The sequence below is a fragment of the Crassostrea angulata genome, chromosome 7, assembly GCF_025612915.1.
Source record: "Crassostrea angulata isolate pt1a10 chromosome 7, ASM2561291v2, whole genome shotgun sequence".
Classification (NCBI taxonomy): domain Eukaryota; kingdom Metazoa; phylum Mollusca; class Bivalvia; order Ostreida; family Ostreidae; genus Magallana; species Magallana angulata.
Genome location: NC_069117.1, coordinates 47,991,412 through 48,135,590, shown reverse-complemented (window position 1 = coordinate 48,135,590; position 144,179 = coordinate 47,991,412). Strand labels below are relative to the sequence as shown.

Here is a 144,179-nt window from a genome sequence, read left to right as displayed (position 1 = left end):
ACTGGCCTCTTAACTATAAATCTGGTTCAAGGTCACTTCAAACCTACTACCATTGATCACTCTATGAGTGATTTTTGAACACAAATGACAAAAGAGAGAGAAAATATACTTTTAAATTGAGAATAGGACAAACAGACGGATGGATGAAAAAAGAATAAGTCATAATCGGGCGGCCATTAAACGGAATCTTAATAAGATATTCTGGATCTTTAATATTAAAGAAATCTAGCCTATCCATTATTCAGCGACAAATTAATAACTATATTGATTATATAAGTAAAAGGGCATAAGACAAAGCTTAGATATACTAGTATCTGGTGTTATAGTAATACAGCAGATACATGTTAAAAGAAAAATATGTATACTATGGGTTAAGTTGAAATTTTTCTAGAATTATCTGAAATTTATAGTTCATAGTTGAAAAGCGACATCCTCACATCTTTTTCACCCCTCCAAATTTCAATCGCAACTTCTCGGGCCTTTCCGGCAAGCTCGGAATAACACCTTGAATGTATTAACATCACCGGATGTTAGAATTTTATACAAAATGGAGTCGCTTCCCATTAAAATAAGTATCGGCTAGACAGTCCTGTAAGTCGCTTCTGTGTTATATATTACACCCCTGCGAATGTTATTGTCATTTAAATTTTAGACCACGTGGTTTTATTTGACCCTTTTAGTTTCGCAGTAAAAATCGTGCCTCGTGTTTATAGTTCAGTTCATAGAATTTAGGTACTATAGTAGTCAATTATTAAATCTAGAGGTTTATTGATTTTAAACTTTATCTTCATTAATTGGTGGATAAAATGTGTTCTAGAAATAAATGTAAAAATACAAAAATAGCTTTTGTCTGCTGTTGCAACAATTAACATGCTAAGTAAAGATCCCCCCTGAGGATTAGTTTTCGATCCGCGCCTGACCTAGTAATAGCATCAATAGTGAAAAAGACTATACTATTTTCTGCAGAATGTTCCTTGAAAATGACTCGATATACTAAGTTTTTATGCAAAACAGACATCCATTATTTTTTTTTAAACATGGTATTGCACACCACAAGCATCAAACATGGATATCATTTTATTAAGCCACGCAATGTTTATATTTCCAACCACTCAACACGTGGTTGAACACGAACGATAACTCTGTTCTGAATATTATCGTTTAATATAAAAACCGCTAAATGGTGAAATAAGACAAACATATTAAAAGAGTTTCATGTTTTAACAAAACCCAAAGTAGGATACGATATGAAAAACGACCAGTACTTACGTATTTTGAGAATATTATCCGAACACTTATACTTCCGCTCGAAATTCCACAGGAACTGAACAAATTTCGGTGAAGTCTCGTGAACTTTCATTCGAGCACCTCTGGATTTATTACAAACCTAGCAACGATAAAGAAAACATTCCGAACACATTCGCAGGGGTGTATTAGTGTATACTGTTTACTTTATTTATTGCTCACATCTCAACAGATCATGAAATGTGTTGTATTTATATCAAGTTCCATAAAAAGGGGGGTTGTCATGGACGCCTAGGTAATACATTCAAGGTGTTTTTCCGAGCCTGCCGGAAAGGCCCGAGAAGTTGTGATTGCTCCAAATTTAAAACTTGCAATGCGTCAAAAAGGTATTTAAAAGCGTCAGCCAAAATGTCATCATCAATAAAAAAAATTTTTAGCAAAATGCAGTGCCCACAATTCCTTGATTTGTAAACAAGGCTGGTGCCATGTTTTCCTAACATCCTAGTTGCTGAAATGAAAATCCATAATTAATAACCAAATCAAAAGTAGGTGATAAAACTAGAAAATGTAACAATATGGTCATATAAAACATTTAGATAGGAAAATTCAAAGAAATGATTTAGCTTTCACATGTGTTAAAAGAAGGCACAAGCTTTTATTTGTTAACAAAGAAATGTGGGGTCCCTGTCTCTGTACTGACTATTAAAGATTTCTTTTGTGAGCTCCACAAACATTATTTATTGAAAAGTAAAATTTTGACCACATTCTTTTACTTACAAATTGACAGTTTTGCCAATGAACAAAAATTGTTTATTGAATTTTTAGCAGTAAATAAAAAACGTTATCCCGATTCAAATAATGTCAGTTTAAGCCCACCTTCATAGAATCTCCACGAACTTGTTTCATGTGTCATTATTGCAAAATAATTGACACTGTAAGGAACTGTCTGAATATGATTGACAACAACTACGTTGTCGGCTCTTGGTCCTTTTCCAAGTTGAATATTATCATTATCCCAGCTGATCCACAGTTGGGCATAGTCATTCCTATTTAATATTCCTGAAGAATCAGTCTGGCTGCAATTCGCCATTAAGGCACGAATACAAGACCCCTGATTGGACCATCCACCGATGACGATTTCATAAAACTGGCTGTAATCGTCACGTGGTGTGGAAAGGTCATCGGTCATTAATGCAACGTGAACATCAGTCGAAGCTTTGACCCAAAACTCGAAATAACTTTTTCCGATCGCGTGTATACAGTAGGTACTGAGCCGACTGTAGCTGCTGCCTGAAGTAACTTGAATGTATCCTAAAATAGATTAATAGATAAACAAATATATAAAACATGAAATAGTATGCCAATGAATACTTAAAATTCGACACTGTACGTTTCTCTCTGAAATTCCCTATAAAATTATCCTGCATATTGACAAATTATAAGTACATGGTCCATACACTATATGCATGCCTTTTCTGAAATATAAGCTACATGTACAGGAGATTATCCATCTTCTATTTCAATTTAAAGTCCACGGGTTTTTATCCCCTCGTGCAACTTGCTGCGAGGCGGATATAGCATCGCTGTCGTATGCGCGCGCGCGTGTGAGTGTGTATCAGGCTTGGGGTAATGCTAAATGTAATGGTAATGCATTGCAATGCTTTACATGTTTTCAAAGTAATGCTAGTAATGTGTAATGCCACAAATTTAGCATTACAAGTAATGGTAATGTAATGCATTACTTTCCAAAATCTAGTGTAATGCTGGCATTACATGGCATTACTTTGCATTACTATGCTTATTTATGCATGTTCACTTTAAAAATAAAAATGTGATGAATAACTGAAATGTACATGTATTTGATAAAAATTATTTTAAAGAAGAGAAAAAAAATTCTTGAGAAAAAAAATGTTTTAGTTGTACATGTTATAAAAATATTTATGAGTTAGAAACCATTTTAAAATTTACTTCCAATTAGTTTGCACTTCAATAAAGAATGTGTCGACAACACACTATGCCCCAAGGATAATCTTAGAAACAATCTATTGTTTTAAGAAGTGCTAAACACCCCAATCCCCTTCCCTTGGCTATGTTCCAATAGAATAGTGGAAAGAGATGCACCTTTAAAAACAACATGAATGCACTTTCCATCCATAATGAAATCAAAAGCACTTCCAAATTATAACCCATTTGTAAATTTTTAATTTCTCTTTTGGGGAAAAAAATGTGCGGAAAAAAAATTGGAAAAAATCGGGCTCAGTATACCAATAATTCAAAATGTTTAAATATTAAAAAGCTGCTTGACATGTGGATTTCGTTTGATTCGAGTCATGGTTGTTAACGGAAGGATGCAAATGTCCTCATGCATTAACAGTTAACTTAAAATAAAATGGAATTAAAGGATGGAAATTGGTTTGTTTACGCCTATAAGCATTAACAGTTTTAAACAAGTACTCCTTTTAAAGGAATGATCGGCAATAATGATATATTGATAGCAAGAAGCAATCATCATGCTCAGTTTGATGTAAAATAATTTAAAAAGTATTTTATTTAAAAAAAAATATAGAATATTTTGAAATAAATTTTGGGAAAGCCGTTCGTAAACTCGTCTAGTTTAATATCTTTAACGTAATTATTAAATGTTAACGTATCTTCTTTTTCAGAATACTGAGAAGGGCATTAACACGTATACAAAGAAAGAGTTGTATTAAAATAATTTAATGCGACTGAAAAACATTGAATGCCATCAAAACGTGCTATTGAGGTCGCATTATAACGTAACCTTGTTTATAAATCAAGCCGTCTTCCAGATCGAGGTCAGTTCTTGGAGCATCTTCTTATGATTGAGGTCAGTTCATCGAGGTTAACTGCAATACTGAATGAACCTTTCGATCGAAATTCTTACGCGTGAGACAAAATGTGCATTCTTGAATTAACAGGTCGAACTGTATTTTATGTATGTTTGCATCTCTTAAGGTAAATGAATTGAAATAAAACTGAGTAAAATGTTATATAAATACTAAACCAAACTTCAAGTTTTTATAGGAACTACTTATGCAAGCGGAATGTGTGCGCACGTGGAAGCATTTGCCGGATGCCTCATATGGACACAATAGTGATCGGCCGAAGCCGATCACAATCAAAGTACTGAAAGTACTGTTAGACGGTGGCGCCGTTTGAAAGTGGCATATTACATGTATGTAAATTATTGTTGTCGAAAATCCACAGCCAGCGTCTCATACATGTACTAGCACAACTGGTCGTGAGTTACTTACATGGATAATTCTGTGGAAATCGTAGTTGTGTTCACAATCCACACTTTACAAATGTTGTGTCTCTTTATCGTCATCTTTTGGAGAAAATCCATAGATTTATCACAGTAGCCTTTGTAGTATAGAAGTTTGTATCTATATGTTTGTATCTATATCAGTTGATATTAAAACTCCGTTTCCGGTAATACATGTACTACACAAATGTATTTATATTGTCCCAGAATGGCTCATTAAATATGTGGGTTGCCACCACATATTGAATGAATAAATCAAATCTAAAGCGATTTCATCACAGTACGCCAAACTATTTGATTGTATAAAGAAGGGGAATTTTGGTTTTTTCCATTTTGACCTTTGGGTTGACCCTGCAAAGGGGAACAACTTTTGAAAAAGTGTGGATTGGACTTTTGTGCTTTGGAGATATTGTAGATTTCTCAAAGTAACGAGAACAAATAAAGCTTTAGTATGATAAAATACTTATCAGGTTTTTACTAACTATTTGGGCATACATGTAGTATGTTTATTGTCCCTCTCGACAGCATTTTCCCTCAATTTCTTCACGGGGAAAAAGTTGCATCATCACACTTGCTTGTGAACCATCACACTTGCTTTTGTCCTCATAGTCAGTTATACATTTAGGTGTACAGAAAACGGAATGGTTTGCAAAAACCTGTTTGATAAAAGTGGTATTGCTTTTTGAACGCACGTCATCATGAAACAGAAGAGTCAATCAATATTTTATCTTCGACTATAGTGGATTATTTCCATTTGCTCACAACGAAAGTGAATAAAGAATTGAGAAAAAAAATATCACACAATATTCTGTCGCGGCAGTTTCATTAATCAACGTTTAAAGTACATTTGTCTAATTTTATTTAGCTATAGATTTATTCAAATCATTTGAATGAATTTGGGAAAGTCACATGTATATTTTATCGCTTCTCAGTACACTTTAACACGCATAATTTACTTGCAACATTAAACGTTTCTAGTAAACTTACAAGAAATATAGATTAATTTTTCAAAATTAGTTTTTAAAAACACCAAACAAACAAATACCAAGTTAAACGCATGTTTTTCTGACCGTACAGCTGTGTATATAAATATAATTTTATTCTTTGCATGTACTAGTCTATACAATAGATATACGGTCCGCAAATCCCGGCAATATTTCCGGAAAGCTATAGTTCTGTAGCTCAGCTGAATACTACAGTCATCCATGAAGAACATTTTTACCTTCATGTTTCACTACTTATCGCAAATATAGCATGGATGTATACGCTACGGCCGATGTAGCATTTCTTTGGGTGATGGCACTTATTTCGATTGCGAGTCGCAACAAACTGGCGCATTTATATAGGCCCGCCTATTTGTTAATAGAAACAAATGTCGAAGAAAGCTCATATATAATAGAGTTGTACTCGCCAGTTAAAAATTATTTGAGAACAAAAGGGGTGATATTTAGGTACATGTGTAAATAATGTAATTTGTTTGCGAAAAAATCCCCCAAAACCAAAGAAAGGGTTCTCTAGTAGCAGAGACGGGTGCATACGGATTAAAGTCACAGATACTACTTCGCTCATCAAATTGCGTTATTTCAGTTAAGTGTGAAAAATTCGTCAGAAACTGTTAAGTGAACAAAATTATTATATCTTACATTACCGTTCGCACTGTACCATAAATATATATGGACAATTGCATGAGTTGAACCGATTGTTTTTTCTCATAAAAAAAAGCTAGCGTTTCCTGCAAATTAGAGATACACGAGCTGATACGCCGTGAAATCCATAAGACGTTTTACAGCATGTCTTTAATCCCTTATTTGCTTACAAAAAATCTGAATTGAAAATCTTTGAAACATCGTAAAATGTTGTTTGTTTATACACGTACATGTAAAACGGCGACTTGATTTGCACGTGAATTTTACAAACCGAGGTCGATCGATTAGCGTGTTTGAGAGAAAGTCAGCAGGAAGTAAAGCGTCAACATGAGTAGTAAATATTGTCTGATGAATTTAGAGGTGCCTGTAATAATATTTATGCTCCTACAGACTGAGTGGGTTACAAAATTCGGTAAATCACAGGATAGTCCAAAATTAAAACACATTTGTATCGTAAATTTCCAGTTTTTTGTTTGTTAAAAGAACACATGAACACTTGTAGAAGAAAGTGTGCCATTGATCAGTTGAAGTTTAATACAATGTAATTGATCTAATATTTATTATCAGCATCTGTTGTGAATTCTTTAGAAATTAGCTACAAAAAAATAAATATTCTTCCTTAACTAAATTTAATGCGTTGAAAATGAATGGATTTATCGATGAAGCATACTTGCTGAAATATGAAATGGCAAACCTTTTTAAATTGTGTGTGTTTCTGACAATTGTTTACATCATAAAAAAAGCAAGAAGCGATTATTGTGAGATCACTTAGCCAATTATCGCAGTGATATAGTTTATGCAGTCCTGATACAGAGTTTAACGTCACAACTGGCAGTTGGTGCATAAATTATCGATACCGCGTAAGCAGACAGGGTAACGGCTCATTTAAAATAAAACACGATTTCATAAATAATTAAATATATGTACAAAATGATTAGCAGCTATAATGCTTAAAATATCTGATAAGATTAAAATTAGTTATCATACTGAAATCGACACATAGATAAACATTGCGTGTAACACTGCATACATAAGAGAGTTATCGTTCGTTATCCGCTAGGGTCCCTGTGAGAAATACTCTTCCGGTCAGGACCGTAGCAATAGACCGTGGCTATTTATAGCCACCGTCTAAAAATAGAGAAGTTCTTATTTATAGAAAATGGACAGTGAAATAGATTCATCCAATATTTTCTATAATAGCAAAAATACACGCGTTATGATTTTTTTCTTAGTGGGGTATCAATTGTGAGCTTGATCACAGTACCTCTAGTTTTAAAAAGAATATCACTTAATGAATCTGAATTATTTAACTTATGTGTACACGTGTTGAGTAGGAATGAGGTAGGAATAGGAAAACTGTACAACAACGTACATGACACCCCCCCCCCCCCTTTCCCCCCAATCTATACACCACAAAGCTTTGGGATTAGGATAAAATTTATAAATTCAAAGTTGTTTTTAGAAATACTTGTGTCATATTTATTTTGATCTGATAAACTTTGATCTGAAAATTTACATGAATTTTCCTAAATGATGCATTTCCCCCTACAACAAGTCATGTCGCGAGGGGATGCTCCGCTTCGCGGTGCCCTTGTTTTAATTTGATATTGGCATCAAAATTCTTCATTGATAATTCTCAAATTATAGTAGGGTTCCGAAAAGTTGTGAGTTATGGCATTCTCAGATTTATATTTTTTTTAAAAAATGAATCCGTTGACGATAGGTGATTTGTATGTCCATTTTATCCACAAAACATAGTCAAAATATACAAAGATTGGACGTCGAGAACACCAATGCAAACAAGAGAAATTGAACAGTGATTTTGTTATTATACAAGTTCGTGTTAAATGATATCAGATTCATGATTTTGAATTATATATGTTATAAAATCGTTTTCAGCCATTGCAATTGTTTGTTAGTATTCAGATTCGTTTAGCGAAAACTTTTCACAATTAATTCAAAACAAAGAGAAGTTTATTTTTTTTTTAAATTTGTTTAATTCATTTATGATTAAGAACAACAATTGACGTTAACTGGTTTGAACTAGAGTAATCGGTAGCAATCAATAACCTGTTAGTCGTATAAAGTTCAGAAATCTTTTTTATTATAAGATTTTCCTTCACCATTTTGATTTTGTAATTCTTGAGCATTGATATCTGGCGACAGAAAAAAAAACCCGCAGAATTGAGATTAGGGAGATTTTATCACAACGATTTTGATATTTATCGCTGTCAAAACAAGATATTGCACAGTCCGTTCGGTTTTATTTTAATACTTAATAATTATAGCACCGCTGAGTACCGTTATAATTTCAATTTGCAATGAAATTGACTTGGACGTTAACGAAGTCTTCCTAGAAGCAATATAAATGACAATTGGGATAAATTTATTTGATCAAGAACGCGAACAACCAAATTTATGTACCATTGATTTTATTTACGCTGCTGTTCATTTTATAATTAAATTAGCTTGGTAATCTAAATAAAGCAAAAATTGCACTACGTACTTACCATCTGTAATTTCAAAACCAATTAAGATAATGATACAGACAGAGAAGATCATGTATATCCGTACCATTTTCTATTTTAAAAATATCAGAATTTTAACTCCTCGCTAAAGGTAAAAGATACCCGAGTGTTTCGGACGATCATCAGTGGATCATCCTTTTAAATCTTCAACATGATTTTGTAGAAAAGTATCGATCAAGACTGTTTTTTAAATATTTACTCATGACGTTTATAGTTCAGATTTCTTATCATAAAAGTAATAGAATAAGAATACAAAACAGAAAGAATCAAATATCGACTAAAATTTCCATTATCATTGCAGTATTTAAAACTAGTAAACATCAGGTTTTATTTTTGATTGTTATGATAAGCTGAGGATGTATATGAGTCAATATTTCCCGAATTTTATTTAATTGTTGCACTGCGGCCTAATTCAAATTGAACCTATTGCAAAAGTCAAGAAAATTTTTTTAAAGACCAGTGCACCCTCTAAAAATTCCACTTCATTGCAAACCATTCCGTAATTAGAAACAATTTTAACATTTCAATCAATGAGGCAATTGATCTTTTAAGGTTTATATCCTCTGAAACACGATTTCTCAATAATGGTAGAACAAAATGTAGACGATTAAAACGAGGTTACTTGCACTATAAATACATCAATACGGATACAATGTAGAAAGCTTTCGATAAACAAACTATACCTGAGTATACGTAGTAGTAACAGTTCGTTGATCATGTTCTCAGAACATGTAAGGTTTGCATTCCTGGAAGTTTTTTTTTATTTATTTCCAATATCGTACGTACATGTAATTAACATATTTACATATCATACAACATTAAGATACGTATATCTTACAACAACCTTAAACAAATTTTGTTACATTTTATAAAATGTCTATTTTATAAAATATTAATTTGGTTCTTAAAAAATATAGTTTTTGGGAGTTGATTTTAATCAACACTCCTATGCAGTTACTCTGGCAAACCGAAAGTGAAACAGTGTTTGAACCTTAGTACAAATCATCACCCCTGACAAGACTTAGTTCTCGGAAATAATCGACAAAATCGTTGTAATGAATTCTGAAGCATTGTTTTTCAAGGAAACTTATTTATTGATACCTTGAAAATAGTCAGATTTTAAATGGTAGAAAACAATTTAGACATTTTTTGTAGTGGTATGTATTCCTACGCTAGAATTTACTATAGTATCGTACAACCAGACGATCGGTGGTTTCCGTAAATCTTCGACAAGCAGAGAATTTCTCTTGCTTGTCGGAGATTAACGGAGACAGCCGAGCGTCTGGTTGAACGAAGCTAGAGTTCATTATTGCTTGGATCCATACAATTTTTTGAATATTTCGATTACTTATACATAGTTTGATGGAATTAATTCTATCTTTAAATATTACACGACATGATTCATATGGGGTTTTCTCGAAATTCTTTTCGGAAGAGTCCGAGTATTCATATTATAAAAAATGTGCGAAATTCAAATACATATAAGAAACCACTTGCCATGCAAAATAACATTATCGTTGATTCTAAAATAAATAATACATGTAATCGATAAAATCAACAATCTCAATCAACAAATAACTGTTAAAATGGAGGTGGAAGGGGAAACTTGACAGGACACAGAATTTATATTTTGTAGATTGCATTATTTTATATATTTAGTTTTTCAATATGTAATAAAGAATCGTCGTAAAACAAATAGAGGTTTTTGAACATCGTATAGCTTGTTAACTTAAAACAATAGATATTCATATATACACACCTCACAGCCTTATTAGCATAATCGGAACCTTTCTGGTTTTTATATTCACGAAAGAATGAAATAACCAGAGAAAGTCAAAACTTCGTATATCTCGGGATTTTAACGAGACCAGTCTCATACTCGTGAAAATCGAGAGAGGAGTTTAAATACACGCGTTATGATTTTTTTCTTAGTGGGGTATCAATTGTGAAAATCGAGAGAGGAGTTTAAATGGAAAAAGTAAGTAAAAGTTTTTGTTTCTTATATTGGCAAGCTTTTAAATTATTTAAGGTTGCAGAACAACTGTTTATTAATGTGAAGTCGAAGTTTGGGGTGATTAGCCTTATCTCGTTAAATTTTGTTCAGCATGAAACAGTCTGAACAGCAATCCTCGATTTTGTCAACAATCTAAAACGTGCTAAGGAGTAGTCATTCGTCGGTAAGAATATACTTACTTACATTGTTAAACTATTCAAAAACTCTTTTAAAAGCCTACAATGCATTAAGTCTAGTACACATGTTACAAAAATGTCGATAATTAATGGTCGTTGGTGAAATGGGACTTGAAAGACATGTTTTAGTATGAAATGTGTATGCAGGTGTACTATAGTCAGTTTTTACACATATTGTTACGTAGCAAACGTTGAAAAAATATTGCATGTTTTTCCTAGAATATTGAGTTTGTGTCAATCATGCTTTCAGTCATTTCCATACAGAATTTCCTCGACACGTTCAATGTACACTGTACATGTGGTTTTGATATCTGTATCTTATTCAAACTGTTTCATAACTTTATGTCTTATTTATCTATTAACGATGAGAGTGTTTATGAATCAAGGGTCTGCATTTGTTATGTAAATATAACATTATACGATTGAGAGAGAGAGAGAGAGAGAGAGAGAGAGAGAGAGAGAGAGAGAGAGAGAGAGTGTGTGTGTGTAATTACAGTGTACATGTAATTGTTATTGATTGCCTTGCTTCCATGAACTCAGGGTTGTCTTTAAGACCTGGGAGGCGAGAAATTCCCCCGCCTATAATGCCTTAATTACCCGGCTATTATTTCATTTCAACACAATGTAGCTATAAGCAATTAAGACCTCCAGACCCCCCTTCTACTTTTTCATTTCTTCCTTCTACTTCAAATTTTAGAGACAACCCTGATAAACCACATATATATTTCAATAATGCCACATTGCACTAGAAATATTGCTGACAAAGATGTTGAGAGAGATCATGGAGAGAGAGAGTATGAAAAGCCATAACAAATTTTACAGTTATGTCATTTCCCACTTAATGAGTTGTTATAGCTGTTATCATGGTAATGTTTTGACCATGTCTCAGATACTGCATGTGCCCATAAAAAAGTGTAATCTAGGACACACCCTATTGTTTTGATAATGACAGCATTTAGTTTTGTAATGATTGCTAGTGTATCTTTTTCCTTCTAATCTACAGATTTACCTGCGGCTTCCAGATGATCTGAAGATCAGGAATATAGAAAATATTGTCAATTTGATATTACTAATGACCCAGTCAAGTCTGCTGAAGCCCAGAAGGTACTTCTTTGTCATGTAATAAACTTACAACTTGCCTTCCATATGTAGATATATTTGGTTTAAGCTGATTAAAAGCCAAGCAAGGTCATCTAAATAGCTACAATGTCTTGTGTAAAAGGGAAAGGTTTATATGGGCATCTTGTTGCAAATCTGCTTGATTATTTGTATTTTAAGGGGTGGGAACCTCTGAAAGGAATACCAGGAGTTTGAAAATATTATAAACTTTAGGAGATGTGTTTTACACTCTCTGAGAAAATGGGATTTGCAGAAATCCCATGAATTTCTTATGCTGGAAATATGTTTTTCAGATTAGTTTTTGTTATTGACGCAATCATATTTTGGTGTACATAGAATGTTGATAGTTGAAACTCATACAGACAATCATATGTTACATAAGTGTTACATAAGTGTTTATGACTTTGATCTTTGTTCAATATATTTGATATCTTTCTGTCCACTGGATATATAAATATCTTTGAAGTTACACCATTGAAGTTACACATTCATTACATTTATCATGTGTGTGCAGAATTGATTGAGGCAGGTTTCCTGATGTTGTCATATAAGTGATACATTGTACTGCTTTAAAAAGTATATATCACTTGTGACTTACTGGTATATTAGTACATATTTCATTTGTAAAATTATTTGACAAATTTAAAGTGTTTTGTAGTACTGAAATGTTTTTATGGCTTTTAAAATTACTGAAAGTACATGCACATGATGCAACTATCTTTTGACGTTGTATATATAACAAAAAAGAAACTGTCAGCTGGGTTTAAAATTAGTGGCAAAATGATGTAATACATGTATGTACAATATTAGAAAAGATTACATTGTTAGTAATTGCACATTCCTTAAATAACTTCATTGAATATATACATGTAAGTATTTGATGAGTGCACAATGTTTGCAAAAATTACATATAATTCTCTTCACACTTTATGTTTATTCTATTTTAGTTTCCAGACCATGACATTAATGAATAATTTTTGAATGGAATGCATGAGGATTAGAATGGAACCTTATTCTGCCTTTTTACCAACTCACACCATCTTTTCAAGATTTATGGAGCCAACCACAGAAGAATTTGTTCTATACACATCATTCATAACATTCTTATTTATGTTGCATAACTTTAAATGTTACTGGATGAATTGTGTTCACATAATGAATACCAGCAAACTTTTTATCGAGTGCACTTATTTTGTATTTTTCCTACCCATCCATCTAACATATGTTTTTATATACATGTAACATATTCATATACATGTAACATTTTTACAAGTTTTTTTTAAAGGGACTTGGACACGATTTTAGATGAAAATTTTGTTTTCAATTTCTTTATGCATAAAATGATTTATCTGCACATTTTGAATAATTGACCATAATTTGAATGTTAGAAGTCAAGTTATAAGAGAGATACAGGGGTAAGAATTTATTGTTATGTAAACAAAGCTCGAGTTTTATGTTTGTTTACAAATAATATAAAGGATGAAATTACCACTTCTTTAAGAAAATGATTCATAGAAAAGAAGGTAAACTGATTCGATGTGATCATAAATGATATTATTAATAGAAAAAAGCAACATTTGAATGAATTTTAAAGCTCAAATTGTGTCTAAGTCCCTTTAATATACTCTTTTGTATACAAACAGAACAAAAATACTTAGTTTCAATGGGAAATGGACATAATATATATAAAAGTGTCTGATAAAAGTATAGGTCTTGTTCATGAACAGAAGAAATTGACAGAAAAATATTCAGTTTTAGCCATGAAATACAAATATTAATATTTTTTAAGAATATTATTTAATCTTAAGAAGTTATAAAAGGTTTTTTCCCTTTATTCGAATGTTTGGAAACAAATCCAATATATAATTAAAATTGCTGTACAGTATATCCTATTGATTCCTATAATATATCACTTTAGTTTCTTGAACAGCATGTTTATTACTTTTTTTTTTCTTAAAATGATGTATACAAGGTCATTAATTTATTTTCATTATATTCAACTAGATACAAATAGGCCTTCTGCAACCTTTTCATTGTTTAAATGGTATGGAGATTTAATTACCTTTCATATGAAAAATGACATCTAAATCTTAAATTGCTGTACATTATATCCTATCCATCTAATGTATCACTTTAATTATGTTTAACTTCGTGTCTATTAGTATTATGATTTTTTTTAGAATGATATATGCAATTTCATTAATTTATTTTTCATTTTAAGAAAATTCATTTTATAAAAGATCTCTTACAACCTGTGTATTTTTTTTAAGTTTACATAACACAGTGTATTAATTGAATGTAGTTGTGTAGATTTATACATGTACCTACAAGCAATATACATTTAATATTCACCAGGTACATGTACCAGCCTACTATATTTGATAAATAAATGTACTTTTTTCATGCCTTTTACTCTTTGTTATATGTATTATTTATAATTAAAATACTTTGAAAACTTTTCTCAATTTATTTATTTTAAAAAGATTAAGAAACGGACTATAGTTAATGCACGTTCTCATGAGTTGTCTCTCTTGGGGACAATAATGAATGCTCCCCAGGGTTCATGACCCTGAATATTGAGTAGGCTGTGAGGTGTGATATATGTGTTGTTACTTTTTAACTTAGGTGATCCCGGTGTTTATATTTTAAATATTTCCTTATATCCTCTCTTTAATACAAAAAGGGCAAGAACAAGCAAGTCAAAAACACATAAGGTGACTTATATAATTTATATTTTAGTATTTAAATTTGTTTAAGTTGATTTTGATTTTTTAAAAATCATTTTATATCAATAAACGTCATGTCTGATATGACGTAACAAAGTTGCCGCATCACACAAACAAACAGCCATTGTTAAGGACACTATGATACCACAGCCAAGGACGTAACCGATTCCCGTGGAGGAAATACGGGTGTCTTTTACACTGATTCTGGAGCGGATAAAGGCATTCGTTTCCCTTCTCTCTACTTTTAACTCTTTGGTCATTTCCTCCAGTCTAGTCATGAGCTCTTCTGTTGAGTTGAATCTGTATTTCAAAGCTGCACTGGGACAAAGGCAAGCTGTAATTAATGATCATTATCTTCATTTAAAAAATACACACACAAGCTAACAAGTTCATACAGTTCATAATTAATGATTTGAGTCTTCGAGAATAAATTTTCCAATTTACTGCGTTTATATTATACACCTTAATTTGCATTTGGGGATGTTAATACCTTATAAACTCCTAAGCAATGTAATAAAATAAATTATAATAAATCGATTTAAAAACGTTAACTACCAAAAACACGAGGTTGAAGCTATTCTTTTTAGAAAGAATGATAAATGCAATTGTAAACTGATAGCATAGCAATGGTAGTCAGAAATCAAATACAAAATTCCTCTTGTTTTTTACAGGGTTTTTCCGGAGGAAAAATGGTACCCCTTTTATATGGATAACAGTTATCAAGGTATGGAATGATTGTTTTGCAAATCAATCGTACATATATCAGATATGTTTATATTACTTGTATTTTGATTTAAAATAATTAATGAGAAGAATACCAGCTGCTGAACTTAACTTTTTTGCATATAGGGTGTCCCGTATGTACGGATTACCCCTCCCAAAGCTTTTCAAGATGATTTTGATTTCTGATAAAACACGAGGACAGTATTATAATAGTTGTTTATCTTACTCTTTTAAGACAAAATGTTACATTAAAGTCCCATGATTTGTTTTGAAAACTTTTTTTTCACAATTTTCAAGAATGTTTTGTTATGCTGTTCAACATATGAAAAAAAAATGTTTAAAAACCGGTATTATGTTTTCGTTAATTCATGTGGAAAATCTAGCTATTGAAAATGGTACTATAACAATGCACTCAAAATGCGTTATTTGTCCACACAATTTTCAAGATAGGAAGTTATTTGCTTTTCGATTGTTCAAATATTCACCATAGAGATAAGCATCATACATTGATTGTTTTGTTTGACTAAATATATTTTGGATACTTTCACACAAAAGAAAACCCAGTTCAGCGTCTCATGAAAAGCTTTTTCTTGTCTTATTATTATTATTATGACTTTTCATATTACGTTAATGAATGTTGGTATTCTTTTTCTGTTAGTAAAAAGGAAAACTTTTTTATTATTTGATCTTCCTCGGGCTTTGTTGTGATTAAAAATACATGTATCTGACACCTGTACAACTAATTTTCATGATGGATCACTTTTGTCATATTAAAATGGTTTACTTTTGCCAAAGTTTAAATTGGAATCATACACTGGCTGATGAAAACTGGGAGTACTAGTGATGATAAATAATCGTAAATCTATTTTTCAAAAGATATTCACCATAATTTAACAGAGATACTTTTCACAATTCCTAATCCCTAAACCTCAACCTTAATACGTTTTCAATAATTAAACAGCTAAAATAATTTTCAAAACAATTAAGAGAAGGATAAAACTCCAGTGAAATCATTTGTTCATTCTTTATTTCCTTAAGCTTAATTTGCAGCTTATCAGAATACACAAATTAATACTTAAGAAGAAAGTAAAGTACAGAAAAGGGTGTTTCACAGGATACCCTAGTACATACATACATATAAAGGTTACATTTTCGTTATTAAACATGGAGACTATTTCACACCCAAGGCTTGCTTACAAAAATCAAGGTGCAGCTTTTCAACATTTTTCATTTATGAAAGCCCTGAATTTCTGATGCATGATTGATAATACCATAAACGTAATAATCATAAGCGATAGTAGTATTTCATGATTAAGTAGCATGCTGCTAATATTTTTCATTAGATCAAACATTGCCTTACTACCCTTGTCAGATAATTGCTTTTTTAGCCTTTGTAAATTTAGCATAATACTGAAATATAATTCTCAATTAAGTGAATTGTTTCACGATTTCTAATTCATTATTGCCAATAAACCATTTTTCGTTAATTTCATTTTTGCCCTCATCTCTTAAAACCACATTTTTTTCAGCATTTATAACAAATTTCAAGTTTTGCAATAATTTGAGAGTTCATTTAGGAGAAGCTATTGATCTATTGATTCACAGAAAAGTCTATGTCATCTGCATACATTAGTAGGAATAAATGCAACAATTATTAAATTCGTGGGGTACGCATCCAGATTGTAGAAAATTCATTTCAAAATCATCTTCATACAGAATAAACAAAATCGAAGATAACTCTTCACCTTGCATAAGACCGATATTGTTACAAAAATAATCGTTTTAGCCCCCATTCACGACAATAAAGATTGAATACATTATAAAAAGCTTTAATAACATTTAACAATTTTCCCTGGATGCCAACTTTAGATAACTCTAACCATAATTAAGATCTATCAATCGAGTCAAAAGCTTTCTTGAAGACGATAAATGCACAATACAATCGTTTATGTTTGCATAAAGTATCTGTTATGATAGAATGGAGAGCAAATATTGCATCTCGTTAATAACAATTAGGGCAAAACGGGGCATTCGTAATCCGTAATTACATCGTTTGTTTCCGACAAATCTAACAGAATATAGAATTAAATAATTAAGCCATAATACTAGCCAGACTTACTGTCAAAGTCTTAATTCCTCGTATCTAAAATTTTACGATTTGCTGTGTTGCTACCTTTTACAATGGTTTTAATTTCACCGATAATCGATTTTTCTGTTATTTCATCGCATACATTTCTATTGAGAATTGAAAATTTACAGAATTACATATTTTTTTATTTTGCCTTATGTATTACTGAAGTAAGAATAACGAATTCTATAAGCAGAGTTGTGAGGTTAAAAAAAACGTCCTTACCCCTTTTAACTGAAACCACATAAACAGTTACAAGTAACTATAATTAATATTGATGCACAATTTTCACGGTGGGTTAATGTTTGCGGGAAAATGTAAAATCGTACACGTCGGGAAATTAAAAAAAAAATACTGTAGTGTTTTAGTGTAGCGTCTACCGTATCATTTTAAAGATAGTTAATATGTAAATATTTCGATCTTGATTATATGAATTAATTAATATCTCACCTTCACAGACTGGCTCCACGCCATCCCATGTTGCGTTAGAAAGGCATGTTCTTGTTAGGTTACCAGCCACCCAAGCATGGTGCGGCGCGCATGTCATCGACAATATCCCACCAATCTGTTTGTGTTGGCTGAACACGGTGACTGAAGAGGTTGACATTATCTCAGGACACTATGGAATTGCTGAGAAAATATACATTAATTTTAATTTCTCTATTCCTTTTTAACGGGGTTTCCAAAGTTAAGAAAGGTTTTTGAAATGATGAAGATTTCGGCTGGCGGGTGGGCGGTTGCCAAACGGGTACCCGTTTTGTTTTTACGGAAAACTTCTCCAGTTTTCATGAAGGAAAGAGTGACCCTAACTTAATGAACAGTATAACTAAACAACTCAATGTTACTATGGTAATAGAAAAAAATGTGGAAATTGGTTAAATGTAGTAGGCAGGAAAGTAAATATTCACTAGACAAATGTTAAATGACTACCCATTACCCATAAACTTTGTTAACTGCAAAAGTCGGACAGATATCGGATTGAATAGAAGTTTTGTTTTACAGAAGCAGTGCATTGTTCATTCGTGTTCACACCTTGTTCTATTTGAGCAACCATTTTCAATTATTGTTCGATCAGCAAAGTTTTTGTGCTTTAATCATTTTGATTTATCGACCAGACCACAAAAAATGCTGTGTTTTTCGCGGAATCCATTTACGCTGTCAACATCATACAATAAGCTCTTTTTAGGATATTTGCAATTCCTATCAAATCAAATAAATGTTGCATGTGTGCCGCCTCAATTATGTATTTTATTCGTGTTAGTAAGAATTGTTTTGGTACGAGTTAATTTTCGGATAGATGACGTCATTCAAGTTTGAGTGTGCCATGCCGCGCACCATGTTTTTTGTTGTTTTCGGATGGTAATCTGGGGAAATAACAGTGTAAGTACTTGTGCACATGCCAATACACTCTTTTTATATCAAAAAACACTTTGTATAATGCATATACAGCTTACTCCACTTATATTGAACTCGCTTATTTTGAAATTCCGCTTATTTTGAAATAGAAATAAATCCCCCGTTTTTACCTCTCATATTCTTTGCATTGATTTCACGGATATAATGAAATCGGTTATTTTGAAATATCGCTTATATTGAAGCCACTGGTCGGTCTCCAAAGGTGATAATTAGTTGTTTTTATAACGGTTATATTGAAGTTCTCCCTGGCGGCTGTCGTCACGGTTGGTGACAGTAATTGTGCCAGACTGACCGGTTGATATACAAAGGTGTGAATTAATAAGTTCTCTTCATGTGTGTTTTTATACTTTTATCAAAAAGTAAAATTTATTCACTGTTTAATTTTTTGTTTTTACGAATACGGATGTATTGAGGCTAGACGTAATATGGAAACCCCACGGAAAATAAAGACCTTATCTCCGGACGCTAAATACAAACAAGTTATGGCTGTTGATGAAAGAACAAAGCCTAAATTCGAAATAGCTAAGGATTTTGAGATTATCGCGTGTACACTGACGATGATATACAAGCAGCGTTCAGCAATATTTGAAGCGTTTGAATGTGGTGATTTTTCTCTAACGTTTTTCTAAAACGTAAAGGAATGCGATCCGAGATTATGATGAGGTTTAAGATAGTAACAAAACGAAACTTACAAAACTTTCGGATATAATTTTAATCAAACTTTCAAAGACTAATGTTCCATGTAATCCGTTTATTGTAATAGATAAATGATGATCTAATAATTTGTTCGGGTTTGGTTTTCTATGCTTACATCGGGATTGAACTTTCAAAAATGGCGGCTTCACATCAGTCAATTTCGCTTATATTGAAATACGGATATATTGAAATAATTTGCATGGTCCCCTGAATTTCAATATATCCGGAGTAGGCTGTATCTCAATTACTTGTCTAACTGTTAAAATTTATGATATCTGAAGGCTTCGTGCAGGACTATGGTGCGCCATTAGTGTCTACGTCGTACATTCATGTTTTATACTTAAACATCATACTAGAATGTATCTCACTGAATGAGATTATATTACATGTAAGCATATTTCATAAGAAATCATATTGATTGTCTGTTCGATATTATAAGTACAGCATATAATTGCCTTGCACAAGAGTCCTGCTTAAATTTTAAAACTATGGAAACTTATTCGTGACATAAAAAATTGTCAGTGTGGCTAAGGATAAAACTGTACTATTGTTTTACATATGATTGTTAATTGTTTTGCTTATGATTGTTTTTTTTTGTATTGCAGTCTTTTACCATATAAAATAAATTGGTTCACTGACTGTCGTCTTATTTGGCATCCCACGGATCAACAATATTAGTGGCAGTACAGCATGTATAATGTATCTACCCAAAAAATGTTCATATGCGTTGACTAGATTCATAATATCACGATGATCTGCACTTTGAAAAAAAAATCAGTACATGCATAATTATATTTCATCTTAACTTCAAGATATAACATGAGAATAAAGAGCTATGGGTATTCCAGTAAAACTAATTATTTTTATTTCATATTTACGAATTTTGAATGCAATTATTTTTTGTTTTCGTTTGAATCATTATTGCATTCTTATCGGATATCAAAAAAATTGCATTGACAAACGTTACTTTCGAATCAATTCTTACTGTATATATGTAATATAGAGAATTTGAATATGTCAGTAACCACTGTTTATTTTTTCCTGTTTTAATTAGAAAATATTTTATTGTTGAGTAAAGATGCTTAATAACAATATAGTGTCAGCTTAACCTTCAATTTCAAAAAAATGTCATTAACTGGAATACCCGTGGACGACCATGTGTCTGTTTAAAACGGATACCGGTATATTTCATGTATTGATTTAAAGATTATAATTCATCTCAGTGCATTTTTCAGTGCAAACATCAGGCTTCACAAAGGATGAATTTCTAGTACCAATGTTGATAATTTAATCCATGTAAGAATAAAACGTTCTGTTGTTGTATGTTTTTAACTAATGACGGTACCTTTTATTCTAAATATTGATAAAATTAAATCATTTCATAGTCAGAAAAAGGTTAAACAAGGGTTAGAATCCGGTAACGTCATTTGATTTTCAAATCAAAGAGCAGCAATAGAAATAATCGTTTTTATTATCAATTATAAACGAGAGGTTGCAAAAATGATTTGCATATACCTATTCATGTACCTTACTTCTATACTTATAAATAAGACATTTTGCATTAAAGGGACATGGTTACGATTTTGGTCAAAAATTATTTTTCCGATTTTAATATTTAAAATGCTTCTAAAAGGCATTTTTAGTAAGCAACCGAAATTTGATTGTCATTTGTTGAGATATAAGCGAGTTTCAGAGCTTGAAATTCTTCGCTATGTAAACAAAGCGTTTGTTTACATTTTGAACATTGAAGTAAAAATTTCAGTTTTAAACCTAAAACGAATGTGTTGAACGTTAGGAACTGTTTATCTATGCTTAAAATAAATAAAAAGATAGACAAATAAGCTGGAAAAAGATATTTTACTGGTATATTGAACCTATGTAAACAAAAACAGGGCACGAGCCTTGTTTACATGACAAAGAATTGTGAGCCCTGTATCGTGCTTACAACTCTAAGAATGACTCTCAAATCTGATTATTAAAAAATTAATGCATTTCTAAAGCATTGTAAAGAATAAAAACATAAAAATAAAATTTGACCAAAATCGTGACCATGCCCCTTTAAACTATAAAATGCCTGCACCAATGTAACTGCTTACACCTTTGGTATTCTAAGACGTGATGATGTTCGTACACTACAATTGGATTTTACCTGATTAGTAATAACCAGAGGCCAATTGGCCTTAACAGTCACCTGAGTAGCATATAACCCATACGCAAACTTGTCGAGGAGTCTCATATATGCATTTAATTAATTAGGTTTCATTCTGGAGTAGAACAATTATGAATTTGTAATGAGGACCATCTCCCTGCCTGAAATCTTTCAAAAAGAACTATGAAACCTATAATTTTGGCGAAAAACTGAAAGATCTGGTCTACAAAATCATGAATTCAGTTTTCCTTTCAAGTGTGTGGGAGTAAAGAAGAAATTTTTTTAACATTATAAGCAGTAAGACACCTATACATCCATTTCGGCCCTGCCCTAGAGTCAAAACCCATACTCCAGGGGACATGAAAGTTAAAATTTCAGTTTAGGACTTCCCGGTAAACATAATTATAAGTCAGTTTTTAATACAGATGTGTGAGAATAGAGAAGACAATTTTTAAATATTATATGCATTTACACTATATTGCCATATTTGCCCCCCCCCCCCCCCACCTCATGTTCTGAACCCCAGACCCAGGGGCCATGAATTTCACAATTTAGGTAGAGGAGTTAGTGGACATCATAACCATTTATTCAGTTTTTTGCCCACATGTGTTGGAGTAGAGAAGAAGATTTTCTAAGATTTAATACATTTTTACTATATGGCCATATTGGCCCCACCCTAGAGCCTCAACCCCTGACCCAGGGGTCATTAATTTTACAATTCTAGTAGAGGGCTTCATGGACATAATCATGCATTTAGTTTTTTAACAAATGTATATGGGAGTAATTTTCTAAGATTTAATACATTTTTACTAAATAGCCATATTTGCCTCAACTCCTTTCCCAGGGGTCATGAATTTCATAATTTTGTTAAAAGGCCTCATGGACATCATAACCAGGCATTTTAGTTTTTAACAAATATGCATGTATATGGGAGTGGAGAAGAAGATTTTCAAAGATTTAATACATTTTTACTATATGGCCATATTGGCCCCACCCTAGAGCCTCAACCCCTGACCCAGGGGTCATAAATTTCACAGTTTTGGTAGAAGGCCTCATGGACATCATAATCATGCATTTAGTTTTTAACAAATATTTATGGGAGTAGAGAGGAGATTTTCTAAGATTTAATACATTTTAACTATATAGCCATATTGGCCCCACCCTAGAGCCTGAACCCCTAACCCAGGGGTCATAAATTTTACAATATTGGTAGAGGGCCTCATGGACATCATGCATTTAGTTTTTAACAAATATATATGGGAGTAGAGAAGAAGATTTTCTAAGATTTAATACATTTTTACTATATGGCCATATTGGCCCCACCCTAGAGCAAGAACCCCTGACCCAGGGGCCATGAATTTCACAATTTTGGTAAAGGGCCTCATGGACATCATAACTATGCAACCAGTTTTTTCCTCACATGCGTGGGAGTAGAGAAGAAGATTTTTTGAAATTTGGCTTTTGGGGGGGGGGCATATTTTGCCCCCCCCTCCCATGTGGCCCCCTAGGGGTGGTAAAGCCATGAATTTCACAATTTAGATTCCTCTTACCATAGAGATGCCTCACAACAAAAATGGTAACAATCAGCCTTGTAGTTTTTAGGAAGAAGTTAAAAATGTAAATTGTTAACGCATGACGACGGATGAAAACGGATAGCAATAGGTCACCTGAGTTTACTCAAGTGACCTAAAAACCTATTATAATTCTATATATTAACCAGCCCGAAATATCAATCAAAGTACTGAAAGTACTGGAAGGCGGTAAAAAAGCCTCAAATGTTAATATTTTAAAATCATAATTATACAAAAAGTTAAAATAAAGGTTCTATGAAAATTCATGACCTGTATTGGAGCCCGACCATACTATTTCAATCAATTTGAAGAGAGGAGTATTTAATGTAAATTAACTGAGTAGTCAGCCCAAGAACTGACTACATGTAATTAAATTGGGATGAAATTTCGATTGCGCTTGTGTACATTGGAATTCTGGGAAGAAATAAAACAATCCGTTTGAAAGACTGCACACCAGACTGTACCTGGGTATCGTGTGCAGCCATGGTCCCGGGGTCCATATACATGTGAGCATATATATATTTCGCGAATTTGTGAAGATATATTTTGACAATGGTTTGCAACGGAACCATGAAGTTCAGAGAGCAATCTTTGCAAAGTAAAAGGTCTATTTATTAAGTAAGTGGGCAGTCATACATTGTACCGCTGCATGCCTCTCTCCTACCCCATAGGCGTCGGAACCTGGGGGGGGGGTGGGGATGGGGGTTGGTAAGCAAAGTTAGACCTAACCATCAGGCACATAGCATCAGGAAGGGGCCAGCGCCCCCCCCCCCCCCCATCCTCTCGCAGAAAACGTAATATTGCTTAAATTTACCAAACTGTTTTAGAAGAAACAGGAAGCTGCCGTCCGGACAATTTTGGTAGAATGTAAGGAATTGAAATGAAAATAAAGAAATATTAGTGATAATGAGTGATATTGCAGTTATAGGTATACTCCCCTCCCCCCAAGGATTAGGAATTTTATGATTTTGGGCAATTTATTTTCTTCCTAGGTAAGATTTTTTGGGAGTTATAGGTATACTACCCCCCCCCCCTCCCCGATTAGAAATTTTTTGATTATGGGATTTTTGGAATAAGGCTTTTTTACTTTGCTTGTCAAGATATATGATGATTAGTCTATCCCCCCTTTTCAATTTGCTTCGGACGCCACTGTACCCTACAGTCATTAAAGCAAAGCGTGCAAACTCAATGTACACCCGCATAATATAATTCTTCTGGAAACTATATATCTTGTATTTTCATAGATTGTGTATTCACGTTTGATCTAAAATTAAATTTCCGCTGGCTGACTGTAAAATAAGACTAAATTTCATTGAATTTAAAATCGACAAAATGCATGAGAAAATCACGATATGAATCAACAGATAAAATTTGCAAACAAATATTTTTAGAAATATCATGTTGTGAATTTGTCGGCCTTTGAGGGTCTCAATTTTTTAATATACAAATACAAATATTTTATGGCACAAACACAATTACAATAATTATTAGATATAGTAAAAAGACAAGGCATTATCTCTGATCGCATTTTTTGACATTCCGAGATCTACATCACAGGCCATCCTTTGTTTACATTGCACAGCTGTCACCCAACATTCGTCTAATATTAGCAGCATGGAATGTCTTCAGACAAGTTTAGTTGTGTATTCGGCAATCCACCCTCAGACTTCAATGATATTGTGAAAGTTTGCATTTTGTTCTGATCTTTATTTAATAGACCTTTTGCAAAACGTGGGATCTAAATACAAACTAAAGGATACCTTGATCTTGCTATTTTAAAGTTTACATTACGAGCGGTCAGTCAGCATGATCACTAGGTGGCACTTATGATAAGATCTTGAGATTCGGTGCGCTAGCGCTTAGCGCTTAAAAATGAAAGAAAGGTGGTGGACAAGCTTTGGCGGATCCAAATCATTGGGAGTTTGCATCAGAAAATACTTGCAATGAAATAATATTTAATTATTATGTAAAGAGTGAATATCTTTACAGGGAACTTATTTATATACATAGAAGATAAGATTTGACAAATGTTTAATAAATAAAATGAGACTTTTCGAACTCGTTTATTTAATGCGCGATTTTAGCTTTCATGACTAGAATTCACGTGGTAAGAGAAAGGGATACCACTTTCCAGAGTTACCAAGAACTCTGGTTGACTAGTTAACATCTTAGCGAAAAGTGTAGGACGATTTCATCATCCATCTTGGGCAGATATCTTGGATCGAACATCTCTGGTTAATACAAAAAGTTAATAAATAAAATAGTCTAAGAACAATTTAATGCGATTTTATTTTAATGGAAAGAACTCTCCCAGAAGAATGGGATGTCCAGGAAAGCAAGCTGACTAATTGCGGAGAGTGTAGGGCTAGTTAACCATAGGGCAGATACTTTGGTGGCGGGGGGACAGTTTTGCTCGAAAGACCCGGTAATTTTTTTTAAATAAGGGTAGAACCTGGGGCTTGGGGGTTATATTAAAGATCGGACACAGTATATATTACAAAGAACAAAAAAATGGCTCAACATTTAAAACTTGTATCACATTTATGTGTAAAGTGTTAATTCCCACGCTTGCGCGGGATATCATTTAGTTTGTAAGAATAAACTTTTTTTTAAAGATATGTCAAATTTTATTGAATTCCGAGTAACTTGATAATTAAAAAAAATTCTTACCAGAACAGACCGGAGGGTCACCTATCCATTGTCGTCCAATCCCACATACCCGGGAGAGGTTACCGGAAGTTAAGGTGTATCCACTGGCACATGAATAATTTGTAAACCCATTGCATCTTGTATCATTTGTTAGGATGTCAGTATTGTTAAACTCTTCAAACTTGCAGTCGGTATCTATGTTAAAAAGAATATTAAAAACTTGCAAACCATGTTCAAAGAATCATTATAATTGTTGTAATCGTATATAGCTGGTTATGGCGTCGGGATTTATCAGAACAAAAAAAATAATAACTCGCAAGAAGCGCATACACAAGGCTAATCAAAGATACGACTGAACCTTTTTCATCTTGGTTTCTATACAAAAGAGGTGTTACATTCCTTATCAGTCATTGTATTTTACAACTACATTTCACTGTATGTTTGAACGCTTCAACAGATTTACACGAGATGCCGATTTTTACACCTTTCAGCGTACACCTGTTACATCAACTCATCACACCCTGCTTAGGTGTATAATATGAATATGTCTTATTTCTACTTTGTTAGTTTCATGATTTTTTTCTTAATACCTTACAAATTGTACACAAATATTATCGTAAGAAAATACTACATGTAATTGGCTATCATATGCGGTAAACTGATTATTTGAAATTCGTTATACGAATAACGGGTAAACTTGATAAGCGCATGTAAAATTTTCATGTCTAAATGACGTCTGCACCAGTGCTGCCCTCTCTTACATGCTTAGAGATACCAATATGGAATTGCTTGCAAAATTAGTTATTCTTCCTGATGAAAATTGTGTCTAATTGGTTTTAAACCATCACTATATACATCTAGGTGACTTTGAACCCTAGTTAATATTCTTTAATTAAAATTGAGACCCAAGAAAAAAATCAATTTTATACGAAATAAAGTTTTCATGGCGATTTTGAGTAAACATATGGAATGCATAAAATCCAAAAAGTGTATGTTCTTTTATATCTGATAAGAACGGAAATTGGGAGATATCAACTTTTGATTAATGGAATTGATTTTACTATCAAGTGTAGAAGTTCAAAAAAATTGTTGTGATTACTTCAAATAAAAACCTTGTTGATGATGAAATATATTCTTAGTTATCAAAACCAATTATTTAAATTCTTAATTACTTTGAGAAGCCCATCTTCATAAAATATCCACAAGCTTGGGAGATGTGTCATTACCGCAAGATAGTTGACGTTATATGGAATGCTCTGATGATGACTAAAAATTGGTTCTCCATGTACAGTTTTCGATCCTCTTCCAAGTCGAATGTCATCATTTTCCCAGCTTATCCACAGTTGTACAAACTTGAGACTATTAAGTTTTCCAGATGAATAAGTCTCTGTACATGACTCTTTGAGTGCACGAATGCAAGACTCCTGATTGGACCATCCACCGATGACGATTTCATAAAACTGGCTGTAATCGTCACGTGGTGTGGAAAGGTCATCGGTCATTAATGCAACGTGAACATCAGTCGAGGCTTTCACCGAAAAGTCTACATATCTTTTTCCTGTAGCCTGTATGCAGTAAGTACTAAGCTGAATGTAGGTCTTATCGCCTGAAGAAATTTCAATGTATCCTAAAATGCATGATTGGTGACCATAAATAAAAAGACGTATTGCAACTGCACTAGAGTCGTGCTATGCAAATGTATACATAGAAAAAAATATACTGAGAGAGAGAGAGAGAGAGAGGAGGAGGAGGAGGAGGGAGAGAGAGGGGGGTTTATAATCCTACAAAGTATGTAAATTCAGTACAACAATACTTTGTTTAATTCATGGTGCTTTGAACTGTTTTTTTGGTTTAGAAATTTATCATCTTTTAGACAATATGATCGCATTGTTTCGACGCATCTGCAGGTTCATTTCATAGCGATTGTAATATACTGTATAATAAAGGAATAATTGAATATGTATCAATTGTATTTGTGAAACATGAGATTTGATTCATTTTTATTCAGGAAGTAAGAAATACTGTACAGGTGCTGTGTCATAACGATGAAGACGTTCACATAACACACAGATATATCACAATTAAAACACAGCAAGACAAATGATCAAAGTTTACCACTTTGCTTCCAATTGCCTATTGTATAAAGTCAAGTGAATGTGTATATTGAGTTATTGGTCGGCGTGGTCCTTTTTGTGAGTGTATCTTAATCATCTCTAAGGTTGAAAACTAATAAGTGTTTATACTTTCTCTTTATACTTAATAGATAGGTTTTTTTTAAATAACCAAAGTATATATAATTGTTATCATAATTACTATTAGTTCTTCTTTAAATATTATAACACAACTCATCTCTTAACAAAATCTAATATGAACATCATTTTTATTCAGTTAGAGCTAAATAAGATTGTTTCCCGATGCTTTGGCATCCAAAGTCAATGTATGACTTAAAATAAAAATACTTAGAGCAATGAATAAAAGTAGAATTGCTGATCTCTCTTGTTTTTTTTTTTAATTTATTTTTCATTATCATTATTTATTTATTTTTTTTGCATTTTGTTAAGATAATTGTTCAATTGCCTCATCATCGCATAACAATCAGAATTTCTACAACTGAAACAATAAAGATACGCTTGCAATTAAATTAAAGAGCACATGGAATACCTTTACTCCAATTGGCCTTTTTTACATATATATTTCAAAATACAATATAATACAATACAATGTAAAAAAGAGACAAAATTGTCATTACATGTGTGCCTTTTGCTTAGTGGTTTTGCTTAAAGAGTATTAATTATAAAATTTAGCTCATAAATATTTTGTATCTTGTAAATCTTGTACTTAATGTGTTCAAAAAATCGAAGACATTATTCAATTTTGTTTAAATCATTCCAGCGTAGCAACAAAATCAAAATTACTGAAGTGAGTTAGTAGGTCAATCTATGTGACATGAATAACTTGCATTAACATAAGTATTTGCCATTTTGTGTAGTACATTTCGTTGAAATTTAAATTTTACAACTTCACATTTTAATTTCAACTCATTAGAAGATGTAACTGAAAATTAAGAGAGAAACTGTATTTTTATTTCAAGATAAATTATGTTAGTCTGGTTCTTTTAAACATTAACACTACTTGCCCAACTTTTAAGATTAGTCAGTTTATAGCTGTATCAAATATTCACGTGAAAACGTATAGTGGAAGGAATTGTCTCAAATAATTGTTAAATGGTCAGTCTTGAAATTTGTACCCTCCAGTTACACTATTAATATATGTTAAACCCAAAAAAAGGTCAAAATTCAAGTGCGACAATAATCTTACCATTGATGTATCCAAAACTGATTATGATTAAAATAGAGATATGAAATGATAGTCTCCTTTGTAATCGGGACATTTTCTCATCAAACACGTGTATCTACCATCCAGTTGGTTTCCCTTGTTAATAAGAACGATGCTCTAATAATTGCGACTACATCATTTAATATCCTTGTCAGAATTTAATTATATTGATCAAAAGTAATTGAAAACTATTTTTTTCCAGTCGGCAAATAAATTTACTGATAATAGGGCACAATAAGGGAATCAGTGGTCAGCATGTCAATATAAAGAAATCACTTTATAAATTTAAACTCCAACAGTTAGTCTTTTATTTTGTGACTTTCTGAAATCTAAAATATCTCATATTACAAGAAAAACTGTTCCTAAAATTGAAATGTACTGAATAAACAAAGACGCAGTCTCTTAAAACTTCATAATTTTTTGAAATAACGAGACGTGCCATTGATTTTCCTAAAACAGATCCAATAATTATAAAACTTTTTATCAATAATTTCAAACCATCGAAGTTTAGTGTTACAACTAAAAACAACAAACCACAGCTTGCAAGCGTTTATTGGGTCATATATAAAGCAAATATTTGATTTAAAAAATCATATGTTTGACTTCACAGATTATCAGGAAAATATAAATTATTAATACGTATGACCGTTTAATCTATAACATGTTATTAACACATATATGTCAACAAAATTTAGGAGAAACAAATGTTATTCTTCTCTTGACGCTCGAGATATATGATATATATTAATATATACATTATATGATGCCACGACAGACTATCCGTAGCCGCAAGTAAACAAATCGGCAAATAACCTTCATTCGTGGTCCGACCGGTATCTGGTAAATAGGATAGTAATAAATATTTATCATACGACCATTATCTGAATATCAATGAAAATTGCATTCTATACTATTTTCGAAAAAAGATAACCGGTTTAAATTGGACTCTATGAGCAAGAAGACAATGCTTAAAGTTGCTTGGCTCAATTTTTTGGGGGCTATAACAGTGTAAAAAAAATCCATAAAAACCAATTTTCTTGGAGAGTAAATGACTTTCACCTATTTACATCAGCTGATTCGGTCTCTCTTCAAAGATAATTAAAAATAATTCCTGTATGGAAACACAAAATAAACAAAGAAAATATGACGAAAAAGGAACCGTTTCGTGTCCCGATTGGTTAAGTTTATTCAACCAGATTCTAGTCTTCGATTATAAGCTTCAGATATATTAGTTAAAAATATTCACACATTTGTTTTTATTTGACTTACATTTTTTAAATGTTTGTTTAATGATAGAAAATGTCAAAATCGTAATACAAACATTTTTGCCTCAACGCCAGTTGCGAGTTTAATAAAGGTCAAAAAACGCGATACCCGTTTATGTTACGTTTGTTTGAAAACAAATATTAAATATCATTTATCAACGAAATATGACTTAACGAGGCCGGGTCTAATTTGTTCTGCCCTAGATTTTTGGATGAAACTTTTTACATGAATTTCTACTGATATAATTATTATTTTAAGATTAAAAAATAAGACATTTACCACACCGTTTGTTTAGGGGGTCATCTCAAAGTGTGTTAATCTTTAACATAGGACCCTATGGGATTTTGCTTGAAATGTATCAATTTTGCATATTTTTTACATTTTTTCAAAACTTCTGCCCTAGGGATTTCTTTTTCTGTTCTACATATTAAAGTTATTGCTAAAAGGCATCTAATGGTCAAATAAAAAAAACCTTTTACCTCCTGGTTTGTTCCAGGGGTCTTATCAAAGTTGATTTTTGTATGCCCAATTTCCCAGATTCGTCAGATAATGGCTATTTTTTATTTGACAAAAGCGGAAAAGTGATCTAAATAGTATTATTAAAACATTCAGACATATTTAAGTAATAAAAAAATATATAACATCACATATTAAGGGTCATTGATATAAAATACATGGTTACTGCCTGAAATATATGAATTTAGCTATATTTAGGCGGGTTAAGAAAACGTGACAGAAGGCTAGGCTTGCTGAACCCTCTTTACGTTTTCGACCTGAGCCCAAATATAGCTTATACTTTGAGACATTTATGTTTATTCCACAATATAACATTATTTTTACGCATCAAACGAGATATTTTCAACAATTTTCGCTGAATATCTGCAGTTGAAACTATCACGCCATGGCGTCAACCAAGCAAAAAGATGACGTCACAATACAAATGAAACGCTGCGTGAAAGCGTGCGTACTCGTTCTGTACTCGGCCTCGTTAACTGATCGGGAAAACTACTACATTATTATAGGTACTAGTATACACAAACTAAGCAAAATTATCGTTTAAAAGCGCACGAAATATTTTTTCTATCGTTTTCGAGGTTGAAAATCTTACCATAGGGGATTTTATCTTCTGGATATTTTTGTACGCACAATAAAAAAATCGGACATGTTACAGATTTAGAAAAAAACTATTTCATAGGTATGACAGTTTGGATCTTAAACTATATATCAGAAAAAAACGTACGGGTGAAGACTTGGATATTGTGATCATTTTAAAAAATTGAAATAATTGTGGTTGGGATTTGATGTTCGAAATATGGGTAAAAGAACTGAATAACTGAAAGCACTAAATTTAGAGATGAATGAATAAGTATTGAATAAGAGGTTGAGCTCCTGAGATAACCATGAATTAAGATTAGCAGAGAAAATTTAGGACATATGAGAGATATTGATAATATCAGACAAGCTTTAGTTTAGTTATGATCAAAAGATAATGTGTGATTGGAAAATTGAAAAATATGTAGAGAAAATTGTACTACTCAGTGTTAAGAAAACTAGAACACAATACAAAATGTTGTTCAACAGCGATCGATTATAAATCAATTATTTTAAAGATAAAATCTTTAAATTAAACACAATTAAGAAAGAAAAAAAATTATTTATCACTCAAATGCAAAAAATTGCATTAAGAGTTATATCGATCGGAACTGAAAGCTTTCACTGCTGACTAAAATGTCACACTTAAATTGGTTTAAACATGATACTTGACTGCCAGATACATCTTTATGTCCGGGAGGAACTAATATTCGGCAATATGGCTGACGCTTCCCCTGCTCACTTCCACATTCCATATCGTTTACTATATGAATCGCCTTTCGTAAGTTCTTAAAAATTTGGAGTTGTTGTCCTTTGAAATTATTTTTCAATTAGAGTAGTTACCCTTTGAAATTAAGTCACTTTGTTGTATCTGGAGCAGAATAATATATCAGCGTCTCGATTTGCTCAAAACACTTATAATCTAGTTTAAACAATATTTTATTTCAAAATGAAATAGGATTGTGCAGCAGGCATGGCCTATTTTTGTCCTTCCCTTACAAACAAGATCATGATGATAATATTGTGTAATTATATTAATCCATTTAATACAAGAATGGTGCACGAAAATAAATGATGTTCAATGAGAAGATGCCTAGACATCAACAATAAATGAATGAAAAAGGAAAAATACAAAAAAAGTAATAAAATAAATTCGCAATACGATCCACTGTCTTTTTCTTTATGCTCTAACTAAATATTAGTTGCATATAAATATTATACTGTTGTTTAAATGGTTTGGAATTTTTTTTAAAAAAGATGTGCACAGCATCAAATACTTGTCTATTAACAGTAAAGTTACATTGATTACTATGTACCATGATATAAAATTTCTACAGACACTGGTGTGATAAAATTATGTACAGTATGTAACATTATTTCCCTTTTTATGGCATATGTACCAGAAAGAAAAAAATGTTCAGTATCTTCCTATGAATTACCACAATACTGGCAAGTGGGTCTTCATTTAAGAAATCTTCATATAAACGTGCATTTAAGTTACTTACTTATACTCTGTGCCAAGATATTCTCGATTCACATTTTGAAAACATTCCCCATTATAAATCTCCGAAAGAAATCTGTATTCTATCGTGGTGGGGTTTATTTTCGAGTGAAAAATGATGTCAATGAAAATATCTTTTTATTCAATTTTTTCCTTTCGTCGATTTTAATTGCACGTCTTTCACGGGTATTAAAACTCGTCGAAATATGTTTTATAAATATCTTGGAACAGACTATGATATGTTTGTAACTGACTGACCACAGATATATATATATATATATATATATATATATATATATATATATATATATATATATATATATGATCGATAAGTCTCATAGACGGCGAGGTAATAATATATAGACCAGATAATGAAGTCTGAAGAGTTAATGATAAAGAAAATATTTCGTACGATTGACGTAGTACTAGTATCTCGATCATGATAAGACTATGTCTCTCGTAATAACGACGCGGGATTTTTTTACGTACGTTCGATTCAATTTACAACTCATGATATCGTATGTACGACCAAATTCTGTTTTATCTACTCTGTATCTTGTTCATACATGTTTTTTTTTTACTAGATTTACTCTCTTAACAATCGTAAAATTTTTCAATGACCTATCAAAATCAAATTCTGGCTTTTATGGGTCAAGACTTGGAAAAAACTTGAATGACGTTTTGGTTAAAAAAAAAAGTTTTCGGATCAGGTTAAGACCCATAAATCTCAGTCAATGAGTTTCTCAAATTTTGTAAAAGGGACTTAAAAAATAAGATCATCTATTAGAAGTTTTTTAGCCTGAAGAACTCTGTTTGTGCTCGGTTTGAAATTATTCAAATTTATATCGATATTTATATGTTTATTGATTCATTAAACGCCATGTCTGATATGACGCAACAGGGGTGCGGCATCACACAAACATATAGCCATCAGTAAGGACCCTATGATACCACAGCCAAGGACGTAACCGATTCTTGTGGAGGAGGTACGGTTGTCTTTAACACTGATCTTGGACCGGATATAGGCGTTTGTTTTCTCCCTTTCTACTTTTAGCTCTTTTTTCATTTCATCCATTTTTGTGATAAGCTCGTCTGTTGAGTTAAACTGATATCCCACAGCTGCGCTCGGACATAGGCAAGCTGTAATAAATAATGGAAATATTAAAGGGGCATGGTCACAATTTTGCTTAAAAAATTATTTTTCCGATTTTAATATTCATAGTCATATTTAATAGGCAACTGAAATTTGAGTGTCATTTGTTGAGTTATAATCGAGTTACAGAGCTTGAAATTCTTCGCTATGTAAACAAAGCGTTTGTTTACATTTTGAACGTTGAAGTAAAAATTTCACTTTTAAATCTATGCTTAAGATAAATAAAAAGATTGACAAATAAGCTGGAAATAGATTTTTTACTGGTATATTGAACTTATGTAAACAAAAACAGGGCACGAACTTTGTTTACATGACAAAGAATAGTGAGCTCTGTATCTTGCTTATAATTTTACGAATGACTCTTAAATTTAATTTGATCATTAGAAATGCATTTCTAAAGCGTTGTAAATAATAAAAACATAAAAATAGAATTTGACCATGCCCCTTTAAGTAAAAAGTAAATATTCTTGCATGATAATATACAGGTGACAATAACATATACATGGAATAAAATGACCGTTCATATAATCGTGTGTATATTTATGTAATATAAGGACGTGTAATCGCGAAGCACACTAAAAATGTGTTACCTGTCGAAAAAGCTAGGGATTGGCATTGTACTTTTAAGAAGGTATAATGATTGAATTTATATAGTGACAAAAAATGTGGATAGGAACTAAATGATCTTTCTTGTTGTCATCAGGCGGGAAAATGACTAGAAAAACAAAACATAAAAATGAATTTGTAGTTCAGTTCACGGCAAAGGTAAAACATTGTGTGTTGAATAACGAACTTGTTATTATCAGAGAAGAAAATAATGACAAGACAGGTGTAATCAGATACATCCATTGTATATTTTTGTTCTTTATTGTGTGTTTTTTATTTCTTTTTTATGCGTTTTATAATTATGCAGACATTCCTTTTCTCTATATCTGTAATCGTTGTTCAAGATTTGATCCACCTTGATTTAGCGATGAACACCACTGTGTCTGCTTTGACTGGCCATGGTGAATGGGTGTGCATTTATTATATTTTTTATTGTTTTTCTACTCAAATATATCATAACTTGTCTTTTCAATACAAGTGTCTTACACGTACATTGAAAAGATGTTAAGAAAGTTCGTTCTGGTTGTAAATTGACAAAGATAAATTGATAAAAGCAATATTTCTGTTTCAAGTTCACACTGGATTTTCTCTCAACATATCATCAGTAATCCTCCCCTATTTGCACTCTCTGGTGGTGTCATAGAGTGATGTAAACATTTATGTTTATTACGTCATTAAACAAAATGACGAGTTCAGTGAAAAGCAGACGACTTGCACAAGTGTCGATACTGTCAACGAACGAGCCCAGGCTTTGGATTTATTAGATGCAAGATTCGGTGTGAAGGATGTTGCTAAACAACTGTGTAAAAGTGAGCAATGGGTAACAAAGTGGAGACGCAGGCTAGAGCAAAATAAACAGCTCACCGACCAAGGGAGCAAAGGATAGTTTTTTTGGTCGAGGAAATGTGAGGCAGATAGTGCTCATATATGTGATTTATTTTTTCAGAAGATTTTTAAATTTGCTAAAATTGGTTTGCACGCAGGGGACACATGGTCCCGACTCTTGAGAATTTTTAAACATTTCAGAATAAAACAAGTACAACTTACATATAGCACTGTATAGAATAGCCAGGGACGGTCTCCACATTTTCTGAAAAATTGCCCTTTTTTCACGTTTTCACGGGTCCAGCACCACGCTCCAGTCCCGAGCAACTGCCATAAACTACCATAGGATTGCTTATGTAAACCCATGCAAATAATCACCAATTGATGGGGGTCAATCACCTTCTTTTCGTGTTCTGAACCCACCTTACTTTTCAAGCACAAAACCTAAAGTGAAAATTTTGGCCACAGTTTCGCATTTTCATTCCACATCTGATGAAAAGTGCAACCAGTATTAAAGTGTCATATATCAATGAAATTGACATGAGCTCCTCTGTTCATAAAATGAATGCAATAAATATTCTAGCAATTTATACCCCTCAAATAACCAGCCAATTTGAAACATCAGGTTCTCCCTTTATTTCAAAATTTTGACCGGGTCTTTCCTTCGAAACTATCCCCTGCCACCCAACCGAGATCTTTCCTTCGAAACTATCCCCTGCCACCCAACCGAGATCGGGCCGACCGTCGAAAATAGTAAGCGTAGTAAAAAGGAAAGTCGAGAACATAAAATATACAAGAGGAAAATCAACAAGAAAATGCAGCAAGGAACTCAAGAACTCGAGCTTTAATGTGAGTCATGTGACTGTGTTTAATTATTTACGGAAAGTTAAAAAATGGAAGGCATTTAAACGATCAAGAAATCAGCTTCTGACGAAAACACAACGACAAAAAAGATTGAAATTTGCTCGTGATCACAAGCACTTGACAGCTGAAGACTGGGAGAACTATATCTTCAGTGACGAATCTTCAAAATATCTGTTTCATGTTCCGAACTAACAAGACGATGTTGTGTGGGGGTCCCAGTCGGAAGAGGTACCCGACGTCAGCTGCGTCAAGTCAAGCGCCAAAGTCATGATCTGGGGTGCAATGGGAGTTAACGGTTTGTCAAATTAAAGCTACACATTGCTCCATCCGGCAAAACTATAAATGCAAAATATTCTGTGGATATAATTCTTCAAAGAGAACTTAAACCTGCACTGAATCGACCAAAAAACACTGGCATGATTGATGAACAAAAGTTGGTTCAATATCCAGGACACGCTAAGCTTGTTCAAGATGGTGCAACACCTCACACTGTCCTAGTAACACAGAATTGGTGTAAAAATAATTTACCAAACTTCATTTAGAAAGAAGAATGGCCAGGCAATTCCCCAGATCTAAACTGCATAGAAAATCTCTGGAGTATTCTGGACAGTGAGGCCTGCAAGGATCCGCGCCCGACATCCATGGACCAATTACGCCGCCGTCTTCAACGAGCATGGAGGGAGATACCTCAGAAACATTTGATTTCTTTAATTCATTCAATGCCAAACAGAATTAAAAATATACTGAAAAACAAAGGTGGTCTATCTGGTTATTAAAAATCAAAAAACTTACAAAGGAGTTGTTTATTAATGAATCTTGGCTTAAGTAAATCACGGAACGAACTTTCTTAACACCCTTTGCAATAGGGTTAAACGTGTAACATTTCATCAACCTTTATTGGTTTTCATAGGTGGTATCGTTTGTATTTCTTCTATCTACGATATAAAAAAGTTTAGAAAAAATCTTACAGACCTGTATAATATATGTGACCTATAGATACAGACAACTCGGATTTCATTTTCTTAACTCCAATAGTAGGATTTTTATGAACAGCTATAAATTGCCTCAATTTAGTTATGAAGTTAATATTTTTGAAATGATACCAACTAGAATAAATTTCAGTGGAACTGTAATTTTAAATCATATTGAGAATAGATTACATTTCAAACTATAATAATTTTTTGGTATTTAAATTAAATAAAACCTTCACAAACAGGCTCCGTGCCATCCCATGTTGCATTAGGAAGGCAAGTTCTCAATAGGTTACCAATTAACAATGCATGGTGCGGCGCGCATGTCATCGACAGTATCCCACCAATCTGTGTGTGTTGGCTTAACACGGTGACTGAAGAGGTTGACATTTTCTCAGGACATAATGGCATTGCTGTGAACATAATTATATTTAAATCAAGTATTAAAGTTCTTTGTTTAAAATTGAAAATGTAGTCAAATGTTACTGTACGAATCTTAAGAACAATTTCAGTTCTTATTAGGATGTCGTTTACTCATGCTTTGAGTTGTCAAATTTGGGTTGTTATTAAGTTCAATGTCATTAGTGAATTTTATTCTTAAAACCAAGATTATTGATGAAATTAATTATTGTAGACATAACATTCGACATCTCTACTAAATAATCGAATTAGGCTCAAAACCATAATTACGGACGGACTTAAAGCAAAACAGAGGAATTACGGACAAAATTTTCAAGCTTTTCGGCTGTACTATTATAATAACAGTTAAAAAAAAAATGTTAGCCAAAATAGCATATTTTCTGTTGGTTTTTTCTCACTTATTCATTAAGATGATTGTATGGCACGCAATTAAAAAATATTGATAAATCCTTATACTAAAAAACAATAAAAACCAACAGTTAAATAGTATAAATTTTATGATGTTATTGTGATTTACTTTTTTGGGTAAATTACATCGAAAATGGGTAGGGATTTGAAAACTGGTACAGGAAATTCGAAGTGGAACTTTTTTTTAAAATTATTACCAAAACCTTATGCTTTGTATCTATTTAGTGACTCTGCCATTCATAAACTGTATTTTATTTTCGAGAGTTTGATTATTTGTAAAATTTCACAGTCAAGAAAATCTCAACCAAGTGAAAATTTAAAGTTTTTTTTTTTTAATTTTTCAAAAAATATTCAATGGCATTTAACTCAACTCCTAACCTCTATGCAAAAGGAAAACTCGTTAACCACATATGCAATAGGGCTATCGATTAGCCTTGTACTTTGTTAATTGGCAGATACTGAAAACCCGTATGTTATTAAAAAAAAAGTACAGAAGGCAGTCGTGCTTTTTATCTGTGAAATCCATTTTTTCTGTTCGATCATCGAAGTTTTTATGCTTAAAATGTTTCGATCCATAACAAATCGACCACACAAAATATAATGTGTTTTTTGGGGATAACCATTTACGCTGACATAAATGAATTGACGTACGTCAACCAGTAAGTCCTGTTTAAGGATATTTGCAATTCATATTAAATCATATGAATTATGTTTGTTTAATATATCTTCGCTATCAAAAGACTATTGTTATGCGTTGACTAGATTCATTTTTGCTCAATGCTCTGCACTTTGCAATTCTTTACTACATGCATGAATTTGATTTCCGCTTCAAAATACGAAATATCGGATGTAATGTATAAAAGAGATAATTTGTTCAATGCAAATATCAAATTTGTATGCTAAGTTCTAAGTGCAAATTAATGTAATGTTCCATGTGATGAGAAAAAACCAATTAATTTCCATAGATGTATATATAGATGCATTGCCAAAGGCTGAACAGTATAAGAATGAACCATATTATACATGAAATAATATGTTTTGAAAGACAAAAGTATTAAGAAACTCTGAATTTATCAATTTGAAAAAAAATTGCCTTTCTATGATAAATCTAACCGCAGCAGATACAAATCACAAGTTTTTCCAACAGAAGCCAAACCTGAGACTTTAATTTAATATCTAGGTTAAGCATGGGTTCTCATGAAAAAACATATGTCATGGCATCAAAAGATAAAATATATATACAATTTCTACGCAATTTTGAAAACACTTTCTTTAACCTGAGGTCATTCAAAAGGAGGCCAGACTTTGACCCGTTTGTGCCTGGATTTACATTGCATATGATATCGAACATTTACGAAATAGATACATCGACACACAGTATTGTTGACATTTTCTTTACCAAACTTTAAGCAGCCTATAATAATGCTATTACATTCACTACTCTCTTCTTAGTTAGAATAATCTAACTGTGTCTCGGGACAGGCCTTCACCACAGTAAAAATGTCTTTTATATACCCGTAATGTCGCAAAAAAAAAATTGCAGAAGCGCTCCGAAACAATTTTGGAGAAAATTAATGAAGCTGCATTGAAAATAATAGTGACATTATTCAAAACAAACCATTTTGAGGCTGTAAATGCCTTTCATCTAAAATTTAATTCATATTAATGAGGAATTCAACACTTTAACACCAACGTTATTTACTCTCTTCGTATTAAAACACCTTGTTGACATTCGGAACTTTCGGGATTTTTCATATTAAATGCACTGAGTTAGAGTTATCTCCGTATTTCCTTTGATGAACAGAATTTACAAATTTTCAATGAAAATTTACACGTTTTTGTAATATCGTTTCTGATTTTATCCATGCATATGAGATATTGTGGAAACATAAACAAAAGAGTTGCCCATAATTTAGCGTGAAGGTAATGCGCATGCACAAGATTGTAAAATCCAAAAAAAAAATCCCAGATGATTATTTAACTTTTTAAAAAGACATTTTCGTTGATTATTAATTAGCGAAGCTTGATTGAGAAAAAATAAAAACAAATTGGTAATCTTGAAGTACCGATGATGTTTAAAATATATTAAACAAAAGACAGTACTCTTCCGATTTCTCGGTATTAAAGCCCAAAAATTCAAGTTAATTATTTTAATATAGTAGTATGGATTATAATGCTTTTAATATTCCTTAATAGTCTGATCATTATCAAATTATTATTGCTATTAAGAAAACATTAGTTTGATATACGTAACGTTTGATTTTTCTTTCTGGGTTGAATTTGACTTGTGCATATGAATATCTAATCGTAACGTTTTACCCACAGAATGATTTTCTTCATTGTTTTAAAAAAAACGTTTATTGTTTCTGGAGAGAATCGGTTAAGACTTCCTTTTTAAATGATCAGTTAATGTCGATTACATCGGTTTGTGTCGATTGCATTGGTTTGTGTCGATTACAAACAAAATAGAGTTTGCAAAAATGAACTACATATGCATGAACAGTATTGATTTTTAACTGTCTTTTTTATAAATCACATTCTACTGCTTCATCGTTTTAGCTAAAGATTTGACCAACTAACAGGAACTAAAAGAATGAAATTTCGCTACCTAATGACAATTCTGTAGTGCTAGTAATCTTATATAGATAGTAGTTCTTTGTTGATAACATGTTGTATATTTTATAAAATGATATGATACACATAAACTCCACCAAACCGCAACGGTATCTTAATTCCAACGTACACAAAAACTAGATTCAAATAAAATGGTTTAAATACCAAAAGTATGAAATGTCTCTTCAACGATTCACAAATTTAACAATAAAATCAAAAAGCAGCATGAAATAAAAAAAAAGGATTGAAATAAGTTTTCTTATGTTGAGACCTTAGGTGCTTTGAACCCCACTCTCATCCGCCTTCGCTGAAAATAAATACTTCCTTTTGTTACATATTTTTTCTCTGTTTCTGTATTGTTGGCCAAATACTAGTATTGTGGAGAGAGTTAATTCAGAATCAAACTTAGATACTAATGCATCTGGTTGTACTTTATCAGTGTAATCAGAAGTAAAAAAAAAAAAGTCCATTTATAGCTTTGATATTATTTCTAATGTTCCATTATTTTAATTCTAACTTGATTTGTTCTTCACTGGAGTTTAGGTTTTTTAAAAGTTCATTTGGTTAATATAGTTGAATAGGGGTTGATAAAGGATAATGCATTTCTTTATCATCAGGAAATAGTGGCTTGTTTGATTTCATTAAAGGTCAGTTCACTGTACATAAGTGTTCATTAAGTACATGCAGATAATGACGGATCGTCATTAAAATTCATCGAAGTATTTTAATGTTGAAAAAAAATTAACGATTGCTATGATTTTTGTATGTATCATTTCATTCAGCCCATTCCTTCGTTATAGAAAATGATCCGTTTCTTGTACTTTTTTCATCAAAGCGCACTAAACTGTTATTGATGAATTTTTATTCTTTTATTCACATTCTGAATATAAATGAAATATTTTTATCAATTTGAAAACTACGATAGTTATGTGATAATTACAAATACGAAGAGGATAATAAATATGTGGTCATGGAAAATTATAAATAGCATCCAATAAAGAGACAGGGTTAGTTCTCCGTACTACATGGTGTATATAAATGTTGGACGAAATTGGAAAAAAATGATGATTATGAATTATTGTTTAAAATAATAAAAATATGAGGCTCTTACCAGAACATACGGGAGGGTCACCTATCCACTGTCGTCCAATCCCGCACACTCGGTTTAGGTTACCGGAGGTTAGCTCGTATCCGCTTACACACGTGTAATTTGTAACTTCATTGCATCTTGTCTTATTTGTTATGATATTAGTGTTGTTAAATTCTTCAAATCTGCAGTCTGTATCTTTGTTTAAAAAATAACAACATGCAAACCATTATCAAAGCACAAGGAAAAATATTGTGATTAAAATTGGTGTTTGTATTTGCATTTTATTTTCAACTTGCTGAATAAATTCAGAACCATGTTTTAATTTCCCAATATGGATTTAAACAAGAGGCCCATGGGCCACATCGCTCACCTGAACAACAGTTCCTTGTAACATTACATTTCGTAGCATATGCTTTTTCTATTTTAAACATTGAACCCCTTTCTGGGGACCCAGTTATGGTCAGAGGTTTATGGTTGGCTTGAACAACATAAATAGTAACATAGGAATGAAAATGTGAAGCACTGCGATGGGACCGCACGTACACAACCTGAAAAACTGAACATAGCAGAGTTCCACTTCAAGAGGAATAACTCTCAGACTGTACAGAACACAAGAAAGATAACTCTTGGTTCCACTACATTAGAGTTTACAAAATTTGAGGATCCTTGCATAGTAATCTCACAAACTGTAGCATTATAGTTCTAGAGAAAAACTTTTTAAAAACATTTTCAATATATCTTTCTATGTTAAACTTTGAACCCCTCTTGGGGCCACAGTATTAGTCCAGTGCTAAAGTTTTAATTATTTGGAATCTACATTATTTAAGGATGCTTGCCTAGTTATCTCACAAGCTGAAGCATTATAGTTCCCTAGAAAAAGATTTTTCAACATTTTCCCTCTATATTTCTATGCTAAACTTTGAACACCTCTTGGGGCCCCAGTAATAGATTGAGATCACGGCTTTTATAATTTCGAATCTACACTATTTGAGGGTGCTGACGTAGTTATCTGACAAATTGATGCATTGTAGTTCTCGAAAAGAAGATTTTTAAACATTTTCCATATATACCGGTACTTCTACATTTAACTTTAAACCCATCTTGGGTCTCTAGTATTAGTCCAGGGGTCACTATTTTAAAACTGTCGAACTTTCATTATCCAAGGTTGTATGCATGATAGTAATCTCACAAATTGAAGCATTGTAGTTCTCGAGAAGAAGATTTTTTAACATGTTACCTTTATATTTCTTTAATAAATTTTGACCCCATCTTGGGGCCCCAGTATTGGTCCGGGGGTCACGATTTTACCAATTAGGAATCTACATAATCGAAGGATGCATGCATAGAAATTCCACAAACTAAAACATTGTAGTTCTTGAGAAGAAAATTTTTAAACTTTTCCTTTATGTTTTTTAAAATGTTTAAATTTTGAACCCCTCTTGGTGCCCATCAATTGTCCGGGAGTTACAATTTTTTGAATCTACATTATTTAAGGATGTACATGTATGCATAGTAATATCCCAAACAGTTGCACTATGGTTCTTGAGAAGAAGATTTTAAAACATTTTCCGACATATGTTAAAATCTAAACCCCTACTGGGGCCCCAATTTTTGTTCGGGGGTCACGATTTTTACAATCTTCACTATGTATACAACCTTTTGTTTATGTATTGGCATTTTTGGTGAAGTGGTTCTTGAGAAGAAAATTTTTAAACATTTTTCATATGTAGTTCTATGTTAAACTTTGAACCCCGCCTGGGGCCCCAGTCTTGGTCCGAGGGTCACGATTTCTACAATTTAGAATCTTCATTATACATACAAGCTTTTGTGTAAATATTGGCATTTCTGGTGCAGTGGTTCTTGAGAAGAAGATTTTTAAACATTTTCCTATGTATTTCTATGTTAAACTTTGAACCCCGCCTGGGGCCCCAGTTTTGGTCCGAGGGTCACGCTTTTTACAATTTAGAATCTTCACTATGTATACAAGCTTTTGATTAAATATTGGCATTTCTGGTGCAGTGGTTCTTGAGAAGAAGATTTTTAAAAAAAATTTCCTATGTATTTCTATGTTAAACTTTGAACCCCGCCTGGGGCCCCAGTTTTGGTCCGAGGGTCACGATTTTTACAATTTAGAATCTTCACTATATATACAAGTTTTTGTGTAAATATTGGCATTTCTGGTGCAGTGGTTCTTGAGAAGAACATTTTTTAAACATTTTCCATATGTTGTTCTATGTTAAACTTTGAACCCCGCCTGGGGCCCCAGTTTTGGTCCGAGGGTCACCATTTTTACAATTTAGAATCTTCACTATATTTAAAAGCTTCTGTGTAAATATTGGCATTTCTGGTGCAGTGGTTCTTGAGAAGAAGATTTTTTAAACATTTTCCTATGTATTTCTATGTTAAACTTTGAACCCCGCCTGGGGCCCCAGTTTTGGTCCGAGGGTCACGATTTTTACAATTTAGAATCTTCACTATATATACAAGCTTTTGTGTAAATATTGGCATTTCTGGTGCCGTGGTTCTTGAGAAGAAGATTTTTAAAGACATGCACCCTAAACTTACTGTTTCGCAATTATCTCCCTTTTGAAAAGGGCTGTGCCCTTTATTTTAACAATTTATAACCCCCTTTCCATAAGGATGCTTTGTACCAAATTTGGTTAAATTTGGCCCAGTGGTTTTTGAGAAGAAGTTGAAAATGTGAAAAGTTTACAGACGGACGGACAGACAGACAGACGGACGGACGGACGGATGGACGACGGACAACGGGTGATCAGAAAAGCTCACTTGAACCTTCGGTTCAGGTGAGCTAAAAAGATAGTAAGGCATTATTTTTTCGAGGTGAATATTATTTACCGTTAAATACCGTTAGAATTCTTATAAAGAGGACAAAGATAGGCAGTCTAATTACTGCAAAATACAAATGATTAGTTTATATTGAACAAAATAATGAATAATAAACCAAACAAAGTTGTAATTAACAAAAAATAGACAGAATTTCATACCAGGTTTAAGATTTCAGCTTGCTATAGTCAATAACTTTAAGATGGTGATGTTAAAGATTTATTTGAGTACTTCATATAGTATTTTTGCAGTGTATGTTGGAGCTACCTAAACAATATATGGGGGTATTGGTTAACTTGTTTACCATTTTTTCCCTTAATTGAAAACTAATGGTAAATATTTAAAGAATGAATTGGCATTTGTTCAGCCACAGCTGAACCGGTCCCAAATGCAACAAATGTCCCAAATTTCACGGACATTCTTTGCAACTAAAATTTTACAATAAAATAACATTAAAACAAGACTGACATTAAAACAAGACTGACTTATTCCTGCTATTCCTTTTTATAACATTAAACTCAGGTACTGCTGAGCTACAACAACAACAAAAATAAAAGATACCATTTCAGGTTAGATTGGAGTTTAGAATTCATGAATAAATAAAAGATAGTCGACTTTAAATTGCAGTACATTCCATCAGAAACCCTTGACCCATCGTTTTTACTAAGTCTAAAATAAACGAACGCATACATGTACTTTTATTATACTTTCATGTTAAATACTGAAATGTGATTGGTTTAGACGCAGTTGGTAATCCGTTCTATTACCATCAGCGTTAGCAACACACTTGGCAACGGGTAACACAAAGAATTGCTAAATGCCCGTAAATTATGCGCATACAGTTCGCCGTTGAATTCACTTCATTTCTATATAAAAGCAGTAAAATTGTCTTTAAAATTAAGACATTCAGTATATTAAAATAAATAGTGCCTGTTTGGGAGGGTAACTGTTGAAATTGACACCCCGAGACAACCATTGTCAACCTCCGCTTCGCGTCCGTCAATTTCAACAGTTACCCTCCCAAACAGGCACTATTTATATAATGCTATTATCATGATTATTTCGCCATTATTCTACACAACAGTATGTATACCAATTTCTCTGCACATTTATCTTCTCTATAACTAAATTTTATCGGGAAATGATATTATTACATTACCTTTTTTATCTTATTATTATACACATATGCAAAAAACTCCATGATTGTAATAAATGACAAATATTTCTTTTTCAAGATTTTTTTTAGGAATTTGCTCTAAATACTTTGAAGTGGATGAGTGTTAATTTTTTTTCTTTTAAATTGAAATAAAATCTCTTAGTGATTTAAGAACGGCAACATTCTTCCAAAACCAAATAAACATACAAAAGTAAAAAAAAATGTTAATTGTTGATCGGTGAACTATATTAAACTTTTCTTAGTCTGGAGAATTAAGTCTAAAATATTGTTGATGTACATGTATTCAAATAAAGAGCAGGTTGGTAATGAAATGCATGCATTCTTTTAATTCTCAAAACGGATGATTGTTGAAATCTATACTAGTGAGAGACCCACCTTCATAGAATCTCCACGAACTAGTGTAATGCGTCATCACTGCAAGATAATTGACATCATACTGAATGCTCTGGGGATGACTGACAACTATAATGTCATCAGCTCTGGACCCTTTTCCTAGTCGAATGGTATTATTATACCAGCTGATCCACAGTTGTACATAATCGGCACTGTTTAATATTCCTGGTGATTCAATCCATTCACAAGTCATCCTTAATGCACGAATGCAAGACATTTGGTTCAACTGTCCACCGATGACGATTTCATAAAATTGGCTCCAATCGTCGCGTGGTGTGGAAAGGTCTTGGGTCATTAATGCAACATGAACATCAGTCGAAGCGTTGACCCAAAACTCTACATAACCTCTTCCACCAGCGTTTAAGCAAAATGTGCTGAGTTGGAGGTAGTTGCTGTCTGATGAAATTTCAATGTATCCTACATGTATAAGCCATCAGATTGTTAAAAATATGTCAACAAATTGGAAATTGGTATATCGACATGTAGTTTTAATGCTCTTTCATATACAAGTATTTTGAGTGTTCTTTAAAATCTAATAGTATCCTCCTTTTTAAAATAAAACGATAATATGACAATAAACCCTAGTCCCTTTTTGTGGCGGTGTCAAAGGCATTTTTTGATAAAAAATACTACGCATTTTTGGTGTTTTTAGAAAAATATATTAATACGAAATTTATTAATTGTTACTCAAAACAACACAGGTATACATTTTTTTATTTTAACAAAAATCTAATTATATCACTGTTATAATATTTACCATTTTCGTTAATAAATTATAGTCCTTTTTTATATAGATATACAGATTCATGTCCACCATAAACCAAGAAATGTTTTTAAAAGGTTTGCATTAATTTAGTCATCCTAAACTTTAAGCATTATGCCTTTTCATTGTCTTTGCCTGTAAAAAAACCCACTACAAATCAACTTTGTATTGTATAGTCCAGTTCGCTTTTTTTGTTTGTTGGTATTAGATTTATTGAAACGTTAAATGAATTTAAATGCTGCGTCAGTTTAGTCTTCAGGTATGGAACGCCATAGCTGCATTGAGGTCAATTTCATATTATAAGAATTGGTATATCTTTTATATGCAATAGTAATATCATTATATGCAGTGATAACATCATTATATACTGTAATTTCAAAATTATATTCAGGGGTAAAATCTTTATAAGAAGTGATAACATCATTACGTTATGTCGTCAAATCATTATGTGCAGTAGTTTATTCATTATGTGCTATCAATAAATCTTTATATGATATGATAAACTCATTTCATACAGAGATGAACTCATAATGAACTATTGTTCAATCGTTATGTTATGTGGTGCACTCTTCATGTGCAGTTGCAAAATCCTTTTATGCAGTGCAACTTCTTGACATTAGGTGATAAGTTCATTATATGCAGTACTAACATCATGTTATGGTGTATTAAAACCATTATGTATGGTGGTAAAACCTTTATGTATTGCGGTGAAAGCTTTACATGCAACGGTAAATCCTTTATATGATGTGACAATTTTATTATATGCCGTTGTTGAGTCATTATATGATGTGGTCAGTTCTTTAAATGATGTGAGCATTTCATTATATGGAGTGGTAACTTCTTTATATGCAGTCGTAACTCTTTATGATGAGGTTGTAAACTTGTTCTCGCTGAAAAGTTTTAATTGGGAAGAGGTCCAGTTTTATTTTGAAAAAGATGCCGCATTCATTGTGATAGTGTACATGAGAGAGAGAGTTTCTCTGTTCTTGATACATCGATGTGTGATAAATGGAATAAATTTTTAGTAGAGTACGCATTTAATTTTAAAAGTAAAATGAATTTCAAAAAATGATTGTACCCTGTAGAAATTTAATACCCCCTCTGCTTCTAGACCCGCGCATACAGTTAGGGAGATAACTTTATGTATCTTGATAGATAAATAGAAAAATTTGATTTCTTCTTGCTACCGTGTTTTAAATATACATGTAATTCTTCGGAGCTTAATTAATAAATCTAATTCTGTCTCTCTCTTCAAAAACGTTTAAATTGAGCTACTTTGCTCTTTAAAATCATTTTAATAGCATCCATATAAACCGTTGCGCTTGGAACAAACTTGTCCGTACATCGCTGGTTCATGCATTATTGCACGGCTTGCTTATAACGATGTCGAACAATATGTACATATATTATTGAAAAGGACATTTTTTACAAAAAAAAATACATTAACTTTATCGATTGATGTGTTACTTTGTTTTAAAATCCCTCGTTTGGCAGCAGATGCTTACAATTCATGTTTATAATGTGAACAAGGTCGGTAACGTTGAAAAAAAAATCAGCACACAAAAGTCATGTAAAATATTACAATGACAAGCGTTTTGAAACTTATTTATTACGACATTGATTATATTGATTAACGGGTATTACCTTTTCATGCTATTAAAAATTGATTTAAAAAAACAAGCAGTTAGTCTCGGTGATTATTCGGCCATCCTGCGTAACCACTCGGCTATACTAGACACGATGAAGTCTGCGAAGATTTAAAACACCGTTTTATAAGGTGTCTCACTACACCTTGAAATACACCGTTTTATAAGGTGGCTCACTACACCTTGAAATATTTTTTTTCAAATCAGCAGAAAATTACTTGATTATGATAGATATCATAATGGATAAGAAGTATTTAGGTCAAATAGGAAGAAAATGTGCAATTTTGGATGAAAAATTACATTTTAAAACATTTAATTCTGTAAACATGAACAAAAACTCTAGGCGCAATCGAACTCATGATCTGCGGTTCAGAATCCCACTACATTAACCACTGAGCTACGACTATATACAACCCAATCGAACGATATAAACGATTTAACAAAACATTTAAATCGCCATCTTGTGACGTGGTGTCTTAAAAAGTACACGTCTAGGTGTAGTGAGGTACCTTAACTTCAGAAGGGTTTTTTTTCGCAGTTTGATTTTTAAAAATATGCCTCTTTGAAACAAAACTCGAATATGCCATGAAAAATCTTCCATTTTTAGTGTAACCATTTTACAATTTGTTTAATGCATGGGTGACTAGAACGGGGGTGGGGGGAGTCGCGGGGAGGACCCCACCCCAGGAAAATTCAATTTTCTTAAGTTTCCATAAATTTAGGACCCACCCCTTCGGCAAACTCAGTATTCATCGGACCCCCCCCCCCCCCGAAAAAAATTTCTGGATCCGCGTATAAGATGGTATTATAAAAATGATATGAAGATATCTGCAACAGCTTTATGGAAAATAGCACAGGAACTGCAACACCTTCTTTGTAGGATTAAAATACAAAAACACATGCCTGGTGAGCTTAAATTTTAAACAGTGGATGAAACAACCATAAAAAGAGGTTAAGACCAACCAATTTCTTTATTATTTCTAAAAAAAAATCAAATTAATTTTAAAAAATGAAAACTAATTTTTATTTATGTCTAAGAATGAAAATCTGTCTATTCCTTTTGTGTTGGAGGCATTGATCAGCGAGGAGCAGCACCTACCTGGTACATTGAAACAAAGGTCTTTCCACTTTGATTTTAAAACGCTTGCTTCATTTTTTGTAATTTCTTTTACTCTAAAATTAAAAGCATACTCTACTTATAATACATTTGATTTTTCACACAAAATGAGTTCAATGAGTGATATTATGATATCAATGTTTAAAGTACAGATAAACTAACTCTCTCTCTCTCTCTCTCTCTCTCTCTCTCTCTCTCTCTCTCTCTCTCTCTCTCTCTCTCTCTGTAGTTAACAAGGAAATGTGCATCGTCACAATGAACGCGGCATCTTTTTCAAAATAAAACTACACCTCTTCCCCATTAAACTTTTCAGCGAGAACCAGTTTACAACCTCATCATAAAGAGTTACGACTGCATATAAAGAAGTTACCACTTCATATAATGAAATGGTCACATCATATAAAGAACTGACCTAATAATATAATGACTCAACAACGGCATATATAATAAAATTGTCACATCATATAAAGGATTTGGAATTGCATGTAAAGCTTTCACCACAATACAATAAGGTTTTACCACCATACATAATAGTTTTAATACATTATAACATGATGTTAGTATTGCATATAATGAACTAATCACCTAATGTCAAGAAATTGCACTGCATAAAAGGATTTTGCAACTGCACATGGAGAGAGTACCACAAAACATAACGATTGAACAATAGTTCATTATGAGTTCATCTCTGTATGAAATGAGTTTTCATATCATATAAAGATTTATTGATAGCATATAATGAATAAATTTCTGTACATAATGATTTGACGACATAATGTAATGATAATGACATTTCATATAAAGATTTTACCCCTGAATACAATGATGTAATCACAGTATATGATGATGTTAGCAATGTATATAATGATGCTAACACTGCATATAATGATGTTACCACTGCATATAATGATATAATTATTGCATATAAATGAAATACCAATTCATATAATATGAAAATGACCTTAAGGCAGCTATGGCGTTCTATATTAAATTGTCAATAATTTTTATCTGTTCACAAGTCAGGAATTGAAATTATGCAGTTGAACGATTTGCATTTCTCAAATGCTATTCTTTAAAATCTATACTTATTTCATTAATTTGAGTAAGTAGATGTCAATTCCTACAAATGTCCTAGGTCTTACGCTGTTACATGGGTCATAAAAAGCGAAGGCTTACCTAAGTTACATGTAAATTTAATAGTCATTGCGCAATGATAAACAATCACACTTTTATATTAACAGTTTTCACTCATTGATACTATTTTTGCTCAAAAATAAAAAGCACATTCATTTATTCATACATGTGTACTACAAATTTTTAAAATGTAAACAGCGTAAACACAAGCATTGACCAAGATTAAGTAGGAATATATGACCATAATTACTGGAAGCAATCATCAGATATATTTTATAAACAATTTTGATTTTTAATTTTAAGCACAAAAAAAACCGCTAACAATAACGACGCTTAGGCAAATATAGCTGCAATCAAATAATAAACTTTTATGCTTATTTAGACGTTTCTTTTGTTTGCAAAAATGATAAAACAATACATTAGAATAAAACTCATGAAATGACGTATATCGAACAAATCAGTAAGGGTTGTAACACGGCTTGACTAGAGCGCGCTAGGCAACCGAGACAACCGTGTAACAACCATTTTGTCGCATGGTTGAATGATTTAACTTATCAGGGTTTGATTGACAAAGACTGTAATTTGATAAACAGTCAACAGTGTTCTGAAATACAATAATTGTTTTGTATGCGAATTAAAAGTGACGGAATAAAAATTGAACTTTCTTTTTTACGTTTATTGTACTTGTATAGTTGATTTCAATAAAGCACTCTGAAATGTTCTCATTCAATTTATTTTTTACTTAAATAATCTGTTCCATGTACATCCTGTAAAAGTTAAAGTTGACCTAGATGATAAATCAAATGATTAATCAATTAACATTTACCATTAAAAAAAGACCCGTGCAGGCATCATTGAATCAAAGTACTGAAGTACTGAAGGGAGTTGATTTTATCGATTATCAGTTATTCAAAATCAAATATGTGATTTAGCATGACAAGAAGTATCAGAAATCGAAATATTTCTGAGAAAGTGTATGGATCCAGGCAAGATTGAACTTTTGTCTTGTTCAACCAAACGCTCGGCTGTCTCCGTTTATCTCCGACAAGCAAGAAAGACTCTGTTTTGTCGGATATTAACGGAGACAGCCAAGCGTCTGGTTGAACGAGACTACTTTGATCTAGCTTAGGAATACATACGACTTAATATATATATCTAATATCTAAACTGAAATATCTAAACTGTTTGTACAATTTAAAATCTTACTATTTTCATGGTATTAATAAATAAGTTTTCGTGAAAAACAATGCTTCAGAATATAAAGCATCGAATTTATCGATTATTTTCAAGAACTAAGTGTTGTCTGCGGTATTGATTTGTGCTTTGGTCCGAACACTGTTTCACTTTCGCTTTGCCCGAGTAAGTGCATAGGAGAGTTGATTAAAATGAACTCCCAAAAACCACGGGCAATAAATTGGAAACTAGAGGTCATTAAAGTGGAATCATCCGACAATGTCTTTAAGCAAAAGGTATTGCTTATAAGAGCAATATTATTCTAAAAGAATCATTGAGTTTATACTTAAGGTACCTCACTACACCTGGACTTCTACTTTTTAAGACACTACGTCACAAGATGGCGATTTAAATGTTTTGTTAAACTGTGAATATCGTTTGATAGGGTTGTATATCATCGTAGGTCAGTGGTTAACGTATTGGGCTTATGAACCGCAGATCATTAGTTCGAATCCACATGGGACTTTTGTTCATGTTTACTGAATTAAATTTTTGAAAATGTAATTTTTAATCCAAAATTGCATATTTTTGCCTATCTGACTTAAATACTTCTTGTTCATTATGATATCTATCACAATCAAGTAATTTTCTACTGATTTGAAAAAAATATTTCATGTTTAGTGCGCCACCTAACTACTGTGATGCATTCTACAAGCTTTGAACCCTGTAATGAAATCAAGGACGCTGATTTTACAACGAATGAGACATTAGTTTTAAAGTAATTTGCGTAAATCGTTCAGATACAGTTGAAACAACACTAAATCTTTAGTTGCAAAGCACATACATGAAGAAAGTAACAGTGGAGATTTTAAAGAATGTAAGGATTTTGGTATAGTTTTTACTAAAAATTGTTGGGCACTTTTTAGAGAGTCAGTATAGAGTAAAACTTTTTGCTGAAAAAAAATATATGTTCAAATGTAATATTCGTTCAATAATTTTTTAAAATATCAATCAAGTCTAATACATGTAAATGTTAAAATGGTTAAAATTCAAACTGAAAAAGATTCTTACCATAAATGTGTCCTAAGCCGATGAGAAAGATAAAAATGCAAACTGATTCTGTCCTTTGCATTGGCAATTTTCTATTCCAATATCTGTACATTATCCAATCAGTCCTTTTTTAATTTAGATACACTGTGATAGAAACTTAAATAACTGCCAACAGCTTCAGTGATAAACTTTCATTTAAATCGTAACATGATTTCAATAGTATTGATCAAAAGTGTTCTAAAACTTGCTCTATAACTTGCATTTGGTTCAGTTGAAAACAACAATAGTGTCAGCAAGAAAAAGACAACAAAAGATGACGCATTTAAAGGGTTTTAAAGGTTAGCATGATGATTCAAATAGAAAACAAGGGGAATTCGTAATTTTAAAAAATACGATTCAGATAATTACAAACCTAACTATGAAAATAAATTAGTGACGTTAATATACTTTACATCGTTCGTGGATCTCTGGGTTCATTATTTATTTTTTGTCAAAGGATTCAAATGCTTTATCCTTCACTAGAAATATAAAAGTGATCATGAATTATTAATGAGTGTAAGCAAAAAAATCTTTAATTGTATGAGATTACACAGAAGTATCTTTATTAACAATGAACTCAGCAATATTGATATATGCCTTCATGATCAGGGACTGTATGAACATATTTAATAACATGATCGGTAGATACTCTTTTCTTTTCTCCTATAAATTGTATCAGCGATAATATTCTATTTTAAAGGGCCTTGGACAGGATTTGAGATCAAAAATTTTATTTTTATTTTTCATGTATAAAATGGTTTATTGGTGCATTTTAAATGATTGACCAAAATATTAAATGTTAATGTCAAGTTACAAGCGAGAGGTAAGAATTGATAGTTATGTAAACAAAGCTCGAGTCTTATATAGTTGTTTACAAAAATGTAATGTAGAGAATAACCATTTCTTAGACAAAATGACATGTAAAAACAATTTAAACTAATTCAATATCTTCTTAAATACTATTATCAACAAAAGAAAGTTACATTTGATTGAAATTTACACCAATACAACGAATATATAAAAAATGACAATATTCAAGCTTTGTTTACAAAACATTGATTTATGAACTCTGTATCTTGCTTATAACTTGATATTTGAGTTTCAAGTTTTGACATAGCATTATAAACTTCTATATTTATCAGTATAAACATTAAAAATGGAAAAATAAAATTGGAAAATTTAAAGTCAAATCGTGCCCAAGTCCCTTTATGCGTACTTTTCACCGGGTAATTATAAAAATATATGATGAATATATGATATGATCTGAAAATTTAGGATTGTTTCTAATCGGAGGTAATTAGTCCGAAATAGTGTTCCGAGTGCAAGAATGAATGCGTTGGTTTTATTCTTCAGTGGTTAACACAACTAAGATTTGTTACAGCAATACATTGTACAGTGGATGAGATGGGTATCTAGAACTGAAAAGCGTATGTAGAAGGTTAACGTCCATTTCAAGGTAAGTATAGTCTCTCTTATTAGAATTTCACGTGACAAAGTATGACGTCACCTTTAACGACCAGTGTTTGGAACTTCTCTGTAGGATGGAGACGATGAGGGAACTTGTAAGTCTGGTGGTTATTGACTACAATCTGAAATAAAACAATGAAAACCACCAGGTGAGTATACTTATCTGTCATGTGAAATTTTAAATAGTCTATGGGGTTTATTAAGCACATTTTGATTTGCGTTATAATCATAATGATCATTTACGTTTATTACACACCAAATGTCTTTGATGAAGATTTTGATTAAAACATATATTTAAACTAGAAAGAAATACTTGGATGTAATTTAAGAAGAGTTTTTTGCTATTGTACTTTCCAGATAAAAACAATTGTACTTTCCAGATAAAAACAAAACCCGGCCTCCTTTAATGTGTATCATATTATATTTCTGTAGACAAATGTTATCATAATAGATTATTTCAATTTAATGGTAATAATGGTAATGTAGATAAGTAAATCTAAGGCTTTTTTTCGTTTATGGATGGATATTAAGGTAGTCTATCCATAACTGAGGTAATTTAACAACTTTATTTGATATGAACTATAATGAACATCTATTTTAAAATTATTATGAGGCTGACATAAGCCAATCTCAGGAATATGTGTGCATTCTATTATAAGAACCATTTGCTCTAGAGTTATCTGCCCCTTGCAAATATTTAAAAAAATTCAATTTTGAAAAATATGTACGGTAAATATTGAATTTTTTAGCATTTTCAAAGAACATGAAAGCTTTCGCAACTTTTTACCAAGAGATTTGTGAGAAAATTATTTGTACTATAAAGTATATTTAAAAATGCATTTTTCCATAGACTTCAATGTTAACTTCAAGATCGGATACATTTGTTATTATTCAAAATTTAAAAAAAAAATTAAGATAAACCTTTATTATTTGATTAACCCCTCAAAACCACATTTTAATATTCAAACTTGCAATAAATAAGATATGACATATGTGATGAATGAACTACCTTAATAACCCTGTTTTTGTGGATGATGACTTCATGGAGCATTTTTAAGAAAAATAAGTTTGCTGTAAAATCATCCCTAGCCTAGGTTTTCTGATCCGCACCGCTTCTCACGAACCCTTGGCATATCGTGCAATCAGAAGTCGGGATTTTTTTAGTCGTGTGATCTCCTATCCTATTTTTAAATCAGATTTTGAAAGATGCCGCACTAATAATATATACGTACCTGGTGCAGAAATGGCAACCTCTGTAGACATTGTTATTGACAAGTTGGAAGAACGTTTTTTGCCCAGTGTATACAATAAATACGAATAATGTGAAATGTTACATATAGATCGAAATCATTCCAAAGGTGAAAGATTGGAAGCGGTTAACAGTTGATAAATTCTCAATCTACGAGTGCATACCTCTGTTGATAAACAATCGGGTGTACTTGTTATTGCACCATTGAATGATAAATGCATCATGAAAGCTCAAACAGAAAGACTAGAAAAATATATATAAGGGTTTTGGGCTACTCGTGTTAGACACACTCGTTCGTAAACAATAGGAAACCATTGTTGATTAAATCAGATATGCTTTGCATTTTTTGATGGGTCGAACGGTTTCAGTAAACCCCAATCAAAATCTAAGAAAAAAAAACTTCTGATAGCACGATATGCCAATGGTTTGTGAGAAGCGGCGAGAATCAGAAAACCTTGGCTAGCGAAGATGGCTGTAAAATATGACCATCTAATAGTATCTTTTCATTTGCAAAAAGTTGTAATATTAAGGGGTCTTCTAATTTTTTGCAGTATCCATATGCTGAAGTTCTGAATTTTCAAGGTAAGGAACATTTGATTTGTAATTGTGCGTATGGTATACGTAAGACTGGGAAACTGGTTCTTTCTAACTTATAGTGATTAGAAAATTTATGAGTTTCTTCACTGAAAATATATTATCAGGTAGACATCACGATTAAGTAGTTTCGAAATACACGACGGTACTTTTCATAAAAATTGTTATTTTGTGAAAGAATAATTATATATCCTCTTTAAGTTATGCGAACGGTATAAAATCATGTCTAGTTTATTGAAACATGGTCATCTTTTTCCTTTTGTGCATGTACCAGATGCATTTCTAATGTTGAAAACTTGTTTTAATTTAGTTAAATGCTATACCTTACACTATTTTTTTTATTAAATAAGAATTCTTTATACATGTAAAACTACTTAGTTCATTTTTTGATGACAAAAAGTTTATCTAGATTTCATATATCTCAATAATAAACTATTCTTTCAAATTGATATATTGAAACATAGATCAACACTAAAAATTTATTTTATTTTCAACTAGGACCTTATTGAGATTGTTTAACCATGCTCTGACCTCGCCGTCACTAACGTTTCTCACATGAACACACAGCCTTTAGTCTGAGTTGAAAATCGAGTTGAAAATTTTTGACTGCGGGGTCAGGTAAAGGACTTAAGAATGTGCGTAAGCTTAAGTTCTACATATACGTAATATACTTAAAAGACATTCTATAAGTTAATAGCAACGAACTATGCATATATTACGACTGAATAATGAACGCACATACATGTTCATACCAGAGAAACTGAAAAGGCTGTGGTAATTAAATCAAAACCAACCAAACGATGTATTTCTAGAGTTTTTTTGTGTCAAAGATTGTGAATAAGGTACACTAAAAATAAAAAGCCAATTGTCTCGAGACTGTCGAAGATTTATTCTATCCCCTAGTCAAAGATTTATTCTATCTGTAGAGTTTACAGTAGTGTTCCACGGACTGTCGGTCCTTGAGTATAATTATTTAATTTTGCAGGCAAATTAGACCCCTGTTCAAAAACTGAAAATATTGAGTTTTAGAAATTATTTACTGAAGTTTTGCATTATTTCAGTCACAAAATTTAAAGTTTACATAAAGTTATTAATTTAATAAGGCAATTGAATTCGATTGTTTTATTATTAAGGCATTCAATTTTATTTCTCTTAAATGAATTTTAAATGTTGACTTTAGCTTGTGAGCTGTTGTTTATTCTTCCAACTTTTGATCTTGTCCGATGTATCAATCGCGATAAATCACCTAAATCACCTTATTTTGTTGTACTTAAAAAGTGGAGTAATTGCTATCTACATCACCGAATTTCATAGAACAATACGGAACCTTTTTCAACACTTATTTTTTATTCAAGGGTTTCAAATTAAAACTTAAAACAATTTTACAATATTTTACAAAATACACAAACTATAATTACATAATAATTGAATTACCCAGACACAAAGAATAGACTAGAACGTTAAGTTAAGGACGACAGACCTGATTTTCTGTGCACATATATATATCGCGCACCTAAAAGAAGTCATTGTTATTAACATCGAATTCTCAATATTATGTCACAATAACTAAATGAAAAACCGCTTATCACACAATATAAAGCTGTTCTATGTCATAAATACAAACTTTTGTATAGTGCGAGTACTGGCTGACCTTGCTATGACCCAACATGCTCAAAACATGCTAAAACGCCTTTTTTTAAATTGTGCCAGCGAACAATTCTTTTACAATGCATTCTGCTATAACTCTTCAATTAAGAATAGAATAAACCCGCCCCTGTTCTAAGGTTTTAAAGTATTCTTATCATAAGTTATATCATTGGAGTTTGATAAGTACATTTCTTGGCGAGTTTAAGAAAAACAAGCATTCAGAGTAGTGCATAAGCAATACACGTCCCCTACCGGTTTGTAGAAATTTGTGAAAACAGTGCACTGTCATGCAAACTCAACAAAAGTATAAACTTGATCTGTAGTTTGATATTTGGAAGCTGTTCAGCAAATTTCATATTATTCCTCAAACGCATAAAGAAAAAATGTGTGGAAAACTGAAGTGGGACAGACAGACAGACGGACGGACGGACAGACGGACGCAGAGGAAAGTTATAGTCCCCTCCGGTGAAAACCGGTAGGCGACTAATAACAGCACACCGCACTTTGGCATGTGCCCCAGAAAAACGAATTCGATGACATTGTCTTTTTTTTTTAATGAAATTAATTCCAAAACATCAAATACATGAAAGCATAATATATAATTTGTCTTCAAAATCTATAGCAGTATTATTTAATAAATTGTTTCTTCTCTCACAAGAACGCTTTTTTCAAATTATGTTCAATTCAAAAACAGAAGAAACTAGTGGGTATTGTTTTTTTAAACACATGTCTCCCCTTCTCCCCAAGTATTGTAATATGGGGCAAATTTAATAAATGAAAAAGAATGATGTCAGCTATATGTTATATATCATCCATATATGATACAAGTCAATAATGTAAGGAATATTTCCATGATCATTGACCTCGAGATCTAAATAGGTGAAGGTCAAAAAGATGGGTTTGGTTCACTTTTTCGCTAGATCATCAAACTATGTTTTAAGTTTAAAGTCTCTCGGTCAAAGAATTTTGAAGTTATGGTCTGGGAAAAAAATTGAATTTTTTTCTTAATATGACCTTGTGTGGAAAAGGGTCAAGGTAAAAAAAAAAATAAACAACAGTTTGTCTCATGGTATTATAGTTCTTTGATTACAGTTTAAAGTCCTTCCGTCTAAGTTTATTTAAATAAAGACCAGAATGTTTTTTCTAATTTGACCCTGAAATAAAATTTTTAGGTCAAGGTCAAAACTTTTGGTAGGGTTCAGCTAGGTTATATACCATCTATCTGTGATACAATTAAAAGTCTGCAAGTTGAAGGAGTCTTATGAGGAAGTGTTATAGTCCTTCCGTCTAAGTATATTTAAATAAAGACCATAATGTTTTTTTCCAATTTGACCTTGAACATTTTTTTAGGTCAAGGTCAAAACTTTTGGTAGGGTTCAGCTAGGTTATTTACCATCTATCTATAATATAAGTAAAATGTATGTATGTTGAAGGAGTCTTATGAAGAAGTTTATGGTCTGGACACTATTTTTTATGAAATGCTTGACCTTGAAGAACAAAATAGGTCAAGGTAAAAAATTATGGTGCTGTGCACTTTTACTCAATACCATCTATCTATGTTTTAAGTTTTAATTCTTAATGTCAAAGGGTATTTAAGTAACGACCCAAACAAAGTTGTGTAATTTTTTTCTTAATTTGACCTTGAGTAAAAACAAGGTCAAGGTCAATTATTAATCATTAGTTCAGCTCAGAGTTTTATTATTGTTCTTAGTTTAAAGTTAGAAGTCCTTCTGTCAAAGTATATTCAAGAGATGAACAATGAAGTTTTTTTCTAATTTGACCTTGAAATAATTTTTTTTGACCAAGATCAAAAATTTTGGCAGGTTTCAGCTAGGTAATATACCATCTATATATGCTACAAGTTAAAAGTCTGTATGTTGAAGGAGTCTTGTGTTATGATCCGGACAATATTTTTTATAAAACGCTTGACCTTTACACATAAAATAGGTCAAGCTCAAAAATTTTGGTGGCGTGCACTCCTTCTCAATACCATCTACCTATGTTCCAAGTTTAAAGTCTTAATGTCAAAGGTATTTAAGTTACGGCCTGAAAAGGGAGACATAATACAAACAATTTGTGAAATGGTCCCTACAAAAAATCTACTTCCATTTTTATTTTGTTAATTGATTGATTTTTATAAACCATTAATTACTCTAATTCATATTTAAAAAATTATTGAAATCTCTATTGCTGAAATAAATTGGGTCTGTCGTCATTAAACATGAAAGTAAAATAAAACAAAATTTTAAATATTAATTACGAAAATGGAATTTTCACAAACAAATACTAAAATATTAAACACAGAGACAAGTTCTGGTCAAACATGATGGAAAAAAATATATGTAAGGCAAATTGTTAGTCTTGAACTTTGTACCTTACAATTACAATAGGTGACAAAAGTTAAAGCCCCTTTCACAATTGGCGCACGACCACTTTACACCACTTTGCGATCGAAATGTTCAATATACCATGCCTTGCTACTAGTATATATAATAATTTATACCCTGTATAAGTATCTTTGTTTCAGAACAAAATTTACAATATACATTTATTGCATGATGATGTGGGAAATACATGTATGAAAATTAATTCCCTCAAGAAAAATCATATTTCCTGAGGTCTTTGCCCGAGAGAAATTTGTTTTTCTGGGGAATAAATCTTCATAATTCCCTGAACATTAATGCAATAAACGTTTTATTATACCAAGCAACATATGATTACACAAAATACGTTGATTTCTAATAATGTTTGACTTTTCAACAGTCGCAACATTAACGTCGTGATTGTTTGATTTCACATGTAACTGTCTCATTTTTCGTTCATGAATCATAGATAGTTAAGTTGGTTCTGAGATATAAAGAGAATCATAATGATTAAATGTTTTTGATTTAATCATATATGTCTACATCGTATGCTCATATCGGCTTTTCATTCCTATGACATCGCCCCGTCAGGTGACTTTCTAGACCAATCAGATAAAATAGAATAATCATATTGAGGTATGATAATAAATGCTGTTGCATACTTGTATCCTCTTGGGCGGCATCTTTTCTCGCTTTAAACTATGTCTACTGATTATTGGCGGAGTACATACCCCCTCTGACTCGCACGATCATTCGTACCATGGAATGCATAATCACACGTCCAATAACATTGGCGCATGTTCAATTATCCGATCATCTAGTCTCTCGCACGTTCCTATCGTACTATCTTTCAACAGTTGCTTTAATTGTACAAGAGTCGCATACAGACGCAAGATATATCGCAAGATTAAATGCGTTTACATCGCACAACGCTCGCTTAGATCGTGCGAAATTCGTAAGAATACTTTTTAAATATGCGATTATTTCGGCAACAATTAACGATTCACATTCAATTTTTTCGATCGCACGAATATTTGGTCGCTTCTGCTCGTGCGCAATTGTGAGAGGGGCTTAAACCAAATATGACAAAGATGGACGTATGAACTGATATTGGCTTTTGTAATCCGGACATTTTTTAATCCAATACATGTATTTACCATCCAGTTGGTACCCCTTGTTAACGCTGACATGAATTCAAAAATACGCATCATTCCCCTTTTATATCCGACTACCGCCATATTAGTTATCTATTTCTATTGTTTTGCTCATCGCTGCACAACCTCTATATAAGGCCGAAAGCACTGTGAACAAAAAAAATGTGACAACAACTGCACTGATAAGAAATATCCAATGAACGACAAAACAAGACAGACTGAAATCCTGGCACACGCATTTCAAAAATCCTTAATTATAGTAGAACGTTTCTTGTGTATGTTATAACATCGTACAATGCTTCTTCTTTTTTTTAGCCCAAACCATGTACTATGGTAGATCGAACAATGTCAATGACCGCATGGATTTTAGAGACGGGGTGCTTTTGTCGAAATCAATATAAACAATGTTATGTTGTTTCTTTCTTGGATTAACTATTATTTATTTGCTGTGCTGGGTGTAGTGCCATCGGGGTTTTCAAAATGATGCAGACGATATGCACTCTGTATGAACGACATACGTGTTCGATGTACATGCGAAGTACGGTAGCACTATTTGTGCAAAATAATACGGATACCTTGGAAATTCTATAACGGAATATCAAATATGCTTTGTGTGTCATTGATTGCAGTTTCCTTAATATATTTACAAACATTTCACTGCAATGTGTAATTCATGCATTTAGAAGTCCGTACAGCCTGAATGACTGGATCTGAAAACAATCAGTCGCTACTTTCTCGACCGACCCCCAGTGGAAGTTGAGGAGCGATCGTAACTAATGTCGACCAAATGCTTTTATGATTCATGTCAGCTAAAGAGAACGATACTCTAATAAATGCAACGATACTCTAATATTTACATCTACCACTATTTCTTACGGAAACTTATAGTTAATTCATTGCTCTATAGAAACAGCCAGACTGGAATCTACACGCCGCATTTATCGAATGGTCGAAATCTACAGCGGCTGAAACTGACAAGAAAATGACAGGACAGATATCGAAACGCCCTGTTTATCGATTGGTCCAAACCTATAGCGATCTAGGAAAAATCACGGACTGCACGAAATAATCATGACGATGTCAGACTCAAAGTCTCACAAGAGACGATTTGGCTGTTTCTTTAGGCTAACTTACTTACGCACATTAACAGTAATTTAGTGAATTTTCCTGACTTTTCCTAATCAATTTATCAATTGGCTTAAAGAAAGATGTTAATAAACAATAAAATGCTTTCTTTGATGATTCATTCGGGTTATAACGCGGGTTATGTAAATTTTTTTTTTGCAATGATCACTACCTTCATATCCCGAATGAATCACCAAAGAAAGCATTTTATTGTTTAAATAAATGCAATACATAATTCAAACCGCGATCAGAATTCCAATTACTGTCTATATTGACCTAAAGTATTTGAAAACTAAATTTTTCATTTAGGATTATATGTATTTAGAACTTAATAACAGGTCAGCAAGTAAACCTTACTTATAATGGGTCACAAGGGGCTCAATGTTCAGCAAAGGAATATAAAATTAAGGGGATTTTCAGCATCAGATTAAAATGAACGAGAAATCGCTATATGAATTTAAACCTTTTTCTACTCTTACCCTGCGACTTACTGAAACCAAAATAATCACAGATTACAAGGTAAACCAACCTTGTCTTAAAATTGTCATATATGATTATTAATGCTAATTGTCTCGAAATCTATATTACATAATTCGTATATTAATGCATTTTAACGTAAACATCTATGAAAAATTAAACATACAAGCATCATCAGAAAATTTAGGAGAAGTATTATTCAATACTATTTTTGAAAAAAAAAAACATTGCTTTCATGTGAAAGTCGTATGCGAGAGGCGATGACTAGTTCTCTTTACCGTTACAGGTGTTTTAGCCACAGAAGAATGCTTGTTAGGTACAGGATGAGACTGTTTTTCAATAAAAAGAAAAACGGTATTTATAGCTGTTAAAAAATTATTACGAAGGTGTGACTGTTTTGACCTAGCAGTATACGCAGTTGTGGAGCGATCTTAACTAATATGTCGACCAAATGTTTCTATAAATACATGTTAGCTTTAAGACTCAGTTTTGATCTCAGGCTTACTGTTAAACAAAATATGTTGTTGTTTTTTTTAAAGAAATAAAAAAAATTAGCTCATTTAAGCTTTATAGCCCCGAAAACTGTGGTTTGTGCCGTTTAATAGTACTTATTTTGTATACTTAAAATTTATACATGTATTGATCTTTATACATGTACGTGTATTGTTTCATTAAACGCCATGCCTGATATGACGCAACAGGGGTGCGGCATCACACAAACATATGGCCATCAGTAAGGACCCTATGATACCCCAGCCAAGGACGAAACCGATTCCTGTGGAGGAGGTACGGTTGTCTTTAACACTGATCTTGGACCGGATAAAGGCATTCGTTTTCTCCCTTTCTACTTTTAGCTCTTTCTTCATTTCTTCCATTCTTGTGATGAGTTCTTCTGTCGAGTTAAACTGATAACCTACAGCTGCGCTCGGAAAAAGGCAACCTGTAATCAATGTAAGATATAAAATTAAAAGATAATTATCAAAATAACTTTTCTGACTCATCAAAATGTGTGTATTTTATTCAAACAGTTTATTAGCTTCATGCTCTTCTTTGGCTACAATTTTAGAGTGGAATCCCTTTCTAGGAACAATAGGGAATTCCTACAAAATATATTAACTAAATTAAAAATGAATTCTACACTATCATTTAAGAACAAAATAAATTAGTAAGTTACACAGCATCGACAATCACATCATTGTAATTTAGTTAATATAACAAAGGGTTTTTTTTAAAACAAAAAAGGATAACAACTAGATACGATCTCGTTACGAGTAACGAGTAGGTCTTCCGTTCAATTTTTTAAACGATTCGATTAAAATATCAATGAAATTTCAGAATTCCCCCTCAACCACCTCCTTTTAGATAATGTATACGATTGTCAATATCCTTTAAAATGCTTAACAAAGAGTTTTGCTTTTTAACATACAGCACATTAAAGATTTAAGATTTTAGTCCCCTAAAATCTCTAATTACGTCATCAATGGGTTTGGAAATGAGTTTTACAAACAGATATTGCTGCTATCAACAACTTTGCTTGTATAATGCATTACAAAATCTTGATCATTTTTAAGGTATGAGTAATAGAGTTTAGGAGTCTATTTGCCCCTAATTTAAGGGGCCAGCCCCTTTTTCTTGGTTTTATACGAAAGGTCTCATAAATACTAACATTTTTTGTTCTTACATCCATCTAAAATTGTTGATCACTTTTGAGATACAAATGATTGAATATTTTAGGGGCCAGCCCTCTAGATCCTTAATGGGGACAGAAATTCGTGTTTTGATAAGTGGAATCAATTTAAATCATTTTTTCAAACATTTTTTCTTCTATGATGTCTAACAAAATATGTATACTTCTCTAGTTATTTTTCGTCAAAGATTAAGTACTTTGGCCCCTAAAAATCCCTAATTACGTCATAAATGGGCGTGGCAATGATTTTTTCAAATAGATATTGGTACAATCAACAACTTTGCTTCTATAATGCATTACAAAATCTTAATCGTTTTTAAGTTACTTGTAATAGAGTTTACGAAGGCCTTGGCCCCTAAAAAAAGGGGCCAGCCCCTTTTTCTTGATTTGTTTGAAAAGGTCTTAAGAATACAAATATTTTTTGTTCTTACACCCATGTGAAATTGTTGATCATTTTTGAGATACAAATGATTGAATATTTTAGGGGCCAGCCCTCTAGATCCTTAATGGGGACAGAAAATCGTGTTTTGATAAGTGGAATCAATTTAAATCATTTATTCAAACATTTTCTCTTCTATGATGTCTAACAAAATATGTATACTTCTCTAGTTATTTTTCGTCAAAGTTTAAGTACTTTGGCCCCTAAAAATCCCTAATTACGTAATAAAAGGGCGTGGCAATGATTTTTTCAAATAGATATTGGTACGATCAACAACTTTGCTTCTATAATGCATTACAAAATCTTTATATTTTTAAGTTATTCGTAATAGAGTTTATGACTGTCTTGGCCCCTAACTTAAGAGGCCAGCCCCTATTTCTTGATTTTGTTGAAAAGAACTTTTGATTATCTACCACTTTTGTTATATATGTTTTAACAAAATATCAACTCATAAAAAGATACAGATCAAAACGTATGAAAAATTTGATTCGAAATTCGTACCCAATTTTCGAGCCTAGGCGAGCTCATAGAAATGGCGCCACTGGCGCAAAAAAACTACATTGTGCACAACTTCAACCTATAGTCTACCAATCCTGAAAATTTCATATTCCTATCTCTGATAGTCTCTGAGTTTATGTCTGCACAAAATTAGTCGTAAAAACTTACAAAATCGGCCGTAAATCGGAACCGGAAGTGCCGATTTCAAAATTTAAAAAAACTTCTAGAATTATGACCACTGGCAATCATCTGAGAAAAAATGGTCGAAATCGACCGAATAGTTTTCGAGAAATCGCGTGCACAAAATTTTGGGAAAAAAATAATAATAATAAGAAACAGTACGAAAACTATAAGGTCTTCCGTTGGAAACGGAAGACCTTAATTAATTTTAATCATGTATTACATGTATACATATCATTTATTTTAATGGATGTCGAAATACTATGGTTTTATGAGGCTGGGCGGTTTAAAGCACAAGTCAATACTAGTAAAAGAATTGAATGTGTGCATGTGCTGATAGTTTGAATTTTTTTAATGCAATAATAAACTTGCGACTGCGTGTTAAAAATGTTCCGGAATTCAAAATTTATATAATTTTAAAATTTTCTTTACATCCCGTGATTTTGAATGACAGTAGTTGCCAATAAACGTGTTAAAGATAATTCAGAATTCAAAATTTATATCATATCGACTCAAACTTTTAAATTTTCTTTGCATCACGTGATTTTGAATGACAGCAGTTGTCAATGAAATGTTGCAGGTAATTTTATACAAATAAACAGGTATTAAAACAAGAGGCCCATGGGCCACATCGTTCACCTGAGAAACAATAGGTATGATAAAATCAGCTTAATGGAGTCATAATACAAACTATCTGGACAATGTACAATAATACATAATACATACTTTGTATCTACACTACCTGAGGATGCTTTCACACAAGTTTCAGCTTTCCTAGCTGATTAGTTTCTGAGAAGAAGATTTTTAAAGATTTACTCTATATATTCCTATGTAAAACTTCGACCCCCCATTGTGGCCCCACCCTACCCCCAGGATTCAGGATTTTCACAACTTTAAATCAACACTACCTGAGGATGCTTCCACACAAGTGTTAGCTTTCTTGGCTGATTAGTTTCTGAGTAGAAGATTTTTAAAGATTTACTCTATATATTCCAATGTAAAACTTCGACCCCCCATTGTGGCTCCACCCTACCCCCGGGGGTCATGATTTTCACAACTTTAAATCTACACTACCTGAAGCTTCCACACAAGTTTCAGCTTTGCCGACTGATTAGTTTCTGAGAAGAAGATTTTTAAATATTTACTCTATATATTCCTATGTAAAACTTCGACCCCCCATTGTGGCCCCAGCCTACCCCTGGGGGTCATGATTTTCACAATTTTGTATCTACACTACCTGAGGATGCTTCCACACAAGTTTCAGCTTTCCAGGTCTTATGGTTCACGAGTAGAAGATTTTTGAAAATTTCTCGAAAATTTTCATAAATTCCTAATTATCTCCCTTTGCAAAAGGGCGTGGTCCTTCATTTTCACAACTTTGAATCCCCTTAGGCTAAGGATGCTGTGTGCTAAGTTTGGTTGAAATTGGCCCAGTGGTTCTTGAGAAGATGTTGAAAATGTGAAAAGTTTACAGACAGACGGACGACAGACAAAATGTGATTATAATATCTCACTTGAGCTTTCAGCTCAAGTGAGCTAAAAATCATATACAGGATCATGCACATGACAAATACTGCGTCTTAACCCTAAGTGTTTAGAAATTTCTACACTTGGTACGACCTTAAAACGTTAGTTTAAATCAGGCACTCGATGAAGAAGGGAAATTGATATACTCCGCGGATCTCGATGTTGAAATATCTTTATAATAAAATAATGCATTAATTGATGACACACGTGGAATTATTATTCTTTTTCTCTTACAAGATATACAGTTCGCAATTGTAGTTTGTCACTATTTGATTCATTTCTAGCCAAATTTATCGAAATTCGTAGTCTTTTCCACTCTTTTGCTGAGAGCCACGCCAAAATGGTGACAATCGATGCGCATGCACTGTTGAACGAAAGGCTCGGCTAGCAATATTTACTGTATGTAAAATTTTGGATTCTAGCCATAAATTGAGAATTTTAGATATTACAATTAATTATTAAAGCGTATTTTTTGCAAAGGTCAAACTTTTAACTTTGCTAGAAAATCCACATATCATTAGTCATGTTCTTGTATTTGCGCAAAATGAACTGTAATGTCTTAAATATTTTCTTCATCTTTTTTCAAATGAGATTAACATTTTTTTAAATTGTCACGACCAGTCAGCCCTCTTAATTTTAATAATAAAAAATATAAAATGGGATATAATTACTTAATTAAATACAACCTTCACAGACAGGCTCCACACCATCCCATGTTGCATTAGGAAGGCAAGTTCTTAACAGGTTACCGATAACCAATGCATGGTGTTTTGCGCATGTCATTAACAGTGTTCCACCAATCTGTATGTTTTGGCTTAAAACGATGACAGAGGCGGTTGAAAGTATCTCAGGGCATATTGAAATTGCTGCAAAAATATATAAATCGTTAACAATAAAATGTGTATAATTGTTAATTTTCAAATATTTTTAATAGCCATGATTTCATAAAAACGCAATTTCATTTCCCAAATAATCTTTTTAACCCCCATCGCTACACATTCAGTTAGTAAATGTATATATTCATGTCCAAATATTTCATCTATCCCATCATATGACGCATAATGTTGGTAATAGTTATTTTACAGTAGTAAAGGGGACTCTGAGTTTTCTTAAGCTTTCATTTGTCACGGCGGTCGTACGAATAAATTGCTTACGATTTTCCGAGCAATATTTTGAGCATCGTTAGGGGCTGGGGAGAATGTTTCTCTGTACTCGAAAAAGACATTCTCCGTCCTCAAAAAGAAAATCATAGCGATTGAAAACTGTCCGTGCACGGCATGTTTAACACAGACGACAAATGTTACAAAGGTTCATTATTTCAGAACAATATCTACCATAGATAGTGGGAATGCATTTATACTGACATGAACGTTGAACATTAACCATAATATACGTACTGTACAGGATATCTGGATTCAAATTAAATTACAAGTTTAGCTTTTTTTTTAAAAAAGCTTACCGTCTTAAGAGCGAACCCTAAACAGCAATTGGTTATCAAACAGAATTTAATTCTTTTTTATATAAATGTCACCTTCCTCTACATACCATGGCGTTTGGAACATTTTTATGCCATCATGTGTCTTTCAAGCCTGCGTGTCTAAAATTGAGAAATGCCTACCCGAGCTTGTAAGTTGATATCGAATACAGGAGTGTAAAAGAGATCTTAGGAGGGTCGTAGACTCGTATTATTTTGATAAAAAGTTATAATACCGCTGCATTCAGCATTTTGTTTAACAATTATTACACGTAGTTTTACCTATCTAAGGTTCAAACAACTTTACCAATATTAACCATACCGCATCATTTTTTTTTTAATTTTTGTATTTGAAAAACAAAATAATGAAAGAAATAAGGAATAAGGAATCATTCTTTGAGTATTATGAGGTGATAATTTCGGTCGGGGCGTGATCAAATCCAATAAAGCCCGAAGGGCTTTATGATAGATTTGATCACGTCCCGACCGGAATTATTATCTCATAATATTCAAAGAATGATTCCTTATTACTTATATTTATATAATTTAAAGCCATTGTACGATTAACTGTTTAAATATAACTAAGAAAACCCCGCTGGCGCCCCAATTTGTAGTTATGGGTTTCAAAGTACAAAATCAATACGCAGTGTTATCACAGGCAAAGACACTGGGAAATGTAAATATAACGAAATAATTTCAGTAGATATTACAGAATATTGCTTTCAACTAGTTGAACCTGAAAATCAAGAGGCTAAATTTCATTAATAACAATTTGAATAGCTTTTTCGTTTTCCCTCTTTTTAAGATTTGAAATCTACGAAATTTGTTAACTCGTACATGAAAAAGATCATCAGAAAATTATCTCCCTTGCGCCGAACAGTATTTCAACCAATGAAATAAATGTAAATTTTCACATCATGTATTTTCTACCAATCACAAAGGAGAGGAAGAGCACAACCCGGAGACTGTAAATTATTTCAACTCTTTATATCGTCTTCCATGGAAGACGGTAATAACAAGAGGCCTATCGGGCCACATCGCTCAACTGAGAAAAATTGGGCGTTCCGCCGCCGCCCCCCCCCCCCTCCCTCGTCCACTTTATAAAGCGATCAAAATATATAGAGCATATAGGTACATTTTCTTTCTCAACTACTTACTAGTTATTGATTTTTTTAAATATTTTATAATAGTTATTGTATTTTATTTTTAAAAAATCCTTTAGATGTGAAGAAGAAAACTGTACCTCAATGCAGTTCCACAAATTAAAATCATTCAAAAATTTAATTTGTCTTCCCCATTATAATTAAACGACTGTTGTTTACCAGGCGTAAACTCGTGTGACTTTTTTTAACCTTACTCACTTACTTACTTGATTAATGAATATACTGGAATGAAAATGTTGTCACGTGACATCTTAAAGAGCTATACAAATTAATCTATTGAAGGCTTATCACTCTGCTTTACCAAGACCCACCCACTATTTCATCTTTATTAAAAAACAAAACAAATACCTTTAAACCAGGGTAATTTTCCGCTGTAATATTTTCTTAGGAATAGCGATAGTACATGTACCTTAATCTCCTTAACAGAAATGTGTCAGAACTATGGAAACCGTTTTAACGGTGTCGTTTTTAATTACTCGTGTCTGGAAAAACTATCAAAATTGATGTAGATTCCATTTTATTAATTGTATAAAGAGGGGTTCCCAGGGAGTTGTTACAGCATATCATCTTTAGATTTTTTTGTACAAGTATTTAACGTTTAGCGAGACATTCCTTATAATCAGCCAAACTTTCAGCGTCAATCGTAGAATTATAAGCAAGATTCAAGGCTCACAATTCTGCAAGGTTTGAGACATATTTTGTTCACATGAGTTTCTTACATTCAGCTTAAGATTTTTAACTTTGTATTTCCTATTCAGCATTTAAAATGGGTAAAATGGCCTCAAATCTGTGTACAAACATAGAATTGGGAGCAAAGCTCTGTATCTTGCTTATAATTCGAAGCTTAACACTCAAATATGGTTAGTTAATAGATATAGTAAATATAGAGCACAATTTATTTTTCAAAATAAATCATATATATACCTACATATTTCTGTCAGCAATATTAAACTCTATCTAAACTGTTTGAACCTCGAGCGAGCAAATGCTGAGTATCTCAACAAAACACATTGCATTAATCAACCATTACGCAAAAGATCATACCGAATAACCGATAAAATGAATTGTATTTTAGTACTTCGTTAGGTGGCAGGGGACAGTGGGTTTTTTTGGTCGAGGAAATGTGAGGCAGATAGTGCTCATATATGTGATTAAATTTTTCAGTGGATTTTTAAGTTTTCTAAAATTGGTGTGCATGCAGGGGACACATGGTCCTGACTCTTGAGAATTTTTAAACATTTTAGAATAAAACAAGTACAACTTACATATAACACTATATAGAATAGCTAGGGTCGGTCTCAAAATTTTCTGGAAAATTGCCCTTTTTCACATTTTCACGGGTCCAGCACCACGCTCCAGTCCCGAGCAACTGCCATAAACTATCATAGGATTGGTAGCTTAATGTATACCCATGCAAATAATTACCAATTGATGGGGGGGGGGGTGTCATTCACCTTCTTTTCGAGTGACATTTCGGGTTCTGAACCACCTTACTTTTCAAGCACAACACCGAAAGTGAAAATTTTGGCCACAGTTTCGCATTTTCATTCCATATCTGTTGAAAAGTACTAGTGCTACCAGCATTTAAGTGTCATATATCAATGAAATTGACATGAGCTCCTCTATCTACAAAATGAATGCAATAAATATTCTACCAATTTATACCCCTCAAATAACCAGCCAAACATCAGGTTCTCCCTTTATTTCAAACTTTTGACCGGGTCTTTCGTTCGAAACTATCCCCTGCCACCTTAATGCATCCGATTTTGCTTAATTTGCGCATGTAAACAGACAATTGTCTGAGTTATAATGAAAACGAGACGAAAATCAAAACAAGCGAACACTACCGTCATACGTGAAAACTGTCGATGCATTGAAATATTTAACCTCAATTTACTACACAAAATCCGCAACAATGTATTTTGCATGTTTCAAAGATTCCTTTTGCACGCGAACTGTTGCACAACAAGCAAATTTATCTTTGTCCGATCGACCCGTTTATCATACGTAATGACTGCTTTAAACAAAGAACCTCGTTTTAGAGGCATGGAATTAAACATGAATTATAAAGTTCCTTCTTAAAAAAGTCCACAAACCCGTAAAATGTCGACCCGGGTTTGCCTACCTGTAACAATATATGTTAATGATATAAGAAGTTTTTCATGTACGACTTAATGATAAGAGTTGAGCCTCGTTTTGGAATAAATTAAGAAGTACTCCACACGTGTGTTCCATGACTTACTGAACTTATCCATATACCTTATAATGACACATGTTGTCAGAAGTGAATACAAGGCTTGAGTGACTCATTCGATCCTTGGAAAAATAACGGTAGGACTATCTGAGACAAACTTTATTGTGCAAATATATATTGTCTGTGAACCATTTCGAGGAAATTCGAACTTGACAATGGGCGACGAAGAGGGACATATTCCAACCCAATTGTTTTGAACATTCCGTTCCCTAGAGCCTTAGACATGAAAGGTGATTTAGCGAATAACTGGAAACACTTCAAATCAGTGTGGAAAAACTATGAAGTTGCAACGGGATTACATGAGAAGGATGACAATTTGCGGTGTGCGACTTTCCTAACGTGCAGAAAAAGATGAAACAATTGAAATGCTAAAAGGAGTGATCAAGACTGGATAGCCTGAGGCAAAGGCAAATGTTGAGCCTGAAATCCAGATGTATTTTCCTTTTCGTGAGGAACTAGTTGTGCAAGATGGACTTGTTTATAAGGGAGAACGTATAGTTGTTCCAACTGCAATACGCCCGAACTTGCTTAAAAGGATCCACAACTCCCACATAGGAATTCAAGGATGCTTGCGAAGAGCTAGAGAAAGCCTATACTGGCCAAATATGGCTAAAGACATAGAACTTTTCATCAGCAAGTGTGAACCTTGCAACAAGTATACAAATGATCAAGTGAAAGAGCCAATGATAAGTCACAAGATTCCGAGTCGACCCTGGCAAATTATTGCATGTGATTTGTTTGAGTGCCAAAACAAGGATTACTTGATCACAGTAGACTACTGCTCGAACTACTTTGAAGTGGACCATCTACATAGTAAAATCGGTAGTTCCATAATCAGCAAACTGAAAGCTCACCTTGCCAGACATGGAATACCTGATACTCTTGTCTCCGACAACGGGCCACCTTTTAATGGTCAGGAATTTACTGAATTCTCAAGAGCGTACGAATTCAACCACGTAAAAACTTCTTAATGGGAAAGCGGAGAATGCTGTAAAGGTCATAAAACGCCTAATAAACAAGAGTGTTACTGATCAGAAGGATCCATACCTAGCATTATTAGACCTTAGAAACACATCCAGCCAGGATATTGGATATTCTGCAGGACAGAGGATCTTTGGGAGAACAAAAACTTTATTACCTGTATCAGAAGACATGCTTAAGCCACGGTATGCTGACAAGGTCAAAGAACAGCTCCATTCTAGAAAGGGGAGAGAAACGCACTATTACAACAAAGGAGCCAAAGAACTGCCAACGTTACAAGAAGGAGATAGTTCGGGTAAGGCCATAAGGAAATGAGAAATCTTGGAAGAAAGCTGTAGTAAAAGGACAGGTAGACATTCGCTCATAAAACATCAAGACAGAAGATGGACGAGAATACCGCCGAAACAGACGACATTTGAGGACAAGCAACATTTGGCTAAAGAGTTGTCTCCGTCGCCAAAAATAGAGAGTAACTCAGAAACTTCTCCAAACACTGGCCCATCAAGAGTGACAGAAGCAGTACCCGAAACCCCAGTCCAACTAACCATGACCCTCCAACGAAGTCTCCTGTGAAGTCTAACAGACCTGTTGATGAGCCAGATATCTCTCTCAACAAACCTTTGCTTACTAATCAAGCTGATCTAGCTGTTGTTGTAACCAGAAGGGGTCGGGTAGTGAAACCACCAAAGCGTCTGCAAGAGTGAAATGTATGATTTGTGTTAGGTTCACAGATAGTGAAGAAGGGCATAATAACCCCTTGTCTTGTGTTACCAGGTGAAGCCTGGTTCATTACATGTTACTTAGTTTCATGTTGTGTTTCATGTTTGATTCCTAGTCAAATTTTATTAATTTCTAGTCAGTTAATGTTATATATGAAAGAATGCTAAATTGTATTACCTACATCATCCCAATGCCTTTATTGAACTAAAGTGACTTCATTCATTGACGTTGAAATTAACCTTGTGATGAACTTTTTATAAATTAGGAAGGGGGATATAACAATATATGTTAATGATATAAGAAGTATTTCATGTACGACTTAATGATTTGAGCCTCGTTTTGGAATAAATTGAGAAGTACTCCACACGTGTGTTCCATGACTTACTGAACTTATCCATATACCTTATAATGACACACTACCCATTTTACCAACTTGGAAATCAACAATCATCAATTAATTCCAAAATACGCATTGTTGTCTATCAATATTTACAGTGATGTAAATATACCGGTGAAAATTTTAATGACATTGGTTAATTATTATCAACGTGAATTGAAAAATCTCGATCTGATCCTGTTTCTATTTTGTCCCGGCCCGCGTTTGCCTACCCATTTTACCAAGACTCGTATGGAATACCGAAGCTAAAAACTGATTGAAACATGCCTTTCCTTTATTATCATTTTCGTAAAAACTCAGATTTGAAAACAGAATTAGCACATGCTTTTTGCAATTTATATTTTCCTTTCCATAAATTTTTTTTTTGCTTAATTACGTTGAATTTGACTCAGTACTTCTTGAGAAGATTTTTAAAAATGCACCCTTCCCCCCTCTTCCTACAGTTTCGAGGTTTGAAAAAAGATCAGTTTTTCATTCCAGCAATTTATATTTGCCTTCCCATAAGGATGTTTTGTGCAAAATTTGGATATTTGAATAGCTCACTTGAGCTTTCAGCTCAGGTGAGCTAAAAATGAAACGTTCCTATTTTAAATTTGGTAAATTGTCTTAGGTTGAAAAATCTTCACTGTACAATAGCCTGCCATATACGCAAAATAAGATGTTATACATGTATTAATACACTCAATTTTTCAAATATATCGATGTTGAAAGTATTAGGCATAGTTATTAATTGCAAGTGCTATTAATATAAGTACTTTGATCTTGTCCGAGTTTTAAATGCAGAAAAAGAAGTCTGCATGATGATCACTTTTGTTAGATCTTAGTTGAATTGGTTCCTACCACATGTCGAGTTGCACAGAGAAAACCGTTGTAACATATGCTTCAAGAACTGTAAAGATTTTTTTGAAAAAAATCCTATCAAATGTGAAACTTAAACTTTCATGTTTAACTCTCTTCAGTTTAAGGTTTATCAAATCATATCAAAAATATTATTTTTGTCGGAATGTTTTGTGCAAGATCAGCTACTAATTTGAAATACCAGAAAGTAACCCGCAACATACTAAAGCGGTGATGTCATAAGAACTACTGTCAAACTACACAAATCACACCCATTCTTTTATATCCCATTATCAGATGTGTGCAAAATGGGAACACACCTTCAAAATTAAAGATAAAGGCTGTAGATTCTTGCGAGATGTTGGGTTGTAATTTCGGGTTTAGTTTGGTTATTATTAGTTTATAATCAATTGTAGCATTTTTGTATGAATTCAATAAAACTGTGCATTTTTTTTTTGCTTATATTCTTTTTTCCGAAAATTAATATTTTTTTCGCACGCTTATTATTTCGATACCCGCTTAGTAGTTGATGTTTTCCGTCTTTTATTCAACCCAGATTATGCCCATTTTTAGTCCCCTACCGGTTTTCACCGGAGGGGACTATAGCTTTCCTCTGCGTCCGTCAGTCCGTCCGTCTGTCTGTCCCACTTCAGTTTTCCACACTTTTTTTCTTTATGCGTTTAAGAAATAATATGAAATTTTCTGAACAGCTTCAAAATGTCAGACTTAAGATCAAGTTACACTTTTGTAGCGTCTGGTTGACATATTTTCGAGAAAATTATTTTTTTATAATCCAATTTTTTAATGTTCGGATTCGTTATCGAGCTCAGTGTATCAAATAAACGAGAAAGTATGTTGTCAGTAATAATATCGTGCATTTCTTGGATCATTCCTTTTATTGTTTCCAACAAATAAATAAGTTCTGTAAAATAGTGTCAAGCATTGTGTTGTAAAATTTATAGACAGGGTTTTATGTATTATTACAATCGGGTTCGTTATCGGGTTGGTCTGTTGAGACGGTAAGAAATGATATTCTGCATAACAGTACATTGTTTTCACAAATTTCTACAAACCTTTAGGGGAAGTGTATTGCTTATGCAATACTCTCAGAATGCTTGTTCAATTAGAAAACAACACTAGAACATAACCTTTTTTCATTCATTCACAACTCGCTTAATATTCTGTAAATTGATGCTCCTAATCGTTAAGAATTTTCCTGGTTGAGTATGACGTTAAACTTTCAGCCGATAGCTTCGAAAACATAACAAATGTGAAAAGGTTATGAATGATGTTGAACATTATTTAGTTAAGCAAATGAAAAACTGAGCTATGTTCTAATTAATTATGATTAAAATAAGTAAAACTTTAGCGACCAAGAAGGGCTCGGTTGCTTCACTCCCTCCATTCCTTCTTAATTGTTAACATTTACTTAAGGTGGAAGGCTACATCGTCACAACATGTCTGACTTCCGTTCGAAACGCCATTGTGTTCCGGATTAATAACATTATGTCGTGGTACAAAATAGCTATACACCGTTTAATTGAACTCTTCTAACTAAGGAGATGAGATAAGAATGTAATCACCAAAACGCTTAGAAAATATGTCAATTTTCTTCCTGTTTAAAGCTTTTAATTAACATTGATTATCAGCTGTTTTGTACGGAAAACGTGGAATCTAAATAATATACCGTTTCCCTGCTCTGCTGCTATTGGCAATACATTTTTGTCATGTCATCTGCAACAGACGATCAAACATATGTGACGGATTATCGATATAGGTAAGCAGATGTCAAATTTTCATTTAAACTATATATGTATGATGAATATAAAACGAAAGTACCGTAGTACGATCTCTTGAATTGATCCTAACTTTCCAAATTAAAAAAAAATATTTGCAGTAAAAGACTTTCATTGAAACTTTGACATTAAACTAATGTATTTTGATTAACAATGATTAAAATAAATACAGCTAGGTAGCAATAGCAGTGGAAGCCCGGATTTGCAAGCCAAATGAGGGAAAGACAGAATTCTGAAAAGGAGCATGTTTTTCATTTCCACACATGCATGTGTATCACTATGGACATCTAATGTATGTATTATTATGCGTATGGTTGTTGTTTATAATAACTATTGTATTTAAAAAAGTAAAAGGCAACTTATAATATAATTAACTACTAATATTTTGTAATAAAGAGTTAAATATATATATGATGCATTCATCAAAAATATAATTTTTCAGCTTCAAACATTATCATAAGCACTACTAATCTTATATCTACATATTTAGCATAGACTTGTTCTCTTTTTTAATTTTTCTTCGTGATTTTTATTAATTAAAAAATTGATCCCAAGATATTTGAGACCATGTAAAATAAAGAAAGACAACTCTTAAACAGGATCTTTCATACCAAGATTTTTGCAATAATTAAGTATTTCCTTTAATTTTTCAATTTCATTCAATTTCTTTTCTTCATCCCATTAACCAACGAATATTGTTTATATTTTCAGGCTTTTGTGGGATTTTGTCCAGCAGTTTGCCTTAAAAGCATTTTTTTATATTTTAGTTTCATATTTATGTGGATTCCAATAAAAATCATACAAACTTCATTCATGATTTTTTTGTTTTTCATTTCTAAACTTAATAACATTTGACTTTCATAAGAATTTTAAAACAGAAATGTTTAAAAATTTGATAAGTAAGGGGTTATCTGGAACCAGACTGATATTTTAAAAATTCTCTAGAAAGTAGTGTATTGTATTTTGAGGTCTATTATTGTTGAATACTGTGCCTAGTATTGGTAACAATTGCATGCAACAAAAATCTCCTACACTTATTTGGTGTAGAGATCCACCTTAATATAATCTAACTATTGCTTCGGTAAATCACTATTACAAATACAAAATGTTAATCCGTGAAAAGTGAATACTGTGCTTTAAACAAAACTCTCTTGACCTGCACAGACTTGAATGAAGCAGTTTGGACGATAAAATAGACAAAACAACACCTGAATACCAAGTAACACAATTACTTAAAATAATTAAATAAATGCTTTACCAGAACAAACCGGAGGGTCGCCTATCCACTGTGGTCCAATATTGCACACTCGGGTTAGGTTGCCGGAAGTTAGGTTGTATCCACTTGCACATGCGTAAATTGTAACTCCGTTGCATCTTGTATCATTTGTTACGATGTAAGTATTGTTGAATTCTTCAGGCTTGCAGTCTGTCTCTATTTTTAAAAATAAAGCGCGCAAATTGCCAGCGAAGGACTATAATTAGTAATGGGATCAAAATTGATGTAAAAATTGATTTCTATAACATCCTAAAAATTCTTTGAAATTAAAAGCATACAGCAAAGTGCTTTTATCATTTGGGTTAATGTTGTTATAATATACTATGGTGACAACGTTATTGTTATGAAGTCAATTCTGTTAAATAGTAATCGAAAAAAATATGATTTAATTAGCTAATTTTTTTATGAAAGAAGGTTTGATAAAATCAGTGAGACTGCGGTAAATTCTTTGGTTTATGGTCAGAACTGGGACAGTGTGCTTGTGACATTGAGATCATGAAAGGAATAAGTTGGTCGGAAGCAAACCATCACTTACTAAGTTTTAACCAATAAAAGATAAAAAATCATAATAGAAATAGAAAAATGATTTTATTTTAATGGAATTCTTGCCAGTTGATATATCATTATGGAAGAATTTATCATAATCGTTGCCAATAAAATAAATGGCATCTTCTATCATAAGTGCATCAGACGTAAAATTTGGAGATGTATTCTAAATTTAATTATTAAACATCTTATACTAATAGTGAGTTCAATATTTGTGATTATTTCATTTTAAAACTTTGGTAATTATAAAATGAATACACTGTATGAAAAATAAAAAGAAGAGGCCCACCTTCATAAAATCTCCACGAACTAGAGTAATGCGACATCACCGCAAGATAGTTGACGTCATATGAAATGGTGTGAGGATGACTGACAACTGCAATGCCATCGGTTCTGGGCCCAATACCCAGTTGAATGTTATTCTTATCCCAGCTAATCCAAAGTTGTATATATTCAGTACTGTTTAATATTCCATGATATTCAATTTCTTTACATTCAAGCCTTAGTGCTCGAATACAAGACCTGCTGTTTGAATATGTACCAATGGCGATTTCAAAAAACTGGCTCCAATCGTCGCGTGGTGTGGAGAGGTCATTGGTCATTAATGCAACATGAGCATCCTCTGAAGATTTGACAAAGAACTCTATGTACGTTTTTCCTGTAGCCTGTATGCAATAAGTACTAAGTTGAATGTAGGTCTCATTGTCTGAAGAAATTTCAGCGTATCCTAAAATGCATCAGATTGGTGACCATAGATAAAACATGTCAAAAAACATTCGTACATGCAAGCTGATTATAGTCTATTTAGGTGTTAATAATTTTACTCATATGTTTTTATTTGTTTAATTTGATATTGTATAATTTTTATACAAATAAAAGAACTGTATAAAACTTAGTAGTTTTTTAATGTCTAGACATTTATATCTACGGTTGTTTAATTAAAATTATATACTTTTATAATAAAAGAATGATATGATAAGTAACCCTGGTCATATTTTGTGAGTAGTTCATACACATTTTTATGATAAATATATACTATGCAGTTTGGTATAAATGAAACACACAGATTTGTGGAAAAATCGTCACACAAATCGTGAATTTAAATTGTATTATTTATTCATTCCTTCCTTTTAAAGTGTTATGTCAAATGCTATTACATGACCCATAATAAGCGATGGCTTATTTAAACAAGATTTTATAATTAATATACAATGATTAAAATTTAATCTTAGTCATTAAAGCTGTTGAGCATAATGAAATGTATTAATTGTAAAGTTATGTTTAATAGTTTTTACTTTACCTTGATATCTCGGTTAAAAATATCGAACAAAATTATTTTTTTAAGTTAAATATACAAACATGTTAAGATTTCAAAGAAGCATATATAGCATAAACGCAAGCGATGACAAGGATATGGTGGGACTTTATGCCCATAATTATATATATTTACATTCTACTGTGTTTTTCCATTAAATTCCGTGATGTTTAAATGCCTCTAAATGCAACAAGTAGTCAAAGGTCAAATTGACGAGTTTTATTATGACGTCACAAACGTTGAACGCTGTAAACTGCAAGGTCACAAGCGAAAATCAAAGTTCACGCTTGTGGCTGTTACTGTGGCTCTTCCATTAATAGTAACTTACCCTTAGGATAAGATAGGAATTTTAAGGTATGAATCACATTTGCAGACAAGGCAAGAAGTTAAAAAAATGTAAATATAAGCATTAAATCATGATTTTTTTAAGGAATGAATTTAATATTTATTAGTTTTATACGATATAAAATGGTTTGGGGCAGTTTACGCTTTATAAACCGCGAAGCGGTTTATAAAAAAGCGTCAACTGTTCCAAACCATTTTATATCGTATAAAACTAATAAATATTGAATTCATTCCTTATAATTTAATTTATTTGCTATCAATTGTTGATAAAAACGGCCATTTGATCTTTAAAATGACATCAAATTGAACAAAATTCAAACGTAACGTCAGGTGAATTGATACGTTTTTGACGTTAGTCTTACTATGACGTAGGCAACATTCTTTATACGATATAAAATAAAAATTTTAACCAATCAGAAAGCGTATTACAACCAGAATTAAATTATTGAAGTATACACTCTCATAACTGCAGCGGTGTGTGCATACAAATTGAGTAACGCGCGTTAGCGCGTTACTCAATTTGTATGCACACACCGCTGCAGTTATGAGAGTGTATAATTCAAAAAATCATGATTCAATGCTATAGTACTTGATGCAATGACAATCGTTCACTGTCTTTTTTTAAATGTTTGGTTAATGATTATTACGTGCAAAGGTAGTACTAACAACAAGAACGCGTTGACAAATCAATAACCACATGATATGCGTTAATATCAGACAATTCTAATGTTTGCAAAAACTTAAACAATAAGACAATAAAATTCATGAAATGACTTATGGTGTATAGTGCGAAATATTTGTCCCAGTTTATTTTCGCCCCGTATGGCCATGTTCTCAGCGAGCGAATTGAAGACTTAGTATTAAATTCGAAGTCTCAAATTATCTCTCTCAAAACACAGCTGTGTCTAGGCGAATTCAAAACGGAGCAAAACTATTGGCTGAAGATTGGCAAAAATTATACTGGGCAAAAATATGTCTCTATATATACAGTATTTAATAAATCAACCATTACGTTATGTCCTTTTTTTTGAAATGTTATTGCTTATAACAGAAATATTTATCAAATTCATGGAGTTAATACTTAAAATTATAATATTCTAGCACTCTAATGTTCTCAAGAACGCCATTTTGCCAACCGTAACATCTATTGTATCGTATCTATCGTAAATCGTAAACATCTGCTGTGCAATCAATAAAACATCATATCGATTTTTGAATGTGCTGTCACCCGACGCCATTTGAAATGATGAGTCTGTTGTAGTATTTACTAACTTCGTAGAACTTTTTAATGAGTTAGTTTAGGCTAAAATGTTGTTAAAGAACAAAGTTCAGTTGTGTTCTTCGTACCTTTCAATTATTATGATTATAGAAACCAATTCTAGCAAATACAAGAGGCCCACAGGCCTTGAGGTCCCCATTAGTAACATAGTTCTTAATTTGAAATGCCAGGCTTTTAATAATCAATCTTTTATAATATTCACAGTTACATTTATAATGCACACAAAATGCACACAGCATATTTCTACTAGTATGCAATGTATAGGGTATTAAAGTAGATTCCCTTTTTTAAGCATATTTAATCCAATATTGCCAAGTGACAATTTATCATGTAGTTTTCAAGATGACGTTAAAATTGTTATAAGATGACACACAGCAATTACTCTAAGTAAACATACATGTTCAATATATGGGCATATTTATCACCCCCTCCCCCCTTTTCAATAAAAAGCCTCATTTTCTGTACAATGGCATTGGCAGTTTGTTTCACAATTTAACATCAGGACATTGTCATATTAATTAATTTTTACTATATGGCAATATGGGCCCAATCTTAGGGTCTGAACTCCTGATTCAGGTGCCACGGATTTCACAATTTGGTAGTGGGCTTCATGAACATCATAACCATGCATTTAATTTTGTTCCCCACAAGTGTGGGAGAAGGAAAGATTTTTTGAATTTTTTTTTTTACATATTTGGCTCTCCCCATGAGACGCGGGGTGGTTAAGTCATGAACTGTAATATCTAGATTTCTCTTACCATAGAGATGCTTTACACTAATAATTGTAACAATTAGCCTTGTAGTTTTCAAGCAGATTTTAAAAATGTAAAATTGTTAACGCACAACGACGGAAAGTCATTAAAGCTGGACATGAATCTTACCATAAATGTGTCCAAAACCGATTATGAAGATGAAGATACAAACTGACTCTGTCCTTCGCATTTGGAACATTTTTCTATTCCAATATATGTGTCTATCATCCAAACAGTACTTTTTGTTTAAAGAGAATGGAACTTATATAAATGCAACCAGCTTCAGTGATGAATATTATTTTAATAGTTCTCAGGTTCTAACAGTATTGATCAAAGGTGTTATAAAATTACAATAATATCGTCAACAACAAAAAGCAATGTTGAGGCACCAAAAGGGTTAAGGTTAAGCATGTCAAAAAACAAGGGGGGATCGTGATCCAAAAAAGACACGCTTTTTACCTTAATCTTGCAAAAGTTTCAATATTTTTTTATTGAGCTATCTAATGTATTCGTCTCACTTATAAAATTTAAATTCTTACTTCATATCAACTGATACGGATGCTCAGTTGGTTTGAAAAATCTAAGATTGCGGAAATATTTAACGAAATATAACAAATAAACAAAATTGCTTTGGAAAGCAAATCAAAATAATGGGTAACCTTATCGATATCTAAAAAAAAAAAAAGAACCTTAAACCAATAAACTCAAATTACACCAATCAAATATTCAAAGATCTCTGGGAGCATTAAATAATTATTTTTATTACAAATATTTAATTCTTTTAACTTTACCTGAAATCGGAGATGTTTGAACATGTTTTAATCATGCGTGTGGTCATGGAAAGCTTTATTCCATTAGATTACACAGAAGTATCTTTAATTAACAATTAGTTTATTATTTAAAAAAAATTAAATATTAAACTCATGAATACCAAATGTAATTTCAAACAAAGTTCTTCGTGGACTCTACGTACAATGTAATATAACGATATGTGGATATTCTTTCCTTTGCCTAAATTAAATGTATCAGCGATGATACAACATATTAAGCCTACTTTTTAAGAGTGTAATTATAGATATTTGATCTGAGAATCTAGGATAGTTTTTGGTCACAGGATCTTACTTTCCGTGTGAAAGAAGTATTGTACTGTTTTTTCTTCAATTTTTTAACCATTAAGAATTGTTGTAGCAATGCAAATTACAGTGGATACCTATAAGATAAATGATTACTAATTTTGAAAAGAATAGACAATTTTGAACGTTATTCAGATGAATTTCTTGGAGAGGCAGTGTAAATTATTATGCTTTTTCCGAATTAGGACTAGCTAGTGATAAGTAAAACAAGAACACAAAACAAGATTTTGTTTGACAGCTATCATTGTATTTAGCAATCACACATATGTGAAAAATGATAAAAAAAAAAAAAAAAAAAAAAAAAAAAGGTAGCTAAATGCATAATTATAACATTATACAGAATATGAGGTCTGGAGTAAAATTTGTAAATGCATGTATTACATGCAAATATTTCAAATAACTTCATAACCAAATGATTCGAAAATAACACCTTTATTTTTGTTTGTTCAAAGTATTGTGTATATTTGCATCTAAGTAATATTTTCACACATTGCTAAGCTTGAGAATTGTTAAAAGCATGCGTTTGATAGACTGATGATGAAATGGAACGGTTAGAAGTATACATTGGTATTTCTCTTCAGTATGCTTAAAAGTAAATGTTCCTGAAGTGAGTAGCTAGTACATTCAAAAGGAGTATGTAGAAGGTCTACGTCCATTTTAATTGTGAGTATAGTTCTCTTATAAAAATTTCACGTGACAAAGTCTGGCGTCACCTTCTACGACCAATGTTGAACTTCTCTGTTGTATGGAGACGGTGCGGGAACTCGTAAGTCTGGTGGTTATTGACTCTAATCTGAAATAAACAATGAAAACCACCGGTAAGTATAATTACCTATCGTATAAAATTCCAAGTATTTATTTGGTTTATAGAGGGGATGTTGATTTGCCTTTTTATTAAAAATGTTAAGCAAAAATTTCATTTTTAAACAAAGGTTTATAAAACTCTTCATTATTTACATGTACTATACATTGTACGTCACAAATAAATTATTAAATATGGTTGGGCAAAAATCGAACAACACAACAGGGGTAAAATAAATATGCTTTTGATTAACAATTACGTGTTTATTTAACCTAGGTAGAATATTTGATATGCTTTAATCTGAACTTGTTAAGGTATATAGAAATCTTGGAGTAAAAAATAAAGACTGATGGGAGTACTCTACATTCCAAGACATAGAAATGCACCTGTTTAAAATTTAAGTTGGTGGCATTTGAATTAACAAAAACACATTTTTGTGAAAGCATTTGTTGAAAGACAAGTTTTAAAGTGGCAAAAATTGTATATTAACTATTCAGTTACTAAAAGCACGATTTATTTCTGTAGATGAAACACATTTTGAGGTGAAAAAAATTTACAAGCAAGTTTTAACGGTGCAAAAGTTGCAAAGCTTATACTGTTGATCATGCTAATCTTCTGTAGATAAATATTATGGCAGAGTGGTTCAATTTTATAAGGTTAATGTAAAGATAGGATGGTAAATTTTGGGCATTTTTTAATAATCTAATATTTTTAAATACAGTTATACACACAATTACACCCCCCCCCCCAAAAAAAAACACGCACAAACACATTATCATTTAAATTTAAATTATATGCATGTAATGGTATTGCTAAGCTGTGGCTACTTGCCTCAATACAAAATATCAGAAGTAGAAAAACACAAAATAATGACAAGAAATAAAAATTGTGTTGTAATATTAATGATAAAAAAGATAGAGAAAAATAATCAGTCAAATATATATTTCCAAACATACCACTGTTTTCAAGTTTATGCACTTTGAAACTTTGAATTTCAGTATATTTTTCAACATTAAACTAATTAGGTTAGGAACCTTGTTTTACATCACACAAGAATGCTGTTTCATAGAAAAGATTACAACTTACAAGACTAATAATTTCGCTGCACTCAGGCCGTTTAATGGAAATTCACTTAAAATAATATTTAGCATATCAAATCCAATCCTTTCAGAAATCTTTCTGTAAAAATAAAGACTCAATTGAATGAAGAATTCATTTCACAGAGTATAAATATGGACTATTGTTTTTACATTTTTCTTACGTAATCCTTATATCTTCGGCATGTTCAATCAGCGTTGCAAGTATTTCAGCACAGAGAATAAAATAAGAAGCAGCATGGTCCCCTTCTCTACATCTTAATTGTATGCTGTAGATTTCTAATTAAACGCGAGAAATAAATATCTGCGTAAAATCGCGAGAAGTATATCTCACGAATTTTAAAGCATAAGTAAACTACATGAAACAATGTTAAAAATTCAGCGTTTGCGATTTTGTTCTCGCGATTTGATAGAAAACGGCTTAATCGCGGAATTATGTACTCGCGTAAAATAACGAATCTACGGTATAAAATTGGTTTGATAGAAAGCCACTCTGTATAAAAGAGGTCTTAAAATTTGTTTTTAAAACATTTATTAACTTGATAATATACTCTCCAACACCGAAAAAACTTTAGAACTTTATATCTATATAAATGACCAAAACATTGAGTCGAAGGCTTTTTCAAATTTTTTAAGTACTAAAAGACCTGGAAATTTTAAAATTCAGTTTAGGACACTATATGATAAATAAATCGAGTGTTATCACCTGTGAATCTACCCTTAAGAAAACCAGTTGTGCGTCAAATATAAGATAATCTAAAACAATCTTTAATTCTACACCGTACACAATCCAAAATAATTTTATACAATACATTTAAACAAGAGGCGCACAGACCACATCGCTCACTTGAACAACAATGGCTAACTACTTTAACTTTAAATAATTAAAAAAATAATATTTAGCAAAGTTAAGTAGCATATTTTTTCTGATGTAAGATTCAATATTTTATAGAGGGATTGGGTGAAAATATCACTTATTTTCTGCAGTTTTTTGCACATATGTGAACAGTAATAGCTTTTAAAGATAAACATGCTCATACATTTTCTAAGATGTATACCAGTTTAAAAATCAGTACCTATTGTGGGCCTACCTTATTACGTGTAATCATAATTTAAACAAGTTGAATCTACACAATTAGAGGATGCCCACATTTTCTTTCATTAATTTCTGTCTCAGAGGTTATTCAATACATATCTAGTTTATATGATGAAAATACTGGATAAGGTGGTGGCCATTTACCTGCAAGATTTTTTGTGTGGTGTATTGGTATTTAAGGAAAAAATTGAACTTAAAATTTGATGATATACACAGATTCAGCCATTTTTTATTTGAATTGGAATAGCAGCAAGTAAAAAAAAATTAAAACAACGCAATTTTTTTTAATTTTTAAATTGGTTAAACATTTATTTAATGTATTCATGCATTTTTTAGATAAAATGCTTTTGTAATTTGTGTAAGCTAAATGACAATTAAAATTATTCTCTGTACGTCTGTGCATTTTGAAGGTATTAGTTAAACCCTTTGACCCAATTACAACTTTGAAGATAACTCTCAACAAACAATTTTAGTATTACTTAAGCATAAATTTGGCCCAGATTATTAAAAAATACAAGCTACCAACTATTGTAATATCAACACGAAATATAATAAATATCAGCTGTAATTTTCAATGCACAGTGTGTGGTTGCATCACTCGTATTCATAACCTCTAAAGATAATTAAGACAGTTGCGAGATATTAATCACAACAAGGGTTAAACGGGAGTGTGAAAACTTTTTTTTAATGATAGTCATTATCATTATCACACGTTAACTCTTGCACAACAAACAAATTGATCTTGTTTAGAGATGTGGAATAACGAACCTGAACTTATTTACTGATTGAACCCGCTTCATTATTAAGGTCTTCCGTTTCCAACGGAAGACCTTATAGTTTTCGTACTGTTTCTTATTATTTTTTTTTCCAAATTTTGTGCACGAGATTTCTCGAAAACTGTTCAACCGATTTCAACTATATTTTTTACAAAAGAATGGTCTTGATGTAAACTTAATACATTTTTGAGATTTTTTCTGTTGTCACTTCCGGTAATGATTTATCGGTCATTTTGTACATTTTTACGACCTATTTTGTGCAGAGCTGATCTCAGAAACTATCAGAGATATGACTATGAAATTTTCAGAATATGTAGTCTATAGTTTGAAGTTGTCACTATTATGTTGTTTTACGCCAGTGGCGCCATTTCGTGGAGCTCGCCTGGGCACGAAAATTGGGTACGAATTTGTATTCAAATTTTTCATGCGTTTTGATCTGTATCTTTTTATCAGTTGATATTTTGTTAAGCCATAAATAACAAAAGTGGTAGAGAATCATAAGTTCTTTCCAACGAAATCAAGAAAAAGGGGCTGGCCCCTAAATTAGGGGCCAATACACTCGTAAACTCTATTACAGATAACTTATAAACGATACAGATTTAGTAATGCATTATAGAAGCAAAGTTGTTGATCATAACAATATCTATCAGAAAAAATCATTGGCACGCCCCTTTATTACGTAATTAGGGATTTTTAAGGGCCAAAGTACTTAAACTTCGACGCAATATATCTAGAGAAGGAAAAATATTTCGTTAAGCATTGTAGAAGAGAAAATGTTTGCATTGATGATTCTAATCAATTCCATTAATCAAAACACCAAAGTATGTCCCCATTAGGGATCTAAAGGGCTGGCCCCTAAAATATTCAATCATTTTTTTTCAAAAATGATCTAAAATTCTAGATAAGTGTAAGAACAAAAAATGTAAGTATTCGTAAGACATTTCGAATGAACTTAAGAAAAAGGGGCTGGCCCCTTTATTTAGGGGCCAAGACTCTCGTAAACTCTATTACAAATAACTTTAAAAAAATAAAGACATTGTAATGCATTATAGAAGCAAAGTTGTAGATATTACCAATATCTGTTAGAAAAAATCATTGCCACGCCCATTTATTACGTAATAAGGGATTTTTAGGGGCCAAAGTACTTAAACTTTGACGCAATATATCTAGAGAAGGAGACATATTTTGTTAAGCATTGTAGAAAAGAAAATGTCTGTGTTGATGATTCTAATCAATTCCACTAATCAAAACACCAATGTCTGTCCCTATTAAGGATCTAGAGAGCCGGCCCCTAAAATATTCAATCATTTGTATCTCAAAAATGATCATCAATTCTATATAAGTTTAACAACAAAAATGTTAGTATTTGTGAGACCTTTCAAATGAACTCAAGAAAAAAGGGCTGGACCCTTAAATTAGGGGCCAAGACACCCGTAAACTCTATTACACATACCTTAAAAACGATCAAGATTTTGTAATGCATTATAGAAACAAAGTTGTTGATCGTAACAATATCAGTTTGTAAAACTCATTTCAACACCCATTGATGACGTAATAAGGGATTTTAGGGTACTAAAATCTTAAATCTTTAATGTGCTGTATGTGAAAAACCAAAACTCTTTGCGAAGCATTTTAAAGGATATTGACAATCGTATACATTATTTGAAATGGAGTGGCTGAAGGGACTTCTGAAATTACATTGTTATTTTAATCGTATCGTTTAAAAATTGAACGGAAGACCTACTCGTTACTCGTAACGAGATCGTATCTAGTTATTATTATTTTCGTAATTAGCTCAAATTTGGAACAAAATTAGCCATTAATTTTGGCAATTTATATTTCGATCCCTTTTCATAAGGATGATTAATGCTAAATAACGTAAAAATTGACCCAGTAGTTCTTTAGAAATTTTTTAAAGAATTTAGCTCACCTGAGCTGAAAGTTCAAGTGGGCTTTTCTGATCACTTTTTGTCCGGCGTCCGTCTGTCCGTCCGTCCTTCCGTCCGTCTGATGTCTGTCTGTCTGTAACTTTTTTACATTTTCGACTCCCATGAACCACTGGGTCAGTTTCAACCAAACTTGTCACAAGGCATCATTAGGTAAAGGAGATTCAAGTTTGTGAAAATAAAGGGTCATGTTCTCTTCTAAGGGGATATAATTAGGAATTATTGAAAATTTGGTGATATTTTCCAAAAATCTTCTTCTCTAAAAGCATTTGGCCAGAAAAGCTGTAAATTGTGTGGAAGCACCCTCAGATAGTGTAGAATCAAGTTTATACATATCATGGTCCCCGAGGGTTTATCATTATCATTTATCATGAGATAGTTTTGATAATTGAGAAAAATAAAAGATAAATCTACTCTCTCGTGAACATTTTGTACAAAGATCATTGAAAAGAAGATAAATCAGATGGGTAAAAGGTATGAAGAGAGAAAAGAGTGCACCTGAAATGAATAACATTGCTTTACTTAATATAGAACTAATCAAGTTTTGTAGAAATATGTTAAGAAGGAAAGTATTTTAATATCAAATAAGAGACTGAAGCCAGAAATAAATGCTGAGTATTTGTAATTAAAACAAAACAACAAATGTTGTATGTGTTCCTGTCTGGAATTCCAATTAGATGTGATAAAAACTATCAGGGTTTTTAAAAGGAACGGTAGGTAGAAGAAAAAAGAGGGGAAAAAACTCGAAATGTTTAACCAGCTAACTACTTTAAAAGAAATAACCATTTCTACCATTTTCTGTTAAAGTTTTCAAATACCCTTCTTTGTATCAAGGTATTTTGATTCTTACATAGAATTGATCGTAATAACTTTTTCACATTTAAATACCAGTATTTTTTTATTTCTTTATACAGAGATCATCTTCTCAAGGAGAATTATATACTAGCCTTAAAATTGCTTTGATCATCCAACCTTCTTAGTTATTGCCCCTAAATACAGGAAACATGTCTTATTATCAGCTAATTACGATAAATCAACTTATGCACTATTACATGCGTAACCTTTTTCAACACTTTTCTTTATTCAAGGATTTCAAATTAAAACATTAAACAATACAATATTTTATAAAACATACAGACTAGTAAATAAATCATAGAATAACGCCATAGAATTGTCAACACAATGAAAATCTTGTACAAAGGTTAAGTTAAGCATGAAATTAAAAAAAATATTTTTAATATTAATTACGAAAACAGACATTTTGTTTAAACAAATATTAGAAAGGTGAACAAAATATAAGTTTTGTTCAAACAGAAGTGTTCACCCTGATAAATCGAATAATTTGAAGGAAAAAAAAATGAAATAAAATAATGTGAAATTTTCAACATTTCGCATTTGAAATGTCTTTTCATCAATTTCGATTTATTTTTCGATAAAATAAAACAACAACGATTGAAATTAATTACGCGCATTGATGAAGTTTTCCGGTCAATTTTTTCTTTGATACGTCGATCAGTAGAAAAAATTATTATCTTCATTTCTTAATTGAACAAACTTTATTGACGTCGGAAACGTTTTGGTAAAAAAAAAAAGTCGGCAAATCAGGTTTCTGAGTCAAAAAATAAATACAGAAACATTCTCGATTTTGATCTGTCAAACTGTTCAAAATAAATGTCTTATTTCCGGAAAACGAAATCAAATATAAGCTCAACTAAGCTGTAAGGCCCCGAAATTGTGGTTAAAGAATTTAAAGATCATGTCTTGTATGACTTAAGTTTATATTGATGTTCATCGTTTCATTAAACGCCGTGTCTCATATGACGTAACAGGGAAGCGGCATCACCCAAACAAATAGCCACCGGTAAGGACCCTATTATACCCCAGCCAAGGACGAAACCGATTCCTGTGGAGGAGGTACGGCTGTCTTTAACACTGGTCTTGGACCGGATAAAGGCATTCGTTTTCTCCCTTTCTATTTTTAGCTTTTTCTTCATTTCCTCCATTCTTTTGATGAGTTCTTCTGTCGTGTTAAACTGATATCCTACACCAGCGCTTGGACAAATGCAACCTGTAATTAAAGACAAATATAGAGTTAAAAAATTCATAGACATTTTACATGTGCATTCATCAAAAATTAACATTATATATCCAAAATAATAAGGAATAAAGTAACATTTTGTTTTTACTTCAAACGATGCTTGCAATTTAAGAGGTTCTTGCCTTATAAACTACGAAGCAGTGTATAAAAAGTGTTAACTGTCCAATAAACTCGATAGACGTTGTACTTATTAGATATTAATATAATTAAGCTTCGATAAATGCATTTATATATTAATAACGAAAGTAGTTCGGAGATAAAACCATACATCATCAGATACAATGCGCCCTCTTGTTATATTGGGGCGAACATGGAAGACTTAAATTAAAACTGTTATTGTATTCTAGACATGACCATTTATATTTTTTAGTTTGATCAACCAAAAATATATTTAATTTAGTTATGTTATATATAGTTTACATGCGCATTTATGTTAACACAAGGGAGTCTTTCGTTTACATTTTTATGAACAGCATTCGAGCTCTGAAACAAAAAAGAAAAATTCCGTAACTTTCCTAGAGATACTACAGCTTATTTTCTTCATCTTGGTAATTTATTTTTTAAACACACGTCAATAAAAGAATAGAAGTTGCGCATGTACTGAAAGTTTGAATCATTTTTAATGCAATAAAAGTCGCGATTGTGTGTTCAAAATTTTCCGGAGATTCAAAATTTTAAACTTTAAAATTTTATTTACATCACGTGATTTTCAATGACAGTCGTTGTCATTGTCAATGGAAAACTTGAGGTAATTTTAAAGAAATAAACATGTATTAAAATAACTCATATACAGGATCGTATGAACATGACGCTTTCTTGCTGAAAGCTACGCCGAAATGTTTGCAATCGATGAGTATATACTGTTGAACGAAAGGCTGGGCAAGCAATATTTACTATTGAATAATTTTAGCCATAAATTGAGAATTTTTAGATTTTACAAAGTGTGATTCTATCATGGTTAACTTTGCTAAAATCATTCATATAATTTTAAACTCGTAAATTGTCATTTCACTGTGTTTGCGCAACTGAGCTGTAGAGTTTCTTTAATACATGTACTAGTATTTTCGTCATCTTCATACATGTACATGGCTTCCCTCCTATATAAGATTAATAAAGTTTTTAAATGATCATAACCATATTCAGCTCTCTTGATTATGGTAAATGCCGTAATTTTAAAATGAAAAATAATAAATTAAATACAACCTTCACAAACAGGTTCCAGACCATCCCATGTTGCATTAGGAAGGCAAGTTCTAAACAGGTTACCGATAACCAATGCATGGTGTTTTGCGCATGTCATTAACAGTATCCCACCAATCTGTATGTTTTGGCTTAATACGATGACAGAGGAGGTTGAATTTATCTCAGGGCATAATGGAATTGCTGTGAAAATATATAAATCGTTAACAATTGAAATGTGTATAACTGTTAATTTTCAAATTTCTACAAGGGTTTATTTTTCCTCTTTATTTTTAAGTCTGGGGTTAAACTTTAAATCGACAGCTTAAAAAAACGTAACAAAAGTGATACGTTATTGGATTGGTGTAGAACTTTACATTAGCAAATGAAAACCTGCGTTATGTTCAAATTAAGCTTGATGAAAATAAATAAAACTCTAGCGACTAAGAAGGACTAAGTTGCTTGCTCCCTCAATTCCTTCTTCATCGCTAACATTTTATTAAATTTAATAAAAGTAATCCAGGCATTACCCAAGAAAAACACTGCTACAAATAGAAAATTATCCGTAAAAATTTAATACTTTGAAAAACGTTACTCGATCAGTTGCCTATAAAGCCTTTAATATAACAGGTTAGACGATATTCTATAAAAACAATACTTAAATAATGAGTTATAAAATTAATCCAAAAAAAGTAATAAAAATGTCTTACCAGAACAGAACGGAGGGTCACCTATCCACTCTAGTCCAGTCCCACAAAGCCGAGAGAGGTTCCCGGAAGTTAGGTTGTATCCGCTTGCGCATGCATAATTTGTTACTCCATTGCATCTGGTATCATTTGTTACAATGTAAGTATTGTTGAATTCTTCAAATTTGCAATCTGTCTCTATTTTAAAACATAAAGCGTGCAAATCACCAACGAAGGACTTTTATTAGTAATATGATCAAAATTGATGTAAAACTTGATTTCAATAACATCCTTAGAATTGTTTCAAATTTAAACCATGTTTTAAAGTCTTTTTATCAAACTCTTCATTGTTTATTTGCCCAAAGAGAGTTTGGTTAAACGAGACTTATTATGAGCATGTTTTTTGGAAGAAAAAAACCTATATTTTTTATAGGCAGAATAAAACAAATAAAATTTAACGAAATATATGCAATAGACATTAAGTACAATAAAGTCATATTGTTAATTAGAAAGTATTTTTTAACTCCCGTATGATAATAATTTATTTTATTTTTTTTTTTATATATCTATCCTTTTTAAGGTTTTCTTTCCAAATTTCAATTCGGCTTGACAAGCCAACGCAAAAAATACATCTTTACTTCAGAAAAAAGTAATCATTCTTCTACTTGTAATACGATTTGATACTTATCACGAAACATCTAAAATTTTGAAAATTAATTATAGTACCCATGCAACTGATTAAAATTTGATCTTAGTTTGGATAAAGTTATGTACTATTACACCTTATAAAACACATAAAATCGTAATCACAAGGTCTTTTTGGGATAGATATATTCACAAAAAAAATGTCTCTTTACAAGATACACAAAGCTATCATACATCACTTTAAAATGCAATCGTTTTAGGAATTTATGAATAATCATAGAGTAAAAATCAGTTAATACAACAAAGGTGTAATGCCAATTTATATGATCTTTAATATTTCTACCAAAAATATATCATGATTTTGATTGCATGTTTTTACACAAAAGTAATAACAGTTGACACATCCTGATTAGTCAATAGTTCGGTTAGGTTTTATTAAAATGTTTGAGGCATTATTGAAAACACTTTCGACCCAATAACAGAATTTTTCGATTTGGTATGTATCCCCGTGCTGTTAACAAATGTAAAATGAATAAATGTTTGTGTCTTAGTACAATATACTACTACTCCATACACTGGTATGACAAATTTTTGTTGCAATAAATACATCAAGGTAGATGAGGTTTGTACTCAAAGAAATCATTTAATCAGCTAGTCTACTTTGCTTTTTGACAAATTAAAAAGCGTACTGATGAAATAGTTGCTCAGAGCGTGGTATATTCTTAAGTTTATGGCCAGAACTGGAGTTGTGCGCTTATGATATTGAGATAAGGAAAAGGAAAGGTTGGTCGGGGGCAAAACATCACTTAAAGTCTTAATTAATAATTGATCAAAAAATCATTTAATTTTGTTTATTTCAAAGGAATGCTCACAAAGTAGAAATATGGAAGAATTTATTATAATCGTTGGCATGTTCTTTCAATAGTAAATTAGACGTTAGAGTAAAAGATGAATTTTAAATTTGATCAAAATTCTACTAATGAGTTTAAAAATCATCGCGATTAATTCATCAAATCATTAAAACTTTGTTAAAATAGAATGAATGATCTTAAAAACCTAGATTACATGGAGAAGCCCACCTTCATAGAATCTCCACGAACTAGTGTAATGCGTCATCACCGCAAGATAATTGACGTCATATGGAATGATCTGAGGGTGACTGACAACTACGACGCCATCCGCTTTGGGTCCTTTTCCAAGTTGAATGTCGCCATTATCCCAGCTGATCCACAACTGTACATAACCGGCACTGTTTAATATTCCAGGAGATTCAGTATATGCACAATATTCCTTTAGAGCCCGAATGCAAGACTTTTGATTGGACCATACACCGATGACGATTTCATAAAACTGGCTCCAATCGTCTCGTGGTGTGGAAAGGTCTTGGGTCATTAATGCAACATGAACATCAGTCGAAGCTTTGATCGAAAACTCTATGTAAGTTTTTCCTGTAGCCTGTATGCAGTAAGTACTAAGCTGGATATAGGTCTCAAAGTCTGAAGAAATTTCAGCGTATCCTAAAATACATCAGATTGGTGACCATAAATAAAACATGTCAAAGAACATTCGTACCTGTGTCACAGGATTAATTTTTTTTTTTTTTATTTATCACAGTTGCATTCGTTCTTATTTTTATTCTTTTAGATGTGTATTCTTTATCTTCTTAAAGTTCATTTAAAAATAGTTTGTTTTTAATGTTTCTACATTCATATTTAAGGTTGTTTAATTTGAATAATATATTAACTTTCATAATAAAAGCATGATATTATAATTAACCATTTCAACTATAACATCCGATTAATCGATCAGCCTCTTCCAGTAAAATTGACATCCCTAGTTGTTCCCCAAAACCATATATATAGGCATTCTTTTTATTTTGATAAAATTGTTTATATATATTTATAATATAAATTTACCTTTCTGTTTATAAATCTTAATTTTTTTTTAATTATAAAGGTATACTGATCCATGTTCATTATAAACTGAGGAAACAATTTTTAAAAGATTCGCATTATTTTCCCCCTTTCTTTTGTTTGCTGGTATTTAATATGTGAAACGTCTCATGAATTAAAATACTGCATCAAGTAAGGCTTTTACAATACAAATTACAGTTCATAAATCATTTAATGACGCTAAAAATATCTTATACAATTTACTGAGAGTAAAACAAGTGCTCATATATCAAATACATAAATCAAAATGCTGTGTAAACAAAATTTAATAAAACAATAAATGAAACACAAAAAAATTGTGAATAACTTGCATTTTTTCACAGGTCATAAATTGAGATTGTGTGATTAACGATTTGCGTTTATCAAATATTCATCTTCCAAATTTGATTAGTTTCATATATTTATGTAGGCAGGTTTTTAGTCCTACTTTTTAAAGTGCAATGTTAATTGTTATTACATGTCCAATAGTAAGCAATGGCTTAGTAAAAGTGGCTCACTACATTCCGATACACATTCTAAAATCGGTAGAAAATTACTTGGTTATGATAAATAGTATGATGGATAAGAAGTTTATAAGTCAAATAGGCACAAAATGTGCAATTTTAGATGAAAAATTATACTTTCAACGCTTTACTTTAGTAAAAATGAACTCACGGTCTATATCTATATCTATATCTATATCTATATATATATAGTGTAAACACAAGCGCTGACGAGGATATGATGGGACTTTATGACATGTGCATGAAGCAATGAAAATCGTTCACAGACTTTCTGTGCGTTAGTTAAAAGATAAATTTTTACCAAATCGTAATTTTTACGCACAAATGAAGCTCAAACAACAAGGACGCGTTGGAAAATTCAGTGACTACATGACATGCAGTTATGCTCAGCTAGACGATTCTTTTTTTTGCAAAAATAATAAAACAATAAGACAATGAAATTCATAAAATGGCGAATATTAAAAAAAAATCAATAATTAAATCATTTCGTTTTTGAAATATTATAATGCTTAGAAGAGCAATATTTATTAACCTCATGGAGTTTATACTTAAAACCATGATGCACCACATTAAATTCTAGCACCCTTATGTTCTCGCAAGTTTGCCAAACGTAACTTCAACTGTATGGTATTTTGCGAAAATGATAGAGTTCTTTGCAATCGAAAGAACTTCATATCTGACATTGTCTGGTGTAGTTCTTACCAACCTCTTTGAACTTTCTTCTAAAAGAGTCAGTTTATGGTAAAATGCGTTGTTAAAGATCAAAACAAAACAAAATTCAATTGTATTCTTTATATTGTTCAATTATTATATATAAACCAATTCTAGCAAATACCAAAAAGTCAAAATTCAAACTAGACAAGAATCTTACCATAAATGTGTCCAAAACCAATGATGAAGATGTATATATAAACTGACCATGTCCTTTGCATTTGTAACATTTTTTTTCCTATTCCAACATCTTTCTTTCATCCAATCAGTATTTTGTTTAAATAAAATGATATTGCATTCCTCTTACTGGTGGAATGTCATCCTATGCTCCAAATTCTTTATCTATTGCAACGAATATTATGAACTGATACGGATGATAAGATCCATGTTTTGAAACGTCATCAATGCTTACTATAGTTACTGTCCGATGTTATTTGGTTTAAAAAACATCCAAGATCAAAGAACAATTTTACCTGAAATTTAGAACCGTGATAATTAAGAAATTAAGCAGTCTAGCGATGTATAAAATTGATTTTTTCGCAAAGTAAACTGAAATAATTACTAAACTTATTGATTAAAATGAATCGTTGAAGTCCATTATTAGACCTTAGGAATGTCCATAAATCTCGAAATGTGTTAATAAGTTTTCCAAAGGATAAATCCGGCTTATGAAATGGTGAAAAAAGGGCGAGCTGGTAACTGTCAAAAGGATACTCCTATTGTACGAATAACTCATCCTACAATTTTCAAGATAGGAATTTAACGTTTTGCAGACCAATTGTGCTTATATCTAGAGATATGCTGATTACTTGCATTTTGATTTTTTAATGATTAAGCAAAAATTACTAGCTGTTGAATATCGTCATATTTGCATAGTATTGCATATAAGGTTCCCTTATTGTACGGATTTATTATTGGTTATTTATTATTGTCAAGATAGAACATTTTTGTTTTGCAGAATAATTGTACATACCCGGTATATCAGAGATGAGCATATTACTTAATTTTTGATGATTTTTTGCGAAAAATACCAGCTGTAGAACTTACATGTACTAAAGTCATATTTTTCAAAATATTGCATATAGAGTACCCCATTTCTGTGGTTAGGTAGTGTATATCACTTCAGGGTGGACAGATGGACAATAGATACCATTCACACAATAGAAACACCTGGCTTTCTGTCACATTGACAGCTTTTCTCTTGTTTTCTTCTTCAAAAGATTCACAATTTTATCTTTTTACTTGACCAAAAATTTGAAAGATAGTGTACACATATTATTTATGTGTGTGGTCTAAAAAATATTTAATTCCATAAGATTACACAGAAGTATCTTGTCAACAATCAGTTCATAAATATTGGTAAGCCGTCTAAAAAAACATAAGATATAAAACTATTGAGGAACAAGTGCAATTACAAAAAATAAAGTTCTATATGGACAGTTCGTTGTAATTATGGCTATGAGAAGTTTCTCAATACTAAGAAAAAACTTAATAAATTTTCGAACATCAAACCATTGTCTACCTGCAGAGAGTTTCATTAAATGAGGAAAAAATATCCAAAAACGAAATACATGTATTATTAAGGACCAAATATTTTAAATTTCTCTGAACTCGTGTCAAATCATAATTCTAAATCATCATCTCTGAGAACGTTGTGTGTATTAATTTAACTTCAAATATGTTCGATGCTGTCTGTTCTCCTTAGTTGTTTTCTGACCCGATCCTTTATTCCAAAGATTGATTCTTTCATACGTCTATTTTTACAATCATTTCTCCTGTATGACAATGTATGTATATCTCTGACGATTTGTATTTCTGTTTATTCTGTATATTTGTTCTTCTTGTACCAAATTACTTGGTTTGAGTGAATAAACTGAACTTGAAATAAATAACTTTTAAAACTGCGAGCTTTCTTGAATAATAATTTCACACAAATTTTGCTACCATATAACAAATTAAACTTTATTTTCTGTGTTAAAAATTTGAACCTCAAACACATATATCATCAATAAATTGCCCTTAGGCATGGTTTGAAATATAAATTTTCATTCAATGTTGATTCAATAATCCCCTTTCCCCAAAAATAAAAATAAATTGTAGCTTTCAAAAATAAAAGACTTCATTTGCTGTCTTAAGAGAAACTTTTTACGAGGCTAAATGAAATTTGAAAATGAATTCTCTCTCTGACCCTCTAACTTTGGGTGAAGTTATAGATGAGTGGGTTTTTGGTTTTTTGGAGGTTTTTTTTTTGGGGGGGGGGTGTTGTTAAATATTCATAATTCGCTTTTATCCAATCACCAATTTTTCATAATGGCAAGCTTCGTATTTTCCATTTTCTAAAGAAAAACCTAAAGCGTTTTGTAAAATTGGACCCGTTGTTCGTCGCTTTGTCCCCTGAGGTAAAATATAATCATGGAACTTCTAAACAATAACTTACTTCTACATTATGATTTTTCTCTTTCCTATTCGATCTAGCCCTTCATTTGAACAAACTTGAAAACCCCTACAAGTTCGGTTGCAATTGGCTAATGGCTCTGTGGAAAAAGTCGAAAGTGTACAGATTTACAAAACTCATACGACGACGAACAAATCATCAATTCACTTGAGGGTTCAGCTCAGGTGTGCAAAAAACTGAAACGCCTCACAATGTTCTCGACCGACCTTTATAGAAAGTTTCAATCAAATTCAAAGCTGTTATTTAATTGTATTTCCATAATTTCTAATTGTATAGTGATCATTCTGATTTGTGGTGCAATTATTGCACAAGTTGTTAATCACCGAAATGTTAATAACGCAGTTGCGTGTGCTGACACTTTCTGTTCATTACGTCGTGCAGACCTTGTGTTTACTGAGCATCAAAATTTCACTATAAAAGAACCCGACTTTGGGTTATTGGAACAAGATAATATCTTTAAACTTTGCTCTGATAAGTTTGATTATAGTTCCACACAACATACATCTTTAAATCTCTTTTGCCTGTCATTCTTTATATAACCATTCAGATGCACATTCATCGACACAAACAATGGCAGACAATGCCAGCTATACGTACTTAAATATTTCACAGTGTAAATATTTAATTCTGTCACCCTTTGAATCTTTAATAGAGATAGCCGCTATTCAGAACACAAGTGACGATACATAAGTTAAATAAATCTCAGTGGATACGTTTTAAGATATCATAGATGACAGTTGAAAATGACCCGTGTGATAAGGTGAAACATGAGAAAGCAGAGAGCTCAGTATTTGGATGGACCAGAAGTACAAGACTTTGACGACAGCGACGACCTGCCGGAAAGATGGCAGACCGAGGAGGACCTTTCTTCGGAAGTGCCCACGGATGACGGGTACCCGGATGTTTCATATCCACTATCCCCGGTTCCCTTGGATTCGGCGTATGGATACCCGGCGTCTGGATTCAAGCTGCACTACCAGCGACCCCCCAGACGTCCAGATGAGAAGAGTCACTCCTCTCACATATACAATCCGGTAAATATCATATAGACATTAATGGACAAAGTTCTACAATGGTCATAATGCATTCACATTTGGGTGAATTCTGAGTTAAAGCGTAATGTATTTCAATTGTATGAAAGAAATTTTAATGACACTTTGACTGTTATACAATAATTACAGTATTTTATCAATATTTCGTAAAGCCTGTACCGGGTTAAAAAAAATGTGCATTTGGGAGGGGTATCTAATGTAGAAAATTACAAAACACGTTTGCATTAGAAACTAAACTTAATCAAAAGAGCGATTGCAGTTTGGATGTATGATTCTGGGACTTTCCAGGCAATGCCGTTGTCAGCAACGATCCCCGGTGGAGCGGAAATAGGAAGACGGATCTCTATAGAGGGCGTGGCAGGTCAGCAAAAGTAAGACCCATCCCATATACTTAATGGAATGTTTCAATTCTATGTCAGTTAATTATATATTAAAAGTGAGATTATCTTGAGAAAACCGATGTATGTTTATGGTCAACACTATGATATAAAACATGTACGTTTGTCAAAGTCAGAAAAAAACTTTCATTTTAGACTACATGTATATTAAGTGAATTTTAACTTTAAAACAGAAATTTTGAAAAGTTTGAATCAAGACATTGAAAGTGAATTTCTACGCACCTTTAAATTGTTTTTGATAAAAAAAATATAGAAAAGAAGGTTACAACACAAAATATCTTGATTCAAAGATAATTCATTTTTGTTCCATTATAACTTAATTTAAATGTAAACGTCCTGAAATAAATATTACCAATATTTCACTCCACGATAATATTATACACATGCATAATTACATGTATGTGTAGTACAAAAACCAGATTTTTTTTAACAAAAATTGTACACTGGCGTATTTGTCTGTTACAGGTTCTCTGTGCAGCTGACCGACTCGTACCAGGTTGACGTGGGCCTGTTCCTTAGTCCTGTCATACACTGGGGCGCGGACTCCGGTACTGTTGTACTGAACATCCGCTGCTCTGGTTCCTGGGGGCGCGAAATTAGAGAAAAAGACAACTTCCCATTCGAAGCTGATGAAAAGTTCACTATTGAAATCATATTTCGGGAGGATCAATATGAAGTATGCAGGTTTGGAATCAAGATTAATTTTATGTGTTACAAATGTTTCTTGTATCAACTAATCAAGGGACATAATTAAGAAGACTGATTGATCCAAGGCAATTTTTGGACTTTATAAATCTCTTTCAAAAGAAGAGCTGTATGAAGATTTAGGAAAATACCGGTATATCGGTATAAATGTTTAAAAGTTAAAAACATGTAAAAATTTTCCTTATTTAATTATAGTTTATATCTAAAAACAACATGTTTAAAAATTTAATGTTAATCTGGTTGGTAATTTGTTGACACCCCCCCCCCCCCCAAGTCTCCTAAAGCTAGTTATTTCCTTAACCAGTACGTAGCTGTACATACCAATAAACCAGCATATTTTGTATATTTTTTGAATAAATAATCACAATTGCATGGCATGAGTTAATGTGGAGAAAAGTCAGAAATTATTTTCTTCTCGGTTCTTTCATCGTTATGTTAGATAAAACCAAAACAGCGTTAATACAGAACATTTAAGTTCTCATCTAATATGAATATTTTGAAGAAGGTATTAACATGAAAAAAATGATTTTAGCCAGGCTTTGCAGAAAGCAAAGTCCTGACTGTAGGTAGGCAAATCGCTAATTTTACTATAGCAAAACTGTGAATATTACTATAAATGCACAATTGAGAGAGAGAGAGAGAGAGAGAGAGAGAGAGCTTGGCTTTTTTCTTTTTAGTTCTTTTATGGTTTTTGTTGTTGCTGGTTTAACGATTGCAATATCAAAAAATCCAATCACAGAATGATATTAACAGCTTTGAAAGCATAATGATATTGCGAAAAATTATAAGACTCCTTAAAATTACAGTCTTATTGCTATAAAAAAGAGAACTTCAAGATTTGATGGTCATTTTTACAACATATTTATTTCTCTTAAAATGCATCATAAAGTCACCGCTCATTAATTGATAACACAGGGTCATCAATATATATCCATACTTGAAACAAAAATGCCCCAGATTTACCCTCCTACTTCAACATTAATACTTTATAATTGAAATACTTTATCTTAATAACATTTATCTTCAGAATTATAGTATGATACACAATTTAACTTATGCATTTTTTTCCTCGTTAAAACTTCCCATCAACCATCGGTCTCGAGTCAGAAAATTCTCTATACCCAAATGATCGAAACAATTCTAGTTTGATCAAAAGATATCAAATATTTTATGTGGGTTAACTAAATAATTGTTAATCAAAATCTACATCAAAGGCAGTCTATATTCGACCATGTTGTTCAATTCCTGTCCAAACATATTTCAAAATTTCAGACTTACAATTAAAGTACATGTAAATATTGACAATGAGTATATAAATCATGTGTCTAGAAATGAAATGAACACAGTAATCAGTTTTAACGAACTTCCTTAATTAGCATTTAACTATAAGGCAAATCAACATCTCCTCCACAAACCAAATCAAATAGCTAAACTTTCACACGACAAGCAATACTTACCCGATGGATTTGATGGTTTTATTTCAGATTGTAGTCAATAACCACCAGACGTACGAGTTCCCTCACCGTCTCCTCCCAACAGAGAAGTTTCAAACATTAGTTGTAGAAGGTGACGTCAGACTTTGTCACGTGAAGTTCTTATAAGAGAGATTACCTTGAAAATGGACGTGGATTATCTACAGCTGATTTTCTGATGTTCGGGTGTGCCACTTCAGGATATCAACTTGTAGGCACACTGAAAAGAAAGATTGTTGAAGAATTCAAGGCGTCCTTTGTCATCATCAGTCTAACGAAGACCTATTTTTGTAACTCATTACCTCGTACATATAGCTGCATTTATATGATAGACTTCGACCAATCCAATGTGAACTTAAAATATTTGTATGACATATGTATAGATTTTACTTCAGAATTCATAACCTGCGTTATATTATTTGCATTTAGTTACCAATAGGGCAATCTCTCTTTATTTTTAACAATTGCATGATTATTCAATAAAATGAATGCTATCGAACAACATCTTGAAAAAGAGAATGAGAAATACATACGTGTTGTAAAATTTTTCGTAATATAGGATAATAGGTAAAGAAAATACAACCACACGCAAGCACAAATTACAACTGTAAACTTTTGAGTTGCTCCTATTGAGGGAGTATTCACAATATTTTGAATTCAATTTCGTTTCATAGGTTCAAATTTTGTTTAGAGACATAATATTGGATTCGAACCTAGTCTAAAACATACATGTGGTACTTCCTCAAATAATGTGACCAGAAATATAGGCTTATATAGTTGAACAATGCAAAGTTAAGAGGGTTTTAAATTAAAGTTAAAATCTATGCTTATTGATTTAAAAATCAATAATCTATCCGTATTTATATACATTTATACCAGTATATATATGAGTTGTTGTTTTAGTATACATGAATAATTTAGAATTAGAGCATCTTTTTAATTATTGAGTTACAAGTTACTCTTCTTTTTAAAATTCTTCATACTTTAGTTAAACTTCTTTTACGAGTACTAATTTTAATTAAACAATAGAATGCTTTCTTTGGTGATTCATTCGGGATATGAACACAGGGGCCAAGCCCGTTTTAACATTAATTTCAATGTAACCATAAACTTTCTTTATTTATGGTTACATTGAAATTAATGTTAAAACGGGCTTGGCCCCTGTGGATATGAAGGTAGTGACATTGCAGAAAAAATACATAATCCGCGTTAGCTACTTTCATAACCCGCATGAATCATCAAAGAAAGCATTCTATTGTTTATATCAACATCTTTCTTTTAACTAATGAATAAATTGATTGTGAAAAGCTTAAAGTTAGTAAAATTCACTTAATTACTGTTAATGTACATAAGTACGTTAGCTAAAAGAAACTGCCAAATCGTCTCCTGTCAGACTTTGAGTCTGATATCATCATGATTATTTCGTGAAGTCCATGATTTTTCTTACGTCGCGGTAGGTTTCGACCAATCGATAAACAGGGCGTGTCAATTTCCGTCCTGTCAGTATCTTGTCAATTTCAGTCGCTATAGATTTGGACCAATTGATAAAATTTTAATGGGGCGTATACATTTCAGTCTGGCTGTTTCTATAGAGCTATGAATTAACTATAAGTTTCCGTAAGAAATAGAGGAAATAATACATGTACTTGGTAGATGTAAATATAGTGTATATTAAATACGTTTATTGAGTTGAGTCCTTCGTTCATTAAATTATTTAGAAAAAGGAACAAATAACGAACAATATGTACATTTTTTTAACTTTTGCATGTACAAATTTTCAAATATAAATGCGAATCGTTCCATTGATTACACGTAACCCAAGCCCAAATGGAAGATTCTCTGTTTACTTTGCCTTATTATCAAAACTCTCGCCATTTTTGCTTTTACAGACAGCATCCTCCTTCGGTATATAAACTACATGTATGCAAGAAACCGAGTAAGTATGACTCGCTCGCATGTTGAAGCTGACCGTGTATTTATATATTGACATGGCATCAAAAGAAGCATGCACTTTATGTTGCTTATTTATTCAGAGTTAGTTAATGAATGCCAATTTAAACTGCAATATGCCAAATTAAGAGTAATGGGGTACCAAAGTTTTTCTTCTCAGTAATTAGTCAATATTTTTTTTTATTTTAGAATCAACTAATTTCCATATGATAGCTGCAATCTCCAAGACAACTGTGACCTCACAGCTTATATGTTAAAAATAACAAATGACTACCTGAGTGTAGCATGCAAACTTTATTAATACTACATATTATGACAAAACAATAACTGTCTTTGACAGTAGAGAAAAAACATAAGAAATCAAAAACACATATCATTAATGCTAGGTATTTTACAGGATACATGAATTTTACATGTAATTTCATTTTTTTTTCAATAAGTCATAGATATAACATTTAACTATCAAAATTAATCATTATAAGAATGCATTCAAAATGTTTTACAATAATATTTTCAAAGACTAATATTAAAAATTAATCATACTGCACTTAATTAATACAGTAATACGAAATATCCTCCAAAAAATTATTGTATGACTTTAAAAAGCTCCCCCATAGAAAGAGATGATGGGTTAATAACAAAAAATATGCTCTTGTATACGTGAAATACTTATCTAAAATACATATATATACACTGTAGTAAGCAAGATACTTTATTAGTAATTCATTAGGTTAATCTGGCTAACTTCAAGTACATGTATCTAGAAAGACATCAAGTAATACTAGCAAGTAACTAAGTTATAAACAAGCAAAGCATCTTTTGGTCCTAATATATTCAGAACAATAATACATACAATGTGATTTGAGATTTCTACAAGAATAACAGTGCAGAGAAAATACAGCCATTTTAATCACTTAAAGAGAGTCGGTGACTGAATCATCCTGAGTGTGGGTCTGTGAGTGGTGAGGGTGTTAAGGGAGTGTCAAAGTAATATATTATAGCATTGAAAGTACAGGGCAAGAACGGCAAGTTAAAATAAATCACAATACAACCTTATTTTGATTAATTACCATTGCACAACTTTTGCTGCGATAGATTACAAGGATTATCACCATAATCTTGAGGGAAAAACTAGTAAAAGCACTGAACTAGATATTCTAACTGAATACACGTGTAAGTGTGATGCAATATATTTTGATACATTTACTGTAGTTTGAAAAAAGGATATCAAATACACCTACTAGCAAGAACCCTCACTCAAATACAACTATGAGACTTGGGTGATTGGGGCCATTTTGTAGCATTTTTCTATCTCCAGACAAAGAAGAGATTGAAAGGTAAAACTATATATGATGTAGAATTAGATCAATTATATAACAAAATTCAAGTGATAAATTTTCTGAACCAAATGATTAAAGATGTCAATTGTTATGAACAGTGAATTAGATTTAATACATTTGAAAATTATGGTATGTACAAATTGTTTATCACACAACTTTCTCAATCCCAACTGATGTCATTTCTGAGCTGTTTAACAAGCTTCCACATTTTGTGATTAAAATGTTAGCCAGATTTCAGTGCTTGCCAAAAATTGTTCTAAAAAAAGTTCAAAATAAAAATTCAATACCAACAGCAAAAATGACCCCCCCCCCCCCCCCCAAAAAAAAAAGGACAAAAAAAATCAAAAAAGCAAAATACAAGTTTTCTAAACAATGTTTTACAATACGTATATCTGCAATACTGATCTTAACAGATACAGATAGTTTGAAAAATGCCTTAATTATAACAGATAGTTTGAAAAATGCCTTAATTATTAAACATTAATAAATTATCTGCCAACAAAAACTAATAACTACATTAATTTGTCCTGCTGAAGGGCCATGAAGGGGTTGATTAGTGGACAATCAATAACTCCATACTGTTAATAACATACATGAACATACAAGTAATTATTTATGAATTAATTAGCAGAAAATGGGATGCGTGTAGGTGTGTGGAATCTAATGATACATGAATGCATATATGTTTTAAGTTGACAAGTTCTAAATGTTACAATTTGTGGAGTTCAACAGATGTACCGCAGGGGTTTCAAAAGTAGAAACCTACTTGCACTTGGTTCAAGAGAGATAATAATTAAAAGGACAATAAACTGTGGCTAAACGCATGTGCTTATAAGAGTATTGCTCATTTTTTGCATTGATTTTATGTGTATATCTGTGTGTGTAGTATGTTGAATGATGATGCTAACCTAGCAGGATTAAAAATCTCTTTGATATATCATATACCAATATCAGGCATCATTTATTATAGCCATTTATTTTAAAAGTACAAAATGTACTTGACACCTGATACCATAGCCGCAAAACTAATAAAAGCATACAAAACCTTGCTATTGTTACCTTACAAAGCGATAAAAAAAATCGAATTAAACCACAAAGAAGCAAAATGAAACAGCCATTTTTGATCGTCATGTATCGTTGGTACATTTCTCGATTCTCTTGACCTTTAGTTTCTGAAAATGTCTCTAGTTTCTTTCTGACATTAACATCCTGTGTACCGTTTACTGGTATCTGATCTGTGTGACCCTGATGTCACCGGTAATGCTGAGATACTGGAACCGACCCAAGGGCTGAAGCCGATGCTGGAACTCAATGAAGTGCTTCCCATCCACTGCCACCTATAATCCAATCCAAAGAGTTAGTCTATAATACTCTTTATATAGAATATCTTTTATTGAATTTGAATACACATGCACCTTGCTTCTAAATGAAAGAAGTGCATAAGGAGATCTAGAGGGGAAAGGGGGAGAGGGGGGGGGGGGTTCAAGATCATTAACATTCATTTTGGAATTCAAAAAGTATATACTATATGTACCATCAACATTTATGAAAAATATTGAATAACAGATACCATATACATCTATCTAAACTTAAAGCTGAAATTGGTGACAATGTAACAAAGGAAAGACTTATATGATTGCATGATTTCAGTCTTTGTTACAGAATGGCGATTAAAACCTGGACACAAAGATGATCTTACTTTGACTGATTTCAGTCTTTGTTACAGTATAGCGATTAAAACTTTGACACAAAGATGACCTTACTTTGAATACATGAGCATCACAGAGAATCATCAGATCAAAGTTAGCCTGGGGTCTGAAGGGGAAGAAAGGCTTGTGTCTCTCCTCTGATCCCCAACTGTTTCCACTCATGGAGTTCCGGACAACTTCGTTGATATTATTGTTTCCACAGTTAAATCTGACATCAAAGTGGAAAGCTATGTCACTCCCTCCAGCTGGACTCTCTTGTATGTTCACAGTGAATCTTCAAAATATAAAAATTCAAATGCCTATAAAAACATTTTAGTGGTATATTCAAAATGCAGCACACAATTTAATTGAGTCAATTTAACAGAAATTAAAGGAAGCTGACTATAATACCTGTCCGTTCCTCGTGTTATTCCCGAAATGAAGATAAGTTTTCCAACTTGAAGCCCATATGGAGGGATTAATCCCACGTATGGGATAGGCTGAAAAGTACAATTTATTAGATTTGATCTTTTAAGTGATTGTACATTTCTTAAGCTGCACTACATGTATCAAATAATTAGTTCATAAATATGATTTTCTCAAGTTCATAACAAAAACAAAAGGCCCATGGGCCACATCACTCACCTGCGCAACATTGGACAAAATACAATCAACTTTATGAAGCCATATCAAAAATATCGGGATAAAGAATGAGTTAAATTGATCCTGTTTTAAATAATTTTCAAAATATTTTACAGATGTTTTTATGTTGGGCACCTTTTGTAACTGTTATAACGCGGGTTATGTATTTTTCCTGCAATGTCGCTACCTTCATATCCCGATTGAATCACCAAAGAAAGCATTTTATTGTTTAAATAAACCTACATCAAATTTTCAACCCCTTGTGTGGCCCCATCGTACCCCAGGGATCATGATTTCTACAAGCTTGAATGTACACTACCTGAGGATGCTTCCATACAAGTTACAGCTTTTCTGGCCAATTGGTTCTTGAGAAGAACATTTTTATAGAATTTTCTCTATATATTTCTATGTAAAAATTCGACCCCCAATTGTGGCACTACCGAACCCCCAGGGATCATGATTTGAATAAACTTGAATCTACACCATCTGGGAATGCTTCCACATGTTACAGCTTTTCTGCCCAATTGGTTCTTGAGAAGAACATTTTTAAAGAATTTTCTCAATATATTCGTATGTAAAAATTTGAACCCCACCAAACCCCCAGGGATCATGATTTGAATAACTTGAATCTACACTGGAGAAGAAGTAAAAAATGTAAAAAAGTAAAAAATGTAAAAAAGTTTACAGATGGAGGGACAGACAGACGGACGCCGGACAAAAAGTGATCAGAAAAGCTCACTTGAGCTTTCAGCTTAGGTAAGCTTAAAATCAAATTTCATTAGTATATAGAGGGTCCTAAGACAATAATGAGACTCACCGGGTTATAGATAGGGGCTGGCAGTTGTGGGGGGTAGCTGCTGTTGGATGGGTAACTCATGGCTGGGGCTGCTGGGTACGGGGCGTCGAACCTGATGAAGAAGATGGACACCCCCGGGGGAATCTGGAGGGCATTCACTCTGTGCAGCGGGATTCTGTGCTGAAACTCTGTGAAGTGCCTCCCATTCACTGCAATCTGTATGAGTCATAAAAAAAAAGGTCTAATCATATGCATTAGACTAAAAAATGTTGTGTAACTATCATTAGACTAATGATAATCAGCTGGGACACAGATAAAATCATCGTTACTCAGACTTCAAGTAAATTTTCACTCAAAATTCAAGTGAATTTCATGTAGGAATTCATTTGAATACCATGTATGGTCATTTTCATGTGAATTTCACTAAAAGTTTCAAATGATATGCTCTTTCCATATCAAATTAACGTGAGGCAGTAATAAAAACCCTTGAGTATATTTAAACAATAAAATGCTTTCTTTGGTGATTCATTTGGGATATGAAGGTAGTGACATTGCAGGAAAAGTGCATAACCCGCTAATCCCCTATTAGCGGGTTGTGTATTTTTCCTGCAATGTCGCTACCTTCATATCCCGCATGAATCATCAAAGAAAGCATTTTATTGTTTATATTAACATCTTTCTTTAACTAATTAATAAAATGATTATGAAAAGTTTGTAAAATTCACTAATAAAATTACTGTTAATGTAAAAAGGTATGTTAGCTTGAAGAAACAGCCAAAATGTCTCCTGTGGGACTTTGAGTCTGGCATCGTCATGATTATTTCGTGCAGTGCGGGATTTTACGAAGGTCGCTGTAGGTTCATATAAATCGATAAACAGGGCGTGTCAATTTCAGTCCTGTCACTTTCAGCCGCTGTAGATTTCGACCAATCGATAAATAGTGCATGTAGATTTCAGTTTGGCTGTTTCTATAGAGCTATGAATCAACTATAAGTTTCCGTAAGAAATAGAGGAAATTATGCTTGGTAGATGTAAATATTAATGTATCAAACTCTTTAAATGAAGTTAGATGAATAACTTCATAACTGTTAATTATTGTCTTTGAGAAATTTAGCATGCTCTTACATCACTGTTAATAATGAAAGCTTACTCTCTCTAGGGTCTTAAGATAAATAAACAACAGAAACTAATAACAGTGCACTTGTTCGAATTGAAATAAATCCATGCAATATAGTACATATTTTTGTGTACGTTATAACTTATAAATTTATTTGTATATGAGTAGCTGAAACACTACAGCCTGTCAATCCAATGTTCTTGTAAAGCAACAGATCTGCAGTTATCATTATATATATATATGTTCTACAATGGGATGAAACAGCTTCGGTGAAAAGCGCAAGCACCATTGACTGACTGTCTCTTGGGTTGGATGTATACAGGTTAGTACCCTTAATCTAATGACACCTCTGCCCCCATTGACAAATACCTTGAATTGGCTTTCTTCAATCAAGAAGATGATTTCAAATGGTTTTTCCTTCTTGAAAGGCATTCCTCCGTGTTTCTCTTCTGCCTGCCAATGTCCGTTCTGCATTGTGTTACGAACGACACAGCCCTGGCTGACCCTGGGGTTGAAGTGAAAGGCGATATCTGCTCCATCCCCTCTCCCACACTTAAAGTTGATGCCAAATCTAACATGGTAAAGTTTATATTGGACAGATTTTCTATAGTTTGATAAGGAATTGATTACCAGTATCTCATTAGGGACAATTCTGTGTAATTTCAGCTAACTTGTAACAGCTAGCTGCAAAACAAGGATATACTGTAAATTCCTTATATTTCGCGAGTACTTAATTCCGCGAATCAACCGTTCTGCATCAAAACGCGAAAATATGAAATCACAAACACCAGATTTTTATCATAGTTTCTTTAATTTACATTTGTCAGAAAAATAACAGCGAGATTTTAAAATCTGTGAGATGTGCCTCTCACGAATTTACGCGGATATTTATTCCTTGCGTTTAATCAGGAATGTACAGTATATACACAAATTTAAACTTTAGTTGAACTAAGTATATCAATCAACTGATACCTTGAATACAATGGATATGTCAAAGCGATTTGGAAGTCCTTAACACTTTTTCTTTCAATTTTCGTATTTTAACTCAACATCTCGCATTCTTGGATTTATTGGAATTGTTTCTCAGTACCATGGAGTTTTGGATAATGAGGTTTAACTGAGTGTACAATTCAAATCAAGACATGTAAACCACTCCTCTATATGCTATACAAGAGATCTTGGATTGCATATTGTTAAGAGGAGTAGTTTTACATGTCTAATTTTGATTATACATGTATTCCCTTAACATCAAGTTACATGTAAAAAAAAAATCACATAGAATTTTCCAGCGATTATCAATAAAAAATATAGCTTGTTAAGTATCTGTGATATTGCATCATTGTAAATTAACAGCAGGTGACACATTGTCCTGACTGCTAGAAAAAAGGCATCAGATCAATTACTGATGAATTCTGCATAACTACAGAATAATATATGAGTATATAGTTTGCAAGTTATTCTCTATACACTATTTCGACACCTTACCACTGCAATATCCAGTGCACAGAAAAAGTACAGTTCAATTAGTACAATACTATTTCTTGACGGACATTGAAGATCAATCTACATTATCTGCTATCGACTCATGGATGCTGTGTGTCCTTATTGTTTTTGTATCACCTGCATTTTTTTTTCTCTCTCAAAAATTAGCCTCAATATCTTATTGATTTTTAGGTTGAAAAAGTTCTCTGCTGTGTGCTCATTTTATTGAGTGTTACCAGGTTATCTTATCAGTGGAGACTAAATAAAAATGCCTTTTTTTCTTTATTTCCTGCCAGGTTTATGCTAAGACTGCATGTGCTGAATTTGGAGGTGCAAGAATGTTCAAGACAACACAAAATAGTGCTGAAGATTTGTTTTATCATAAATTAAAGTAATATCATGGAAATAGTAATGATTTTTTTCATTTTAGTTAATAGATACATGTACATGGCAAAAATGGAGAGAAAAAAAACAAATACCGTCCAATTAAACATGAAGTTTATAACTTGTATATTGTAAGAAAAAATGATAAGCCTGATTCTTCAGAAGTATAGAGGAACATTGAAATCCATGCAGTTGGAACAAAAATACAGACCAAATAACATGTAACAATATTTATGCCTGATTAACTTCCATCTCTACTTGGACACAAAAAGGGGAGATTCGAAAGCTTACCCGTTAGCATGGTTTGGGATATTTCCCTGCACAAAAACTTGTTTTCCAGGCTGTAGTCCCCCTGGAATGTCACCTTCAAAAGGCAAGAGCTGAAAAATATTGTAATAAATGTTGATTTAGTTGTATTTATAATATTTTCTTTCCTTTTTTCCAATTACTATCAGTAATAATTTTCGCCTTTTTCAGAGCTGTGGAAGACAAGAAGTAAACCTTAGAGTTAGAAGAATTTTAAATTCACTGACTTTTTTACTTTCCTGTACAACACTTAAGGTAGTCCTATACTCGGCACTAAATGGGCTCAATTATTAAAAGCTTAGCTTTAAATGATAAATATACATTCTAGCAATACATATACAAAAGAAAATATGTATGTTTACATGCTAGTTTGTTTGTTATCACCTCTCAGACGGATGTACCCCCTTGCGAAAATTATTGACAATTATGAAATTTGGCAGACGTTCGTTTTTCCTAAAAATAATTACCAATTTTGGGAAAATTAGAACTGAACATACAAAATAGAGTATAAATATTTATTTAAGTCATATCTCATCAATAATTTTGCGCAAGTTTTTGTAAGTAAGTACGCTTTATGGACCTGATGTATCAAAAGGGAATACAAAAAATGCAATGCTAGTATCGCGTTTGGTAATTTTTTTACTATTTTATGGACTCAAACTTAAATTCATGGTGTTTATTCTATAGATTGACATCTTAGAAAAAAGATTTGGTAAAATAAATCATATGTTGACGGATTACTTTTCACGCTATAAGCTCTAAACCAAGTAGACCCTGACGAAAAAATCCGTAAAAATCACATTTTGCTACAGTTTTCTGCCTAGATCTGTCAACAATGTCAGATATCATTTAAACATTAATTAGTTGACAATTGATTAAATTCGAAATAGCTTCTGTCTCTAAATTTAAACCGGTTTTAGTAAAAGAAAAAGAAAAATTCGGGAGGGGGGGGGGGGGGGGGGTCAAAACAAAGAAGATATAAGCATACCTGAGATCCTGGTTAATCAGAAACTTCGTTTTTCATTTTACTTTAACAGAATCGAGTTTCTCAACATTAATCATTTCTATCTCTCATAGAATACATATATTACCGTTCTAATTGCTTATTATTGCCATTGTTTACAACAGCGATGTAGAGCAAAATCAATACCGGGTATCTAAAACGCTTTGTAAAAGTCGAACCAATATTGTAAAATCCGTATTATGACGTAGTGCGATACTCGGACTACTTTAATAAGTTATTTTCCTTGATTTGTGTCCAAAAATTTCAAAAAAGGTTGAGTGTTGAGGGTTAGAAAAAGAGGAAGGGGTAGGTAACAGTGCCAAATCTAATATTATCTATTCCAAGCGACATAACTTATTGGCTTTGTATCACAATGGCCAAGAACCAAACACACTCGATTAATACAGAGTGCAACAAGAATTGGACAAGCCGCCTTGCAAAGCGAGGCTTAATGGCAACAGGTATATATGGGGAAATCAGTGAAAAATGAAAGTTGAATCAGGTGTACTACTACTAACAGCTAAAAAATGTTCTTCAAGCTCATTGCAACCACCATATTGGCAGCCATTTTGCTCAACAAAGTCAACTCAATCATTAATAACTGGCGCTTTCTGATGTATATTGCCCCTAAACTCTTTCAAAATCTTTCTAAGAATTCAATCTTAAGTGATTTTGATAAAAATAATCAATAATGCACACCATGTAAGTTACAAAAGTGCTTAAATCAGGAAATACTTCTTTCATACATGTACGTCTTATCAAAACATCTAAAGGAAAAAAAACAAATACATCAAGTTAATAAGTTTTAGATATTGATTAAAGTAGCATATTTCAATTCTTAACCATTCTAAATTTTTACAAGTATTAATTTAGGAATCATCTTCCTTCCATCAGCTCAGATATTTCCAAGGTCACACTTGTTCTTATACATGTAAATAAAAAAAAAATGTCATAATTGAAGACTGAGCAAGCAACGTTTTCTTCATGATTTTAGTAGGCTGAAAGATCCAGTTGTGTATAGTGTACATTAAAATGGTAGAATTAAGTTACAAACTGTACTGGCGTGCGACCAGTTCTCGCCAAGTACCATTTCTCGCCAGTACCAGTACATTGTGACGTCATTTTTCGTCTATAATATTATGTGTTGATAAAATGACGTCACAATGTACTGGCGAGAAATGATACTCTGCGAGAACTGGTCGCACGCCAGTACGGTCTCTTTTTAAACCAAAAAAAAATCAGCACTAGGTCACACCGTTTATATTTTAAGTATAATATTTGCATTATGGGGCGCGGTCATTGATCATGTCAATTCCAATACTTATTCAACATATACCAGGAATTTCCACAAAATTTAATATTTTATACCGAGCGCAGCGAGAGGCGGGCGAAGCCCGCCTCGCGAAGCGAGGATTAATGGTAACACGTATATATAAAAAAATCATTGAAAAATGAAAGTTGAATCAGGGGTACTAAGGCCAAAAAAAATTTCTTCCAGCCATGGGCGCCGCCATATTGGCAGCCATTTTGTTTTTAAAAAGTTAATTCGATCATTGTTTGACCGGTACTTATCGATGTTTGTTGCCCCTAAACTCGATTAAAATGTTCCAGTATTTAGATAGAAGGTAATTTGAATTAAAAGAAATAAAAGAGGACACCAGATAAGTTTCAAAAGTGCTTTAATCAAGAAACACGACTAGTTCTGTGTATGTCTTATCAAATTATTGGATGGAAAATAAAAATAATATGTTTTACGGTGCTACCGTTCTGGCGAGCGTAGCAAGAATTATACCTGTTTGTAGGTGTGTAATTTCCCATTTTTAAATTTAATGGTCTGATTATATGCCATATCTACTTAATTTTTTTAACTGTTTATTTTTTTATTTTATTCCTTTTTATTTTTTTTCAAAATGGTCTATTGTTTATTTCCTCCCTACTCATTCATGCACAATTAGCTTAAAAATGGATCGATATGACAGTAAGTATGGCTCTTGCTAATATATATACATAAAATCTCTATATTAAAAAAAAAATAAAAACAAATCATACGTCAATGAGACAGGTATCGCAGTCTATACTGAAATAGCTTGTACACGCAATACAGATGTTTGATCCACCTCTAAATTTATCGCGGGAAATATAGCGCGAGTGCACTGTGACGTCATCCATGACTTTGTTCGTCTTTGTTTACGTTTCTCGACTCATTACGAACTTATGGAAGCATGTAACAAATCTTTTGAGTCTCGCCAAAGCATATGCGGTACTCAAAACAAGTCTTCAAACTTTAAGTCACTGTAAATTACGAGTTAAAAGTCGGCCATTTTTGGCATAGCACCACGGGTGAAAACATTAGAGAGCATTATGGGACGTAGACAATAAATTTTGTTTGATGAACTGTAGGTTTAGCTCGTTATTTTTCCCGCGCACACTGGTTCTTAGAGCTCGCTTCGCTCGCCGGCGCTGCGCGCCGGCGAGCTGTGCTCGCTATTAAGATCAGGGGACTGAAATTTTAGATACTGAATAAAGTATTCATATTTATTACCGTGGCATTTATATGAACTAAATTGATAAACAATGAAAGAAGAAATTTTAAACAAGAGGCCCATGGGCCACATCGCTCACCTGAGGAACAATAGGTATGATAAAATCAGCTTAATGGAGTCATAATACAAACTATCTGGACAATGTACAATAATACATGTAGATCCTGTATAAATAAAATCCATTTCCCCCTGGATATTCTTATGTTTATAATCATTAGTCCCCTTTCTGACAGGATGATTTTATAGTCATATCATATGTTGAGTATTGCAGTTCTCAAAAAGATCCTTAACAATAGTTTATATATCGGATATAAACGTACATCAAACTCTGAACCTTCTCGTGAGGCCAAAGAATTGTCCTGGGGCCAAAGTCTTAATAATTATAAAGAATCATCTGGCTGATTAGTTTCTGAGAAGATTTTTAAAGATTTACCCTATATATTCCTTTGTTAAACTTTGACCCCCCATTGTGGTCCCACCCTACCCCTGAGGATCATGATTTTCACAACCTTGAATCTACACAACCTGAGGATGCTTTCACACAAGTTTCAGCTTTCCTGGCTGATTAGTTTTTGAGAAGAAGATTTTTAAATATTTACTCTGTTTATTCCTATGTAAAACATCGACCTCCCATTGTGACCCAAACCTATCCCCAGGGGTCGTGATTTTTACAAATTTGAATCTACACTACTTGAGGATGCTTCCACACAAGTGCCAGCTTTCCTGGCTAATTAGTTTCTGAGAAGAAGATTTTTAAAGATTTACTCTATATAATCATATGTTAAACTTCGATCCCCCATTGTGGCCCCAACCTACCCCCAGGGGTTATTATTTTCACAACTTTGAATCTACACTACCTGAGGATGCTTCCACACAAGTTTCAGCTTTGCCGGCTGATTAGTTTCTGAGAAGAAGATTTTTAAAGATTTACTCTATATATTCATATGTTAAACTTCGATCCCCCATTGTGGCCCCACCCTACCCCCGGGGGTCATGATTTTCACAACTTTGAATTTACACTACCTGAGGATGCATCCACACAAGTGTCAGCTTTCCTGGCTGATTAGTTTCTGAGAAGAAGATTTTTAAAGATATACTGTATATATTCCTATGTAAAACTTCGACCCCCCCCCCATTGTGGCCCCACCCTCAGGTGAGCTAAAAAGATTAAGTTTACAATACAATAAGTTGTTAAAGTTGGTTTCTGGAAGAACAGACTTTGAACATTTTCTTAATAAATATTGACAAATTTTTTACTTTTTTAATCTTTAGTTTTTAAGATCTGTGTACAAACATAGAATTGTGAGTAAATCTTTGTATCTTGCTTATAATTCGAAGCTTAACACTCAAATATGGTTAGTAAATAGAAATTGTAAACAATTAAACACAAGAAACATGCACTATAACAAATAAAGAACACAATTTATTTTTTCGAAATGAATCATATATATATATACATGTACATACCTACATATTTCCGTCAGCGATATCAAACTCTATTTAAACTGAATAAACTCGAGAAAATGTCGAGCATCTCAACAAAATCTATTGCATTAATCTACCATTACGCAAAAGAAAATGCCGAATTACCGATAGAAGGAATTGTATTTCAGTACCCCTACATCAGATTTTGCTTAATTTGCGCAGGTAAACAGTTAACTGTTTGATTTACCGAAGTATCTGTTTGAATTGATACGTAAAAATCACGAAATACCTGTAGACGATAGTTTCCAGGTTTAAAAGCGTAAATAATGAAAACAAAACGAAAATCCGAACAAGCTAACACCAACACACTTGTTTGATCCTTGTTGGAACAATCAGAAAATTAATTAATAAACAATAAAAACAGAGGGAAATGCACTTAGTACGTTGTTAATGCATCAGATTTTATCATTTTCGCAGGTAAACATTTACCGAAGTCTATGTTCCAAATACAAGGCGATTGTTTCCAAGTTAAAAAGCAAAATGAAACGAAAAAATGAAAACAAGCTAAAACCAACATCACAAGTGAAAATGACAACGCGTTGAAATATTTAACCTCAATTTACTTCACAACTGTTGCACAACAAACTGCCAGCTTCAAACAAAGAACCTCGTTTTCGAGATGCGGTAGACTGGCGATGCCTGTCATAAGTCCAGTCTATCGCAATGAATTGCCAGTCTACGATATATGGAATAACGAGCCATTCTTTATAAGTATTTTCGCAATTATCTCAAATTTGGAACAGAAATCGCCTATAATTTTTGCAATTTATATTTTCCTTTCCCTAAGGATGATTTATGCTAAATTACGTTAAGATAAACTCGATAGTTCTTGAGAAGAAGATTTTTAAAAATGCACCCCCCTTTTTCTACAGTTTCAAGGTTTTCTCCGCTTTGAATACAGATCGGACTTTTATTTCTGCAATTTATATTCGCCCTCCCATAAGGATGCTTTGTGCCAAATTTGGTTGAAATTGGATAAGCGGTTTTAGAGAAGAAGTTCAAAATGTAAAAAGTTTACAGACGGACAGACGGACAGACGGACAGACAGACGGACAGACGGACGGACAGACGGACGACGGACAAAATGTGATCAGAATAGCTCACTTGAGCTTTCAGCTCAGGTGAGCTAAAAAGTTCGGAATAACGTAACTCTCTTCGGCTATTTCCGAAGACAAAACGTGTACGTTTTACGTCTGAAACATGACGTCATAATGTAGACTGAGCACGCGACATTTAGTTAAATTTTGGCTAATGATTTGAGTAGGCAACCAGGCGGATCCTACTGTGTGCGTTTCAAATAAATTTTGTTTTACACAAAACAAACTGCACTGCGCTCGGTCCAACGGTCACACCGTTTACATATTAAAATTGATATGAACAAACCCTCTTGGCACCATACAATGTTCATTTCCACAAGATGTACGTGTTACAAAAATATGGAGATAATTCAAAAACTACAAGTAGCTCAAGTTTATGTTATTCTCTATGCCTGTCCACTTCTAAAAAGAGAATAAATTTTATGTATGCATTTTATTGCAATAATACCGAGCGCAGCGAGAGGCGGGCAAGGCCCGCCTCGCGAAGCGAGGATTAATGGTAACACATATATATATGAAAATCAGTGAAAAATGAAAGTTGAATCAGGGGTACTAAGGCCAAAAAAAATTTCTTCCAGCCCTGGGCGCCGCCATATTGGCAGCCATTTTGTTTTTAAAAAGTTAGTTCGATCATTGATTGACTGGTACTTATCGATGTTTATTGCCCCTGAACTCGATTAGATAAGTTCCAATGTTTCATTTGAAGGTAATTTGAATTAAAAGAAATGAAAAAGGAAACCAGATAAGTTTAAGTAGTGTTTCAATCAAGAAACACGACTTGTTCTATGTATGTCTTATCAAATTATCAGACGGAAAATAAGAACATAAATGTCAAGGAACTGATCTTTTAGATACTTAATAAAATATTTAATTTCATTACAGCGGCATTCATATGAATTTAATTGATGAACAATGAAAGAAGAAATAAAAAAAAGTTCGGAATCACGTAACTCTCTTCGGCTATTTCCGAAGACAAAACTTGAACGTTTTAGGTCTGAAATATGACGTCATAATGTAGACTGAGCACGCGACGTTTAGTTTAACTTTGACGAATGGTATGAATAGGCAGGCGGATCCTACTGTATGCGTTTTTTAAAATAGATTTTATCATACAAAAATCAAACTGAACTGTGTTAAATCTGCGCTCGGTCCAACGGTCACACCGTTTACATATTATGGTAAATTTTGTATGTCACGGGGGCTTGTGTTTCCTCCGAGGTACCCGCTTTTTTCTACACAAGTCCCTGTGCGATGACGAATACAGTGTATGGAAAACAGCTGGTAAGGAGAACAAACAAAACAGTAAAAACTTGTGCATAAGAATGGAACATCCCACCATCCAATAATGTGTGTAACTTATTTGATGATAAGAAAAACTTACTGGATTGTCAACCCGTCCTATCGTTTGTGTCATGTTGGATAAAAGACGCAGATTCTTCTTTCGTTTTAGTTTCAGGGAATTAGGCCTACTTCCTTTCTATTTCTATTTTCGTTTTGTGATTTGTCCACACTAATGACCGTAAATATCGGTCTATTTTTGGCTCAGACTAATGACCTAGAGGGAAAAGAAACTAGAAATAATATTCGCCCAAGTTTCATAATTTAGTTATGAGTTTATTTATAAATTTAATCTTTCTCTTACATGTGATAAGATTACATGCATTTATCAGTTTATAAACATGTAAATTCTTTATTAATTACATCATTATTTTCGAGGAATATCATCATGTTATGAGTCCATTCAAGATATTTGGAACTGATAAATCAGAGAAACTAACAACTTAATGAGAACTTAATAAGAAAAAAATAAAAGCTTTTTTTGGTGTCTGAAAAACAAATAACTTGTTGAAATTAGCATATATTCACTGAGTTAACTCCCATGTTATTTCGTCCAAATATATTCAAAGACATCAAAAGAAATTTTAAAATCGAAAAAATCCATAATTTAGCAACATTGAGAAACATTCTTTGGTGAAGTTTATATTACACATACTGCACCACACACCCCGCCCCAAGCAATATAATTCAGTAAAATGTCTGTTATCTGGGTTTCATCATTAATGATATAAATTACATGTATACTTGCAATGCATTTTAGAAATCATTGAAAGCAAGAAAACGTGTCGATTTAAAATGCCTATAAATCAAGTTAAAAATTGAACTGGCAAGTGGAGTAAAATGTCGTAAAAATATAACTACTGAAAAACATAAATAATGCCAGAAAAGTTTCGCGCCTTTTTAATTATACATGTATTAATCTTAATCCTGCAAGTACACACCGGTAGCGATAGTCTTGGTCTATCAAAATAATTAAGTTGATACGTACATGTACGATTAAAAGCAATGATCGGGGTTATATACATACTACATTCACAAAACGACAATATTCCTATATATAAAGATGAACAAATAAGTAAAAAATGTGCGCGGGGTTCAGGGTCCTCTATATAGCCAAACTTCCCTTGGGGAAATCCTGCTATAAAATAAAATTACAAGATATCCGACGGAATGACTTCTATTTGATAAAGAAAGTCAATGGTGAATTAAACATTTTTGGAGTCCCTATCCTTATCATTGTCACAAGCCACGGGTTTTGTGTCCATTCTATTTCCACAAACCGGGTATGTGGATGTAGAATGGACACAAAACCCGTGGCTTGAGACGATGTATCCTTATATATATTGTTTGATGAAACATTTATGTCCATAACTGCCTTATTTGTTTAAAAAAAATCAAGGCCATTAACGGCGCAGTTTTACGCACCAAAAACACACAAGAATGTATGAAATTGTTTATTATTTTATGGATTTCAACAAATAACAATACTATTTCGCATCTAAATTTGAGAATCTGAATGTCCACAAATTTTGGCGCCGACCAGTTACAGCAAGTCTCCCTCTAAATATTCCACCACGGGACGCATGACTAATCGGAATCTGTGAACAGAAAGAAAAGCTGTACGTGAACAATTGTACGGTTGTAAAGTTTAAGTAAATTTGCCTTGAAATATGATTTAATAATGATAAAAAAAACATTCGTATTCGTAATACAGAAAATTGTTAACAAACTTCCAATAATTGTTTGAAACTTGAACATACCTAAAGAGGCGCTGTGGTGGCCCTTTCTTTCCGGGTGGGTTATTTATCTGGATAGGGGCTCTAACGCTTCTCAAACCAATCACTCTGCAAAAATAATGCATATAATGTCACAATTTAAAAGACAACTAAACAACGAATATTAATGTTCAGGAGGAAATTGTTAAACTCCTTTGTACAAGGGGATATCTTTAAAGGTTTTGTTGCATCGGCAATACTAGTACACAAATGCAATAAAATGAATGTCTTTCTGTCAATATAGTACACGTAGCGTAACGTCCTTGTATACCTCGACCAGGCACGTAGCATCGTTTTTGAAAGTGGGAGGGGGGGGCAGACTCAATGGGGGGGGGGGGGAAGAAAGTTACTTTTAACTTCGGTGAACTTATTTTCAATTCAAAATTTAACATGGTCCAATAAAAGTGTGTGTGTGGGGGGGGGGGGGGGCTCCATCTTAATTCAATTTTTTGTATGAAAATCTTTGCTGTCCAAAAAGTGGGGGCTGCCCCCCCCCCACCCCCCCGATGCTACGTGCCTGTCGACGCCTATTGATTATAAAGAATGAACCTCTAGATGCTTTTCGTATGGAAAACAAATGGAGCGCCAAGTAAAATGCATTGTATTTTCAAGCAACGGAAAGATGTCATTGGTCATCTTTTAAAAAAAAGAAAAAAGAAATATTTATAAAACATGTTTGCTGTATCATGTTAATGGGTGAATGTTATATGTTGTTGCTCAGTAGGAGAAGAACATACATTTGGCATCGCCCCGGTATGGTATCTACAACAATATAGGGCCCCACTGTTTTAGTGGGCATTCGACACTTCTCGTCGGTTCCACCATCTTCACCCTCGTATTTGAAGGAAACATCGGGGTACCGCAGTCCTCTGAAAAAAGATTGGATTATAATTCAGCAAAATGACGACATCAAGTAGTTGTACTATACTTTATGTCTACGAGAGTTCATAGCGGTTTCTGTGTACCTCAGGCCTGCGTGCATTTTTCTCCATATCATGCGGTTAGACCCCCTAAATTGACCTCTCAAGTCCACTATCTTTGAAATCCTTTGAAATAAAAGAACAAAAAGTAATGAAGTATGTATATAATCAGACTATGATTTGCATGTAAAATGGGATTATATTACGTCTTTTCACAATATTCTCTTATACATTACATGTACATGTACTCTCTTAAAAATGGAAGTATTGTTTAAAAATACATGTACCATACTGTAATTATTGCAAACATATAGAAAAATGTAAAAATTAACAGTAGTTATAAATCTATGGATACAATGAATTTCATATTTAATTAATTAAGATCAAAAGTCTAAATTGCGTGTCACATTTATACTAACATGGTACAGCCCTCGGGCTCAGTGGTCACCAGAAGGTCGTTCCGGTTGTACTTGGTTTGGTACACAGGGCATGGTCTCGGGGTGGTGCTTGCTGTCGAGGGGGCCTCTGTGGTTGCTGTTGTTGTCGTCCTTTTTGTTGTTGTCGTTGTTGTGACTGATTCTGTTGTTGTTGTAGGTGCATTTGTACTTGGAGCGTCTGTTGTCTCTAGGTTGTTTGTTGTTATTGATTCTGTCATATCCACAGTTCCAGTTATACTTGAACTTGTGGATGAGACTAGATTTGCTGTTTGTGCCAGATCGACAGATGTTGTCACCGAATTGTTTGTATCTGCAACAATATTTGATGTCGCCTGATCTGTTGCCACCTCTTCTGTTGGTTGCACAATGCTATCTGATGTTGCCTGGCTTGTTGCAACCTCTTCTGTTGGTTGCATAATGTTATCTGATGTTACCTGGCTTGTTGCAACCTCTTCTGTTGGTTGCACAATGTTATCTGATGTTGCCTGGCTTGTTGCAACCTCTTCTGTTCGTTGCACAATGTTATCTGATGTTGGCTGGCTTGTTGCGACCTCTTCTGTTGGTTGCACATTGTTATCAGTTGTTGACTGCACTGCTACTTCTATCGTATTCTTATTCGTGACTTGTTGAGTTGTTGCAGACACCGCTGCTTCGACGACTTCAGAAGTCATATCAGAAACTGTTGATATTGTGCCTTCAATCTCCTCCTTAGCTTGTGGAGTTGTAGATGACACCTTTGCTTCGACGGCTTGCGAAGTCATGTCAGAAACTGTTGATATTGTGCCTTCAATCTTTGTACTTCCAGTTCCTGATGAGGCTGATGACGTTGCTGAGACCGACTCTGCAGTATTCTGCATGGTTGTTGTATCTTGCTGTGCATTGGTCTCCGATGTTGTGTCTACTATTGGTTTATTTTCTAAAGTCTCTACCGTTGTCTCTACTACATCAGAAGTAGCCTGGTCAACAACCACAGTAGGGGGAGATAGATCGTCTGTATTTATTGTTCCCACTTGGTTTTCAACAGTAGAGTCCGAAGATATAACCATTCTTTCAGTAGATGTGACAACATTGTCTGTGCTGTCTGTGGGTTTCACTGTCGCTGATACTGGAGTTGGAACCGTTGGAGTTTCTGTTGATTGCAAGCTTTCGCCTGTTGATACAACTGGTGTAATGACTGGTTCAGTAAACTTTTCCGTGGTCTTAATCTGTGCGCTAACAACGTTGTCCGCAGAGGTCGTTGTTTCAATTGGAGTTTCGACCGCTGTTGTTATTGACATCGACGCTGCCATATCAACGTTCTCAACCCCGTTTGTTGTTGTGTCTGTTGAAATATTTGAAGAGGAAGAAATACTCTCGCTAGCACCTATGTTGTTTGATGCGGAAATAGCAAGGGTTTCAAAAACACTACCAGTTGAGGTTAGTACAGTTTCGGTTGTCCCTGAATCAAGTGATGGGCCGCCAGTGGATACAATTTCTTGATTAGCTGGTGCTGCAGAGGTATCACTCACGGTAGTATCAAATAAACCTTTACTTTCGTTGATCGAAGCTTCGATCGCGCTGTCCATAATCAAATCAAACCCATCCATTGTCTTGGAAAGCATCGATAAATTTTCAACAAGCTCTGCGTCTGCTACAGCAGGTAATGGCGTGGTTGAGACGTCTCCTACAGCAGGGGCCGATGTAGAAACTGTTTCAAGGGTCCCATCAAGGACTGCTCCCCCTGTGGTCTCGGATACTGAGACCTGGACATCATCAGACGGTGCAGACGCTAAGACTTCAGTACTTGATAATGGCGGGGTCTGAGTGTGAACGTCAGTGACGTCCATATTTGAGGAGACGGATGGAAACGTAGTAATTTGTTCGGCATTGGTCACTGATTCTTTGGCAACCAGTGAGGAATTGGTCACTGAGCTTAACGTGGGCGTGGGAGAGTCAGGGGGAATTTGGGAAGAAAATGTTTGTGTGGATTTAATATCAGTGGTGATCTGGGTTGTTTTATCACTTGTCAGATTCGCATCGTCGACGGCTGCGACATTTCCTTTCGAGCTCGCGTCAATCAAACTTTCACCTGTAGCAGATCCGATAAACAGAGAGGTCTCTGGAGATGAATTTGAGGACACCAGAGACTTGTTAAAATCTTCAAAAAGCTCTTTTGTTTCATTCTTGATAATCAAAATTTTGTCCGCGGCTGTAGTATTGCTAGAGACGTTGCTGTCTGTTCGGGTTTCTGATACAACAGAGGCGTCGTTTGACTCTCTCATCATTGGTGAGGTATCATTGGCGTTGTCCTTTTGATCCACACCCAATGCAAGCTCCGCATCCACATGAAATTCCGTGTGGATCAATCCACTCTCTACACACGCCAAAACTTTACAGAAAAAGACCACAATATATTAACACGATAGAACCGATTTTTTTTTTTTAAAAATCAAACTAATTATTAAAAATACTAAGTATACTTTATATTGACAAAAGAGTATTCTAAAATAACAAATAAGACAAAAGAAAAAGAAACTCACTCAAGAACAAACAGAATGAAGTAGTAGTCCAACGCGCCATAGTGCTAAAACTGACCAGTAAAATGGACTGGACCTCGAAATAGGCTAGATTTTTATAGTTTTTCATCAGGCTGTGCTAGCCGCCACGTCAAAGGGGCAGCCCTCGTCCACCGGGCCCTGTGAACCACCAGACAAAACAACATCCCTTCTTGACATTTACGAGGATTTCTTTGAACTTTATAGAATATGTTTATTTATTCACTCTAGCACGCTTTTTTTGGTTGTATTTTCATGGCTTCACGCAGAATGATCCACGAATGTCTATGTTAGTCAATGGATTAATTTGATAACGGTTGTAAAAGACATGTATCTTTGTCAAAATACAAAAGTACCCTATTGTCTTCTAAATTTGTTTTATTTGGATGGAAAAGGTACGTGTTTGTCCAGTATTTCATATTTATTACTTTTTTACTGAAAGTTTAATGTCACCGTGTCGCCATCTTTCAACGCGTGATGACGCAAACCCGCTGGTACTGCGTTCATATAGTTGACGTGTTAAATTAACTGTTCATGTATTACGTACATACAAAAATAAGATTTAAAAGAATATATTAATAGTTACTAGACATGATTGTCCAGTCTTTTGAGACATATCGAAGTATGTATCATTTTGCACGAACATTTTTAACTTCGTTCTGGAGCCTACGTTGCGGACTTCCGTTATTTTGTAATGCATTCTAATTTTCTAATGCAAAATTATTAAGCCTTGCAAGGTGTCTTGATATTATTGCTAATAACAGAGAGCTTTTAAATGAACTGTTCTCCAGAATGATTAATATGAAAATTTCCGTGTTGGATAGCAATAAAGGGTTTACACTTAATTTACACGTACATATCTTATGTTTTCTTTAGATAGTGTATCAACTGTAAATATTAAACTGATGAATATTTAAATATATATATATTATCAAATAAATTTATAAAACTTTACTAAAAATCAAAGAGGTTCTTTTCTATTTTCTTTTATCTATTTTTAATTAAAACGTCAGCTTATGCCTAAAACGTTCCAAAACTTCTGAAAGGAATCGTCGTTTAAATGAACCATGGGACGCGTCTTGAACTCCATGACACAGAAAAAAGCTCTTTGGGCCTCCAATGGGCCCAGAAACACCCCCCCCCCCTCCTCGATTTTTTTTCTTCTGTATAGTTTTGCACTTTAGAAAGACAATTTTTAAGTGTTAGACCCCACTCCCGGGAAGTTTGATATGGATCCGTAACTGTTGCCTCGGTAAAACGAGCGATGTAGTACAGCCTAGCTGAACTGTATATTAATTTTTTTTCTAGTAAAAAATCATATTTTTACGACTTATGATTTTGGTAAGAGTTAATATCTTACGAAAAATTCTGACATGGTTTCGACCTATTCATATGAATTATCCAAAATGCAAATGGCAGCAAATCTAGAGTACACGTAAATCAGGAGACAACCGAAGCGGCAAATTCAACAGTGCTGCATTATTTTAACTGTGAGAATATATCTGGTGTGACAAAACAATCTGTAAAGCCTGCATAGTTTATTATTAAATATGTAATAAAAACATAAAGAATAGAATGCGTAGGTGACACCGGCATTTCCCGGTAATTTTAGTGCACTGGTCAGCTCAGGCCACTGACAAGTCTGACCTTTTTATGCGAGTGTTCCAGGAGTAGAGGAGGGGAATCGCACACAGCAGGCGCTTGTATCTACTGCAATAAAAACGTACCCCCTAATTCATAACATCGCAACAGTATAGGGTACATGTGTAATTGATGATTTCAACTTGCGTCTCTGTGACTAAAATATAGCAGAATTTAACCCCATTTTTAATCAGCCAATCTTCTGATCATTGATTTAGAAAAATAGATCTGATACTAAAAAAAAATTAATGAATGGAAACTTTGACGTAAAATAACTTTTGGTAAAAGGTGTAAAAAATGATCTCTAGACCATTCAGAGTTACCTCGGCAGGCGCCTATCGGAGAGGTCAAACCTTAAATTTATACAGTAACCAAAAATACAATGCAATACCATCGTTGTGAAAATGTTGCATTGCTCAATATATGATCTCATCTTGTACTATGAATGTATTACTATTGTAATCAACCTTATGAGACAAGTTCATACGAGACGTGAAAGCCTGACAATCCTTATTCATGCATAGCCAAAATCAAAATACAAAATATCTAAAATCACCTTATAGATCTATATTGTCGATCGGTGTATACTTAGTCTAGTAAAAATTTACATCCACTACGTTTGATTCCCTCTATTTCTTATGGATATTGGTTGTAATTCACAGGTATATAGAAACTGACAAGACTGACATCTACACGATCCAGTTCTAATCAGTTTATCGATCGGTGGAAACCTTCAGCAACCTAAGAAAAATCCTGGATAATATCAAGATTCCAATTTCCATACAAGACAAACTGACTACATGTATTTCTTTTATCTAATGTAGTGATGTACATAAACAATGATTTAGTTATATATAGTTTCACTTCTTTTTTTCTGTCAACCTGTTATTTTTTTTTAAAGAAAGATGATTTCTTTGATGATTCATGCGGGTTATGAAGGTAACAATCATTGCAGAAAAAATTACATATCGCCACTAACGCAAAGAAAGCATTTTATTGTTTAAATAACACATAAAATGCACAATATGTGTTGCTTTCTGAGCTTTATTTCATAGATATAAACATTCCATTTAGGAAGAAACTGAATACTTTAATACACAACCATACACACCAAAATTCCAAATTTAGATATTACAAAGTTTAAAAAAATGCACTCAAATACTGTACATTAATCACATTCGAATCAAAATTAAATTACGGAACACATGCACATAATTTTATTTTTAACGGAATTTCATATATAACATATTCACATACAAGTATATTTAAATGTAATCAATGAAATAAATAATATATGTATACATCACAAGATTTTATTGCATTCTTAACAAGTTAAAATATAAAGGTTGCAGTTTGACATAAAAACACGTTGTAACTTTTAAAATTACATTGCTGTTGACTTTTTTTATCAACCTCAATCAGTAAACTCTTAACTTACAATCTTACAAAAAATATCCGTATACAAAAATATTTGGAGCTGCTATGTTTAGGTAAGGAAAGTGGTTCCTGAGAATATTGTCCTTTACAAAAATTTAGATTATTGATAATCAAAATTTGTACATGACAACACAACAAATTTTGATTATCAATAATCTAAATTTTTGTAAAGGACAATATAATTAAAAACAGAAAATTTCAAGAAAACCCTTGATATCACAGGTTCATTTAATTGAATCAAAATAAATATTTTCTTAATTTTTAGTAAATTGTATGCATCAACATATGTACACTGTATGCTTTTACATGAAATATATTTGTAATCATTGTCAAATAAATAGCAATAAATAATTTAAATAATACACATAAATAGAATTATGCATTAGGTAAATTAAGAACAAGACAAGGAATCAAGTAAAAATAAATAAAACTCTGATATACTAAAAAATATAAATATATAATTATATATCATATTATATAAACCAGGTATTAAAATTTTCACGTTTTCTTTATGAGTTCATTTTAGGGCTGTTCTCTAAAAAAAAAAAGCGTTCGTGCATATGGATGTTGTGAGCACATACTGAATCCGTGAATTATGCAAGGACATCAATTCATTGGAAAACAATGGTAAATGAAAAAAATATACTATAACTAATGACAAGTAATTTGTGTTAATTACAAATTAGTCGCAGAGAAGATCAACATATCGTTTTACGTGTTTTGGCAAAGGCAGCGAGCAAATGAGATCGGGGAGAGTAGACGTGAAAACACATCTCTGCTGTAGAGATCTCCGGACCACGCACCTGCTCAGGTGCTGCAGAGACCGGGGACCAGACAACAGGGTCATGTCCAAGCAGCCAGCCAAGGCGGGGTGAAGGTGATAAACTTTGTCCCCGGGCCCCGGACTTTGGTTTTCCTCGTCATCGCTACAGTGCTCCTGGGGACAAAATTCCCGGCTCTCTGTCACGTAGATGCGAGGAGTCGCACGGTAGAAATATTCCAGACAAAGTAATCCGCGACTTTCCTCGTCCGACAGCGCTTCTTTGGTCTCTTGAGAAAATTCTGAATTCTTAAACATAGTTATGCTATTTAGACCTTCGATCAGGTTTTCTATTGGGTCGCAGTAGGATGCAATGTCCGGACCATGGGCACAGTGAAATGGATCAGCACCGTACCTTAACAGAAGTAGGACCAACTCGGGGTCTCGCCTCATGGTTGCTGCAAGCAAAGGGGTGAACGACTGACCGACATCAAATTCTCGATTTAGGACACACCCTGCACCCGATGTCTGGGGTGCTAAGTCTGTGGATAGACATATACACCGCAGGTAAAATTCAAATGCTTCACTTATCCCCTTCCTTCTTACTTTCGCTTTTAATCCGGGATAAAGCACGTGTATATTGTTGTTGATATGATACGCATTTCTGATCACATGACTCGGAAGTAGAACGCTAAAAATAGATTGGAGGTTTCCCTCGCATTTGAAAATCTCGACGATGATTTCATTGATGACTTTATCGTTGGAATTCTTTTCGAAGCACAATCTTAAATGTTTGTAGAGGAATAAGTGTTCACGACATGTGCCCTTCAAACGGCGTCGGTATTTATGCGTGTTTACTTTTTCCACTATGTCGATTTCTCTGACGTTACAAGAAGGGATATCCCAATGTTTACACTCCATTGTTGAACTGTCAAATCGCTTGCCGAAATCATTTCTGTGGCCTGCTCTTCTTCTTGCCGAATGAAAAAACCTCATTCTTCTTGAGAATCGGTTATTTCAAAGATATACTTCCGATAAAATGGAATTGCAGAATATTGGTGAGGTCGGTGGAAGAAACGGGAAATTGGTGTTGTTTTGACACCTTCCTACATGAACCGTGGAACAAAGTTCATTCACCGGGGCAAATTTAGTCTGTCACATTTAACTCCATTCAGCTGATCAAATTAAGATGCACATCATTAACAGCTTAACAACTCGTCCAGGATTTGCTTGGGCCTTGATTCACATAAGATTTCCGCGTCCCGGAGGGCAGCTGTGAACATGTACACATAATCGGCAGACGTGTTCAGTTCTTTGTGACGTAGGCCTGCACATGTGTGATCATGTACGCTATTGCATATCAATATATCCATTTTTCATTCTTTACTCTCTATTTATTTATACATTTTTACACACATTCACATACCTACATTCATATGTACAAATTTTGCTCTTATAATTACTAGTAACACAATCTGGTAAGGTAGGCCTAGTTTTTATCACGTTTTTTGACGCGTTTTAAACAAAATCTTTTGAGAGTTATCTCCCGTATACCACAGATCGAACTGAATTGCAGTCCAGGGTTCGGCATTCGGTATTATAACAAAATCATGAAAATCAATTATCCAAATTCTATAAAAGTAAATTTTACTGCTGTCTTCATCAATACCAGATTGCAGGCCGTAGCATATTAAAAGGTTTGATTTGGGGGATGGGGGGGGGGGCAAATAAATTACAAACATGTAAAAAGAAAAAATATTATGATGAAAGAGAGAATAAAAAAAAAGAAAAAATTAGCTAAAAAATAGTTTAAAAGATAGTAAAATTATCAATGAGGGGAGACTAAAAAGTAGGCACCCCTTCCCAGACATGAAGAGATCAGAATCTACTTTGAATGGGGAAACCTGGTATAAAATGCAATAAGAAACTGTGTTGGCCGATGTGATATACATATAAATCTAATCAGCCCAAAAATGGACCCACCCCTTCTCCGAGTCCATACTTTCAATGAGATTAATAAACGCTTTCGTAACATATTTTTCTGCAATTCCGTGCTATAAACTTTGTTTTGTATTCAAATACACAACGAGGCCTAATATAATTTGTATGATTATTTTATTTCAAATAAATAAAGAATAATTCAAGTAATTTACAACAATGTCTACAAAGATATGCTGCACTGTTTCTTATCAAATTAAATTTTCACTGTGAAATAAAACAAAACACGTGTTTCTGAATAATGACCAAGAAAACAAGATGATTTATGAAATTCCAAGACCTACGATTCACATTTCTGATAACTTTAATGACCAGTCATTCTCAACTCCAATTAACAGCTTTGTTCATATCAAAACTATAAAAGAAAAAGATACCAACTCCGTGCGGATTCGCTGATACCACATTTAGCCACCCAAGCGTTTATTTTTTTTTCTTCAAAGATCAGAGGAAGTATATTAGAATTTATTTATTTGTCCGATACCGTCTGAAACTGAGACCTGGCTTTTTATTGTTGAGAAAATCATATGTGTCTTATCTTTCTTTCATTTTAATCCAATTAATGCGATTCGACAATCTCGAGGGTCAAAGGTCGAGTATTCTCATGACGGGTTGAAGAGCATAAGTGTCAAATTCAGGGGGCACCTCGTTCACTTCTCAGGCTCAGCAATGCCAGGACTATCACTTCTGTCGCTCAAGCAAAACAATAAAAACGAGAGAACTTCCTATCTGTTGTCCTGTATCACGCACCCTTATCTGAATTCTTGTTGTTTTCGTGTTGAAATATTCGGACACACTTGAAATCATTTGCGGGAAAGGGTGAATCATACCAGCCGTAAAGTGATGTCATTTCTTTGTCATATCCTCTTTCTTATTGAATCATGTCTATATTGCACATATGTTAAAAACTTTAAGTAAAGGGATATGTTTTTCACACTGTTTTTTGCGTAATATATAGGCAACAATTAGGATGTGCATTTCATTGATAAATACTTTTGTGCGTGTGCATGAAATATAGTAGCGTCAATGCGTCCAAGTTATTCTGTATTAATAGGATTTGTAGAAAAAAAAATACTACCGAAAAAAAAACCCCAACAACAAAAATTCAATCCTCTTAAACAGGAAATAGAATTAGAATGGCGGGAGTGGCATTAAGCAGTTTAACTTTTTGGTTGGTTTTTAAATTATCTTTTTTTTATTTAGATATCGGGCCTATGAATCAAAAGGACTTATATGTACGAGAAATAAGTAAAGCACAGACTTGTATTTTTGGTTTTGTTTGCCAAAGGGTCAACAAAACATTGTCATTGTTCAAAGTCTCATGAAATTGCAGTGGACAGATTTTAAGTTATCGTTTAGTTATGTGTTCTGTCTACGCTATAGTCCGGGACAACCCTCGTACATGGACGTACGTTTAGCTATATACATGTATACTCGTATATCGAATTAAAGCATTTGTAATTAATGTACTTAATTTGTCAATCAAACATTGAATGTCCTCATGATATTATGTTAAACCCAGAAAAAAAAGTACGATATTGTGGTCCTAAGAATTATAACAGTTTATGTTTAATCATAAATGAATTATTGGTTAATTTTGCATTTCATTACCCACATTAGCATGCATGCAGTTGTAATGTGATTATCAGGCACGATCGAGGCATCGTTTTTGAAAGTGGGATGTGGGGGGGGGGGGGGGGAGGCAAACCCACCTACTACCCCCAAATATCTTGACAAGAAAAAAAACCCATACATTTATTGCCACGTATTTAGATTTTTTAATCTAATCTACAAATAAAGTTTCCTTATAACATTTAACACTGGCCATTAAAAAGTAATAAAGAAGAGGGGGCAGTTCGTTCGAAATTCACATTTTTACCTGTTTTAAGGACAATTTTTATTTCCAAAAAGTTGGGGGGGAGGGGAGAGGGGGGCCAAACGTCACGCTGTCAGCTTTATATATTTTTTTCAATTTCATTTCGTAATACTAGTACATGTATCTAAATCTTATTTCAAAAAAATTAATTATTTTTCCGTACTTTGTTTTATAATATACACATGGCTTTTATCGGCTTCATTTTTAGAATGAGATATACTAGTATTAAATTGCAGGTAAAAAAAAAAATACTTAGTACATGTACATCTTGTCATCATGTCAACTATCTCTGCCGCATGCGTTAATGACATATAACTTGAAAAGGTTACGAGAGAAACCTAATAAAATAACTACTTTTTTCGAGAGAAAAAAAGCAAAGACAGTTTTTAGCTTACAAGAAAATTTTTTTTACAAATCACGACAAAAAAAAATCGGAAAGGGTTATCTTTTGGCATTAAATAGCTCAGTTTTCAAGCTTTCAATCCATAAGCTGGAGCATTGTTGGCTGGCCTTGTATTATGTCCAAAAAAGCGGGGTGTTGCTAATGACCCTGTATTAGGTTGTTTTGGATACCAAATTGGTCAGAAAATTACATTGTATAATACACGGATTAAGCGTAGCCTGATTTAATGGGAGGGGCCCATTTAGTCCGAGTGGATTAAAGCTTGACAAATGATATCTTCTTTATGTCGAATACCTGTCCAATTTGTTCATTTCCTGCTATATTTCTTGGCGTTAATTTCATCTCTCCATGGCATAGAAGACCCATACTGACAGACTTATTAAAACTCCTTGTATGTATATTTCATCATTTAGCGATAATTCTGGTCGCCGAGACTATTTTACCTAAGCCATTTATTTAATTCCAAATGCTTTATCGAATTTGATTGTGGTGTCTCTCGTACTATTTCGCAAGTTCTATTGTGTATTCTACATAAAGAAGAGCAAAATGGCCACATATGCCGATAGGAATAACAATGAAATAGGATTTTATTGCGAGATGAAATTGAATCTCCTGAATCGCCATGAGTTGCCAGGATGCAGACGACAGTGAAGAGATAAGAAATCTTTTGAAGTTGCCTTCAACTTTTTGCAGTTTGTTCAATAGTACCGGAATGTAATGAATTTTTGTCAATGGTGTCGTCTGTTCAATGTAGCGCTGTCTGAAATTCCAAATAACCTTAAAATTATTGATGTACACTTGTGTATCAAGTTCCCCAGTACTCGAATTATAATTGTAATGTATGAATAAATTTCTTCCTTCCGAGGAATTTCATGGTAACGGAGATGAAGAGACAGCAAAAAAGAGTTCAATAAGCTAACTCATATTTTTGAAAATGCTTTAAAAACCCAATGATATTTATATACTATAGTATAAATATGTCTAAACGGACAAATTGTTTTGAACTTTTATTTAGTAGTATATACTCGAAATCGCTATATTGTCGTGCATTAAAATTTCTATTTGAATTTATAAAATTTATAAAATCGTATAGACTAATGCAATTTCGCCTATTTGAGTTTAAATGAAAACCTAACATAACTCCAGCAAATCTATAAGATTTTTAAAAACTGAATTGGATATGCTGACATCTAGACATCGTTGCATAGAATTTCAACATTCAACTTTCAAGCCACCCACATAATGCGTTTGTAAAATATATATTGCTCATCAATCAAAAAAAATAAAAAATATTTAAAATCATGAAGATGAAAGCAACGCCCACTTTTGTGTTGAACTCTTTCCAGTGATTTATCTACCGACATGCATTGATTATAAATTTGTAATTAATTTGGATTTTTAACTACAGATTTGTAATTTTTAGAGGGAGTGGGGTAGAAGTGCATGGTAACAATAGAGCTTTTGACAAAAAGTTAAAATTCCGACAGGATGTAGCAAATTCAGTTTTCAATCAATTGTAGTGCTTAAACAAGTAAGATATACCTTCCTATTGTAAAATTTAGGTTTGTTCTATATTAACCATATGTTTACGTGTATATAATTGTGTGACGCATTTAATGAAAATTTTCAATTTATGCGATGACAACACGCAATTGAAATGTACAGAAAAATCGGGAGTGAAACAGCTGGTATTTTTTTCAAATACAAAGAAATTACAAAATTACATACAGTTTAGATAAGGAATTAATGATAATAATAGAAAGGGCTGATTAAAAAGATAAAGTTTTCAAGCATCCGCAATATACTTGATACTTATTGATGCAAACTATATTTGACGTTTCTAGTTACATTAGATAACTTTAGTTACATCTCATACCACTTGAGTTACATCTGATGTCAGCTAGATGACAGCTGCACAGTGGTATACAAGTGCTGTCGATAGCATCCCCGTCAAATAGGAACAGAAAAGAGAATGGTGGTCATTGACGACAACTGTACAATAAATACTTAGAAAATGTAGCCCATGCAGATGGTCATTAGATGACCCGGGCGATCAGTTTTAATCGACCGCAGTGTGTATATATTCAAAGTGTTTTAAAGGAGAGGTGTCAATACTTTATTTCTTCAGTTTTTACGGAGAAGTGCGATTTCCTTTACAAGAGATCATAAGTATTGCATTTCCTATTAAATTGATCCCACACAGTTATCTGCAATCAAACCACTTGGTGAATGTATATGTCACATCTGTCCACAATTGGGTTTATTTATTATTTCTTATCATTTGTATTAAACAATAAACAGTGCAGTGTTTTACTCCATCTCAACAAAAATTATATTTCACCCCATTTTGTGTTACATGTATATCATATAAATGCATATTTATCCTACATCTATTATCTAAACGAAATTGGGACTTAAACCCAATGGAAGTTAAGAGGGGATTTTTTTGTGGGGAGTTTATCAATTGACTCGCCTGTCCGTATAAGCAGAAACTGTTGAGAGCATGATTCCTGGAAATTTCTGATGATCAATTGTAGACGATGAGCACTGCATTAAAAATTCAAATTATTTGATACTTGACGTGCAATAAACATTCAAATAATTTATAATTTTGTTAAAGCACCTGCAACACATCTAATTAAATAAATACATAATTCATTACACAATATGTAACATCAGATTTAGAGGCAGGTATTTCTTTATGTAATACAACCGACATGTGTTAGACCGGCCAAGGAATCTATTTTTTCCTTTAAAAATAATAAAATACTTTTGCCTTACGACTGTTATTTAATCTGGAAAATCACCGATGTAATAAAGGTATTGATTTAAATGCATGTAAATATCATTATGATTTGAATTAACATTAGGTACTTGGATTTCTGGTCACCATTTGATTGTATATATTTTTCCCGATCAGAACGAATTTTATCTGTTGTTTCTCAATACTAGGGTTTTGTTTTTCTTCTTATATATAAGTTTTCACGGGTTTTAGCTCTTTTTTTCTTTTCTTTTCTTTTTTTTTTTTTTTTGTTGGGCATTTTTTTTCTTTAATAACAATTCCAACTAGGTCGGAGCTTTCACTTTTGGGTAGAATTACCATCCCTGACAATAATGATGGACGGTGCAGACGTTTTTAATTTGGTTTCTCTCTGGGTATTTCACCTTAACACTCATCGGCACACCTCCAAACAAAGCTTTGTCTGTATGTGTAAACGACCCCTCAGGGTAAGGGTTCTGAGTTGAAAATGAACTGGAGGATTGGAGGTTTATAATTAAGGTATTACTGCGTGGTAGAGAGGGGGAAGACAACATGTTGATTAAGCCTGACGACCGATAACTGTAGGAAAAACACTCAGAGAAATTCAGAAATCTTGAAAGTGTCTGCTTAGTTCTATTGAAGTCAGGGCTGATTAATTGGGGTTTTGTTTTACAGACGTTCTTGGAGTAATATACAATTTAAAAACTGATTGTTTCCGTGACGAGTAGGTCTATTTCCTAATACATTTCCTGGCTTTTATGACACTTCCGGTTTGGTTTGATAATGAGTATTGTTTCAATTTGAAAATTATTAGAAATAGATTTTACCCTAGACAGGGCTCTTTGCTGGTCGAGTTCAATCACACTCATCATTATCGAATCAAATGTCAAATTCTAACAAACCGTTTGGATTGAGGGAGAGAGAAAGCAATGCCGCTTTCCGATCCGTGTGAGTTTGGCGCCCGTCTCATTGAGTACGAATTAAACCAACCACCAGAAGACTCTATTCGTAATGGTCTATGAATTAAAGAAAATTTATTCTCTTCAACAATATTTCAATTCCAATCAGTTAATGTAATGAAGAAATTCTTAGCAATTATCAACTTGTGTAGCAGACACGCGCTAACCGCCAGAAGACCCGGTTGCTCTTTGCGTCAGTCTATTGTTAAGGCAGTCATTACTTACCTATTGCGATGTGTTATTTGTTGTGCATGCTGGGACCACACGGGAAATCCCTACCATTTCCTCGCGCCATAGCCAGCTTTCTCTTTCATGTCGTGTTACCTACCCAGTAAAAAACATACAACTAGTTATCATTCTCCGCTCCCGTAGGGACACGAGGTGTCCCATATGTAACGCTTCCCTTCGGGACGCCTCCGAAAATTGACAGAAATTGTGTTGTAACTAACATTTCGAAGTGTTTGCCAATGCCTGATCTGATCTTGTTCTATCTGTTTGGTAATGACATAATTAATCTAATCTACCGAAATATTCCCTCTGTTGTCACCCGCTAAGACGGCGAACGATTCTGGCTATGATTGTCTTAGCGGAATCGCATCTGTAAAATTCTACACCGATAGAAATCGAGAACCGATTGCTAATTACAAGGCACGCTTGCTACCTGTTGCTCTCAGTGTAAGCTACTAATTCGAACACACTAATGTAAATTTTCATAAAATGCTTGAAATCGTTGGAACGTCTTTTCCTTTATTAAAAAAATATATATATATATATATTCAATTTTCATTTTTTTTCCCCTTAAGAGGACTGGATGGTCGTGGCCATTTTTAGACTGTATTAATCTCCATAAAAAAGAGCTTTGTATCAAGATATAGCTATATCTTTAAACTTCAAAACTAATATATATAGATTTTTTTTTCTAAATGATAGTAAATAGCTGAACAAAAACATGTATGAAAGTGTCTTTTACTAATTAACAATTTTTTATTGTCAATGAGTCCATGACTAATTAGTCATGGACTCATTGACAATAAAAAATTTGTTAAATAGTAAAAGACAAAAGTATGAAAAATTGTTGACCACTAAACCCCGTTAATATGACCATTAGTTTAGTAGTACTATAGTAGTTGCTCATCCATAGTTGGGATGGGGGTATCCGGACCAGTCCTTCCCTTTGAATTATACCCTATATATGGTTTTAAGTGCAGACAAAGTTAATGTTTGGACCCCTTGACCTAGCTGAATGTACACTTGATTTGACTAACAAAAAATATTTCATTTCGAATTCGTCTCAGTATTTATCTATTTCAATTCTGAACTGAGTGAAAAGTGCCTGACACCACTTGAAGTAAAATCATCCATTGAATGGTTTCCGACACGTAGAATGACCGGCAGAATTCTGAAGTGGACTCTTCTGAGATAAACAAGTTATTTGGGGATTGTATATTAAGTCTTTTCCGTGGTAGCCTATAAGCGCATAATGATCGTCATATTGTATTACGGGTAAATGTCTTGATGAAATTCGCATCAGTTCGAACGAAAAATGAATAAACTATAGGAATTCGGAATCTTTGATTGCAAACAACAGAGGAAGGGAAAGATTTAACACCCGGAAATAGAATCGAATATAAGCATATCGCCTTGTCTCCCCCATGCACGTGCATTGTTTTTATTCATTGTTTTATTCCGGTGCACCCCAGAACCCCAAAGAGACATTACTAAGTATGTGGTAGGGCTTGACTTGTGATGTTTTACTTATGAAATTATCCATTTAAATCTTTTTGGGGTTTCGGCTTCATTTCATGCAAGGGTGAAAAGAGTGGAGTGCACGTCTGGTGCACCAAGGGAACTCGCCATCTTGACTTGAAACACACATATAAAACTAGAGCCGAGCTCGTTGCAAAGCAACGAGTAGGTCTTCCGTCGCAACTTCGTGTCGCGAAAGGATTGTCCATCAGTCTCATTAAAATACCTCCTTCTCCTGACACTTGTCAGAGCCTGACAGACCCTGTATTGATAAAAGGTCATCTTTACATGACAATTTCTTCTTACGAATTAGAGCTTTAGAAAATTGATTGGAACTCTTCAAATGGAGACAAAAAAAATTAATTCATACCTGTTTTCTATGTAACCTCTAGATTGAGTATTGCACTACTCATTAAACAGATAAAGGCATATCTTTGCTAAGTAGGTGTTTATTTAATTTGTATGCAAATGTGGAGGTCAAGTGGGTATAGTCTGTTATTGATACAGGTCTATCAGAACCTGGCGAGTGTAAGGAGAAGGGAAATGGTTTTTAATTATACTGGATTATCAATATGATAATAGTAAGTTCAAGAAATCGAAAACGAGACTCAATTTCAAAGTATTATTTTCAAACCAGGCAAGTTCTTCGTTTAACTTACTTCAAGTTTAGGATAACTTTAAAAAGTACATCATTTATGTACATGTATATAATTAATTTAATTATAATAAAAGTGTGGATGTGGCGGTGGGGGAAATGACCCAAAAATCAATTTTCTAAGCGTTAACTTAAGGGAAATTTTGGTTGAGAGAAAGGGGGCATTGCTCCCACTGGACCATCTAAAAGGTACTGTTAGCAAGCTCACAAATGATATCCCCGCTAAGAAAGAAGTCATTACTCACGTATTTCTCTGTTAGAGAATAATGGATGGTTCGTTTTCTTTAATAAGTGAGTCAGACAAGGCAGGGTATATTTACAGGTCACAAGTAATCTTTATGACAAACTCTAGCTTTTACTCATTTCCATTAATACAAGATATGACACATGTTTAATATGACTTTGAACTTGCGCAACTGACCCTGGGTCAAGTTCATGACACATCATCGGTCATCAGGAATCTTTACATGAAATAGAAACTCCCAATGTTTCTCCTTAAATGACTTCGGAACAAATCATTACACACCCTCAGGTCATAAGCAATCTTTGTGTGAAGTAAGAAATTCCAAAGTGGACCGGAAACAAATTTTGCACTTTTCCTGCCAGTGACCTTTACTTTGTCCAAATGACCTTGGGTTTAGGTCATGAAGCTTCGTCAGTTAATGAGTATTATTTGTATGAAGTAAGAACACTTCCAATGTTTCTCCATCAGAAAGATATAGACCGGACACGACGTACGGACGGACAAGGTGATTTTTATTTAACCCCCCCCCCTCAATTTTTTTTCGTGGGGTTTAAAAATCTTTTTCGCCCGTTTTGTGCGGCACAAAAAAGACCTATATTTTTCAATTATTTCTATCATATCACATATAAATATACATGTAAATGTATGATTTGTATGCACATTTGAGTTCTTCTCATCATCGTCGGAAAGGATAAGAAACCCTTGGGGTCCAATAATGTCTTTTCATGGGCATTTGTCAATTTGCATCACTAAATGATTTCCAAGCGGTAATAAGCTATCAAAGCTATTGAGATGTTACATGTAGATATTGAATTTCTATAGATTTTAATTTAAGGTTAGGAAAAACAACACTTTTTTATACAGTAAAAAAAAAAATCTAAAATAGCTTTTATGTACGCGTACACATAAATAAGAAGATGTAGCGAAAGCTATAAAGACTTTATTTCTTCTGTTCTAGACTTTTTCAGAGTTAACAAGCTACAAGTTAACAATCTCCAATTTTGACAAGCTAGATTAAAAATAATATATTCAGCTGAGTTTTAATCTGCATTACAACCTCATATTACACAACTTCAATGATTTTTTTATCAATGTGCATATAACAATAAGTAAAATCCCCAAGAACAAATATCTATCGCAATTAAATGCATACATTTTTGGGAGGCAGAAAAGTCGCTATATTATAGTCTGCAAGTCAATTGCAATTGAACTACTACAATTATTTCAAAGAAATAAGAAACTGTCGACACTTGCAGTACTCTGATGATTTAATGACGATCGACCGACTTTATTGCTTAATGTAGTCGTATATCATTACTTCTAATCCTGAGAACAAATTTTATTTAATATTTGACTTAAAACTGTTAACTTATAAAACCAGAGACATAAATAACTTATATTAAGTTATTTAAGTCTCTGATAATATATATTTTATTCTGTTCATAACTATAGAAGTTTAGCGTGTTCAACAGGTTAATTTTTTAGCCACATTCTCAGATTACGATATCGCACCTTTAATGTGAGGTTGATTGACATCGAATATTTAAACACTTATTGTTTAACAATTGTCCGCTGCATTGAAAGCATCCTTCCAAATGTTACTCAATTATTTATCAATTGCTGATCTGCAGCCCAGGGGCAATATTCTAGGCTATGTGCGCTGACGCGACACGAGATTTTCGGTCGCACGTGGAGCGGATTCATTTGACTTAGCATAGACTGACCGAATAAACACACGGGTGGGAAGGTGACATACATTGAGGAGAAAAATGTACACATGTTAAGCAGTCGCCAAAAATGGGTCTTCGCCACATTTTGAAAAAAAAAATCCCTTGCACTGTGATCATGAAACCGATAAAATCTAAACAAATCTTGTTTAAAAACTCATGTGAACATTCTAAAAATAATCACTAAATCCCTCAATTCTATCGTGTCAGCCTCTACCGCCAATCGCAACTTCACGGGCCTTTCTGGCAAGCTCGGAAAAACACTTCGAATGTATTACCTAGGCGTCCATGACGACCCCCCTTTTTTTAAAACTTGATATAATTACAACACATTTTATGATCTGTTGAGATGTGAGCTATATTTCATTAAAGGTATCAATATACACTAAAATATAACACAGAAACGACATACAAAACTTTTTGCCGATACTTATTTTAATGGGAAGCGACTCCATTTTGTATAATATTCTAACATCCGGTGATGTTAATACATTCGAGGTGTTTTTCCAAACTTGCCAGAAAAGCCAGAGAAGTTGCAATTGCCTCTACCGCATGAGTTAATTTGATATTTGATTTTTTTTATCCTGCCTTGAACGCTTGGAGACTGTTTCATTTTCTTAATTCGGCTAAATAATACTTCCAATTTTGAGCGCGCTCTCTCTCTCTCTCCCCTTCTCTCTCATTTTATGTGCAACCTTATGAAGACGTCAACTACTTTCTACGATATCTATAAAACCTCTCAGCAGTATCTAGCGGAAATATTCGTGGGTAAATAAAAAAAATCTTAAATTGAAACACAAGTCAATCTTACATGTACCGGTCAAAATTTCGACACAAATAGTTGGAATCGTACAAAATATCAATAAACATGCACGTGTGATCAAGTACATGCAGAAGAACACGAGCTACCGCGGATCACTTGTCCACTCGCGCGGGATCTCCTTGGCTATGTTCTAGGGGTGATCATTTGAAGGTTTAATCTTTGTGGTTTTTCGTTGTTTATCTATTACATTATTAGTACATGTATAGTTTTTAGAACATTTTAGAATTACAAATTCACTATTGATTTATGTCTGATGATGTTTCTGATTTGGAACAATATCGCTTTTATCAATTTTTAGAGGGGCTTCTCAATTCACATTCTAATGTTTCATTCAATAAATTGAAGGTGAACAAAAAGAACATAAAATTGAAACAGTTCTTGTATATATATCTTGTTATTAGATAACCGCTGACCTCTAGGTAGTGCAGCCGCGACCGATTTCCTCGGCCGCGGAAGAGGGATCGGATAACTTACGTAAAGTTAAAACACACATAAAAAGCTCAGAACCCAGGAA

General features: G+C 32.9%; 6 protein-coding genes, 2 long non-coding RNA genes and 2 pseudogenes across 11 annotated transcripts; 3 read left to right on the top strand and 7 right to left on the bottom strand.

Moving 5' to 3' along the window:
- The window catches only part of LOC128156538 (uncharacterized), a 12,368-nt pseudogene extending 3,566 nt beyond the window's left edge, over positions 1-8,802 (bottom strand).
- A 1,848-nt stretch (positions 8,803-10,650) lies between these two features.
- LOC128156634 (uncharacterized) lies at positions 10,651-12,045 on the top strand. Its single transcript, XR_008239739.1, has 3 exons — positions 10,651-10,683; positions 10,810-10,882; positions 11,899-12,045. It is a non-coding gene; the product is annotated as an uncharacterized LOC128156634 (long non-coding RNA).
- A 2,578-nt stretch (positions 12,046-14,623) lies between these two features.
- LOC128156259 (uncharacterized) lies at positions 14,624-29,620 on the bottom strand (annotated as a pseudogene).
- A 4,019-nt stretch (positions 29,621-33,639) lies between these two features.
- On the bottom strand, positions 33,640-53,688 carry LOC128191572 (uncharacterized). The gene is made up of 5 exons (XM_052863702.1): positions 53,536-53,688; positions 46,614-47,048; positions 42,239-42,412; positions 37,920-38,099; positions 33,640-34,407 (listed from the first exon to the last, which is right to left on the bottom strand). The coding sequence occupies exons 1-5, from the start codon at positions 53,624-53,626 to the stop codon at positions 34,139-34,141; spliced, it is 1,149 nt and encodes a 382-aa protein (XP_052719662.1). The 5' UTR covers positions 53,627-53,688; the 3' UTR covers positions 33,640-34,138.
- Positions 53,689-64,300: 10,612 nt separating this feature from the next.
- LOC128191382 (uncharacterized) lies at positions 64,301-83,639 on the bottom strand. Its single transcript, XM_052863444.1, has 6 exons — positions 83,635-83,639; positions 83,225-83,316; positions 79,694-80,131; positions 78,841-79,014; positions 68,647-68,826; positions 64,301-64,569 (listed from the first exon to the last, which is right to left on the bottom strand). The coding sequence occupies exons 1-6, from the start codon at positions 83,637-83,639 to the stop codon at positions 64,301-64,303; spliced, it is 1,158 nt and encodes a 385-aa protein (XP_052719404.1).
- On the top strand, positions 77,213-78,622 carry LOC128192890 (uncharacterized). Its single transcript, XR_008244570.1, has 3 exons — positions 77,213-77,563; positions 77,755-77,874; positions 78,294-78,622. It is a non-coding gene; the product is annotated as an uncharacterized LOC128192890 (long non-coding RNA).
- Positions 83,640-90,666: 7,027 nt separating the features above from the next.
- On the bottom strand, positions 90,667-103,907 carry LOC128192887 (uncharacterized). Of its 2 annotated transcripts, none has more exons than XM_052865917.1 (5): positions 103,787-103,907; positions 95,633-96,070; positions 93,933-94,106; positions 93,247-93,426; positions 90,667-92,013 (listed from the first exon to the last, which is right to left on the bottom strand). In XM_052865917.1, the coding sequence occupies exons 2-5, from the start codon at positions 95,943-95,945 to the stop codon at positions 91,745-91,747; spliced, it is 936 nt and encodes a 311-aa protein (XP_052721877.1). In that variant the 5' UTR covers positions 95,946-96,070; positions 103,787-103,907; the 3' UTR covers positions 90,667-91,744. The 2 variants fall into 2 exon arrangements, with proteins under 2 accessions (XP_052721877.1, XP_052721876.1); XM_052865916.1 differs by lacking the exon at positions 103,787-103,907 and adding an exon at positions 97,880-98,110.
- On the top strand, positions 100,738-104,826 carry LOC128192889 (galectin-4-like). Of its 2 annotated transcripts, none has more exons than XM_052865920.1 (4): positions 100,738-101,208; positions 101,515-101,597; positions 102,090-102,308; positions 103,814-103,944. In XM_052865920.1, exons 1-4 carry the CDS (start codon positions 100,942-100,944, stop codon positions 103,818-103,820), a joined length of 576 nt encoding a protein of 191 aa, XP_052721880.1. In that variant the 5' UTR covers positions 100,738-100,941; the 3' UTR covers positions 103,821-103,944. The 2 variants fall into 2 exon arrangements, with proteins under 2 accessions (XP_052721880.1, XP_052721879.1); XM_052865919.1 differs by having other exon boundaries at positions 100,742-101,208; positions 102,090-102,300; positions 103,814-104,826.
- A 1,204-nt stretch (positions 104,827-106,030) lies between these two features.
- On the bottom strand, positions 106,031-121,161 carry LOC128192888 (galectin-4-like). The gene is made up of 7 exons (XM_052865918.1): positions 121,016-121,161; positions 113,492-113,580; positions 111,704-111,905; positions 110,239-110,433; positions 109,191-109,279; positions 108,855-109,074; positions 106,031-108,428 (listed from the first exon to the last, which is right to left on the bottom strand). Exons 1-7 carry the CDS (start codon positions 121,046-121,048, stop codon positions 108,312-108,314), a joined length of 945 nt encoding a protein of 314 aa, XP_052721878.1. The 5' UTR covers positions 121,049-121,161; the 3' UTR covers positions 106,031-108,311.
- A 1,251-nt stretch (positions 121,162-122,412) lies between these two features.
- LOC128155883 (mucin-5AC-like) lies at positions 122,413-126,777 on the bottom strand. Of its 2 annotated transcripts, XM_052817767.1 has the most exons (7): positions 126,624-126,777; positions 124,656-126,472; positions 124,087-124,604; positions 123,713-123,793; positions 123,485-123,616; positions 122,733-122,816; positions 122,413-122,570 (listed from the first exon to the last, which is right to left on the bottom strand). In XM_052817767.1, the coding sequence occupies exons 1-7, from the start codon at positions 126,727-126,729 to the stop codon at positions 122,516-122,518; spliced, it is 2,793 nt and encodes a 930-aa protein (XP_052673727.1). In that variant the 5' UTR covers positions 126,730-126,777; the 3' UTR covers positions 122,413-122,515. The 2 variants fall into 2 exon arrangements, with proteins under 2 accessions (XP_052673727.1, XP_052673726.1); XM_052817766.1 differs by having other exon boundaries at positions 124,087-126,472.
- Positions 126,778-144,179: the final 17,402 nt, after the last annotated feature.

Excerpts from the sequence above, each read along its gene's own strand:
- LOC128191572 (XM_052863702.1), bottom strand. The coding sequence starts at position 53,626 with ATGTACAGATATTGGAATAGAAAATTGCCAATGCAAAGGACAGAATCA. Across the intron at positions 47,049-53,535 it reads CGGCTTAGGACACATTTATG|GATACATTGAAATTTCATCA; the intron begins GTAAGAATCTTT and ends TTATACATGTAG. Across the intron at positions 42,413-46,613 it reads TTCGTGGAGATTCTATGAAG|ATACAGACTGCAGATTTGAA; the intron begins GTGGGTCTCTCA and ends TTTTAAACAAAG.
- LOC128191382 (XM_052863444.1), bottom strand. Across the intron at positions 79,015-79,693 it reads TTCGTGGAGATTTTATGAAG|AGACAGACTGCAAGCCTGAA; the intron begins GTGGGCCTCTTC and ends TTTTAAAAATAG. Across the intron at positions 64,570-68,646 it reads TGTGGAGCCTGTCTGTGAAG|GTTGCCTTTTTCCGAGCGCA; the intron begins GTTGTATTTAAT and ends CATTGATTACAG.
- LOC128192887 (XM_052865916.1), bottom strand. The coding sequence starts at position 97,949 with ATGTTACAAATGCAAAGGACATGGTCAGTTTATATATACATCTTCATC. Across the intron at positions 96,071-97,879 it reads TGGTTTTGGACACATTTATG|GATACGCTGAAATTTCTTCA; the intron begins GTAAGATTCTTG and ends GATGTATTTTAG. Across the intron at positions 94,107-95,632 it reads TTCGTGGAGATTCTATGAAG|AGACAGATTGCAAATTTGAA; the intron begins GTGGGCTTCTCC and ends GTTTTAAAATAG.
- LOC128192889 (XM_052865919.1), top strand. The coding sequence starts at position 100,942 with ATGAGAAAGCAGAGAGCTCAGTATTTGGATGGACCAGAAGTACAAGAC. Across the intron at positions 101,598-102,089 it reads GGCGTGGCAGGTCAGCAAAA|GTTCTCTGTGCAGCTGACCG; the intron begins GTAAGACCCATC and ends TGTCTGTTACAG. Across the intron at positions 102,301-103,813 it reads TTCGGGAGGATCAATATGAA|ATTGTAGTCAATAACCACCA; the intron begins GTATGCAGGTTT and ends GTTTTATTTCAG.
- LOC128192888 (XM_052865918.1), bottom strand. The coding sequence starts at position 121,048 with ATGACACAAACGATAGGACGGGTTGACAATCCA. Across the intron at positions 109,280-110,238 it reads CAGCCCCTATCTATAACCCG|CCTATCCCATACGTGGGATT; the intron begins GTGAGTCTCATT and ends TGTACTTTTCAG. Across the intron at positions 109,075-109,190 it reads ATAACACGAGGAACGGACAG|ATTCACTGTGAACATACAAG; the intron begins GTATTATAGTCA and ends TATATTTTGAAG.
- LOC128155883 (XM_052817766.1), bottom strand. The coding sequence starts at position 126,729 with ATGAAAAACTATAAAAATCTAGCCTATTTCGAGGTCCAGTCCATTTTA. Across the intron at positions 123,794-124,086 it reads GAGCCCGAGGGCTGTACCAT|GATTTCAAAGATAGTGGACT; the intron begins GTTAGTATAAAT and ends TTTATTTCAAAG. Across the intron at positions 122,571-122,732 it reads CCACCACAGCGCCTCTTTAG|ATTCCGATTAGTCATGCGTC; the intron begins GTATGTTCAAGT and ends TTCTGTTCACAG.